The 120,134-nt window shown below is 39.7% G+C and overlaps 3 protein-coding genes across 5 annotated transcripts; 2 read left to right on the plus strand and 1 right to left on the minus strand.

The window, feature by feature from the left end:
* Window positions 1-10,477: 10,477 nt before the first annotated feature.
* On the plus strand, window positions 10,478-19,305 carry caprin1a (cell cycle associated protein 1a). Of its 3 annotated transcripts, none has more exons than XM_051939818.1 (17): window positions 10,478-10,649; window positions 12,784-12,918; window positions 13,317-13,379; window positions 13,637-13,723; window positions 13,844-14,085; window positions 14,251-14,333; window positions 15,191-15,346; window positions 15,441-15,493; window positions 15,591-15,674; window positions 15,776-15,937; window positions 16,162-16,270; window positions 16,416-16,477; window positions 16,765-16,896; window positions 17,180-17,333; window positions 18,193-18,381; window positions 18,487-18,593; window positions 18,705-19,305. In XM_051939818.1, the coding sequence occupies exons 2-17, from the start codon at window positions 12,784-12,786 to the stop codon at window positions 18,789-18,791; spliced, it is 1,905 nt and encodes a 634-aa protein (XP_051795778.1). In that variant the 5' UTR covers window positions 10,478-10,649; the 3' UTR covers window positions 18,792-19,305. The 3 variants fall into 3 exon arrangements, with proteins under 3 accessions (XP_051795778.1, XP_022047944.2, XP_022047943.2); XM_022192251.2 differs by having other exon boundaries at window positions 10,479-10,649; window positions 16,792-16,896; XM_022192252.2 differs by lacking the exon at window positions 16,765-16,896.
* A 1,654-nt stretch (window positions 19,306-20,959) lies between these two features.
* nucb2a (nucleobindin 2a) lies at window positions 20,960-29,813 on the minus strand. The gene is made up of 13 exons (XM_022192253.2): window positions 29,687-29,813; window positions 29,174-29,314; window positions 28,064-28,171; window positions 27,660-27,792; window positions 27,422-27,525; window positions 24,956-25,141; window positions 24,680-24,770; window positions 24,501-24,559; window positions 24,328-24,420; window positions 23,733-23,822; window positions 23,452-23,622; window positions 23,212-23,272; window positions 20,960-23,137 (listed from the first exon to the last, which is right to left on the minus strand). Exons 2-13 carry the CDS (start codon window positions 29,312-29,314, stop codon window positions 22,908-22,910), a joined length of 1,467 nt encoding a protein of 488 aa, XP_022047945.1. The 5' UTR covers window positions 29,687-29,813; the 3' UTR covers window positions 20,960-22,907.
* A 12,419-nt stretch (window positions 29,814-42,232) lies between these two features.
* Window positions 42,233-116,973, plus strand: plekha7b (pleckstrin homology domain containing, family A member 7b). The gene is given in 30 exon segments (XM_022192257.2): window positions 42,233-42,457; window positions 42,572-42,648; window positions 42,803-42,860; window positions 75,482-75,565; window positions 82,575-82,686; window positions 83,573-83,677; window positions 84,182-84,254; window positions 84,737-84,837; window positions 88,811-88,929; window positions 90,955-91,380; window positions 92,297-92,837; window positions 95,339-95,422; window positions 95,915-96,049; window positions 96,947-97,015; window positions 101,415-101,486; window positions 102,609-102,689; window positions 102,814-102,963; window positions 103,683-103,784; window positions 103,992-104,103; window positions 104,292-104,506; window positions 105,565-105,756; window positions 105,842-105,878; window positions 105,881-105,958; window positions 106,100-106,191; window positions 107,111-107,332; window positions 108,989-109,216; window positions 111,385-111,518; window positions 112,379-112,527; window positions 114,796-114,936; window positions 116,307-116,973. Coding segments are annotated over 29 exon segments (4,059 nt in total). The 5' UTR covers window positions 42,233-42,374; the 3' UTR covers window positions 114,924-114,936; window positions 116,307-116,973.
* Window positions 116,974-120,134: the final 3,161 nt, after the last annotated feature.

Below are 120,134 nucleotides of genomic sequence, written 5' to 3' on the forward strand. Positions count from 1 at the left end.
AGGGCCCCAGAAGTATATCATGGCACATAAACCATTATTTGATTTCCCTGATTTACTGCCTTTCATGGTGAAGAAAACTAGCTTTCAAATCTGTGGAGATGTATCTGCGCAGACCAGACAGTCAGATCCCTTCGCTTCACTTGTTTTATTATTGTAGCAACGTGCTTTATTTTTGGAGATTGGACAGATTTTTCAAGGATTTTGACTGACAACTTATTTGGTTTGATGCAGTTTAGATAGAATACTGAAGCCAGTCGATCCTGCTGTGACGGTGACAGCCTCACAGACTTCTCCAGTGGCGCCATTTTTCTTGTAACCTGCCATCTTCATCTTTGATCCCTCTCTTCTTTTGATATTCAGGCACTCACCCCACCCAGTCTCAAAGCCAGGTCCATCTGTGCTGTTAAAGACATCTTAAATAAGTCCTGAGGGAAACTCTAAACAGACCCTAAAGCGTTTCACACGTACACAGATTCTGTACGTCAGCTGTGCACACTCTGTCAGATCTGATCTGATCCAGGCGAGGTGTTGGAAGGACAATTAGGTGGAGAAAGTGCTGAGCTATGAACAGGCGTGCCAAGCCGTGGCATTATGCATCGCTCACCTGTCTGGCCAAATAAATGGAGACAGGAAAACATCTGCTCGTGTTTTCAAACTGGGCAAAAATATCTGTCCCGTCTTCTTCTTTAAGAATTTTGAAGCTGTGCTGCAACAACTGTATTTTAGCTTCGTGTTGTGATGCCACATTATATATTTTATATTTAAAATCCACATTTACCTTATTAATTATTTAATTTTTACTCAGTTTTTCTCAAGATTTCACTATTTGTCATACGCTACTTCTGACGTATCCACCTGTGCATCCATCTCTCGGTGCAGACAAAAATGAAGGGAAAATTAAATTTTAAAATGAGTGGAAAAATTGTTTCCACTTTCACTGAACACTGAGCGCAACAACATTAGAGGATTGTGAGGACCTCTGAACAGACCAGAATCACTCCTCGGAGGCCACACAGAGCAAATAAGCTGTTATTCCACTGTTGTTTGGAAGGATTGTGAAGAGATTGGTCCTGTAATGAAAAGAAAATAGAAGTGATGTTCCCATGACGGATATGGTAAACTAAATTGGGAGAGGCTGCTCTGTCGGCTCGGGGTTCGCACCTCTGGTCCCACAGTGCCCCCCTCCCCTCCTCACATCCACCCTTTGTCCTCTAACATCACTGACTCACCCTTTCCAAAGAACCTGATCCAGCCTCGAGGCCCATGTGCTCATGTCCTGTCGAGGATTTGTTGATTTCTCTAATCACTGTTCAAGCTCTGCTTGTCTTTGTTTGTTTTGTAGAACAAGCAGCAAACACAAGTGCTTAAGACGGTCCTGCGGAACAAAGAGAGGAGAAAACTCTTGATTGCGCTTTTAAGATCACGATAATTATTTTGTCCTGTGTACTTTAGTCCTATAGTACACTGTAGCAGTATTATGTCAATTGTAATTATGGATGGGATTTTTTTAAATTGTCATTTCAAAGACATTTTCCATCAATGGATGTGCTGCCGTTAGTATCTGGGTATATTTCTGTGCGCATTTTTGTCCGTGTAAGATCGCAGAGGAGATGCTGCTGAGAATGAAAACCAGGAGGAGGAGGAAGTGCTGTATTTATGCTGTTCATGGTCTTCTCTCTTCACTGACAGGGGAAACAAGCCCTGCTGGCTATCTGCATGGCTTGGCCTTATTTCACTGACAGGAGAGTCTGCCTTCTCTGAGCCTCTTTCTGTTCCTCCTGTGGCAGCTACAGTGTGTTTAAAACCAGAACCACAGCTCTGTTCCTATCCCCGGGGACCCAGACTTGTACTGCCTGACCTCCAAAGATGTTTATTGATATGAACTGAATGGGCATGATGAGGAACGTTACAGCGTATGTTGCAACTAAGAGAGTGCTTTTTGACTCGATGTAAAGACACATGACCAACAGCGAGACAGCAAGTGGCAGTTCATTGTCAGATAAAATCACGCAGTAAGCTGAAGAGAATAATATTACTGAATAAGCAAATACAGAAATATTTTAAAGACACAGGGGCATAGGACATCAAAGACCTCAACTTTAGCACAAAATCCAAGCATCACTGCAGTGTCCTCTTTCCCATGCAGACACTGAGCAACAGGGGGGATTAGCCACAGCTTGACACAAGTCAAAGCAAGACAAGCCAAACAGATATCATGTTTGACTAAGACACAAACGGTTAGCACATACGGAGGCTACTGCCGCATGATTTGCTTATTAGTGTTGTTAGTGCAAGACAACAAGCCTAGCAGACAGACTTGTTAACAGATTATCAGGTCAGAAAGTAGCATTTGTTTCCAATGCACAGTAATATGAGACAAGTGGGATGCACAAATTAAATATTGTTTTTGCGAAAGGTTCCATCCTTTAATGTGGTAAAGTCCCCAGCACATAATTATATGAGTTTATTTATTTTGTTATCTGTTTGTTGATTCTCACTTATGTTTCTGTAGATGGGTCCATCCTCCTTCATCTGTTTCTGTTTACTTATTTCCACTCAAATACCTTTTGTCATGGGGTTCAGCAGGCTTAATTAGCAAGAAATGTCTCAGTTCAGATAATCTAAACTCATCCCTCACCACACTGAGAAATATTTTACTCTTTTTTGCTAAGTTGCTGAACCAATACAAGTTTGTAAATCTTTACTCACCATAAATTTCAGATGTGAATTTTGAACACCAGAGTAAACTCAGTCCAAATCTGAGACAGTTACTGCTTACACATGCTGCTACATAATTGCGAGGATGTTTGCTTCTGAGGAGCATCAGGGACGGGGGCCGCCCTTTGAATCTTCTTCTGGTTTCTAACTATATGTGCAGGACATTTTGCCCAGACTCAATAAACCAAATCAATTTAATGGTTTGACGATGGGAAAGTAGCCAAGCTCAATTTTCTGCGGCCTGTTTTTCTCTACCTGATGTAACCATGAGGCTGCTCCACAATGAATGCATAGTCACACCACCACCAATAACTCTTGATCTGCAGCCTCAACTACATAATGACATGTTGCTCCTCAGATGTCAGTCACATACTGTCTCCCCCTCTCTTCATTGGCCTGCACCCCTTTCCACATTCTCTCCTTAGACTATCGACTGCACACTTTTAATATAGGTTAATAATTTTGTTGGTATATCATATACGTTATTTTTCATTAATCTGCCTATAATAAAGAACTGTTGAGGTAAAGATGCTGAGAGAAACCACTTCACTTTGCCTTTAGTTTATATTTCACATGTATGAAGTTCACTCAGTAAGTTATTGTTGAAATCAGTGATAAATTATCTTGCCTTTATGGTTTTAATAGTCTTTGGAAAGTTGGTGGAAACACTCAACAACATTAATTAAAAATAGGCTAAAAGATTTAGAAATTTTATACCATTCAGTGCTATTAAGTTTATAATTACCGAAAGTTACTGTTGCATCACATCATAAATACCCAGACATTTGCACATTAAGCTTGTTTTCGACCCTAGTCTTATTGCCCGGTTCTTAAACTCTTGCTGTGAGGACATTAAAATGATGCACACTGTTTCAGTAACGAGGTGGTTAGAAATGTTTCCAGAAGATCACTGAAAATGTGGCTTCTTTCTTAACATGCAATTTTACTGAGGCTCACAGTGCAGTCTGATGACACATGCAAATAAATATAAACATGCAGCAAGGGATGACTGAAAATCCATTTAATGCATATACTTGCATGGCAAAAACACATGACCTTCTGTTGACACGCACGTGTAATGCAAATGGAGACCTGTTGTGAAACTCTGCATGATTCATTTGGTCGCTGTGGTGAGCTCGCTGTGCTTCTGGTACTCTTCTTATGGAGACGTCACTGTGTTCGTGCCAGTGTGTGTTTGCCTGTGATGGAGCCTGAAGTTGCCGGTTACTCTGTATAAATCCACACACAGTGACAGATGCCTGGTGCACAATGTCAAAAGCCTGCGTTTCTTTCAAAGCTCTTCAGGCTCAATCTAGAGTCTGACCTCAGATCATTAGCAGAGCACCTGCCACGTCAGCCCTTCATCAACATTACAACGCCCACTCGCCCACCAGCTCCAGACATGACGGACATGGCCCTCGACAGAATTGTACACAGCACTGCAATAGCAATATGACAGCAAGACATGGGTGGGGATGACACACACGTAACTTCATGTTATTCCCATCATTTAAAATAGCAATCAAAGCTGATCTAATTAAGCCAGTCTGTACAATTCAGGTCTTTGTGGAAAGGCTGACAGGGTCCAGATACTCTCCCTTTCTGTGCACAAGTCGCACCAGAAGCACAGGGGAGTTCTGGGATACAGAGCGGTCATGACAGAGACTTAAGCTGAGGATGTAAACCAGACGTCAGCGGCTTGTGTGTCCTGATGTTGCATGAATGCTTATCGGAAGCAATCATGCATATATGAGAGCTCTGCACAAAGTTGCACATTTGTCATTGTCCAGGTCTGCACTTGTTTGTTTAAGCTCCGAGTTGGCATGATGAATGTGTATTACATTTCTCATTTAGGCACTTTGTTTCCAAGTCAGTCAAACAGGCCTTTTCTGTACAGGTCCTTCTATGTCACTGCCATTTCATATTTCACATATCGTTAGACTGTTGATTTATAAGCTCATGACATCTTTAACTCTTCCTGACCTCTAAGTTATCAATCTATTCCTGTAAGTAACAATAGCACCAAGGATTTTATAGACTGAATTTCTACTGTTGCAACATAAATTTAACTTTATCTTCTATTCAAGGAGGTCTGACATTTTTGTGGCCATTCACAGTTGGTGGTTGATACCATCTTCACGGTCAGGCTGCATCCAAGAATGTTTCTAGTTTGACTTGCTTGGCTGAAACATCACTTTTGTTTTGGTTTGTCAGAGGGGATAGATTTCACTCGAGGTAACAGTGGAAGTCCGAAACTTTTCTATGACTTTGAAATACACAGACCAACTGTGGAGGATATTTGGCAAACAGTTTAAGTTTAGATTTTCATCCGAATCTCAGTGCAAAATAAACATGACACAGCACAATGGAGTGAGTTTTAACAAAAGAGAAGGAAGGAAAAAAAGCTTACAAAATGTTTCAAAACAGTGCACAGTTTCATATTTCAACTGAACTCATCTCTTTTCATCTTTGATGTGGATCTAATAAAATCTAGCATAATTTTGACTTTGACAAAATTTACTGCGTGTAGCCTCTAGATGTTTATCACATTATGTATATATATGTATAGAATATTTTCTTTCCAAACTGTCACAAATCACCCTATGTGAAAAATGTAATAAAATTCATTCTCAGACTTTAACTGAGAAGTTTCATTGTGATTAAAATGCTTGATCAAAAATATTCTTCTTTATTTTTCTTTCTTTTAATATTCTCTAAATATGTTACATTATGATAAAAATGTTTTAATATGAAACACATAATAATACTTTAGCACTTTTATTTAAGGTAACTGTAATTACAGAAAGCCAAAAGAAACCAGAGGATGAGATGATAAACAGTAAACATCTGAATCTCTCCTGAATGAATTGGTTTAATTGTGAAACTTGTGTCTTTTTCTACTAATTTTACATCTGGAACTGTAGAGCGGTTAAACTACGTCCATGACTGACAGATGTTATTGCAAATCTTGCTTCAGAGGCGATGAAAAAAAGCTGTGAACCTCTGTTGGTGTTTCATCCCCTCGATGGCTTCCCATGATGCCCTCTGGGCCAAACTCTGTAGGACGGAGGTGCCAGGTCTGCTCTGGTTTCATGCTGTCAGATAAGATCAGTTTGTGTGTTGGATTCCTGTCACTGAGTGGACCAGGCCAGTGCTGACCCAGTGCTAAAGTTTGCCAACACAAGTCACGCAATACAGAACAGGAAGTCAAAGGTCATATTTTACCTTTCCTCCACCTTCTCATTTACTGAGGTCCTCAAAGTGATAGCTGACTATGTAACAAACACCATGACAAATAGCCAGTGCATGAACTCTTCTCTGTGCATTAGTATAAATGCTGTAACATGGAAAAGCAAGAATAGTTAGTGAGGGAAAACAGCATTATGCTTATTCATTTGCAAAGCATGCTTTTGAAACCTCAGTTTTGATCCAGGATTTTCATTGAATAAGCTGACTTACTGACAGATATATGAAAGACATATGCCAATTACATGTTTTATTTAGTTTTTGGACTTTCGCTGAAATGATACGTATTTTATGTGGTAACACAAATTCTGGGCAAAAACTATTTAAAAAATAATTTTAAAAAGGGAGAAAGATTACTTCTTATTGCAGTTGTGGACATCTTTTATGTTTAACAGCTTTTATTGTTTTTAACATACGGAGTACTCACGGACACATGAAAAAAATATACAAAATACAAATATATAGAATATACATGTCCAAAGTCCTGAGATAGTCAGTAGTGAACCTTTATTTCCTTCCCACCCTCCTGCCTCCCACAACATCTTTTACATGTAAATACTGCTTCTGACACTTGACAAAGACTATTTTTTCATAGACAGACTGATTTGAATTGAAAATATGTTGAACAGCTGCTTGCTACTTCATCCAAGAGGGCTGAACATCACGGAGAAGTTATTTAATCATGCATCCTCAAATTGTTGCAGAATGTTTTTTGGATTAATCAAACAGGAAATAATTATTGTCTTAACTGCTACAATTGAGTCTTGTTTAATTACTCATCACCATTAATATTTTATGTCTACTATTAAACGTTAAATTCTTTTCTCACAGTCCATCTATTTAGACAAAATATGTTGTATTCACTCAGGTATGACCTTTAATCTAGTTCTAACTATAATACTAATAATAATACACACTTTGGGATATTAACAATGAGATTTAAAACAGGCTAACTGTTCCTGAACTGTGTAATATCCAAAGCAGATGTCTGGAACTCAAGTTCTTTATCATATTCGTAACATATCATCCTAACCAGATGTGACATAAATCACGACATGATTATCTCTGATATGATATCATGATGTAAATTCTGTGTGGCTTTGTGATGCAGATTAATGACTGAAATAACACCTTAACATTTCAGCAGGGGAAATTAAGAACACTCGACGGGTGACCTGTGAACAAATATGTTGATTTTTTGTATTCATATAAATATAATTCCATTTTACATTCATCATATGTGTGACCCACCAGCTGTAGACAATGATCATATATTTATTTACTCCACACATAAATGACCATGTTATGTTATGTTATGTTATGCTATGTTATGTTATGTTATGTAACATGCCGTAGAGTCTTTTGTGTTCTTAGCGTTTTAATTTACTGAAAACGCACTTCATTACGTTGCATGTAGCCATCTTGGCTATATGTGTCTGCCACAGTGCATTCAATTGTTTTACATATATATTTAATTGAATCAGATCTAAAGATTTGCAGCAATGTGTTCTTGGTACTCTTGAAGTAATTCAATAGCATCATATCGGTGCTCCTGATTTTTACAAGTAAACATTTTATACACATATAAGTCACAGATTTGCATATTTTTGAAACAAAAATGAATATCTTGTTCATGTGTTGGTCATGTTGAGTGTGAAAAGATGCATCATGATATCCTCTCACCAATGTGATAGTGCAATTTATTTAGATTTTTGATACAGTCATCCATCCATCCAACCATTCTCTATACACCGCTTTATCTTCACTAGGGTCGCGGGGGGGACATGACTGTACATGATACAGTCATGTAAAGAATGATAATGGTTATTGACTCTCACACAGTAAGGAAGGAATAAATGACAAATAGCAAATTGAGAATACCAAGAGACCATCCAGCAGGTTCAGTCAAAGAGTAGCCTACAGTGCCTTGTAGATGGATCTCTGGGGTCATTACTAGCAGGATCATCCTACTGCTCTCCAGCTGCTGTGTCATTTTGTGAGTTACAACTTTCAACTCTGTACACAAAACAGAAAAAAAGAAGAAAAAAACCTTACTAAGACCATAGCCCTGCAAAGCAACGTTTTTGCGAATGATATCAAACAACTCTCTGTGGCATAAGACATCACAACTCATGCACCATCTTTGAAAATACCCACATCACCAAAGGCATTGTTGTGTACTCGGTTTTAAAATTAGACTGACTGGGGGGTTCAAATAATCAGAGTTTTTCCTCTAAAGGACTGCACTGTAAACAAATCCACCTTTGAACCAGACTCCAAAATGGAACCTCAGTCACTTGGATCGCAAATTGCACTATGGTGAATAAAAATCTTCGGCTGTAATAATGATAATGATGGCAGTTAAGTGGAGATGCTTGTAATCTGTCTGTAACACATGTGGGTCATGAATTATTAATGCTGCCCAACTAATTGAAGAGAGGCTGCAAGCGGGGAAAAAAACAACCCTCATTTCCCCCCAAAACAAAGTCTCAACGACCAAGACGCTGAGTTCACCTTCATGAGATATATTTCTATCATCTCTATAGAGAAAGAGATTTTTTTTTTAAGTCTGTGGGCAAAAGCATGTAAAGATGTGAAAGGGAGAGCAGAAATAGAGAAGTGGGGAGCCAGAGGGTTTGCAGATGAATTTGTGTGCTTGTCTGGACTGCACTCTACAAGTGGTGTGGGGCCAAAGTGTTTGTGGGGCTCTTGTGGTTTTTCAGCCAATAAATCCTCTGCACATATTTAATCCAGTCAGATGTACTGCAGGAGAGGGGCACTGAAGGATGTATGGCCATTATTCAGCAGCCCACATCAGAGAGAAGAGCTGAGGATCTGACATCCCCTTCTCACTATATATACTCACTATATATGTGTGTCATTGACCCAGAGAGTTAGACACAAGGATTATAAAGGAGGTGTGAAAATTAAACATGAAAGTTCATTGAAACAAAGCTCTGAATTTTTAACAATACTGATGCTTTACAATATAACGAACTGTAAGACAGCTGCGTTTTTTTCTAAAGAAAATGTTTCTGAAACCCCTACTATATGGACATAATGTATAAAGCCATTAGAATTATGCAGATATTAGAGTGACTGGAATGTATCAACAAATCTTTGCTGGAAAAGTAAAAATGTTTTCTAACTGGCTGTACTTTATTAAAATCTGAAAACAGCAAATTTCCTTGTATTAGGTTTTGATTTGACTCGTATAAACACTGATGGTCCTGATCTGAAGACTATTATATCCACACTACCACAGTTAGTGCAGGCCCACATGTGCACTGGATTGTGTTTGGGTTTAGTTACCGTCTGACTGATGTATCACTTAGAAAACTGACAAAACTTCTGTTCTGTTCTTAAATATTTCACACGCTTTAAGTTCTTTCATTTCAACATTTGCTACATCTGTCCCACGTGTTTGTCAATTTATTGTATCCGTGTAGCAAGTGAAAACTACTGAAAAGACCAAGAGGAATTTATTTATCTAAAATGTCTAAACAGCACAATGAAGACACATTAGAGGACCATCTGAGACAGCAGTGGGTTTTCCCGGCACAGTTCAAGTGAGAATCCCTTCCAGTATCTGGGACACGAGCGCCATCTCATGTTCAAATGTAGTAGTGGTCTATGTTCACTCAGAGCTCTGTTCAAGGTGCGAAACCACAAATCCAGGACCAGAGGGCCTTCTTTCTCTCTTTAACCCAAGTTTGACCCTTTCATTTTCCATTACACTTTAGGGAGGGAGGTGCAGTTGAGGTCACTCAGATCATGGGAGATATTTTTTGTAAGTATCTTGGCATTTTAAGAACCTGCAGAAAGAGTACATTTTGAAAATTAAAAAGAAAATATTAATCAATGAATGAGTCCTATAATTTAGATCAAATGTATTTACATTTTCCCGAAGGTTTAGGTCAATTAAGGAAAAAATCAATATGAAAATTGTCTTCACAAAAACAGTATTCCCGGTAGCACGGAGCAGGCTTTGAAACAGTATTTAGACCATTATGGTGGGAAATAATTTATCTTTATGTTAGGTTCAGGTTCATGACCTCACTGTTTCTCAATGTTCGAGTGAACTTAATTCTGTTTAATTTAGTTGCATTTATGTAGCACCAGTTCACAATACATGTCACAGTAAGGTGACCTCACAAAATTATACAGAGAATCCAATCAAATTGAAACAATTCCCTTTGAACAAGGTCTTTGGCTAAGAAACAAGTTTTTAAATTTCTATGCTCTGACATTTTGATTTGAGGAAATGATTAGGTAGGAAGGAAGATAAAGAAAATGTACAGATGTTCAAGTGAAATCTGAAAGTGCACTTTCTGTGATTGCACTCAGGCATCACATCATAAACATCCTAAAAGATTTTCATGTTTGCCACTGAAACTACAAAACTAAGTGGTAAATCCAGTGGTGCAGCACTTGTGAGGATAGTGTCTCCTCAGGCAATGTTTAAAAATGATGTTTTTCGTTCAGGCAGTGCCGAGGCGAGCAGCGGGGTCCTTGTAGCCGCCACCGTTAGCTCAGCAGTAGCTAGTCAGCCATTGGCCGGTGAGAGCCTGAGCATCCTTCTAGAAAAACACCACTTAGAGTAAAAGATACGGACTGCACTAAACGCTGCTCAGCCAACGTTAAACACGACAGAGGCAACCTCTTTGAAGACAAAGAGTATAAAGGTATGGGATTAGTGCGGCCACATTCACATTTACTGCTGTTTTATCCAAAATTTGTTGAATAAACCGTCTTCAATTATTCTTTACTCGAGACGGCTGCACGAAACGAGTTGTCGCGGCGCACCGAGGTGCTCTTTGTTTTTCACAGTTAACGCTGAACGTCGACGGTTTTACATATGAACCGATAAGAACTGATTTAACAGCCAGTTTTCACTGACATCCGGTTAACTCGGGAGTATTAGCCGCCTGTCGTTGACGCTATCAGCTAACAATGGGACATGGGAGATTAGGAGCGTTGTTCAGCGCTTATTAATTTGATTTGGAGCAGCTAGCCATCATTAACGTTGCACCAGTCAAAGACTACGTTGACAACAAAGGCAAAAAGAGCAGTTTATAACGTTTCGTGACTTGGACTTAGTTACCTATCATTAGCATCTCTCAGGAAGGTTAGCCGGTGTCTCCAAGGGGAGCTAACGTCAAGGATTTCAACTTTGAATAGAAGGCCGACATTTTAATGTGTGTTAACTTCCTATGAGCAATTCAAAGCAGCGTCCATGCATATATCTAAACCAAAGTAAATACATGTCTAGCGTTTACCAACAAGTTAGCCACGAATGTTAGGCTGTTTCTCAGGGTGACTATAATCGGTTTAATTAGTTGTAGGGCTGCCAAGAACAACTATTTCGACTATTTAGCCGATTAACCGGTTAATCTGAAAGATAACTTTTCCTCCAAATAAAGCAAAATGACCAATTCATTTAGATTATTTATCTTCAATTTCATTTATATTTTTTGCCAAAATGTATGTCATTGTATAATGTACTAAGGTATGACATTATAGTGAAAAACTTTATGGTTGAACTGGGGACTTCAACATGATAAAAATATATAAAAAGAGGGTTTAGTCTTTAAGTCGGTAGAGCAACTTCAAAAGAAGTCAAAGATTTTATGAAACACCTTAATCAGGTTAAACAGGACAGATCAGCTCAAGTAGCGCTCTTCTGCTTATAGTATAATTGCTCCCTGACTTTAGAAGTAGTATCCGATTTCATGCCCAGCAGAGTCTGTCAGAGGATACCATGTTATAAAATCAGGGTTTAAGTGGTGCAGAGCAGGAGCTTCAAAGTGATTACCTGGTTAACAAGTAGTCGTAATGAGCCATGTTACCTCCGCGATTTCATACTGGTTCCGTTGTCTCACAAAAGAAACAGCAAAATATGTAAATGAGTCCAGGATTTGGGGAAATCTGGCTCCATTAAAATACCCCCAAACAGATGTAAATTGTGTTTGTCTTCAGGTGTTAGTAAATTGCACTATGCTACTGTGGTATGCCATCGAAACTCTGCACAGTTTACAAACTGCCTTTTTGGTCTGTGATAGTTTCGTGTACTCAAATACTCTTGAAGTCTTCGATTGATCGGATCACTGGAAGCTTTCACATGTAAGCAAGTTGGACTCTACCGTCGTCGCTGTTGTCTCAACAGCAACGCTGACTGCAGCGGACTAATAACTGGAGTTAAAATGACTGATGTCATGGCACAGCAATTAGGAACTCATTGAAAACATTTATTAAAATGGATAGAGTCTAAAGTAAACACTCACCCAACTGAAATACTGATGTCATTTTGAGTGTCAACGCCAATTATGACTAGTCACAGCTGGCCTAATCTATGTTTAAAACCTCGCTTCTAACAATACTTATGAGGGGTAATATACCAGGTAATCTCAGCATCGAATCCATTTATCTGAATCCTCAGCTCGTCCGCACATTTGGTTATTATCCCCCGCCTCCACGAAGTGGAAAAGGGGGATATAGGTTTGGCGTCCGTCCGTCCGTCCGTCCGTCCGTCCGAGATGAAGGGGACAGCTTTTCTCAGAAACTATTACAGCTAGGATTACGAAATTTAGCGTGTAGCTTCACACCATGGACACCTTGATCAAGTTCGAAAATGAGACCTGTGTGATAATATTTAACAGAGTTCTGGCCCTTGATCACTATTTTGGATATAGACTCATAGACATCACATGTGGCGGGGGATATTGATGACCATGTCGTCTTGTTTTTGTTTCTTTTGTTCAGGCATTAAAATATCTGAAATACAGTCTTATAAAGAGTATAATACGTTTCTCTCCAAAGATGCCTTCAGCTACAGTTGGCAACAATGCTCTCCAGTCTGCCATTCCAGACCTGGGAAATGGAAGTCAATCCGAGGCCATGAAGCAGATTCTTGGTGTGATGGACAAGAAGGTCCGCAATATGGAGAAGAAAAAGGTATCTATAGTTCTTTAAACATTAAAAAGTGTTGCCACCACTTTCTTTGTTCGACAAACTTTGTTCAGTTGTGAGAATTTTTGTTTTGTGTGTTGTGGACTTTTGTCATCAAGCTGATACATTTACTGATTTGGGAGAATGCAAATGATGGAATCTATTTTCAATAAAGATAAGGTGTACTCTTCTGGTGTTGAGCATGTCCTGTTTTTGTTACCATCCTCGGTTTTGGTCATAATATTTCTTAACATCTGCCTCTAAAATATGGCTATTTTCTGATTGTATCTATCTAAAACATATAAAATCACACTGATAATTAATCCCAATAATGTGATTTCTTTTATTTCTGTCTGTTACATATTGTATTTAAAAATAAAAATCAATTTTCAATGTTTTCACAGTCCAAACTGGATGACTATCAGGAGAAGAAGAACAAGGGAGAAAGACTGAATCAGGATCAGCTGGTACGATAAGACAATTACTGTTAATTAGATTTTTTTTGAGGTGTGATGTGAATGCCGCAAAATCATAAATGCAATATATTCATTACAAATAAAAACATAAAACTGTTTGTTTTTTCTGTGTTATAACCCTATCATTGTTATACATTCTAGAAAATGCAGCATCTTCATCCATTACTGCTCCATGGAACATAATTCTTCTTGAAAATCTTTTTTTACGATACATGAATCTCATCATTCTTTCCTTGATGTGCCTAAAGGAGGCTTTGTCGAAGTATCAAGAGATTAACAACAACCTTGAGTTTGCTCGAGAGCTGCAGAAGAGCTTCCTGGCATTAGGCCAAGAGGTGAGTCTGGATCTTTAAACATTACTTGTAACTAACAGCGAATTATTTATTGAGATCTTGCTACGGAGTGTCATGGTTATCACCACATGTTGTAAATGTCCTAAATTTCTGCATGCTCAGATTCAAAAGGCGGTGAAGAAGACTGCGAGACGGGAACAGCTGCAGCGAGAAGAGACTGAACAACGGCGGCTGAAGACGGTTTTGGAGCTTCAGTATTTACTGGACCAGTTGGGAGATGACAGTGTCAGACAGGACCTTAAACGGCCTGATGCCACTGGCGCCCCTTTGCTCAGCGACGCTGACCTCACGTCCCTCGATGAGTTTTACAAATTGGTGGGACCTGATAGGAACTATGACATCAGGTATGATGTCTGTGATTTAGATAGCTATAGATAGATAGATAACTATCACTGCCTAAATATGTTAATTTTGTCTGTCATCTCCACAGTAAGTAAGAATTTTAAAAAAGGAGGAGGGCCAACACCGTACGAGTAAATAATGCATTTACCCTCTTGTGTAATTTTTAGGTTGACTGACCAATATGAGGAGGCCTCACTACACTTGTGGGAACTGCTTGAAGGCCGAGAGAAGGCTGTGGCAGGGACCACATGTAAGTGTTTTCATGGCTCTTGATCATCCGCTACACAAAACACACTATTTATTCTTGTGGAACTTAACTCAAAAAATGCTGTAAAATGGGGATGATATCAGGACTGGTGCCGTGAATACATTTTAATTTTAAGTGCAGTAAACAGAAGGGAAAACACTAAATGACATTTGATTTGAGCAGACCATCTGATGATTCTGTGAGCGATATAGATTCTCAGTTGAAAGAATACATCTGCAGATGTCTTGAATTTTGTGTTACCAATACAATAAATGAAGCCATACAACTATTCTATCGCACACTGTATGCGTTGTGTTGCCGTGGGAAGCTACATTCATTCAGTTGGTTATGCAGAAAATGTAAATATGTTTTTAATGTTTGACCATAATTTCCTGCCAAGTCCATTTGCACTGCTGGTACTACAGCTAATAGAACACAGATTAGAAAATTGCTTATTCGGTTGGTATTTATTATGCAAAATTGTCAAGCAGTAACATTAATTTCTGTTTGACTTGACCTAAAATTAGAGTGACATCCTGATACCTGTTATCTCTAACTGGGAGTTTGGGTTTTATTTAGCCAGCTAACACAAAAAAAGCCTGGCTAGGTCAAACATGCTTCTGGGTACAGTGCAGGTCTCTGTTCGGCCTCATTAGTTGTTCTTTTTGTGGCTGAAAATAGTTCTCTGGCTGTACATTTTGTATTGTTTCATTCCACAGGAAAAAAAACTGGGGGCAGATCAGATCCCTCTCTCGTGGTTTTGTGTGATAAATACTCCTAACATCTGAGGTGTTAAATCATTTGCAAAGTACTGTGTGTCATTACTATTGCTTTTGTTTTTGGACTTGTTTCTGTTCCAGACAAGGCACTGAAGGACACTCTGGACAAAGTGCTGTCGAGTGGTTACTTTGACAGAGCGCAGACCCATCAAAATGGGACATGTGAAGCAGAGGAGGTACAAGAGGAGCAGATTGTGGTGGCTGAGTCTAAGGCTGGGGAGCAGCCGTCAGAACCTGGTAACTACATGAAAACACATAAGCAGATAAATGTATTAGAAATTTTTTTTGATGCTGAAATAGTGCGGTCTTCACATTTCCTTCTTGTCTCCAGAAGGATTAACTAGTGAAAAATACACAGAGCCAATTAAAGTGGAAACCACAGAGGTAAGATTTCCACTGCATAAGAAAATCACTCAAATCAGCTTTCTTTTTAAATTTAGGACTGCTATATCACTTTTTTGTGTGTTTTCTTGTGCTACAGTTTGTAAACAGACAGTTCATTCCAGAAACTACATACAGTAGTACAGAAAAAGACCAAGTGGAGGAGTGGACTGTGGAGGCTCAGGTACGCTCCACTGCTGCATCCCCACGGCCATGAAGCATATTTCAGAACTCCTTTTATCTGAGTGTACTCGAATGTGCCTTCTCACTTGTGTCTGTATTTAGATGGTGAATTCCCTCCAGCACCAGCCCCCCGCCCAGCTGGCTCCAGAACCAACTGTTACTGTGAACCAAGTCTCTCCTGCTCCTGCAACTGACCCAGTGGTCAGAAAGCAGGCAGTACAAGACCTCATGGCCCAGATGCAAGGGACGTACAACTTCATGCAGGTGAGATGGTTCAAAAGTAGTCGTGCTATGAACACAAAACATGTATTATTGTGTGAGATCAGAATATTTCCTGTAGAAAACGTCTTTCAGAAAGAAAGCTTTGCTGAAGAGACTGAGCTCAGTTCCTTCAGCTACAGAACGGCATCTCAACTCTCGGTTACTGCACTGCTGCTAAATCTGATTCATGACCCAGTGATTCATTTGCTCTTGTTTGGCTGTTCCAGGACTCCGTGTTGGAGTTTGACGGCCAGGCTCTGGACCCTGCCATCGTGTCTGCCCAGCCAATGAAACCTGTGCAGACTGTTGACCTGCAGCAGATGGGAGGCCCTTCAAGTATGGGCCAGTTAATTTACTCTGAACTGATTCCCTAATAGATTATATTGTTTCTGCTTACTGCCGTGTGAAGTGTAATGCATCAATTAGCATAATTCTTTTTTTCTTTTTTTTAAATGTTTCTCTTTTTTTTTCTTCCAAACAGTCCACTCAGAGTCCAGACTTCCTCAAACAACTACAGTGTCTGGACCACAGGAATCCTCACAAGTAAGTAGAGTGGAAGCACAACAGGAAATGGTTTAGGTTCTTTTTGAGTTGTGTGAATAAGTGTTTCTTATGTGATGTAGATGATCATTTTAAAACTTTTCTGTGAGGATGTAAATGTGATGCTCTGTGACGTGTCCTGATGTTGTCTACTGTGTATTTGATTAATTAGAATATTATGAGAAGATAGAGGGGAGCTTTAAGGGGAAAAAAAATCCCATCTTTCCCACTGATTTCTCAACATTCCTGGTTTCCTTGCCTTTCAAAATCCTTCCTCCTCACCTACTTAGACCTCACTGTCTCTGTCATCTGAACAGTCTCCCGCCCCAAGTTCCCTGTCCTCTGCCTTCCCACCTGTCTCCAAACCCACCCACACTGGAGGCATCAATGTCAACGCAGCACCTTTCCAGTCAGTGCAAGCGGTACGCTTTCTATCTGGGTCCATTTAAACATGTTCGGACATAATGCATTCTGTTAGAAACTGTCAGCTTCAATACTTGTACAAGCTAAGGGTTAGCAAAGTAAATATCCAAGGCCAGTTAACATGTTCTGTCGGTATCAGCAAAACTGGTTGCGCCACCTAAACAGGTAACAATTTAACATTTCCCAATCTTTAATACATCCAGCTTCCCAGGCCTTCGACAGAAGTTGTGATATTGTTTTGGTACAAACTAAAATACAGAAAACTTTTCTTTTCCTTCTCAGGTATTTAATTTGAATGCACCTGTACCTCCTGATGGCCAAGCAGACCCTCTGAAGCAGCAAAGCCAGTTCCCCAGTGGCTATGGACAGGGTTTCAGCAGCCAGTCAGAGAATACTGTAGACCAGCCTGACATCCCACAGGAAAGGTTACAGTCAGGTGAGGGTAAACCTGTTAGTGTTAGAGGAAAAAAGAAATAAATGATTAAAATCAATCAATGTTTTACAGTGAACTCTGAAAATAATAAAAAGAATCTTGTATGAAGAAAAGGAAAAAAAATAACGTGTTGGAATTTCAAGATGCTCTGAAGCTTCACCCAGTTGCAACTTAAAATGTCATTTGTTACAAAGTTGAAATAGGATAAAATGACTCCGCTTGCATGAAGTTATTTTGTGTTGTCAATCTTAAACAAACCACCAGTGCATTAGCCTAGCCGCGCTAGACAACCCACGGCAACGAATTTAATTCTCTGCCAGGGTGGGTCTAGTTACCCTCCATAAGGCTCGAGGTTGGATGCTCCTAAAACTGGCCGGACGAATCACCATGAAGTGTAGAGTCAGAAGGCGGGCGTAACGAAGTGATGACAGAGGCGCGACGATTCTGACAGAAACAACCGGAAACAACTAGCCTAGCTGCGCTAGACAACCCACGGCAACGAATTTAATTCTCTACCAGGGTTGACAACAAAAACGACAACAGTCGTTGAGCTCCATTAGCACCGGCTCTGAATAATCTTTCTGTTAACATGTCTGTAATATACTTGAGCTTCACCCATTGACTGTATAAATAAGGCTTCACCGAACTGCCGCATCCTCTGATTTCCAGCGCTCTAGGAACCTATTCGTTGCACTGATTGGTTGTATACCTACCCAATTGCTGCAGAGTGATTTGATAGACAACCTTTTAGCCCGCCTTCCTCCCTGTCGAGCGGTCCTAGACCCTTGTGCCTTTGGTCTAGCAGGGCTAGGCTACCAATGCATAGCAAAGTCTCTAAACCTTCTGTCTTGCTTTTATACAGTTGTTGGTGGTTTCCAGCCCCAAGACCAGGTCATGCCCTCAGCAGGAGGTCATGAAGATGCCTCTCCAGGTGCAGGGTTTGGGCAGCCTGGCCAGTCCTTTTACAATGCCAGGGCTGTACCCAGGGGTGGACCGAGGAACTCTCGTGGCATGATGAATGGGTATCGGGGCTCCTCCAACGGATTCAGAGGTACAGGCATGAAACTATAATAAAGAGATGCATTAGTCATGTGATGTCAGTATTTATTTAACTTATTGAAATTACACCATTAATTCTAATGCCTTTTGTCAACAGGAGGATATGAAGGCTATCGCCCTCCTTTCTCAAATGCTCCCAGCAGTGGTTACGGTCAAACCCAGTTCAACACATCTCGGGACTATTCCAATAGTACCTACCAGCGGGTAAGAGTTTATGCACCAGAAAGCTCATCTAACATATTATCCTGAATGCACTGACTTTGCATTTTCAAATTTGTAAGATGACTAATTTTTGTATATTCTCATTTCTTCAAGGAGGGATATCAGCAAGGCTACAAACGGGGAGCTGCCCAAGGACCCCGAGGTTTGTCTCGAGGTAACGCTCAAGCGATGCGATCTTAAAGGATCCTAAGGACCGTCAAGTTGCGCCACGTTGAACATTCAGGATTTTTGAATGTGTTTGCCCCAGCTCACTTTTATAACAATGTTTTTGTTTCTCATTGGTAATCTTATTTTTTTAACTCCTAGCCTACTTATCAGTCAGCCTGCTTTGGTCTGTCTAGATCCTCTTAACGTTTTAACACAAAATGCTGAACTTCACCACATGTAGGATTATCAGCAAGTCTGTGTGATGTACAACAACAAATAGATATTCCTGTAAACTTGAAAGATTTCATTAATTTATTTTTTGTACAAAATAAATGCAAAAAATACCCTACCACTGTCGATCTGATTCCATGAAAATTATTTTTCTTTTGCCCTGTGCTGTCAGCCACTTTTTCTTTTTGATCTTATAATTTTCATAAAGGCATTTAATGTTTTTTTTTTTAAAACCCACTGTCACCTCTTGCGCCATCACCTCTTTGTACACTGATGTTATTGGTTGAGACTGTTTCAATAAAGTTGTGTCCTATTACCTTCTGTTTATGATACTCTCTGTTATGTTGAATCTTAATTGGTCATTTGGTGAATATTGTGTCAGTGAGCTGTCAAACCTGCAACATACACTATATTGTCAAAAGTATTTGCTCACCCATCCAGATAATCAGAATCAGGTGTTCCAATCACTTCCATGGCCACAGGTGTATCAAATCAAGCACCTAGGCATGCAGACTGCTTTTACAAACATTTGTGAAAGAATGGGTCGCTCTCAGGAGCTCAGTGAATTCCAGCGTGGAACTGTGATATGATGCCACCTGTGCAACAAATCCACTTGTGATATTTCCTCGCTCCTAAATATTCCACACTCAACTGTCAGCTGTATTATAAGAAAGTGGAAGTGTGTGTGAACGACAGCAACTCCGCTACGAAGTGGTCGGCCACGTAAACTGATGGAGCGGGGTCAGTGGATGCTGAGGTGCATAGTGCCAAGAGGTCACCAACTTTCTGCAGTCAATCACTACAGACCTTCAAACTTCATGTGGCCTTCAGATTAGCTGAAGAACAGTGCTTCAGCAGAGAGTTTCATGGAATGGGTTTCCATGGCCGAGCAGCTGCATCCAAGCCGTACATTACCAAGTGCAATGGAAAGCGTCGGATGCAGTGGTGTAAAGCACGCTGCCACTGGACTCTAGAGCAGTGGAGACGCCTTCTCTGGAGTGACCAATCACGCTTCTCCATCTGGAAATCTGATGGACGAGTCTGGGTTTGGCGGTTGCCAGGAGAACCATACTTGTGGGACTGCATTGTGCCAAGTGTAAAGTTTGGTGGAGGGGGGATTATGGTGTGGGGTTGTTTTTCAGGAGCTGGGCTTGGCCTCTTAATTCCAGTGAAAAGAACTCTGAATGCTTCAGCATACCAAGACATTTTGGACAATTCCACGCTCCCAACTTTGTGGGAACAGTTTGGAGCTGGCCCCTTCCTCTTCCAACATGACTGTGCTCCAGTGCACAAAGCAAGGTCCATAAAGACATGGATGACAGAGTCTGGTGTGGATGAACTTGACTGGCCTGCACAGAGTCCTGACCTCAACCCAATACAACACCTTTGGGATGAATTAGAGCGGAGACTGGGAGTCAGGCCTTCTGGTCCAACATCAGTGTGTGACCTCACAAATGCACTTCTGGAAGAATGGTCAAAAATTCCCATAAACACACTCCTAAACCTTGTGGACAGCCTTCCCAGAAGAGTTGAAGCTGTTACAGCTGCAAAGGGTGGACCGACATGATAATAAACCCTATGGATTAGGAATGGGACGTCACTTACGCTCATATGCAAGTCAAGGCAGGTGAGTGAATACTTTTGGCAATATAGTGCATGTTATGTCAACGAGCCACATACGTAAGAATTTAGTCAGGTAGTTCAAGCCTCTATGGTTTCGGTAATTTAGATGAAATTACATCTTTCAAATTTGTGGATTGCGCTCACATACATGCAATTAATAACAACTGCCTTTCAAGTGCTGCAAATAATTTGTCATTGGGAAAATATCACTTAAAACTTAAGTGATCTTTGTTGCTATGGTATGCCGCTGCTTTACAATATTATGTATACGGTAGGTTGTTCATATTTAACTGTTTCACACTGTATTTTAAGTCTGGCAATGAAGTGATCAAATCTATTATGCAAACTGAAAGGTAAACTGTTTTATTATCTTGAACTGAGGTGTACAGTTTTGTCAAATGACTCTTGTATCCAGCAGCAAGCGATCAGAAACATCACCTGTACATTTTGTGCAAATTATAACACGTTGTTGTTTCAAAGGAACACATGGCACACAGAAAATAAAATGTTCTCTTAAGTAAAACCACAGTAAGGCAAAGATGCTATGATCAATGGATGTGAATTAAGCCTTCTTCATTAAAAGTCGACAACACTTTTTGCCATGGCCAATCAGCTAGCTATAAGAAACAACGTGAGTGACAAAAGAAAAAGCAAACCTGAATAGCACAGCAACTGCACCAAACCAGCAAACTGTGGGGAAATATTTAAACTTTTTCTAATTAGGACAAAGTAGTACACATCTTGTACCAAACACAATGACCCGAACCGAAAGCAAAGAAGCCAAATCGAGAAGTTTTTATGGTCTCACACTCTGATAGATAAAAAAACTGTTTGCTGCATTTTTGTGATGCTGGTTATCTGACGTAGCTTATTTTCAGAGCTTTACCGCTTTTCTAATAAAATCTTCAGAACAAATTGAGACTGATGCAGATGATTATGAAGAAACACACCATTTTAACCTTAACTGAAAAAATTACCTTCTTGACTTCAAACCTGTTTCTTTAAACAAATTCAAAATCAAGCTCAATTATGATCAACTCATAAATAAACATGACACATGCTCACTACAGCGTGTAACAAATTCAATATTCCAGAGGACCAACCTTTGGTAATCCTGTTGGGCAAGCAGCAGGTTTTTTTCCCAGAAGTATACTTTAACCTGAAACTCCCATTACAGATTCTGCAGGACTTAGGACTTGTTTATCTCTCCCATATCTATTTTTAAGAATCTAGCACCTTTAATTTAACAAAGTCATCGGAGAACAGCTGCAGCGTGGCCTGAAAATGACCAGTGCCACGTCTTTTCAAGCACAGCGCGCATTTTTAGTTTTAAAGCTGAGAAAACTCAGAAAATCTGACTGTATACAAGAAAAAAGATGTTTCATGGGAGATAAACAGTTGACCGAGTATAACAGCAAGCAAAACGACCATATTAAGAAAGTAGCAAAAGTGTTGTATTTCCTCACCAAAGTGTGAGGACTGAGTGGTCTGGCTTCTTGAGGGTTAAAAGACTGTAAAATGTAGCAATAATGGGAGCTGGAGATGATAGAAACAAAATGAGTTTTCTGCAAAGATCTAACTGTACCTTGTAGATTCTTATCTGTATCTGGATGCATCAACAAGTCCTTACTTTTACTTTTTACATGAAAGGATGCAGCATAAAAATGCTGTATGTTGATTAAAATTTCTATAGTGTATCTTTACTCTGTTTGGGGTTTTAATACAATAATAAAAAAAAATCAGTCCAGTAAAACACATTTCAGTACTAGTCTTGCACATAATTTCTTTTTGGAAATGTTTGGGGGTATCTTGACAGACAACCCATGTCAAAATGGTAAAATTAAAATGAATTTTTTACACCTTTAACCCCATTAACACCTGCACTATAGATATATAGACAGGCTCTTCAGTCAAATCCATCAGGTCGTGAAGCCATCAGCATGTCATTTTAGAGGTTCTGGACTTTGAACAGCAAACAGCTGATTATAAAAGCTCATCAAAACTATATTTGGATATGATCAGACATAATTGAACTTTTTAGGATACATGTCCATGGTAGGTTGCTTTACAATTGTAATTCCATTTTGCAATCCAGTTATTATTGTTATTAACAAACACCGGTATCAGGGATAACAGGGATTCCTTTCGTTTCGCTCTCCTTCATCTCAAGTGTACTCCAAACCCCTGATGCTTCTCATGCTGGTTAAAGAGGCCTTATGTTCTGGTGGGACTGCTCCTCTGCACACGGGAGTGGAGGTGCTGCAAAAGTCTGCTTGTGACGTGTTGTCAGCATTATTATGGCAGGTTATGCTGGCCTTGTGCAGCTTCTTGATGGCCTGGTGGGAGATCCTGATGTGTCTGGGGCAGACCTTGCTGAGCCAGGTCTGGATTTTGTTGTACATGGTCTTCCTGAGGCGCATCTTGAGGAGCATGGTGTGCAGGTTGATGTTCTTGTTGTTGGGCCTCTTGTTCAACATGTAACTGGCTGTCAACTGCATGTATCTCTGGAACAGGATTTCCTTCAACTGTAGCAACAAATAATCAGTTTTACATTCTCAGAGATTAGCCTGTAAAACTAAATGGTGCAATCAGTACTCACCATGAACCTCTGGAGGTGGATCTACTTTCTGTGACTTGAGCCTCTCCATATGTTCAACTGCCTGCAATGTTGGATTTTTATGTTAAATCTTCTATTTGAAAAGTGCACACTGCACTGTGGATAGTCACATTAAATTAATAACTTAAATACAACATTAGCATAAACAGAAATTAAGCATGTCAGTTTCACTGTAAATCTACAGCAGCAACCCTTTTAAAGTAACAGTGTACTGCTCTTTACCTGTTGCAGCTCAATTTTCTGTGCATTAAGCTGCTCCTGCTGCCTCTCCAGCTCATCTCTCTGTTTCTGGAGGTCAACAGCCTTCTGGTTCAGATCCTGTTCTTGCTGAGCAAGATGCTCCTCAAATTCCCTCATTTCTTCATCTGTATAAGCCTGGTTCTGCTCCAGGGTCTGAGAAATGCAAAGTGAATGGGGCATCACTGATCAGAGTCCTGCTCCTTTAAACAAAACGGTTTTCAGATTGTATTACTCTTCAGTAATGTTAGCAAATATCATCTCACCTCCCAGCTATCTGGCTCCAAGAATTCCTTTTTCTTAGTAGCAACCAAAAACTCATCTAAGGAGACTAGTCTGTCTTTGTTCGAATCCACCTTGAAGGAGAACAAGAGCAAAAACATTTTCAAGGATATATTTTATTCTGTATATTTAATTACTCACTGACAAGTTCTATTAAACACAACATGCAAAGAGACAATTCTGTTTTTTGCTTTCTGAACTATGAATTTAGTCATAGGCTTGGCACTGGAGTCATGAGTATCCATATATAAAAAGATGATTATTTGCCGTTTTCTTTTATTGTAAAGCACTTTCTAAGTTTGTTTTCAAAATGTGCTATAAAAATAATTGTTACTACTTAGTGTGAAAGAAAGAAGCTTATGAATATATTTTTAATTTTACTGTATTTCAATGAACTAATGAGCAGCGTTAATAACATTAAGAATAGTAAGAACACAAGAGTACATAGTATGAAATATTTGTAACATGCTGTCACGTTTACCAATGGCTTCTATCATATTCTCTTCATTGATTTGCTGGAGCTAAATAGTGGTCAGCTTTGTTGCCTGGACATGTTCGTGACAGTAGGGCTCTGAGTACCTCATTCATAACATGCTCTCTCATTCGAAGCCTCTCCTCCTCCATCTCCACCATGTCATCCTCTTCATTGGTGGGGTCATAAATTTTTTCCAGCTGAAATCACCGAGGACAGCAGTCGGTGCAAAGACCACACACTAAAAGAAATCGTAAATTTTCACATGCCATGACTTTACCTCTTTGGTGAACAAAGCCTCAAGCTCCTGTTCATCGAAGAAGCCGTCTCCATTTGTATCTAAATCATGAAATATGAAAAAAAGAAGACACTGGTAAAATAATACAAAATGCATTATGCAGGACTAAATGGACGGCTATTCATCTCATATTAACAGGTGCTCATTGGTAAGGGTTTTACCATGCAAGTTGAAAAAGGTCTTGGGGTCAAAATCCTCAGGGTCTAAACCATCAGCCTCCTCCCAAACCTCCTTCAGTTGATTCTGGCTACCCTGCAGCACAGAAGCCACATCACATTTGAATCACAGATGGAAAAACACATATTTGAACATTCTGGTACATAGTTTAACATGACAAATCTGGACAAGAAGGTAGCATGACATGGGATGAAAATAGTTTCTTCTCATTAACTGTAACATAACATCTCTAATGCTGTCTGTGCAGCTAATTTACTTACCGGATGGTTAACTTTTGGGTGGTCAGCATGCTTCTTCTTCATCTCCTCATAGTGCTCCTCCTCTTTCTTTCTGTCTTCGTCGTCCAGTGTTTTCAGGTGTTCCCGTCTGTCGTGCTCCTTCATCATTTCATACCTCTTGAACTCCTCGTGTCTCTCTTTGTCGTAGTTCTCCAGATCCTTAGTTGCCTGGATGCGGGTGAAAACAGTTTACCTTGAAATTAACATTTATGTGGCGCAATGTCTTAACAATGCTGTTTACTTCATGTTGAAAACAGATGGATTTACACTGTATTTATATTTCTGTTTACAGAGATTCTTGAATGCTGAAATAATGTTCCATGATGTAAATGGGGAAAAAAAACTTGTAAAGACTAAACACAGAATATATATTACAGTTGTATGCAGAATATTGGGCACATCTGGGAGAAGTAATTACATTATTTGAGGATTCTTTCAGTAACAAGTAAATACAGCTACTGACGCTTTCTAAAATAAGTCTGTCTTAAAATGTTAATGCCTTTTATATCATCTGGCCTTTTTGCTTTTCTAAAATTTGTATACATGTCAAGAATGGCCATTTGGAATTGCTATTTGACAACAATTTTCAAACTGATACATTTTCTGACTCTTTAAACCTATCGGTGAATAAACATGCAACATCAAAAGCCTCCTCTGAGTAACTGACTGAGGATCTGAAAATGAATCTAACAGCTGCCCGCAAAGCAGGAAAAAGCAATAAAAAGATTTACAAGAACTTCAAGTTTGCAAGTTCAGTTGTTCAAAATGTTCACATGACATAACAATAGAAGTTAAGACAAGGTCGGGAAGGCCAAGAAAACCCTTGGATCACAAACTTTCTGGGCAGGAAAACAACACAAAACCCACACGTGACTGCAAAAGAACTGCAGGAAAGTTTAGCTGACACTGAAGTGGCATTGCAACATTGCACTGTGCAATGATGATGCACAGTCTACACACAGGAGTCATCAAAAGGAAGTCTCACCTGCTGCTCTATAACAAAAGCCCCCATCTTAAGTTTACAAATCTACACCTGAATAAACCAGAGTCACGCAAGTCAGTCAATGTCATGCAGTCAGTCAAGAAAGTGAAGAGGATGGGTTCTAAAACAGGACAATGATCAAAAATAAACCTTATGTTAAACCACCAAGAAGAAAAGGAATTATTTTCAGACCATTTGACATACAGGAGCAGGTTGAAATAAGTACATTTTGTAAAAAACTATTTCTTAATTTGTACTGATAGTTAAAAGCAGGGTAAAATGACACCAGCAGCAGTTTTTCTCTGCTTGCACTACTGACCTCTACACCTACTAAAGCCTTCCTGTTTCCTGGTTCTTTACAGTTTGTCGTTGTCTACCAAACTGAAACCTTCCTCCAATCATTGGTGTACAAGTAAGGCATTAGTAGGACTCCACTGAGCCAAGATAAAACCGTTTCACAAAGTCTACCTATGATGGAGTATGAAGTAGGCTTGGGTGGTATTACGGTAATACCGTATACCGCCGGTGTTTAAAAATAGCAGCGGTATCAGTTCCAATACCGTCATGAAAAAATGTAAATGTTCTTATACAGGAGGTAAGTGTTATGAGAGTGTGTGGCTCCGTTATGAGGCTCCTAGGAGAGTGAGATGTCCGAGCGACCCTGAATGCAGCGCGAGCAAGGAAGACGGCAGTAGATTCGGGGAGTAAGAGAGAAGAGGTGTGTAGCTGCAGGGTTAGCACAACTGTATGGTTCAGCCGCTGTTAATTTACAGTAAAAGCTGCAGTATTCTTCAATAAGGCTGGGCTCCTGTGTCTTTGCCTTCTACGACTGCTGAGGAAGTGAAGGGGGTTAACCCCGAAGTAACAACAGTAACTTCGGCCCTGGAGAACTGTCCTCCCCCAGCTCCCGACCGGGTCACGAGCTGAGTAGGAAAGGTTAACATAAGGATTAACTATTAAATAAAAGTCATTTAATGCCTAAAATTGATTCTCTGTCCAGTAGCACTTAAACAGTTATGTTTTAGCCTACTTTTGGAGACTTTCCATAAAGTTTATGAACGTGACATCGTCATGTGACAGTGCGGAGGAGAGAGAGAGGGGAGAGATGGCAGATCCTGCACAGACTGACTTGGTGTCAAAAAAGAACACAACTTCTGCAGTTTGGGAGTATTTCAGGTTCCAGGCAAATGAGAAAGGAGAGCCGGTAAATACTGATGAAGCAATTTGTAAATTCTGCAATCAAAAGGTGATCGCGAGAGATGGAAACGCCTCTAACCTAAGGACGCATCTCCGAATCAACCACCCAATCACTGCTGCGAGTATTCAATTTCTGAACGTGAAGGCACAAGCCAGTAACAGTAATAGTCACGGTAATACGGTATACCCCGGTAAAATGTGAAGGAAGTTTGACGGTATCAAAATTTGGACACCGCCCAAGCCTAGTATGAAGTAGCAATGAGCTTTACCGATTTGATGAGCCGATCCAGGTCATCCACTTCAAATGTATGTGGGTTCATGTGGTTCAAGTACTCAAACTGTTTCAGCAGAGCCTGGTGGTCCACTGCGATGTCTATTTAGAGGTTGACAAATACAAAAAAACATACATATATAACATATTTATCTACGTCTAATGAAAAATTCAAGATGTATCATCTTAATTGAAACATAATTCAAAATGAAACACAAATTTTGTTGCACACGTACCATTCCCTCCTTCGAGGTCTTGTTTGGCCTTAATCAGGGTCCGGAGTCGGTTTACCTCCTGCCTCTTCAACTCGTCTAGTTTTGTTCTGACATGATGGCTGACAAAGTCCAGCTCTTTGGCCAGCTTACCTTGCTATAATGCAAAATTTTGCGTTATTATAACTACGAACAAAGCAGTGCATGCATTAAATGACTTAATGAGAAAATCAATACGACTAATACACTTTTTTTTAAAAATTCTCATAACCTAAAATGAATTTTGTGCATTATTTCATAAAAGAAATCTATGATTTACCCCTTTCCTGGACAAGCATGAACTCAAAGTTCACTAGTGAGAATAATGATTTGCTCACTTTGTATTCAGGGCTGGTGGGGAAAAATTTACCATTGTGATAAATTCATACCTTAATGTCCTCCATGTCTGTATTGTGGAGCTTTTCTCTGAAATGCTGATCTTTCTCTAGAAAATCAATGACTTCTCTGAGGTACCGGTCATAGTGGAGTCCTGTGTCCTAGAAAATGTAACAAAAAAGCAGTATAAAAACTCTCTTACATATAATAACATGAAGTAATCCAACAGTTATCATTTTGTAAAATTTATGGCATTGGCGAATAACATAATACTTCCACCACTGCTTTGAAAGACTGATGTCAAAAGACTCTGTGGATTGAGTTACAGAACATTCAGCTTTCATGAAACACTTATCTGCTGCTGACCAACATGTCAGGTTTTCTGGCCAGATGTTTGATGTAGCGATGACAAAACTTGTCCAAAACTGTGGTACTGCCTTCTGTTTAACTGCCAGCTGCTCTGTGGTTAAAGGCCGCTTACTTATTATTCAATAAAAAGGTTCCTCAGGCAGATACAAGTGCACAGACACTCATATCTATGCACTCACAAATAAAGAACATCTGGAACTGTTGTGCTCGCTGTGAAACTGATTTGTAATAAGTTTTAAGTGCAGCATCTGATGAAGGAATTGTACTGCAATGAGGTGATGTTTTATTGAAATTAGCAGTGCTGTTGTAATAAAGCTGCACTCTATCGTTTATTGCCTATATAGCAGCTAAAAACATGTAATAACTGCATAGTATCAGGGATGCAACTAATTAATAATTCATGCAAATTAATTTGTGGACATTAATCATTTGCTCTATTAAATGAAAAAACAAAAATATACATGACAAGTTATCCAAGCCAACATTAATGTTTTATCTGCTTTTGTCTAGCCTGTCATCACAATAAAAGAACTGAGAGAATCTCTACATTTGAGAAGCAGTCATAAGCAACAATTTGGAATTTAAAAAGTTGTACAATTAATCGATTATCAACGTCAGTGAAAAACTCTGATGTGTGGAAATCAAAACGATTCATTTTCTGTCTAATCTATAGGGAAATCTGTGCAGCTGCAGAAAAAATATCACAACTTCCTATCATGGCCACAACACCACAGAGCATGATTTATGTTTTGTTGTGGATTTTCAGCTTGTGTATGAGTCTTGTTTCTTCTTACCACACTTGCTGGAGGCTCTTCAGGCTTTTTCTCCGGCTCTTTGACTTTTGTCTTGTCCATACTGATGGGAACTGCCTCTAAACACATCAGCTGGAACAGCAGCAGAACCCAGCCGGTGTGAAAGGCCCGACTCCAATACATCTGGAAATGAGAATAAGAACAGTGTTTTGTTAAATATAGTTAAGTTTTTGACTTCACGGTATGCAAACATGAACAGTCAACGTGTCTCTGTGTGTAAGTATCGTTGTGTGTCCAGCTTCCTCTTTTTTCCCCCATTCAAACAGCTCCTCTAGCCTCCATAGACTGTACATTACTGGCTAGCTAATAATATCCATAGGAGCCTTAGCAGTGACAGATTTGGCTAATAAGTGACAAGCACCAAAAAGCCAGGTACTTATGTAACGTTAAGCTGTCAGTCTAAGCAGGAAAGCTTACGCCACAAGTATAAAACACCAAATAAGATGTTAAAAGCTTCAGTAAAGAGCACCAAAGATGTGTCACTTGTATACTCACTTTATTGTGAATCCTGGAGCTCGTCTGCTCTGCTTTCGTGCCGTCGCTTCCTCTCAGCTGGCGATATGTCGGCAGCTAGGTCGCTAGTCAGCACTGCAGGTTGTATGAGGAACGGCGTTAATCTGATTGGTCAGTTTAGCTGTCCGTCAAACAAAGTAGCAAGTTGCGTTGCATCGAGTTGTACGTGGCGACATAGATATGAAGAGGAGATACGCCAGCGCGCTGTAGCAGCCGGCTAAGCGACGTGCATACGTGGCGGCCATCTTGGAGGGGGCAAAGTTCCCAATCAAAGCAATGCATGTACACTGACAGTCATTAAAAACTTTGAGACCATATTTTTCAACATAATTTTTATTTTGAAGCCCGAAACTTCATTTTCTTCATATGAATCATTTGTTTAGCATATTGGCATGCAGAAACAAAAATCTAAAGTTTCAAGAATGATTTCAAAATAAAGAATTTCACAAAAGAAAACGGCACCTGCCAAACACAAAGTCACAACAGTCAATACCGAGTATGGCCTCCATTTGCTTCGATGCAGGCAGCAATCCGTCGGCGCATGCTTTGGACCAGGCTTCTGATTGTGGGTTGGGAACAGCCCATACGCCTGGCTACATCACTGTAGCTCAAACCGGCCTCCACCATACCCAGTGCCCGGAGACGACGTTCATGTGATAGACGTGGCATGATGCTGTTCACTGGACTAACAATGGTGGACTTTTTTGTTCCTTTATATAGGCCTTCAAAACCCAGTCTCAAATTGTGCAGATACTCACTGAGTATTGCTTGGTGTGTATTTGGTTCACTTTTGCAAAGTGACCAACCCATGTGCAATGAATCATGACAAAATGACAACTCATCATTATCTCAGGGCACTAGATCATCAGTAAATCCACAATGAATAATTACAACCCCCCTACAAGTAGAATTCTACGTACATTTCTACCTCAAAGTTTCTATTGACTGTCAGTATACATTGAAAAGAAATCATAATTTGCTCATTTCTCAACCGATTTTCATGTGGTTTACTTTATTGTCAACGTCAAAACATGTGCTATTGATAGAGAATATTTGATCTGAAGAAAAAAAACATCGAAAAAGGCTTCCTACAAATGTAGCCTGCAATTTTAGTTATCTTATTTAGGTCCAGAGGCCAGAGAATCTTTTCGGTTCAGCCATTCCATATATAAATGTAAATACTTAGATATGTAGAAAATGTTTTGAAATCAAAAGATTTAATTGCAAATGTAATCTAATTATTTATTAATATTAATTTATTATATATATATATATATATATATATATATATATATATATATATATATATATATATATATATAGGCTGTTATATACACAACAAGGAACTAGACTAGAACAGGATAGAGTTTATTTACATTTACAATAAACAGCACAATTACAATAAACCATAGAATTATTATTAATATGAATTATTATTTATTTATCTGTCTCTCTCTAGGCTGTTATATAGTTGCAGCAAATCCCTCTCTCCTCATAGCTGCTTCTTACTTCTTCCTCAACCCATAGTCTTTGGGAAATCTACATGGAGTAAAGAAAAAAGGTAGACAGAGAAGTAAATAAGTATGTACACAACAACATATTTAAAAAGAAATAATGCTAATAAATTAAGTACAAAGAACTGAACTAGCCAATATACTGGAGACCAAAGTTATTTAATTTGATAAGTATAACATTATTTGGTAACATTTCAGTTATTTGAGAGCAGTCCTAAAGAATTGCCTGTAATCCCAATCGTAAATGGGTTTGGAGGAATAACATAGATGCTAATCTGGGTACATATGAGTTAGGCTTTATAACTACTATTGGTAGCAGGGCTGGAGTGGGACTCATTTTCAGCCCTGGACTTCATGCCTCAGACCGGCCCACTTTAGATCACGACCTATTACTAATAAGTCATGTAATTCTAGCCTTGTCTTGTAATTCAGTGTGTTTTTCTAAAATATTTCCAATTCAGTGGAAGTAAGGGCTGTTTCATCATCATCATCATCATCATAATAATAACAATAATTATAATAATAATTATTATTATATAGTATATATAATATAATATGGGCATTTAGTTTGTCTTTTTATTATTCCATATGAACAGTAGATGATGCTAATAAATATACTATGTATATGATTTATATTTCGGCGGGAGTAGCACCAGATTGTTGAAATACTACAAGGAAAAGTCTTGCATTGACTCATAGTCTAAATATTATGAGCAAAATGCATGGAAAGCATCAGACATAAAATACTAGAGCTTGACTGATATATTAGTTTGTTATCAGCTGATACTGGCCTGTCACTGATGTATTTGTGTCCCAGGTAGAATTTTTTTTTTGGTCTGAAAATGTTCCGAGAAAATTCTGCAAAGCTCTACTAATGTTTTCAGGTCCAATTTCTTTTCAGCTTAAAGGATACTTTTTCTTTGAAGCAGGAACACATTCCCTAAAAATGTTTAAATTGAAAAAAAAAATGTCCTGAGACAAATGTTGCATTAAGAACATCTGTTTTTGTTATCTACATTTTTGAAAATTGTGGGAATATTTATGTGTTACCTCAACAACACCCAAACTCCCCCAAAACATCCTCAGAATATTGCAGGCAATATGCAATTGCTATTATATTACATCACAAGGATGTTTCACACAAAAAAACAAAAACATATGAGCCCGCAATATCCTCTGGAAAACATTTTTTGAGTGTTAGTTTGATGACTTCCTTCTTTGTTATGATGGAATATAACCTGTGGCCTTGACAACATCTTTTCAAACATTTTCTGAATGTTTACGTTACAACATTCTGTCTGGTTAACTTTTAATTCTGTAGGATCATTATTGAAAATGATAAATATGCTGAAAAAATTCTTTGCACATTACATTAAAACTTTAAAACAATCTTGGAGGTAATGATAACCAATGTGGTGGAAATGTTCCCTGCTAAGTGGGATATTTGTTGTTCAATATACTGATATGAAAAGTTTCTTTTGCAGAAGACTATACAGAAAAAACATGCTTAGGATAATTTGGAAACAGTGCCATCACATAGTTTGTCCAGCAGAGCAGTTCTGATTCCTGTCTGTGCAATCTGTCAGGCTCTAGAAAATTACACTGGTCCCTGTGAGTATTTTTATAGCCTTTATAATGATATTGCAATAAAATTACTGATGCATTATTGTGGCATTTTAAGAGTACAGCTGGTCAAGATGGACAATTAGTGCTACATATAGCTGTTAAACCAATAACAATGCAATACATTTCATAAGCATATCATATGTTTTATATGCAAAATAATAGTGTAGTTCATAGCTAAATATAGAATAGCATGAAATAAAAATGAAAAAGGTTTGACTACAGTACAATCACCTCAAAAAATGTGTATTTGGAGCACTTTGGTAAATATACAGCTAACTGTGTTTGAATTCTGGGCTACACTCCTCCTGTATTATGTACCTTGTATCATTCGCAAATCTCAAGGTCATGGGGACATTTTCAAGACATGAGTTTGCAAATCCTTCTTCTTTGTCAGTCTCTACTGTAATTTCTGTAAAAATAAAGGATGTAAAAAAAAAAAAAAATCCCAAACTGCAGCTCTGTATCAGCTTTTGAGCTCAGGAGGCAGCAGCTTGTGATTAATGGGTATAAGTCCACCTCTCACCCCATTTCTGCTCACTGTTCGCATGGGGAGATCTTACTTGGATCCTTCAGGCTGTGCCTACAGTTGGACTCGTCTCAATGCACTCATCAATCTTAAACACTGATGTAAATGGAGCTGCTGTTCTGAAGACATTTAATTTGAGCAGATTTCTAATGTGAAACAATTTTCTGTTTATTCTGAAACCAGACATTCATTGGTTTGATGTGCTGTAGTTGTAACACATAATATCTGGGTAAATTTTATTATTTTTTACAGTGTTAATTTCTACTGTTGAGGTTCCCTGAAGCACTGTGTGAATAATCCACTTGATTATTTGTTTAAAGTTACCGCTTTAGCTACAACTAGATGCAACCGAGTCTAGCATGATGTAGAACGTGATGTGGCACAGACTGAAAAGCTGACAAATGTCACTGCTTGTAAAAGTCCTGTGAGAGTAGATGTGCACAGACTATAATGGATATCATTCACCTTGTAAATGATCTTTACTTCAACATTTTGTGCTTCGCAGACTCACATGCTGAAATATAATCTCTCCAGAAGAGGGGGCTGTTGTGATGTGATGGCTGCGTCCATTACTGCCGACATTAAGATCCCTGTGGAATTACTGGATGAAGAGAAATCCATGTTTGCTGAACTGGTCCAATATGCTGGGAGGCACAGGACTTAATGACTGAATGATTAAAACCAGCTGGGAAATTCTAATTCTTGTTTGCACCCTCACCTGCTGTAGCTGTTTTGTAAATTGAATTCCAGGGCAGAAAATAAAAGCAGGCTTTGAGAGGGAATATTTAAATGTTGTTCTGGTCAAATGCCCTCTTTCTGTTGCAGTTCTTTAAACAATGGATCAACTTGAATGAAGACTTGCAGTTTGTTGCCAGGGAGTTTTAAAAACATTTGGGTTTCTACTGGAAATTTGAGTGCTACAGAATGAAAACCCCAAAATTTATGAGCTTTGGCAGGGACAGCAAGACAATTAATCTAATTTCTATCTGGTTAAGTGAGCTTATGACTAAATAGAACATCCCTGCCCTGTAGATGTCAGTGTAATAGTTGGATGAACTGGGAGGTAATTAATCAATGTCTTAGATCATAACTGAAATGGAAAGTGAAGGAGAGCAGATGGGAAGATCAGCACTTCTTTCTAATCAACAACTATATGATGATTAAATGTGCTGCATAATGGAAAGGAGACTACCATCTAAATATTACCCTACACTGTGTGCGTTAATAACAATTCAGGCACTCTGAGACACCTGTACACACTCATTATACACCTTACTGTGCTGACATTAAGGGATACCTTGAAAAAGCATTTCAGTAAAGATGCTATTGATTTCCTTTGTGGGCGTCTGCCAAATAGATTAAGATCCAAACTATTCCTAGCTGAAGAGCTGAACGTCAGAGCGAGACAATCTTTATTTCATTTTCTGCTCAGCACCTTTGGTAAGCTGTGATTCAGCGGGAGGAGACTCTCTGAGGAGAAGACAATAACATTGAGTCACCTTGCTGCATTGTGAGCCTCTGGCAGCCAAGAGGCAGGATTCAGCAGTACCAGCAGAGACCGTACTGCAGAGCTGCACTGGACTGCGCAGCAACTATGTGTGTATTTGTGCGTGTAAATTATTATAGATAAATGGATGTCTGTGTAGAAGGGATGATGATAAATCATAACAAGGTCAAATAACAGGAACCTAGCACGGCTACAGGGTGATTACACAGCAGTCTTTATGTATGTTTTCAGCTAAGCTCTCCTTTATTTGACTGACTGATTGAGGAATAAACAGCAAGTTACACTAAAATTAAGGATTCATTGATTCAAACAGTTTTCATTCCTGTTCTGGGTCTCTGCTTGGCCTCATAATGCAGAGCCCTGGCTCCCCAAAATACTGCATATCTTTTTCTTTGGGCTGTTGTAGGTGGGTGGTGCTGTTCTGATGATGTGACAGATGTAATCATGCGTTTCATGATTGGTTCATTTCTTTAAGGTTAAATACATGAGTGTGAAAACAAAAGAAAACCCTAATATATCTATTATATATACAATTTTTAATTTAAAGATAAAATACAGATGGATGTAAAAATGTATGAAAAACCAAACATGTAATGTTTATATTGATGGCGTAGAGGGCACTGTCTAACAGTTCTCCTTAAGGCTTTTCAGCTGGGATTGGATCTGGTGACTGCAAAGGCCAAAACATATGATTCACATCATTTAGAAATTCCTCAAAGCATTCACTAACCCTTTGTGCCCAGTTTGAAGTCTATACTTGGTATGTTCCTACTCGTACTTATTAAGCTGTTTCATTTCTTATGTGATAAGAATCCTGTAGGGCTAGAAACATACTAACGCAGAGAAAATGCTTTTGCTTTATGACTTTCTGTCACACGGATAAGACTTTAAGAAGTTTACAGTGAACAGGTTTTGGTAGAGCTCGTGTAGTATAATATTTTTCGTTTTTTCCGAGGAGTGCTTTATCTCCCACTATTTTTGAGGAACAGCGCCTTAAACCACTGCAGAATATTTCAGCAAAGCCTCCCCACAAGGGAACCGTGGGTCAGATATTTATAATGTTGACAGATGTTTGTTGCTCTCTGCTCCTCGGCCTGTAGTGTTTTCCTCTCACAAAGGGCAGATCAAGATGGCAGTAATCTATGTTCCAGAGGAAAAACATGAAACTCTGGGGTTCTGTACGTCTTTCTGTGACTGTTTAAAGAGTTTACTGGGATAATTCACACCCTCAAACATGCCGTTACACAGAGATTATCACACTGATTTAGGAGAAGTCTGGTATGATGAAGTGAAACCTTGCTTTCTTGTCTCTTGATGCTCAGCAAAACAACTCCGGTGCCAACACTGCTGTGACTTTGAACATTGCCTGCTCCGACAGAGCACAAGTGAAATTTATGGGTGGCAGTGGTAAATTAGGCAGGTCCGTTTGATGCAGTGTAAGCATTATTGTAAAGTGTCATGGTCAGGGAAGCTTTCTGCCCTCAAAGCGTGACTGCAGTGAAGGTGATGTGAGGCTGACAAAGTTCATCTCAAGCTTCCAGTGCAATTAATGCATGGACATGGGCTCATCTACACATGTAGGTATGTTGTGCTGTGAGGTCAGAGACACTGACAGCTTCACAAAGACCTTGCAAGTGCTTTACATTTCCTTGAAAATTAAAAGACAATGGGTTTTCTTCCTGGTATAACATATTCCTTTAGAATGAAGTTTGGGTGTGTTACTGCAGAGACAAGAGATCTAAATCAATAGATAACTTTACTGTTCAGTGTAAAGTCTTTCCAGAAAATTACATCAGCAAAAGACAGGACAGCACGTTCTGATGCATATTTTTGTTCTTGTAATTATAGCTAAAAATTGTGTTGAGGCGTCACATGTCTAAACTGCTGACTTTTTATTGAATCTGAAGAAGAATTTTCACTATTTTGTCATAATGACTCAGATATAGGAAAGATGAACCAGGGTTCTCCTGGCATCTTCTTGCAAAAATAACCACAACCTCCACCCTCAAAATTTTACACAATCTCAAATATTATCATGAAATGTTTGTAGAAAAATCTTTTTTGTTTCAAAATGTGTGGCTGCTTTAGACGGACACAAACAAATACAAATTATATATTTTTTGTTTATTGGTTGCAAAAAAACGAACAAAACTAAATTCTACCAAAATTACCCAATACTCAAAATGTATTATTTTTATGGAACCAATCAATTGTAAGTTTTTAATGGCTTTTTAGGATTTGTTGAGTATTGCGGCTGTGATTCTACTAAAAGAGATTGCGTTTGAAGAGCACACCTACGAGTGATTCTTAATGCAATATACATGTAAATATATGGGATGTCCAATTTTTTTCCATCACTGTATATTCAAACTCCTGTTCAATCAGTTATTCAACTATAATTGCACACATGGTTTGAGTTACATATATGTGTTTGCCTCATGTTTTTATCCATTTCAGTGAAGACAAAGCAGTGTTTAAACATTTGCTTCTCCAAAATAAAAGTCTGTGAAGTAAGAAGGGTGCAGCAGGGTGCTTTAAGGTGATGCCATGCACTAATATACAGACAGCCAAAAATGTCACCGAGTTGGCTTTGAGCCCTGAAATGTCATCTGATCTTGTTTGTGACCAACTTTTTTCTGTTCTTGTGCAAAAAAAAGTCTCCACTGTTGAATGGTGCTGCTCTCAAACAAATAAAAGACTGAAAGGCTGGCTGGAAAGTTAACTCCTACTTTCCTCTTCAGACATGGCTGTCTCTGATTAAGCATTTAGAGTTTCTTTAATCCTTTAACTCTCGTGTCATCCTGAGGGTCAAAATGACCTGATTTAGAGTTTAAAAATGTGGAAAAATATATATTTTCACAGGGAAACTTCTGATGTCCACATTTTTTGACATTTTGGGGAAATTTTTTAACATCTTTGGTCATTTTTTGGTGTCCGTAAATGAAGACATCAGGAGGGTTAATATCCAGGGCCGGAGTGGGACTCATTTTCAGCCCTGGAGTTTCATGCCTCAGACCAGCCCACTTTAGATCACGACCGATGTCGATGATGTACTTCATGTTCTTGGATTGGTTAAACCTCTGAAAAAGGGTCAAAAACGTCAACAAAAACTGGGTCTGAAGTGATCGGATGTGGAAGAAAGCTGAAAAAGGTTGCAGCAGGAAACAACTACTCGAGTCCTCCATGGCACTTGAGTTTAGTGAGTAAGGTAAGAGCAGAAAGGGAGCTGCCACTCGGATGCTGTTCTTCCACCCAGACAGGACCTCTTTCTGCTGTCGCTGCTACACTTACTGCCCTAGTTGAGGTTTTAGGTGGAATATTCCTTTTAACAGACCCTCAGGTCTCTTTGAGGATTTTGGATGGAATACTCAGTTAAACCAACATTTTAGGTGCATGTCCAGGGATTTTTGGTGCAATGTTCCTTTAAGGTGGATGTGTGAGGATCTTGTAGGTGGAATACTTCCTGAAACCAACCTTTTAGGTCAACATTTAAAGATTTAAGGTGGAATATTTCTTGAAACTAACCTAAATTTCATGTTTAATTAAAAGGAAAAGACATTTATTGCAATTAAACTTTTAAAAAGAAAATTAAACATTAAATACAATTAAATTATATTAAACAGACAAAATATTTAATTAGATAATTATCCAGAAGACACAAAACATGTAATTATGAAACTAAATATTTTTTCAACAAACACATTAAAGAAGAAATATTTTAGATAAATAAACATTTAAAAAATACTAACAAACAAGAAGAATATTAAACATTTAAGAAACACAAAAACATTTAATTAGATTAAACCTTTAAAAAGACAAAACATTAAGTTAAAAAATTAAATGCTTCATTAGAAAAATAAATCTTCAAGACAATAAAACTTTAAATAGGAATTAATCAGAAAATACAATGAAGCATTTAAAAAGAAAATTAAACATTAAAAGGTGGTAAAACATTTGAAAAGAAAAACCTAAACAAATATTTAATCTAAGAATTAAACATTGGGAAAGAAGGAATTTTTTCAAACAAGCCAATAAAACATTTGAAAAAAACAATTAAACATTAAAAACACAAAGCATTTCAAAATCAAATCAGACATGAGAAAAGAACAAAAGGTGAGAAAAGAGCAAAACTAAACATTTAAGAAGAATCAAGCTAAACGCAAAACATTTGAAAAGACACCAGTTAGACTTTACAAGATCAAATTAAACAGAAGAGACAGTAAACGATCAAAAAGGCAAAAAACAGATAAAAGTCTTAAAGTGTTTCCTAGTCTGAAATGAAAACATGAAGCTGTTTCTTCAAACATTTCCTCTTTCTATGTTCTTGGTTTGATTGTGGACAGATTTACTAAGAGCTCATTTAAGAAAACTGCTTCCACATAAAGTCTACTAATAGTTGAAGGCATCGATCAAACTAATGTTGCCTTCTGATCTCCACAAACTTTACTGTTCAGTGAAGAGAATCAAAGTTTGTTCAGGATTTCTAAAGAACCCACAGGTGAAGGTCTGAGAAGAACTCAGATGGATGGTCTAAATGTGAAATCAAGACTCATGGCCACAAGTTTTAAGGCTTCTGTTAACCAGAAAGTTAAAACTAACAGAAGTACTGAGAAACTTTTAAAACTTCAGTCCTCAGACTGCCTAAAGGTTCAAACTAACAGAGGACTACTCAGGAACTTAGAAGATATCAGTCCTTGGACTGTCTGAAAGTTAAATCTACCAGAGATCTGCTGTGGGATTTAGAAATTTTCAGCCCTCAGACTGTGTGAAAGCTCAGGTCTTGAGGACTTGGGAGGTCTGGAGGCTTTGGAAAGTCTTGAAACTGAGGGTTCAACCCTCCAGGACAAAGGCTGAAGTCCAACCCCCCGGGAAAAACGGTCGAGACAAAACTCAAGTTAAAAAAAACCCTCGAAAACGACAAATAATAGATGACAAGAGTGCAAAAAAAAGAAGAATTAGTATCTGAGTGAGTAGTTCAGGGGGTAAGAAGAGAGCCTACCAAGCAGAAAGTAGTAGGTTCAAGACCCACCACTGGCATTGTTCTGTCTTTGTCAGAATTTTGATACAATTCAAGACAGTCTGGTCTTGACCAGCAACCTACAGCTCCATAAGCATCGTCTTAACTCAGTGGGGCGGCGTGGGTAGAGTGGCTGTCTTGCAACCGGAGGGTTGCCGGTTCGATCCTCGGCCCCTCATGTTCATGTGGAGGTGTCTGTGAGCAAGACACCTAACCCCTGATGGGTCGTGGTTAGCACCTTGCATGGCAGCTTCTGCCATCAGTGTGTGAATGTGATGTATCTTGTAAAGTGCTTTGGGTACCTTGCAGGTATAGTAAAGCTCATCCGATAAAAAAAATTCCTTTGACATCGAAGTCAGACCTGCAAACCCAGTTTCAGTTTAGACTGCTACTGGTTTTGGCTTTTAAGAGGTGAACAGGAAGAGGTTTTTTTGTACTGATGATCTTTTACTTTGTTCCTGGTTGGAATGCCCATCAATGTCAACGTGAAGTTCACTTTTAGTTCCGTTTATTTATTTTTATTTTACTAACACCAGCTCACATGTTGTGTTATTGTAAACTTACTCTTTCAAATAAATATTTGTCTGACCCCCTGGAAACCAGCGTTTGGACTGTTACTGTGTTGCTCCTCACCTATATATTATTAGTCCTTCAGTGTCTGTTGGTCCAGCTGACTGTTGGTCCAATCAGCCGAAAAACTGAATTACTGAACTTAAAACTGATTAAAACAAGACAATGAACAGTAAAACTGTCTGTGGAAAATGTGCTGCTCCACCAATAAATACCAACAAACTTAAACATCTTACAAACACCTCTGACCATGTGCACGGGCCATAGAGGGTGCGCCTGCAAAAAAATAGAAAAAAGAGCTGCCAGTGGAGACGGAGGCGGCCCAGGCCAGGAACCGTTGCAGCAGTATACGTGATCAGCCCAGTGCCATAACCAGGCGTGAACTAACCGTGATGTCACCTGTTGGTTTCAATGCCGAGAAAATGAAGCCCAGATTTTGCTACTTCCTGGTCGCCATTTTGGATTTTTTTGGAGCCAGTGACATAAAAAGCGTCATCAAACAGGCTGGACCGGAGAGCAACTCGGGGCAGGACCAGTCTATGGGCGGGCCAGACTGAGAGCTGAAGACTCATTTTACACATTTTACTGCAGAGGCTTCTGTTGCTGCTTTCGGAATTCAGCCTACGCTAACAACGTTAGCTTCCACAAATTGAAGTAAACTTTATCACTAGTTGTCAAAGTAAATTAGCAAGGTGCATCGATGCCGAATGTCTCATTTTTAGGCCATGACACCTCAGAAAAAAGACAGATTTTTGGGGTACACTGTACACATCATATTTAATGGTAAAATTGCATATGAAACGCAAACATTTACTTACCGAAAAAAATGGATAATGGAACCCTTTGAGGGTCTGTGAGTGCAATTAACGGAGGATCAAGCCATGGCTACAGTGAACGACAACTAATAATAACTCAACAAACTGAAAACCTGTGGAAAATAACAATAACTAGAGGACAACTTAATCTAAATGTGGGTGAAAGCCAAGTTCCACGGAATAAGCCTGCTGAAAGCCTCGCCCTAAAGGATCTGTCAATCATTCCAGACAAGACTATCAAGTATAGCCACGCCCCCTGGCTCCGCCAACTTTAATGATTTATTTTTAAATTCAGTCTTGATTTATTTTAAGATCGGCCACCTGATCTCTCATTTTGACCATGAAAACGAACAGGAAAAAAAATCCTGAGCTGTAGAAAATCAGTTTATCAAATTTTATTTTTTCTGGTGATGAATTTTAGAGCCAACCCCAGCGGATGGTGTGATATTGCAAGTTTTTGATACTTCCGGGTGGGCTTCATTTTTGGAGCCAGATGCTACGTTCATCTTTATATACAGTCTATGGCCATAACTCAACACCGCCCCCGCCCCAAAAAAACAAACAAAACAAACAAACAAACAAACAAAAAAACATAAACAAAACAAAACAAAAAGTGAACACCGGCCCTGGAGGCCCAAACATCAGGCCTGCCCACCGGGAAGTGTCCCGGTCCTCCTGATTAGCGACTCCCGGCCTGTTAATATCCCTTGAATGACTTTATGTTGCTTTCATGGAATCCAAATATAATACTATTTTAGAATCGTGCTTTTAGTTTCTGCTTTGTGCTAAAATCGTTCTCTTGCAATGTTCCACTCCCTTTTTTTTTGCAGTTGCACCCAGCTTTTCTCTGCAGGAGGCTTAAATGATTCCTCTGCTGGAGAGCTCTGAACTTTGTTTTAATCATCCACCAGGCTGCTGCTGCTGCTGCTGGGTGGGATCAGGTTTGCTCAGACTACAACAGAAAGGCGGAGGGAGCTTCAGTTTGGTATTCTTCCCCTTTAAAAACTATGCAGCCCTAGCGGTGGTGGTATTATCTGGGCTCCCTGGAAAAGGGAGAAAAAAAGTCTGCGGAGAGAGAGGGAGAGAGGAGAGATCATGGCGGCACCTCTCGGACGGGACACTCTACCTGATCACTGGTCGTACGGAGTTTGCAGGGATGGCCGGGTCTTCTTTATTAAGTGAGCCACTTTTAAACTGCTGGAGGTCACTTTTAACGGGGCTGGATTTTTTTGTGTTTTTTTGCCTTCTTGTGCTGTTTTATTACCGTTCAGTAACAGGTGTCTTTCTTGCAGTGATAAAACTCACAGCACTACTTGGCTACATCCACGCACTGGTGAGCCTGTTAACTCGGGACACATGATCCGCTCAGGTACGCGACAAACGATCTGATTTGCAGGGACACACACCAAAAGGGGGGCACGTTGTTGCTGCTGTTTTCTCTCCCCCTCCACCTCTTCTCTGTTTCTTCAGCCGCTGCAGCGTGTTTTCCGTCTGTTCAACGTGTGTTCTCGCTCGTGTTATAGATCTGCCGAGAGGATGGGAAGAGGGCTTCACGGAAGAAGGAGCCAGCTACTTCATCAAGTGAGTGGATCGGGCTGCATTGTTGCATGGATCGTGCAGAAAGCGAGAGAGAGAGAGAGAGAGAGAGAGAGAGAGAGCGAGAGAGAGAAATCCCGTGTTGCTGTTTAAAAGTGCTGTTTGAGGAATGCTTTTGTTCAAGCACGTACACTGGATTGCACATCTACAAAGCATGCATGCACAGTAAGATGACAAATGACAAATAAACACACACCCAACATATGGATTAACACACAAGGGTCCCATTGGATAGGTGAAAGCAATTATCTCAGCCTGCATGTGTGAGGGAAAGGAAAGTGGCAGAGGCTTTAGCAGGACAGGAAGAAGCCTATTAAAATTCTCCTCACATCCTCCATGCAGGACCTCTACTCTCTCCACTAGATAGGTGTACAGCAGTGGTGTGTGTGTGTGTGTGTGTGTGTGTGTGTGTGTGTGTGTGTGTGTGTGTGTGTGTGTGTGTGTGTGTGGCAGTGAATGAGAGAGAGAGACTGTAAAGGTTGCTACAAAGGGGTGTGACCATGTGTTGACAGAGATGTATGGCATGATTGCATTATTGAAGCAGAGAGGACAGGATTTTCAAAGTCACATGCGGCACTGTGAAGTTTTCCTTTTTTATTGTCAGACTCACACATTCCGCATTGAAATGGATGTGTAATATTCTGGTTGGGAATCACTGAATGGCACTGCAGCATTATTGGCATTTTTCTTGTCCTGTTTGTACATAGTGCTTTATTTTTCCGCGTTGTAGCATGCAGTGGATCTCCAGGTTCTGGCTTGTGTCTGTCAGTGTGTATCAGGCGTTGACTACGATGCAAAGCAGGACAGCGAGAGCAAAATTATGCTGAAACCGATCAGATAAGTCGGACTAACAATGACAAATGGACGTGCTACTTTAAAACGAAGCGGAGACATCTGCATTGGATCTGGATCCTTGTGAACAGAGACTCCTCCCTCTGTAGCTTGGTTAAGGGTAGCCCAGGACCTGCCCTTTCAGTTTGCCCCATTTGCTCCAGACAGAAGGCCTGTATGGAGGATTTTATATCTTCATAGCTGCAGGTTTTCTGGGGTTGATTGGTACAAATATGAGGTATTTGCTGCATTTCTCAAATAGATCTGAATGAACTATGTAGACATTTATTTCATTTTAGCAATGGCAGTATAATAACAGAGATATTCTAATAATTTTACAGATAATGCCAACTAATGGATGTCCATGTATGCAATAGCTACTTTGAACGTTATTCTGACCTCCAAACATAGTTTCAAAAAAGGCTTTAAACACACATAAAAGAGCTTCAGCCAACAAATTTGTTGTTGCTGAGCCATATTGTGTATAGAATAAAGGCGGTCTTTGTGTTTCCCTCATTCACTCACTTTTTCTCTGTAAGAAGCTGGAACAATACATCTGTGAGGTCGCTTGATATACGGCAGCCTAAATGTCACGGCTGTGAAATCAGTCGACTACTTGTTGCCCATTTGGCTTGGTCAAAGGTTCCTGTTTTGCTCCTGCTCTTTGCTTCTTTCTTTGTTTCTAAGGGCTAATTTGTTGGAGTCAGTCGTGAACAGGAACACTCCAGGATTGTTAGAGTTCAGCTGATTTTGGACACCAGTTGAGCTTGTGCTTCAGACTGTGTTGGTGTTCGTGTACTGTAATTTTTTTACATTGTGGAGGTCTTATCTTACATATCTTTATCAGTTTATTTCATGTATTGTGGACACACACAGTGCCAGGTTTCTGTATTTGTTCAGTGTTTCTACAGGAGAGGTGGCTTGTTGAGCTGCAAAGATTAATCAGTTAATCAATACTGTGCTGCTACTTACTGACTAATCACTTTAGTTGTCCATTTTAAGCACAAACATAAAAAAATCGCTGTTTCTGAACTTCACACACGTGAGGAGGGATGGTTTTCTTTGACACACATGACAGTAAAGTGAATATTTTGCGGTTTTGGATCGTCAGTGTGACAAAACATGGCAGCTGCAGACGTCCTACTGGTCTGTGCTCTAATGACGAGCATTTTTCACTACTTTATGACATTTTGTGGGCAGTTTTTTCCAACAAATAACCAGCAGGCTCATTGATAATGACAGTAATTGTTTGTTGTTGCCCTTTTGTCTCTTTTTTCCTGCTCACCTGTCTTTTAACTGTAGCACTCAGCTGATTCAGCTAAAGAGCGGATATGCAGGCCTGGTTAATTTATTACTACTTTGTTGTTAAAAACCCAACTTGGTTTAAAAAGATTAAAGGTTAAAACAGCCTCCAGGGACATCTGAACTGCTTTTATGCAATATATGCTTTCGTTGTTAATGTTGCTTGTCAAACCTGGAATACTGAAGATGGCTTCAGCTCAACGGGATTGTTCCTTAAAATCACATTAAAAGAATTGGAATGGGGCAACTTGGACTGTGGCCCTATTTCAGACTACTAAAAGCACTCCCAAAATTATTTTTTAGCTAATAACTGGCAACTAATCAGAATTTACAGTGTTCTATTTATACTCCAAAAACAGCCATGGGTGTAGAATTTATGTGAGTTTGTTTTGGTGCTGCTTGGTGGAAATCGTGATTCTGATTTTCTGAGAGGCTCCAGTGAAGTAGATCAAATTTTTAGCACAAAGAAAGTAGTTTGTTTGATAAAAACTGCTGCGGTCTACTCTGTTCTTATCTCTTAGCTGTCCAGGAAGTGTCAACAACAAACTCAAGTACAGAAGTCCGCGTGGTGCTGCCGTGACAACAGTCGGTAGATTTGGTTTGTGTTGACGGTGGAATTTAGCCCAGTTGGAACACAAAGGAGGGATTGTTCAGACACTCTGGTTGTGGCAAAAACTCACATTTATTTACACCTCGCCGTAGGTCAGCCTGGGGCCTGGAGACGTTAACTAAATCTGATCATTGCTTGCTGATGTTATGCTCCTTTTATAGAAAGTGTAAAGGCCATTTTCAGCAGCTCAGCTCAACTAAGAGCTTATGATAACATATAGTTTAAATTAATATGATTTCAGCACTTCCAATACATTGACATTAACACATAATAGTAGTATAATCTGGGGAAAACTGGAGGGAAGGGTTTTTCAAACTAATGGTAAGCTCTGTTGTCATGTGTGGCAGCAGATTGAAATAGAGTGTGTCTGGCTGTCATACTTCTGGCAAATCTCCAAGGAAGTGACCCAATTTGAAAATCATCCTCCAAAATCATCCCATTTCAATCCCCGAAGATAATGCTGCAGATGAAAGAGGTCTGTGTATGGAAGTCTACATGTCTGACGGGTGCAGATCAATATAAGCACAGCACAGCAAATGCAAAGGAAAACAAAAGTGCAGATTTGGAGATGAAAGATTTTTTTTGAAACATATAATTAAGTAGAACTGAACTACTTTAAGCTTCCTGCTGAAGTCATAACAGTCGTCGGCCTCAGCTGTCATCGGTCTTTAGATTGTAAACAAAAGACTAAGCCACTTGATTAAGTTATCTTATACATTGTATTTGTATATGAAGCTGTTGCAAATAATTCCAGAGGAAAAGCTGGGCAACCTGAGCTCAGTTAGGTTTACTTTCCGTCACATCACTGGCACTCACCGAGCATAGGAAATGTGCAATTCTATAGCCCTCCAAGGGAAAAAATGACCCTACCGAGGTACAATGGTGTCCTGTTGAGGACACAGTTCACATTGTTGAATGGGCTTACAATGATGTGGGACAGACAGTTCAGGAAGAAGTGTTTGATATCCACACTAAAGCTCACATTGATTTCACACCAAAAAATAAAGGTGAACTCGGCTCCGGTCCCGACGTTATTCACAGGTCAGATGTAGTAGTTCGTCATTATTTTATCGTCATCTCAGCTCTTTGATGAATATTTACCTTCCTTTTTGTCCAGCTGCTTATTCTGTTTTTGGGTTGTGCTTGCATTTTTTTAAATAGCTGACTATTTTGATCAGGACAGCATGAGTTAATTAGCCATGAGACATTCAGGGAGTTTTGAAGCAGGGGATAAAACAGAAGCGCCGTGTCCCTACAGGCTGTTATCTTAAGGCTGTCTTAATGAAGCTTTCTTTTTCTGCAAACACATCAAATCCATACCGCACTGTTGAGGCCAAAACATCACTGCCAAAAAACAAACTAGCTTGAGGGTTATTTAAGTTAAATTTTCCCCCTAAATTTTAGTTCTTCCAACATAAAAGATGTTTTCGCATAATTAAGGAGTTATCTTTGTGCCTTGTCAAGAAAAAAATTGCATGCCAGAAAAAAAACTATTAAACTGAGCTTCTTTTTGAACTTGTCAAACTGACCTTAACTTTAACAGTTCGGTAAAACTTCTGTTGTGTTTCTTTGTGCAGGATCATTCTGCGTGAGACAACTTGACCACGGTGGATTTAAGATACGAGTTTTGCTTGACAGGCATCACTTCTAAAATGTTTTCCCAACTGGTCCACCTCCAGTTTGAGGCAGGAAGACACTTTAGTTTGTAGTTTTTTTTCTCACAGAGACAAAGAAGCAGCAGAAAGTCTCTGGTGACATGGTCCAACCTTTCTCAGAAATGGTCACTGCTTCGACTCAAAATGTGACCTGAAACTCAAAGCCCTGATGCTGAAGCTTAACATATTTCACCGACATCAGCGTGAAACGGCACTGGGTTTGGTAGGTGAGGCTTCTCGATTTGCTGAATAACTGCATGTCTGTGCAAATGACTGTGGGCTTGAAGGGACATTGTTTGGAAATCTTTGTGGACTGCCAGGGGAGTGTAACCAAGAAAGACCGAAAACACAACACTGAATACCAATTAAATGGAGCCATTTTGCTCCAAGCAGCAGACAGGAGATGGATCAGTGAAAAGCTGAGGTGAGGGTGACGGAAAGAGTGAAGCAGCTGGCCATTTTTACTGATAGTCTAGTTAAGCAGAGTACTCCTCTGTGTACACTAATGTAGAAAATGCTAACTGTGCATCCATTGTACTGCCTGAGAGAGTGTGATGTGCGAACTATGCTTGGATGCTACAGAGAGGAAGGTATTGGTGACATTGGCTGTGTCATTAGGTTCATCCAGCCTCTTATCACAGATGTTCCATGTAATAAGATCCCATCACACCAGCAGCTTTCCTACTATGTGTGCTCCAGTGAGCAAATATTAATTACATATTTATATGGTGCAGGTGGCAGGTCTGCCCTTAACTCTGCTCCTGACGGTGCAGTCTCAACTTTTTCCCAAGGCAATTTTTTTTTCATTTGTTGTGTTTGCTTATTGTGTGAAACTGCTTTGACACACCTTGTGGATGTGTGTTGTATTAACCCGGCTATTCTCCTGTTTACAAGTACCAGCTGTGCTTGTTGAACTGCCTCTATAGGGCTCTACAGAGGACTGTAGGAACTATGTTTCTTCAAGCTGTGACTTAGAATATGACAGTATCACTTTCAGAGCACCTTTGAATTGCAGGGTAACGTGGGATCCATTTACTCTTTCATACACACACACACTCTGTAAGTCTGCAGCTCCTACATACTGTATGTTTACTCAGTACTACAGTTCACACAGTGGGATTAGTTTGACTATAAAATGATAATGTGGTTCTCAGGCTGGTGTGTTATTTTGTGTTGTTGTTATGCTTCTGTTTGGATACTCCTACTAATGTATGTGCTGCTCTGCATTCAGGGTTTGTATACTTTCATGACCTTTAAGGATAATGGGGGTCTCTGACACAGTTATTTTGGGCTTCAGGGGCTAAAAGGTTCGGAAACCTTTGCTCTAAATCATTACCAGGGGGAATAGTTATCTTAAACTATTTTAAATTGTAGAGGAAGAGAGCAAAATTCGCCTGCTTTTTGCCTGCGCTTCTGTAGAGTCTAAAGAACTGTGCTGTTGGTGTTTAATTTTCTCTTTGACAAGTTTTAAATTAGTGGCCACGCTGCATTGCGATTTAATTACATTTTTTGTGCGCATTTGCTTTGTGAACAGGGTCAAAGTTGAAAGTGCTACGTCACCTTACTAATTTAATTTTGCATATTTAGCATGTAAGACGTGATTAATTTTTGCGCTCAGATAAGTTGCAACTCAATTATGTAACTGTGTAAAATAGACTGACTTTCATTTGTCATTTGTTACCATTACTTCAAAATGTACTCATTTAGTTCATGTATGGAATAGAAATATGTGATGGACAAGTATATTAAGATGCAATTTACATGTGGATGTTGAGCCACAGTGGGTCTGTACTTTGAATTATGCGTCTCGAACACTCATTATCATCGTATCAGGCAATTTTGCTGTTTCTTTCTCATAATTTCTCGGATCACCTTAGCTGAAAGTGAATCCTGTGAAATACACACGTGGACAAAATTGTTGGTACCCCTCAGTTAAAGAAGGAAAAACCCACAATTCTCACTGAAATCACTTGAAACTCACAAAAGTAACAATAAATAAAATTTATTGAAAATTAAATAATCAAAAACAGCCATTACTTTTGAATTGTTGATTAACATAATTATTTAAAAAAACAAACTAATGAAACAGGCCTGGACAAAAATGATGGTACCTCTATAAAAGATTGAAAACTATTTGACCAGAGTGACATGATTAACTCAGGTGTGTCATTTAATTGACATCACAGGTGTTTCTAAACTCATAATCAGTCAGTCTGCCTATTTAAAGGGAGACAAGTAGTCACCCTGCTGTTTGGTGAAAAGGTGTGTACCACACTGAACATGGACAACAGAAAGCGAAGGAGAGAATTGTCCCAGGACATCCGAAAAAAATTATAGACAAACATCTTAAAGGTAAAGGCTATAAGACCATCTCTAAACAGCTTGAAGTTCCTGTGACAACAGTGGCTCATATTATTCAGAAGTTCAAGACCCACGGGACAGTAGCCAACCTCCCTGGACGTGGCCGCAAGAGGAAAATTGATGACAAATTGAAGAGACGGATCGTTCGAATTATATCCAAAGAGCCCAGAGCAACCTCCAAAGAAATTAAAGGTGAACTCCAAGGCCAAGGTACATCAGTGTCAGATCGCACCATTCGTCGTTGTTTGAGCCAAAGTGGACTTCATGGGAGACGACCAAGGAGGACACCACTGCTGAAAAAACTCATAAAAAAGCCAGACTGGAATTTGCAAAAATGCATGTTGACAAGCCACAAAGCTTCTGGGAGAATGTCCTTTGGACAGATGAGACCAAACTGGAGCTTTTTGGTAAGGCACATCAACTCTATGTTCATAGACTCAAAAACCAAGCATACGAAGAAAAGAACACTGTCCCTACGGTGAAACATGGAGGAGGCTCAGTAATGTTTTGGGGCTGCTTTGCTGCATCTGGCACAGGGTGTCTTGAAAGTGTGCAAGGTACGATGAAATCTGAAGACTATCAAGGCATTCTGGAGAGAAATGTGCTGCCTAGTGTCAGAAAGCTTGGTCTCAGTCACAGGTCATGGGTCTTCCAACAGGACAACGATCCAAAACACACAGCCAAAAACACCCAAGAATGGCTGAGAGAAAAGCGTTGGACTATTCTAAAGTGGCCTTCTATGAGCCCAGATCTGAATCCCATTGAACATATGTGGAAGGAGCTGAAACATGCCATTTGGAGAAGACACCCATCAAACCTGAGACAACTGGAGCTGTTTGCTCATGAGGAGTGGCCCAAAATACCTGTTGACAGCTGCAGAACGCTCATTGACAAATACAGAAATTGTTTAATTGCAGTGATTGCCTCAAAAGGTTGTGCAACAAAATATTAAGTTATGGGTACCATCATTTTTGTCCAGCCCTATTTCATTAGTTTGTTTTTTAAAATAATTATGTTAATCAACAATTCAAAAGTGATGGCTGATTTTGATTATTTAATTTTCAATAAATTTTTATTTATTGTTACTTTTGTGAGTTTCAAGTGATTTCAGTGAGAATTGTGGGTTTTTCCTTCTTTAACTGAGGGGTACCAACAATTTTGTCCACGTGTGTAGCTGTGTCATTCTTGACATGCAAGTCTTGATGGCTGGGATTACTCCTGCCTCATTTTTACAGAGTAAAAAAAGCTTGATTTTGGCAGGAAAATCAGTGTGTTTGGGGACTAAATAATTGCAACCTTCTAACATGTTGCAGGAGCTGTTTTTGAGGTGGATTGATTTACTCCCTGGTTTCGCATGACTGCTGGTGGGAAATGTATTCAAAGTGTTCACCGAGGCGACACCGTCCTGCATTTATTTTGCACTCGCTGGTGAAATTAGCAAGTTATCAAATGAAAACACATGTGGCCCTTGGTCATTGTTATTGCAGCATCAAAGTCGTAGCGTTTGACAGAATGCCAGCTACCTTAGCTTTGGCTTGCTCATTTTGATTTACGTCGCAGCTTGTTGCATTGCTCTTCCTGCCATTACGCCGTGTGCGGTGTGCAGAGAATTAAAATGGTGACTGAAAAGGCTTAGTACATTGCAAGGTAAAGCAGAGAGCAACATGACGTATTGCTTTTTTGTCAATCCTTGTCAGTAATTCCAGTTGCACAGGCACACGTGCCGATTACAGTGGAAGATGGAGAGAACTTAATGTCTCATTCTCATTCACACACATGCAAACTACATGCGACATTAACGACACTTAATGTCCTTCAGACAGACACAGCCTTTCCTTGAAACAGGATTCATTAACCCTGAGTAGATGGCAACAGCTCACATGCTAACATCACTTTCAGCAGCCAGCACAGGGATCCTGAAATTGATATTAGGATTCATGGCCAAAAGGGCTGTTGGTGATGTAGCCAGTCCCTGCCTCAGTTGTGGGGTGATTTATATTGACTGTTGTCATTATGGTATATCCTTGTATCATGTCTAAATCCATTCAGGCTATTATATTTGTGCATCCATCTTCTGTTCTTGCTCATGAGGTGGCTTGAACTTTCACTTGAGGTCGGAAGGTTTTTCTAAGCAGGGCTGCGCTGTCAATATTATGTCCTCAGTGACTTATTACAAGGCTTGTGACAGTTAAACAATACATACTGTACAGCACTGTCCAGGCCTATAAATGGACCTGGAGGTTGAAGCGGTGGACTGAATAAAGGCGATGAAAACAAAGAGCCGATTAGTGTTTGGTACAGTGGACGTTTGTGCTGCATGACAGACAGGAAGCTTTCCATCAAGGCTTTGTTTGGACTTGCAATATTTAACCGGGAACCTGCAGTGCGTGAATACATTAGGAGCTGCAGGCCTGAGGTGTGCACTGTGTGATGATATACATTATTTAGAATGAGTCATTCACTGTCCAGATTAGCTTGAGTACTGATTAAGAAGTCACAACTGGAGCGGCAGGAGTCAGAGCAGAAAACAGGGCAGTGGCGATGCCCGAGCCGGGATGGGGACATGCTGCTGCAGCTGTCTGCCCTCAGCTGGAAGACCGACTCAGCTGATCATGAAACAGAGGTGGTGGCTGAGCTGGAGCCCCCCAGTTTGGAGAAGGAGGAGAGGCAGACTGAGACAAGGTAATACCGTTTAATGGTACTATCATAGAGAAGCCTAAGTTGTGTGAAATTTGTGCTTTTATGCATCTGCTTTTGTGATTCACCTCACAAAAATCTAAATATGTTACATAGGAAAAACAAACACAAAAAGGTGCTTTTTTAGTCTATTTATCATCCATCATTCTTTTCATGTTGTCAGAGAAAGAACTCTCTACCTGAGTCATTTCAGCTCCTTCTCTGGAGGAAAGAAGGAGTTTCTGTAGCCGTACCTCTGTTGAATTCAGATGACAGTTCTTTCTGCCGCATTCTGTCAGAGCCTGAGTGTGACTGGAGCCACTGCAGAGAGAAGCAGGTCCCACACCGTTCTCATCTCACCAGACGGCTGAGAGGAGAAGTGATTAGTTAGCAGCCACAAAGGTGAAAGATGGATGTTGTATTCAAAAGGAAAATCTTTCTGGAGAGCATATCTGAGAACTAACCTCTTTTTTGGGGGGGTGATCATGTTAACAGATTACAGTGTTTGATTTTAAAGTGAGAAGCAACGTAAAGGTACTTTAAATTATTTGTATGTCCATCTGGTAAGTTAATAAATGACACTGTGAGTATTTTACTTTTTACTTTAGAGTAAGTGAGCACTTGCTGCCACAACTTTTCTCACTGTAATAGCAGTACCAATCCATGAATATGGATTAATATACTATACATATACTGGACATACTATTACTAATTATAATATTAAAATAGTAAGTATGGTTCGAAATACTATGTGAAAGGTCATAGTGATGAATCACTTTATAGTCTGCTCAACTTTTTTGGATGCTGTCTTTGGTAGCTACCTTTCTGTTTCATGCTCACTGCTTTCATTAATGCCATTTTAGTATAGCAAGCATCCTTTTCCAAGCTGCTGATGAACCCTTGCACACTGCCTGCCCAGTACAAAAAGTCAGAGCAGGCAAAGTTAGTTTGGTGACCAGTGGTGTGTTGAGCAGCTAATGAGGAGGAGATTTACTTAAGTGCATCCAGCTGCCAAAAGAGTGAAAAAATGGTAACACCAGCTACAAATTCAGCTTTTCCTGCTAACCCAAGTGGACCAAAAAAAGGCAATTATAATATGACATTTTAATTACTGGAAGTGCTTTCTGACAGTGGCTATACTTGCTGTGGATGTACGTGTAAAAGCAGCAATCAGAAAACAAGAAATAAACACCAAAAACAAATAAATATCTACCTGCCTTTCCTGCGCCATTGTTATGCGAGAGCAGTAAATGGTGCAATGTCCTGACTGAAAATCAAGAAAAAATCTTCGGATAAACAGACAGTGTGCACGTCCTCTGTAATCACACCTATTTTTCATCATAGCACCTTGAAGATCTGTATGGATTTGTCCGGTTAATCTGACTGCCTGATCGCAAGATTTGTAACAATAATCACGCTTTGTGTTTTATACTTCCTATATATTCCTGAAGGTATATTGTCTGAGGGCCGAAAAACCCTAACGTTTCAATAAGCTTATGTTCAGCAGCAGATTGAGTGTACGAGCAATGAAAAATGTTTCTCATTGTGGATTAGGCTACTCGATTGAAAATTGCTTTCCCCATTAATGGAATATTGAGTGTGAAAAGATGGATGAAAAGGCCGGGCTGGCCGACGCTGGTGGGAGCAGATGTGGTGGTTAGGGCAATTTCACTCACTGCAGCATTTATTGAACACATTGACGACACAGCTGTGTGATTTCTTGCGAACTGATCCAAGTTAATTTGCTTTAGTGCAGAGATGCATGGCTAATTTGTATTCATGAGCCAATGAATTCCTATTTTTTCTGTTCTGTCTTTAAACTAAGATAACCTCGATCAGGTGTCCCCTTCGACTACTGTGTGAGAAAAATGCTAATGTTGTTGTTTGACTTCCATTTGAAATCTTCAAATTCTGTCATATCTAGGGCGTCAGTGATGGTATCTGTCATTGCAAAGGTCCTGTGTAGCTTCTGAGCAGTGTTATGCTGTTCAGATTGTAGCCACTAGATACTGCTGTGTGTCTTTGTCTGCTTGACAGTTTGATGGCATATCACACATTTGCAGGACTGTCAATACAACATGAATATTACATTCTATATTAATGCATACATCATTCATAGTCAGATCGCTCATGTTTTTTTCAGTCCATTTAGTGCTGAATGGATAATGTCAGTGCACCCTGTCTCTCTTAGAAAATTGTAGTCTATGACCTTTAAGACCTGCAGTCTATTTCAGAGCCTTTATGTGATTAGATGGGTTTCTGATTTGCTAACCGGATGGATTGGGAGAATCACAGAGACTCTATTGAGACAGGTTATTATTGCTGGCAGTTTTGAGTTTGTTATTGGTACCCAGACTGACAACAGGGAAAGTAGGGGATATAGAGCGAGACACGAATGTTGACTCGGCTGTCCATCCTGTGGATCGACCTACACCATCCTCATCCAGCCCCCTGCTCTTATTCTATATGTCTGGTCTGTGGATTATTGAACCGGCACTGCAGCAGCCTGAGACAACCACTCACTGCTCTCCGTCCTCCATCCCCGTCTCCCCTCTGGCTAACCGGGATGTGATCTGATAAAGAGGACTCTGGGTGAGACGGAAGGCTCTGGTTTGCAGTCAGAGACCAAGGTCAGCACTTTGCCGGACAACACAGTTGGATGATGACTGCTCATCTGTGGTAACCCAAAAAGCGGAGGCTTCAGAAGTTCTCAGCAGGTTGGGCCCTTCCCCTTTTCTTCTTTCATCAACCTCTACGTAGGGCTGAACAATGGAGTGTTATCATTTTTATTCCTCCCGAGAGAGCCTAAGTAGAGCTACATTCTGTAAGTGCTGGGCAGCGTTACTGAGTGATCAAGAGCAGAGAGAGGGCTGAAACAGCAGTTATACTTTATCTGACACCCCTCTTTGTGTCCTTTCAAGCACACCCACCTAGCACACACTCTAACAGGCTCAGTTTCCATACGTTCAGAGAGAGCAGAAAGAGACACCCCTTGTTGGTTGTCTTCACGATCAGGAGAGATTTGGACATTTGAGACTTTTGAATTGGACTCCGCTGCTTCCGTGTCTGATCACTAACTGGTGAGTAGCAACGTAGCAACATGTACAGAGAGATAAATCCATAGCTGTCAGAGAGACACTGGGAATATCCTTAATTAGCAAGACATGAGTGATGGAGATCTTGCATATTTGTATTGAGAAACTACATAGGTGTAGAAACATTTTGAATGGCCTGGTCAGCTATTACAAACCATATTCTATTTATTGTTCTGGCTGTTTAAATTGTTCTTTTCTTAATTATGTGCATATGGTCTTTTATTGTATGCTTCATATGGTTCATATCGCTATGTAGTGTCTTGTGTAATTGCTGGAGTACATACGGATTTACACTGAATTAATTTCTGTCACATTTTTTTCAGTAGTTTAACAGTTTCTCATGTGGTCTTGTATGTGTGGGTAGTGAAGAAGCGTTCAGAACCTTTACTTAGGTAAATGAACAATAGAACTGTGTTAAGACACTCCTAGAAGTAAAATCTCTGCATGTCAATTTAAGTATAACCGGGAAAATACACTTAAAGACCGAAAGAAATGTACTTTTTATCCAGAAGTGCCCAGTACAATGCAGTGGCCTCTCTTTCAGTGTTACATGAATATTTACATGGTGTCAGATGATTATTCCTGTTATACTACTGTATATTCTATTTGATCTAGAGCACCAATGTTTCAAAATTAATCAAGTTTTTTCAAAATGTTAATCCGCATATAATTGGTATTTACAGTATATCCTGTGAAATATGTGCTGCAGGGTAAAAAGTAAAATGCTTCCTTGTGAAACGGGTAAAGTGTTGTGTTGTTACTTTCACCCACCGACTGAGGATGCGTGTGGGTTTTCTGTAGTTCCATTTTTATGCCTTGGGATCATCCTTTCAGATTTCAGAACATTCCGCATTAAACTATTACGAGGAACGACAGCATTAGATATATTTTTTTAGATTTGGTTACCATTTGCATCCTCTTTCTTGTGCAGAAACATGGAACTGATCTGCCTTTGGGCCGTTCACTCACTTGCATCTGTCGGGCTGTTTTACGTTCAACTAGTTAGCATGTAGTTTATCAATGCAGTAAAATAATTACTGTAAGAGAGAGCCAATGCCGATCAAACCCAAACATCTGTCAGACTCATTTCCACAGTGCTGAAGAGTCTTTACTGGCAGTGCGAGCGCCTTTGACTCTGGGGTATGCTAATGAGATGTGAAGAAGGGCATAGGATGAACGAGAAGAGCAGCAGAGGATGAAACTCGGGGAATGAGGGCAACAGCAGGTGGATGCATTGGCTGCATGTTCACGTGCTTGTGCAGGTATTGTCAGTTTAATCTGCGAGTACTCCCTTGCTGGTGCAGAAATATTTTTCGCTTAAACCCAGCTCCCTTATTAGCTGATAGAAGACATTTGTAGGGTGGGCATAGTCATCAGTCTCTTCAGCTGTTGGGTCATAGCCAGTCTTCATTTCCATTCTCATGTTTGTCTAATGTCTAACCAACTCACACTCTCTCCTCCCTTCGGTTCATCTGATCTGGCTGTTTATGCAGGCATTTTCTGTTGAAGCTGTTTACCATCATCTTGTTGGACGCTGTTGCGCTATGATGTAAAGTGTAACCGGAAAAACAGGAGAGGCTGTTTTTGCAGTCAAGCTGCATATCTTCTAAAAACATATCACTGGAAAAGGGCGATTTGTAAATTTCAAATGTATAACCAGTAAAATGTCACGTTCTTAAGGGGTGCCAAATATGGATGGGAACGGGCCTCTCTTGTCACCATGTTAAACTGCACCACAAAAAAAGTTATACTATACGCTATATGCCCAAAGCAACACACTTAGTACATACTATAAGACTTACTATAGTTATTGTTGAAAATGGGAATTTGCCAGAGTCCCTTCCACTCCCTTCATTACTTTCTTTTTGCTTTTCTCTTTCCTTAGTGGAATTTCTCTCCTATCCTTCCTTCTCCCTTCCTCTCCTCTTTGCTGTGTATCGCGCCGCATGACTGCAGAGGGAATGGAGCAGAGCGAGCGTCCAGTTCAGGGAAATTCTCTGCGGCAGAGCCCTGCTGAGGAAGCATACATTAGAGGAGAGAGGAGGAGAAGGAAAGAATGCCACTAACAGGAGAGAACAAGAGAGAAGAGATTATGATTATATGGGTTATCGCTAATGCTTTGTACCTGCGGTTTTTACTTGGCACTTTGGGGCCTCTTACATGATTTATTGGTGAGGTTGACTCGGTCTTAATAATACCAATCACAAGCCCCGCCAGCGTCAGAGACAGGGGACAGTTCAGTGATTGCATGTATTTTTAGCTCCACCTAAAGCAGCCCGACACAGGAGAGGCGGGAAAGAGGATGTTTTGAATGAATTGACGCCACGGTGCTCAGCAGAGGACGTCAGCAACAGCAGCACTACCAGCTGAGAGAAGTGTGCACACACACACAGGCACCACTGAGACGAGCACAGCACAGCTCAGCACAGCACAGCACAGCACAGACCTGCAGCCAGCGAACATGTTGGGCCAGCCAGGACAATCAACCTCACACGTCCCTTACAAGAGGCAGCCGGTGTACGGGGCAACTCACAGGTGCGTATCCCAGCACCTCGGCTCACACATATGTGGGATTGTACTGCTACGTAGTTACTCAGGAGGTGTGTCTGCTGAAGCTGTCCAGCAGCTGCAGGAGATTTTGAATGCATGCTGTTAAATATTTGCCCAAAGTATACGTGCAGGCAGGGAATTTAGACGCATGCTGAAAAGTGAATATCATCTGTTTTTGTGGCAAAGACGTCTGCTTTAGCTCCACCTTTGGATTGGCTTTGGAGAGTGCATTTATCAGTTTGTCTAATGTATCAGAGAGAGAAAACTCACTGCAGTGCTCATGATCACAGGTCACTGATCACTATGTTGATGTCAGCAGAACTGTGATCTCTCAGGCTGATTATGGTATACGATGTGTTAATGTGGGGACGTCTCTATAGGGCTAGACTTGTTGCAGATGCTTGATGCAGTCCATCCCGTTTCTGAGTGAACCAGAGCTACACTTTCCAAGGAATGCACTTGTTTACATGGGACTGCTCAATCGTTGCTATTGGGGCTCGGCCCAACACACACACAGACCCACAGAGATATACATTATATATCAGACTCACACTTAACAATGTCACATCTGGCTGCCTTTTATGCTTTCCTGTGTCAGTGATGCATGATTTAGTTCTCCTTTTCCTCAGCTGTGTCTAGGGTGGTTTTATGTTAACTTCAGAACTTAAGGCTAAATGTCTTGTTAGGATTGATGTTGAAATGTCATCTATGCAGCATGCAGAAATGAGCCGAATATGTGTGCTGCTGCTTTACATTAGCATGGTTTGAAATCAAGAGATTTACCAGTGCTTAGTTATTCAGCTACATGAATTTACAAGTGACAATTATTTAAGCTTCTCTTTAGTTAGTTGTGTGATTTTATGAGGGAAATGACACCATGCTATAGATGCAGCCATTCATTTTGGAGATCTGTGTGAAATATATCAAGCTTATTATCATTCTGTCAGAGTCTCGATGTCAGCCGCAGCGATAAGGTTTCTTAGGCTATTTATCATTCCTGCATATGCTCCCTCACCGGTCAGCTCTCCTGCTGTGCTCTCAGCCCCACAGGCAGTCGGCTGTAAACACCAGACCGCAAAATTTCACCTGTGATCAGCAAATAACAGAGGAAGACAGTTTGGGCAAGCTTGGAATCAATAATGTTTTCACTCCAGTATATATAGGCACATTCACAGCATAGCTCACGCTAAACTAACACCAATGTGCCTCTTGTGGGTTTCTTCCAGCCTTATGCAGCGCTCTGTTTTAATGAATTATATAATGGTCAGCTTCAACTTGGTCTGGTTTACTCAGGTATTGAACATCTGATTTAATGTTTGGTTCACACAGTCACTTCAGTAATGCTCACTGCAGAACAGTCACAGCCCAGCCCAGCTCATCCCTCCTGTTCATTCCTACAGGGTGGAATGTGGCGCAAAAGCCATCGTGCTTCATTTGCATGCTTACCTGATATAGAGGTGAATATAAACTTTGATTCATGGCCGGACCGCTTCAGTCTGACAATGACACTTAAAATAGCTGGAGTGACAGAACAGTCATGATTACTAAGGCAGAGAAAGTATCAGAGAAAGCAGGTGACCTCTCCTTACCACAGACATGCTGAACATTTCCAGGACACTTAATTCCTCTAAGAATAGACATAATGATGATACCTAACAGAGGTGAAAATATTTAAAAGGGTGTGCATTCTGCTGTGTATTAGGACTGTGACTTTTAAATCCCTAGACAGTGATTTACCATCAGCTTTGAGTGGGATAGATTCCAGGGAAGGGACTGTTCTGGTAAAATCACGATCCTGTTGGCCCAGTAAGAGTTTAAGAGCCGTGAACCAGTATGTGGACCTCCTTCCTGCTCTGATGCGCCGACTTAAAAAAGGCCTACCAAAGTCTGTGCAAGCTTTCCCCTCTCAAAGGATAGAGAGAGCTAAAAATAGGCCTTTAAATTCACTTACCCTCTACCAGCCAAGTGGAACCTCACCTAATTTATTTAATCCATCGTTTTAATTCTCTTGTTAAAATGATAATGTGATAGCCTGCCTGCTTTAACAGACAACAGAGACACACACAAATGACGTCAGACTTATTATTACATCATTTTCTTCTGAAACATATTTAATGAGAAATCAATGACTAATATTTGAATCACTATCATTATGAGGGTAGTTCATGTATCAAAGCAAATGTGCTCTTGAAAAAATGATAGATATTCAAGGAATGAATGTGAGAGCTTTCAGCGTGTCTCATACTGAACAGACATGAAGCTATGTATTGCTGTACTGCATAATATAACAAGGCGTCGCATTAAAAAAAAAATCTGTTTGCATTCAGTTGTGTGTTTTTGAGCCACCAGGGGTTCTGGTGTGGTGCCTCAAATGCCACTGAGCACTGCAGTCATGAAGTGTTGTGTTGTCTTAACCCTCTGTATCACTGTAATGCTACTCCCCCAGTGGGAGGTGTGTTCAGTGGCTGCTTTGAGACTGCATTCTGTGTCTGCTCAGATTCTGTAATGAAGAAGTGGCAGGAGAGAGACCTCCAAGCCTGGAGCCAATCTGAACACAGGTCGCTCCTCGCACATCTGCACACAGAAACACACAAAGAGGCCTACTTTGGCTGCATGACCTGCACAGGAGGGAGGTTTTGGTTAGAAATCTCAAATATATGTTTTCCTCTTCTGATAATATACTATAGATACATTGTTCACACTGAGGCAAGCACTGTTGTACAGACAGACCGGCTGCAGTAAAATGTGTTTTGTGGCTGTATAAGCTCGGACACCTGAGGGCCAAGATTCTCTGCAGCAAAATTTACCAAAGTAATCATTTTTTTCTCTCTACTGTAGCTTTGTTGTTGCTTAAGTGGAATCACTTTGTCATTACAAGTGTAGCAAATCAAAGGCAGAACTAAATGTAATCAAGGATCTGAACAATAGATTTTACTCTGCGTTTCATACATTCCTCCCACTGTCACGTTCTGACAAAGCTCGCCGATGTTAAAAGAAATCCTTTTTCTTGTTACTGCGAGTGTGGCTGCTCGTGTGTGTGCTGCAAATGACTGGTGGAGGGTATTTAGTGTGGATGATATAATAATGTCTCTGACATGATTGTGTAAGGGATTTAGACGTGTTTCACAGCGTGAGGGTTGCTGAAAGCCGATTGTTAGGGGATCAGTGCTGTTTATCTGCTCCTCGGCTTTTGGACAAAAGCACTGGCAAGTGACATGGGTTTCATGAAATGTACTGGAAAAACAGGGATTACCCTGGTTCAGATAATGTAATCCCTTAAGGACAGCAATGAAATTCAGCTATGCCTGTCCTGTTTTGTTTGCCTACATAATAAAGGGCATTATAAAGGCTGGAACATGAGGACACTGTATCTGAACTAATCCCAGGTTTTGGATGGGTCATTCTTATTTAATATTACATTATTAGTTTATTAATAAATATCAAGTTTGTAACATTTAGAACAGATGAGACAACTCGTGCCGTCACATGTGCTCTAAAGAGGTATTTTCCAAAGATGATGTTATTATGTGCAAAATATTGATCACACATAATAACAAAAGAATAAGCTGCTCTGTCATGTTCACCTGTGTGTCGGGCTTCATTACACTTAACCTATAGCTTTTGCAGCTTCTTGTGCATCACATTCCAATGCATACCATTAAGCACAGAGCTACCTACCTGTTTATTTGCCAAACATTATGTGATAGTGCAGTCATCAGTTCCGTTAATAACTTAACTATGTTCTGCTATTGTCTTGCTAAGCGTACTACAAGTCCAATGCTAGTCATTTCATTATTTGCAAAACAGCAATGAGTGAATTGGAAATTCTGTGGTCTGATGCAGTCATATGGTTTTCTCCTTCATACTATGCTTGTCTGTTTACAATTTGAGTTTTTTTTTTTGGGGGGATGCTTGATTTATTTTTAATGTTGTGGGATTATGGGTTTGAGATCAGGCAGATAATCTGACCCATGAACATATGCAATTTGTTTCTCTGTGTGTGCTCAGGGTGTATGTAGTGTGACAGATTGTCTTACTTTGGCTGAATCAGACAGATTCATGCTGCAGATCCATCATTTGCTAAGCAGAACCTGCGATTGAAGGCAGAAAAATGCTCGGAATCAGCCTAGTACAGGATAGCTGCTGCTGGATGGGGGTAGCACTGAGAAGCTGCAGGTAGGCCATGCTTGTGTTGATCCACTCGCTGTATGGATCTCTTTATAATAAGATTTATTTGCATTTGAAAGGTGCACATGTCTGCTTCGAGGAAGATGCGGATTGATTAGTCCAGTCAACAACAGGAACTCACAGCTGCTCTGCTGCACTGTGCTTCGACCTCAGATAAAGGGAAGGCCCCTGTCTTTGTCTTTTCATCCATCATGGAAATTATCTGATTTTACAAGCTCTACATTTCGTCACTTTTGTTTGGTAACTCGGCACTCTTCGCTTTTTTAAAAAAAATTTACATTTTAATGGCAGCTGAGTGTGATAAGCATTCATCTCTGACTGTCATCTGTGCTGCAGAATTAACGCAGAATTCAAGACAAGCGGCCTCAATGTGAATCCTGTCGAGCAATACCGGCAGCATAAGCAGGCACTTCACAAGGCTGTACACATCCACCTTGTAGGAAGACGGTTAAAAGGCTGTGCAGTGATGCACCATCTTCATTACTAATACAGAATCAGTTTTATTGTAGGGAACGTGCTGTGACAGTTTTGACAGTGTTCTTCGTATGAATATCAATGACAAATGGAGTTAGGTGCAAGAATGATGTATAGCCGGTTTTCCCAGAATCCAATCCAATCCAATCCAATCCAATCCAATCCTCTCCTCTCCTCTCCTCTCCTCTCCTCTCCTCTCCTCTTCTCTCCTCTCCCATGATAGGATGAGCAGAATAATATAACCTGTAACCTGTGTATGAATGTTCATTATTAATAGAAAGTAAGTGGCTGTCACCTGATTGAGATGATAGGGACGTGGTGGATGGTGGATATGATTGTATTTTATTACTGCTTTAATCAAAAAGAAACAAAACATAGATGATCAGATTCCCTATAAAATCTATCATTGAAGCAACTGTGCAACCACACATACTGATTCATTCCTGACACCTAAAAACCAAATTAATCTGACATATCTTGTGTACTGAAGATCTTGACAGGCAGTTTTGGAGCTAGATTCTTTCCCTTAATTTCCCTCTCCAGCGATCTGTGACATTATTTATTGTCACTTCTGCCATCAAAGAGATAGACCTAAGAAAACAACTAACGCATTCCTTGAACTAAATGTTTGCAGCAAAAGTGGCATCCCAAGTCTAAATGCTACTTTATGGCATATAACTTGTTCTCCTGCTTTGTACCTCTTCAACTTTATGCGATGTTTCTTTTTTCATTTCACCAACTCACCAAAAGCTGCCAGAGTTGGTTGATGCTTGTTTTTCTAGTTAACAGGCTGTCTCAGTGTGTGCTTTTCTGCTTTGAGATGTTGTTGTGGTGTGTTTTTTTAATATAAATATGGACAGAACACCTCTGATCTTGGAAGAATTGTCAGTTTGTTCACAGTGTCCTGGGCCCAGAATGACTTGTTGCTGCTATCATGCATGTTATGCTGTGATTCAGAGGCTTCCCAGATGGGAGGTTTTGGATAAAAACCCCAAGGTTGAGTTTTATCTTGTCTGTTTCTTTTTGTTATTATTCAGAGCCACAAAATGTTATTCTTAGTTTTTGTTCTGCTTGTGCGATAGTCACTTTGCCTGCTCCGCCTCCTACACATAGGAGGGGTTCCTGGAATTGACACAAAGGTGAGTCAGTCAAATCCAAATGAATTACAGCTTAAGGAGATTGTAGCAATTTTTCTTTTGTTAAAAACATTAAATTTTGGTGATAGTGTTCCCATTGGGTTAGATCATTTGATGTTTTTATTCGTTAAGATATTGATGAACTGTTATTACAGTGAGGTCTCTTGGCGATTTGTTCTGTTTAGCTGCAGATGACTCTCTGCTATCAGCTGAGCTTACTGCACAACATTCCCACTGGTCTGTCGCTCCTTTTTCCTGTCCAAGCCTTTTGTGTATCTCCCGCCTGAGATTTTCAGCTTTCACATTCCCCCACACTTCACATCCCCTTCTGTCCTACATTGCACAGCTAAGCGATTAGCTGTGTTTGGCTTTGTGATGCGGTTTGTACTGAGGCACAGTATGCAAACTCAAGCAGATGCTCCAGTTCAGTGTTCTTAAGCTACGGGGATAATGGAGTTTGAGGTTAAAAAAAGAAAGCAATTGATCTAGTTTGCCGTATGTTACTTAAAGAGTTTATTTCAGCCTGGTGTATTTCCCATTAGTGTGGCCCGTGTGGTTTTAAGTTTCATGCTAACTTTGCGCTCTTCACTTTCATTGAAGAGATTTGTGGAAATGAGGATGAACTCAGGTTCCTGCAGCTTTGCAAAAAAGCTGATTTTCATGAGCCATTTTCAAGGTTTATTTTAAGTCTGACTAAAAGTGATATGTATTACCACCTCATATACTATGGTGAGCAACACATACTATAATCCATCACATGAAATGTTCGTTGGGAACAGCTTTTACTTCTCAAATGGAGAATGAGCGTGAGCGAGTCTTGGTCTTTTCTTCCATTTTACGGGAGTTGGGAGTTCGATCTGCAGCATCTCCAGCATTATGGTGTCCATCAAAGCTGCAGATTCATTAACTGTTGTTTCACAGCTGGAATTCCTCTCATCCATGGACATGTGGAGATTTTCCAAGTATGGCGTCAACAGGTCAAACTCTTTGCAGCAATCGTTTTCCTCCTTAGTTGGCAGCAGAACAGTCAGGAATACCCCAGTTTCCTGATCCGTGGTATCTTTCACGATGGTTCTATCTTTCTGTCTCTGTCTTTTATTCCATTTGATTTAGTTTTTCATCTGTGGCCTCCGGCTCAAATAAATACAACCAACATTCAAATTGTAATGACCTACTGTCATCCTCATAATGGTCCACAGAATAATCTGTCATTGAATTCATCACTGAGTGTCCTTAGAAGAAGCGCAATGACAGTGAAAGTCAGTGAACCTCACTTTTGTAAACAGACTGATGCGTGAACAAGTTAAAGATCCCCAATGCAGCTAGCTAAATCCCACTCCACATGACTTAATTTCTCATTTTCTCATTTTACTCATGTAAAAAACTGCTTTTTATTTTGAAAAGCTTCAGTGAGCTTATGCTGGCTGCTGCTATTAACACCATTTACTATTCTGTGCAACTCCTTGTTTCCCTGAGTCTCTGCAATGGAGATAAAGTGTGCAAAGTTAGTATGACACTTGAAAACCACAGTAGAAATATTAATGAGATATATGCCAGGCTGAAAATGAACAGGATTTCTCTAAATTTTAGTTTTTTAATAATATTTTGAGAGATTTAAAGGACTAATTTTGGTTGAATTTTTGTGGACAGTCCATGTCTTGTAGGACCAAGGTCTTCCCTCATTAGAGTGCCAAATGTGCCACGACCCATTCGATTGCTTTCTTTTACAATGCAGATGCAGAGAAATGACCAAGAGAGCCTTCATGTCTGCCGGACCCATCATGATTTGTCAGCAGGTGAAGAGTTGTTTCAGCATGAAAAAGCTAAGAAATAATTTTGGGTTAAGATGGAACATAATTACATGCATTTAATGAAATTAATTCTAATTAGGGACCTTTGCTGATCATCCATTCTGCTGTACTAGCTGTTAGGGGTTAGCGTGCCTCATTCTCATCGCGTTGACTGTGTATTTGCATTTGAGAGATGGAGTCAGGCGAGATCTCCATTCACCAGGACTCACTGCCTTTTACTTGACCTGGAGTCATTTGAATGCACCCCGACATCAGTTTGCTTGGCCGACCAGCTTGACGATGATACGTCTACCGCTTGCTGATGCTCATCAGCCACAAAGCCTTCTGTTCAGTTATTTATAGACGTTACATTTCTTTGATAAATTTGGCACTCTGTTGTTGTTGCTGTTCATTTTAAAGATCACTAAAAGAAAGACATGGGCACTAAAAGTACTGTAACACTGTTGTAACTACACGAGTTCCCAAATAAGGCCACGATTCACACTGATGTCCACTTCTTAATTTAATTCCATTCCTTCGACGACATATATTCGTCATGCAGACACCGTGGACACATAAAAGTATGGACACCGTGAAAACTGAAAAAGAATTCAAACAAAAGTTCTCTCAGTGCGACATAAATAAAGTAACAGAGAACTTAAATACCATCAAAACAACCAAATCTTTACATAAAACAAAAATAATTTACCGTGTGCACCTCTGGAACTGTTGTGTAGCTTGTCATGGTAGCTCTGCCCTTGCTCTGAGAGCACGGTTACCCACAATTCCTGACACGCCAGGTACTCTTTCAAAATAAGTATCCGCATGTTCACAAATTTCAAATTAAATTAAATCGTAAACAACAACAAACCCTTCAACATTGGAATATTAGTTAATTCCTTTTCAGTGGGGAACTTCAACAGTTCCAACTGTCAACAAAGGTACGGTTCACATGGCAAAATTTCTCAAAAAATTGTCGCCAAAAAAAATCGTCACTTTGCTCGCCAAATTGCATAAGTTGTATTGAAGAAAGTGGAGTATTTGTATGTTTCTTCCATTACTCTTAACAGCGATATGACAGAATGATGGACACACATACAGATAATGTATACCAAAAGAGAGCCTTTAACATGACAGTTAAGAAATTTATCGTATACGATTCCAATTAGATTCTCAGTTCTTGTGTTTTGTCTAAGTGCTTTTAATTCTGTTCTACTGTTGTGAAATAGTGATTTTTTTTGTTCTCATAAAGAAAGAAAAAAAACCCTGCAAATTCTCATCTACTTCTCTCTGATTTATTTGAAATGTTGTTGTCAGATAATGGTTTGAATTTTGGTGAGCATACATTGCTTTATTTTTAAAAAAACAGATTAAAACTATGGGGAATCCTTGTTGTACTGTACATATACCATAAAGGACAGTAACAGAGGACGAGCAGCTGTCGGTGTTATCCTGCTGAGTGCTGATGTGTGTAGTTTTCACTCTGCAGCTGGGTTCACTGTGATAACCTATCTGCGTTTCAACTTTCATGGTGTAATTCCTCCTTAAGGGATGCCGCTTGTCTACATCTCCCTCTGACCTGCAGTGGTTGAATGCTACGTGTCACAGTCATGGATCCTCCAGGGAACAGAGGCCAGAAGTCAATATGTTACTTCTAATTAACCTCAATTTTCCAAGGCAAGTGACTCCTAGTGCTCTGGAGCTCTTTATCTAAGGTGGGCTCAGACCTTTGATGATAAAGCCTGACTTAGTACTCTGAAGGTGTTTGTGTGTGTGGGTTGGTGAAGGACTGCACTGCAGAATGCCTGCTGATCGCATTGGGGAAATACCGAGGCACGGAAGAAAAGAGATATCGGCTATTCTCATTTCAAAGATTTGATCAGTTTCTGTTTGGCTTATCATGTCAGATCGAAGAGACATGCAGTGGTTTATTTATTAGATCATTTGTTATCAGTAGATGACCTCCGCTGCTGACAGCATCCATGTGCAACTAAGGGCTAACAGCAGAGACAAGCCGCATCCTGTGATGTGCTTGCAGACTGTATCACATCTCTTTTGCACTGTCAGGTTGTGATGCTTTTGCTGATTGTGTGTTTTTGTCTCTGTAAGAGACATTTGCTTTGCAAAATCTTCTCTCCCGCAGCTTTTTAGTGCTCCAAGTAGAGATTCGTGAGGCTAGATAAAATGTCAGAACACTCAAAGCAGCTGTACTCCTGCAATGTGTAGGATTAGAAAATGTAAGATTTCTACAGTATTTACAAAATACATCCAGTTTATGAGATTGTTTCTAAATTCAGCACTACAATTGAGAAAACTATCCCACTCTCCCCCTTACTGAAAACTCTTACATTTGCCCTTCTGCTCAGGTAGTCAGACGCTTAGACATCCACTGTAGAGTAAAAAAGTTTCATAGAGTTTTTCAGACTTATTTTTTTCTGGGCAAGAAACATCAACTTATTCAGAATTGAGTGAATTAAACATTTAAAAAAGTTCCAACAACCAAAATGCTCAGTGATCTATTCCTATATGGCTGCTCCTCAGGCAGTCCGACTGAAAACACAGTCTCTAGGTAAAGTTTGGATTGGGCGTACCCGACATGAGGAAAATCTGCGATAACAGTCAATAATCTAACAAAAATATGACTTGCGATAAATAGACAAATACTGACGTGCACATAGACCCCAAAACACTGATTAGGCTATGCTAGCACAATATTTTGAAAATGCTTTTATGGAACAAATGGACACCCGACCAATGAAAACGTTTGTTTCACAGACAAATTCTGACAATTCTTGTTAGTACAAAGCAAGATCTGAAATAAAGGTGACTTGTCGTCACTCTGGATCATAAATATTCAATGGGTAGGGTGCTGGATAAATCTGGGGTATTAAATATTGACTCCAAGCTGCAGGGACCCTTCATTGATTTATTGCCTGAGCAATGCTTGCTCCAGAAAACTTTCCAACTTTTTCTTTGTCACAGCATATCCCTGTCACTATCGATCCCTCAGATAAGTGCTTTTGGAAGCCATTTTATCTTCGTGGCTGGAGGCATTATAAAACCACAATTTCTTTGATGAATAACTCCAAATAACCCTTTATAAATATTTATCAGTCTGCTAAATTTGTGGAGCAGAGGAGGATGCTGAAGTGCCCACAGATATGTAGCTCTTTATCCCTATAGAGCATCAGATTCTCTTCCATCCTTGGGCACAATTGCAGTTTATAACGAGCTCATACTAATGCAACAGAGAGGAAATCTTCAGTACAGAAGCTTTAAAATGGGTTAATGGGTTTTTTTGACGTCTCTGTTTGAGCACTTGAAGTAAGAAGTGTTTTATTCTGCCCCCTTAGATTCTAAAACATTTAATTTCTAATTTGGCAGGCAAGAAATGACATGAAACTGATGGGCGACATCCATTATTAGACAAAAGGGTTTGAGTTTCTGGACCATGATTAGCATTGTCAACATTTTCCCCCAGAGCAACGCTTCTTTTCCATAATTATACTGGTGAAGATGGTGTTTCCTTGCATCATGATTCTTTATTGATGGCCCAACAGAGTCTTTTCTTCCATTCGCTGTAGTACAATTAACTGTTGCCTTGCTTATGTTTTGGAACAACATGGCCTAAAGCACTGTTTTGACTGCAATGTAATGTGCTGTGTCAGAACTCTGTGTGTGTGTGTTGAATGTTAATAAGGTGACAGCTCTTTCAATTTCTGCCAGTCCTTTTTGTCAGACGGAGGTTCAGACGCTGGCAAGTCTTTGCACCTGTTCCTGCTCTGCATCGGGCCTGTTGGAGCCTGTTGTCACCCGGTGCTGCTTGAGTGGTTTGCTGGATGACTACAAGTGCCATAAAAGCAGAGTCTGAACCAAGGTCTTCCTGTTTCATTTATCCTTTTTTGGACTGCATGAATGTGCCGCTGTCTTTCAGCGGGGTTGCAATCACTGTCTCATACTGTCAGCTCAGCTTGCTGCATTTCTAAACAATGAATCTGATGATGATCGTTGTGAACGAGTGCAATGAGAGGGAAAATCTAGTCAGTCAGTGTTAAGCTGGTTTCCCTCATTTCCATACTGAATCACAGTGGAATCTCCCAATAACTCTTTGGAGAGACTGCCAAGATAATTCTTCCACAAATGTCAGGGAAATGAGGCTGAGCAGGGCGGCTGCAGTGCTCCTCTATGAAACTGATAAAGGTCAGTCAACATGTGGAAATCCTGCTACAGAATGCTTATCTCCTTAATGGCTCCCTGCTTCTGGATACTGTGCACAAACCACTGTTATTAAGGCTTAATTATTTTTTGCCTCCCAGGCCCGGGATGCTACAGGGCGTTTGTGAAGGTCTATGGTATCTCTGTCTCGTGATGTAATGTCCTGTCACACGCGGTATCGCATTCACATCGCCTGGGGGGTTGTGTGCCCACAAACGACCGTCATTACAGAGTTCAGTGAAAGTTTGGAGCCGTCATGTGAGCATATCTGCAGCCCTTCTTTGATTTGCTTTTATCTTCAGCTTTGGATCCCACAGAAACATATCATCTGCGCACAAACAACTTGCTGAAATTAATGATACATTCATTAGGGCTAATTGCATTGGTCGGGAAATTAAGTCAGCAGCCAGACTAAATTAAATGACTGCTGTTATCTTGTGATTACCAGAATTGCAGTGCATTGATTTGTGTTTTACTTCACTCAGACGTAGAATTTGAGGTCAAATACCAGAGTACAGTGTGACATTTATTATACTAGAGTGGCTTTAGGGATGGATTTACATTGACCTGCTGTGGTTGTTGTAGCTTTATCATGAATCGGTGGACGCCTGAGCAATCAAGTCAGCATTTACGTCAGTGTTTCTTTTGAACACGGCTATGTGGGAGAGAAATGCAGTGGTGATGCCATGCTCACTAGCTTGCATACCTTGCGGTGTGACGTTAAAAGTTTCCAGTGGCTAATGATAACACATGAATTAACTTCAACATTTAAAGGTGCTGTATGAGTAACATCTCAGACCAAAACAAATGGCAGCCTCGACAAAAAACCTCCCCCCTACTGTCGTGTTTCATTTACACCCACAAAAGCTGTGTGCATGAGAACCTACAAAAAAATAATCTACAACTATTAACTCACGCTAGCATTATACAATACACTGAACTGCAGTACAGTGGCGCCTCGTCTATCGCCGGGGATGCATTTCAGGACCCCCCTCGCGATAGATGAAAATCCGCGAAGTAATGACCACATTTATTTTATTATTTATATATATTTTAAGGCATTATAAACTTTCCCCCACATCGCACAACACCGTATTGCAACACTATGCACAGCAATAAGACGTCTTTGTGGAATGGACAAGGCGAGACATTTTGTTTCTTAGTAAGTTTCAGTTTGCATCAGCTTGCCCCATCCACAGAGAAGGAAACCAAGTAGCAGAAATTGCAGCAATCCTTATATGGCCTCTCTGGCAGCTGGCGCCCCACATGATTCTTCCACGGTTTTTAGACACCACATTGATACTGCAAAACTTCCTACGAAGGCCACATGGAGAGAGACAAGAACGCTCTTCGTCTTGCTGGTATTCACAGCGCCGAGTATAGTCACCCTAAGAAATGAGAGCTCTCAATATAAGAGCTCTCATTTCTGTCTTCCTTTTTAATGTACTACAGTGTCTGAATGTATTTCAATTCAAGAGAAGAGCCATTGAACCGCACAGTTTCTAAATTATGTGTGTGTGGATGAAACGAAAATGAGAAGTGAAACAGTAAACTCTATACCTCTATTGTCACCAATCCCTGTTGTCTGTCAGATTGAATATATACCATAGGCTTGCAGTATGTTGGTACCACCTGTTCTCTTGGTCTGCATTCCCCAGGATTAGTTTCAATTCCCTCTTAGCAGAAGTCACAGGTCAATGTTAGTGTTGAACCGGTACTTCAAAAAGGAGACGCTCTCAGTTGCCCTTGAAGGGGCCCAAGAAATTCAAGAGGTCATGTCTTTTACAAGCTGCAATATTTCTCTAGATCCTTGTTTAAATAGTGAAGTCTGATTGATCTTGTGTTTATTATGAATGTTTTGGTCAGTACTTGAATAGCTGAATCCCAATCTAAACCAATCCAGTCCAGTGCCTGACTGCTTATTGTTTCTTGATGTAAACCTAGAAAATCTACACGGAAGAATTATTTAGTACTGTGGAGTGCAAATGACAAACAAGGAGATTATCTTACTGATAACTGAGAAAAAGCAAAACACCCTAACATCTTTTGTTCTTTTCATTGCAAAGCTGTCAATCTAAGGATATAAGTAGTATACCTGCGTGACAAACACTAGCCAAAATCCATCTAAACATTAAGACAGAGGATGTTTTCCTCATGACTACACTGATGACTGATGTACTGATATGTCCAGCCACTTTAACACGCAGCTACATCACTTTTTTTTCCATTTTTGTGAAAGAGACTTCATTCTGAGAAAGAGGGAAGTAGAAGTGGAGAGCAGGGAGAAGAAAATGCAAAGGGAGGAGGATCTGATAAGCAACTGAGGCACTCCCCTCATGGGTGGGAGATGAATCTTTACCATCCGCCCAGCAGGAGTGGTGTGAAACCGAGGCAGCACACTTAAGTAGGAGAAAGTGGAGATAAAGAGCTCCCCCTTCAGCCCACATCCGGCTGGCTCCACTTTACTCGGCTCTGTGTAGATACCAGCTGCTCTGAGGGACGGTCTCTGCGTCTTCCACCTGCCACAGTAATGCCGAGAGGATTTCCATGACCTGCAGCTACCACGGCGAGTCTAGCAGCTGATTCGTGATGATTCACAATCTCACAACAGGTGAGACTACCTTCACTATGTGTGAACAGGGCAAGGAAAGAGTTAACAGAGGCAGAGAAGAGATCTGGGCTTTTAGTAGGAACAGTTTGGGAAATATTCTGTTTTCCACTTGGATTCTTGTCTAAGTATTAGTCATGTAATAAGATGCAGGAGTTGAGGTTGTAGGTGGATTTTGTGATCCTTGTCTTGCAGTAGATGTAAGTTATGGAGCAGTTTGGAGCCTCGATATGTTTCAGTTGGTGTGAGAAAGAAAGAGAGAGCGAGAGAGAAAGGTGTTCACCCCACTGAGCTTTGCCCCTGATGCCCCTGCTGTGAAGACTTAACACTTGCGTTGGACAGGAATTACCCTGAACCTCTTGTTTTGCTGGAAAAAAATCAGTGTGGCATGTCAGGGCTGAGGCAGGGACTGGGACTGCAGTTGTTGCAGCACTGAGAGAGAGAGAGGGAGAATGCTCTTATGAACTGAGTTGCAGTGCTGCTGTTTCCAAACATTTCTTAGGAGAGGCTTTAGCTAAAATAAAAACCAGACTACCATTCAGGTTACTAGCTCTTCACAGTGAACTTTGCCAGCTGACTTTTCCTAATTTAAATCAAACTCAGTTCAGTTAGTGTAAAATAATAATTTGCTGCTGGAAGGATCTGTGCATTAGGACAAAGTTTGGTTCACAAAACAAACACTTTTAAATTAAAGCCACCCCTTTTTAGGCTAAACTGAGGCACTGAGAGATGTCTCCTTGAAGCTCTTTCCAAGCAGAGATGCCAGTCACCGTTCATCATCTTTATCTGGCTGGACAGAAACAGAAACTCTACTTGACCTGATGGTTCATGCTCCTGCATACTGTACCATGTTTGCCTTGATTTGTGACAAACAGAGAAGTTCTGTCAGGAAAAGTGTACTGTGACACAAAATATTTCAAGTGAGGGGGGAGATTTCTTTAAGTCTGCTACTAATAAACCATCATTCACAATATAATGTGTCCCGCACCGCTGTATGACCACATTTGGTAACTTGGGAAGGGAGCCGACTTGATCTGGAGCATCCTTTGACATGACTGCAATGTGATTTTTCTAAGTTTTGTTTTTCACTTCTCATGATGTATTTGTATGATAATAAGCCACAGTTTAAGTAGTCATGACACCATATTTGCGGCTTGAAATTCTAAGAACAAAGCTGTTTCTCCACAACATCATCTAGAAGGCACTGTGGTTGCTCTCGTACAGCAGGGGTGTATGTTCTCCTTTGGGACAGCGCTGTCACAAGCTCTAATGGAAACTAGTTTTCGGCAAACAAACAGACCTTCTGTGCTGCAGTGTTTGTACGTTAACTGGGGATGCTGCAAATTCCATGACAAATAGTTCAGAAATAATGCGGCTGAAACAAAAGCCTCAAAGAATGCAGATTCCTAATTAACAGGGGAAGCTGGTGCAGTGCTCGATGTGCCCGGTGCAGCTCAGGAAATTATGAATTGTTACCGGGAACGAGCCCGGCTAAGCCTGTCACTGTGTGTATGTTTGTGGGGATGCATGTGTACACCCCCATGAATGTATGTGTAGATTTTAAGTATTTTTTTTAGATCTTATGTTATGTTTTCTGTCTGTGCAGAATTGCATCATCTCCTCTGAACTTTGTTGAAATGTCAACTCATAAATCTTTCCTCCCTGCTCGGTTTGTTTCCCCTCCCTTTGCTTCATGGTGATGCAGTGAGGAACCACCTTCTGCTTGTAGCGCTCTGCAGCTTTATAGTACCTTGTAGCAGCTGTCCTTCAGAGGATTCACCCCTTACTGCTTGATATATAGTCATGTATTTACTCTTGGTACACTTTAAGTGAAGATAGTGTAAACATGTTTATCTCAGCCGTTTGTTTATCTGTGCCTGTGTGCATTTTTATGAAGAAGCGGCATGTGTGTTTAGCCTCGGTGCAGCAGTATTTACTTTGTGTTTTTATTACAGGCTGGTGCACAGTATTTTTCAGCTTCTGTGGAGGAATGGTGTGTAAGGTGGTGATAAGGGGAAAGAAAGGAGGGTCAGGGGAAATTAAATAATCACTAACAAAAGGAGGGTTGAAAGCATAATTTTGTACTTAAACATATTATTGCCCGCAGTCTTTTAGCCAACCTGAATGGGACCGAGACTTAATATACACTATGACAGAAAGCTTCAGTTTTTATCAGAGCAACGAGCTCACACGTCTTTTCTGCCAGATATTAGTAATATAAAATGCAATGCAGATTTCTTTTTACTGTGTTTCTTTTATAAAACTCCTTTAGAAGCTACAAAATAAGAGTGAACATATTGCACTAAAAATTCAAGAGCCAGCAGAATCCGAAAGGAAGTCACAGTTTGAGGGGATAATAAACAGCAGTATTAAGGACAAGTGGCAACTAACTTTTCCTGAGAGAACCTGAACAGAAAAGCAGTGAGTGATTGAAGCTTTGCCTGCTGTGGTTGTTAGATGACAGGCTTCAGCAATGAATAGATGCACCAGAGATTAAGGCGGAGAACTATCATCAAAGTACAGCATGTGTGAAACCAAAGGTTCATCCAGGGCTACAATATGTCAGTTTGGTTTGACAGTATAGATTTGAACAATATTTCAACTGAAAACTATTGACATGACTGAATGTTTTCTGGAATTTTATGATATTTTGCTGTAAAACTGAAATGAAATAGCGCAAACATTAGTCACATGTAACTAAACAATGGAGAACAACGAATACAAACGTGGTCATGTCGTAAAATTTCAATCCTCTCAGCACCAGCATCATATGACAGCAACATGCGTCTATGCTCTAGTTAAAGCAATGAATGGCCCCATCTAATTGAAATCAATAAAGCCTGTTGAGCTGGCTTAGGGATAGTGCTGAGTCCGACACTTTTTGTAAAAGAATATGAGCTGTGGCTCACTGAAGTGCTACCATAGGGTTTTTTGCTGTTAACTGAGGCGTCATTGTAAGCTGAGAAACTTCATGTGGTTTTGCATCCTCAACCAGCAGCCGGATTGAAGCACAGAAACACAGATGTGCAGGGAGTTCATCAGGCAAGAAAATGATTAATGACTTGATACTCATTTTGTTCTATCCCTCGGTGTTGTTTCTTTCTCCGTCCTGCAGCCACAACCTGAGAGCTACATCGTTTCGGCATCCTGTGACTGGACAGATTTCCCCAGACAACACAGAATACACACTACAAAACAGGTGAGCTTGTCTTTTCGGGTGTTGGTGCAAGATTGTGTCATGGGAATTCAGAAATGGACTGGGAAATAAGCCCTTCAATCTCTATTTTCACTCTCCTCGAATCATATCATGAGAGGAGTGGGAGGATGTCTATCCTGCACAAACAAGCAGAGTCAAACAGTCGACTTTTCAGTGAACTGTTCAACGGGAAAATGAGCCGCAGTCATTGTCAGAGCTCCAAAGGATGGGTACTGTCACTTTTGAAAGAAAACACAAAAAAACAACAGAATTTATTCACTGCTTTCATGGATTCTGATCTTGGAAGCTTTTTGCATACTTCTTTAAATTATTGTTCTAATAGAATCAATGGTATTGATGCAAATGAAGCTTACACATGCTTTTGACGATGCTTATGGAGTTATTAATCTGTCTTGTGAACATGCCTCTGACTTTATTTTATCAGGGAGCTTATTCAGGTCCATCAGAGATTTTTCCGTCAGTGTTTTATCAAGTTATGAAAACAGAAATCTGAGTGTGCATTCACTAATTTTTGGAGTATTTCATTGAAATGGCAAAACTGCATTGTTTTCATTTACTGCCATAGTGCACATATTGTCATGCCATGAAAGTTGGATTTATAGTCATTTTATGTCATTAGTAAATCTCATCCTGCAAAGCCATCAAGGCTGTATGGCAGGTTTAGAGCACAATATAAGGCAGCAGGTGTCTGATCGTATTTAAGCTGCTGGTGTAAGACGATCGTGCACAGCCAAGATTCCACTCGAGGCTGAAGCATGTTGAAGGACAAGCATGTGGCCTCTCGCATTCAAAGAATTTAAAATCTGTTCTGTTAAAGCAACACAAAAGCGATTGAAGTTCATCTCAATCCTTCACTGTCCTCCAGTTCTTTTGAAACTCGCCGTCATCCTTCGGTCACTCGTGTTGAGCCATGGATTTGTACCATCAAGGGGGTTTAAAATTATGGTTGCCTCGCTTCTGTGTTTTCAACAGTGATAGAATGACAGTCATAATCTAAAGCTCGTCATAGTAAGAATACTACAGCTTTCTGCCCCGCCCACAACAACACAGAAAAGATGTCACGTAAAGGGAAAGTCAAGTTTAAGCAACCCAGTCATAGCATCCATATTCAGCATGTTAAAATCTTGTCTTCTTATCAATAAAGTATATTTCATGCACATGGTACACTGTTTTAACTGTTGAGCTGAACCAATAGAAGCATTATGCTTACTGTTTACCACCTCAGGTACTTTGTTTCACTGAGATTGTATTTTGCTTCAATGTAGTCTGACTTATTTGTTTTTAATTATACATAGGAGCAAATAACCAACACCGAAACCTAAAAAAAACCAAAAACATTACAAGATGATATAATTTAGTTTAAAATTTTAGTGATATTGCACAGTTTCTCTGCATTTTTTACTCCTGTTACATTTTTACTCACTGCACCTTATTTCACCTGCAGTATAAAGTCTATGGGAACAGCATAAAGTTATAATGTCATAAATCCTCAAAAAAAAGACAAACAGAAATTAATTTTCTTTGATTATTATTCTACAAAACATTTTCAAAAAAAATAATGGAATCACCATGCCCACAACCCACTTAAACTACCAGTACGGGGATAAAATGACTCTACATACTGTAGATATTAAACTACATTTTAAATTTGTTTTCATACTTGCTTCCTCTGTGTAAACAGTCTGCAGCTCAGCTCAAAAGTCCCTGAATTTTTGTAATGTCACTGATGATCTCAGGTGACTCAATAGCTTCACAGCTCTACCAAGCAGCCCAGAATATTTAGTTTTATCCAGAATCTGGTTAGAGTAAATGTTTCATTTTTGCAGAATTTGACATGTTCAGTTCAGTTCAGTAAATTTATTTCAAACCTGCACACAGCTCTTTTGACAACAGACATAAAATTATATCTTGGTTTGAAAAGGGGATGGATGAAGCAAAAGCTTTTAAATTTCCAACCCCCCACTCACCATCACAAAAACATTACAATACAACAATACAAGGAAAAAAAAACAACTAACTACAGAGATAAACATACAAAGACAGACGGGCCCACCTTCGCTGACTCTAACCCCCACCCAACTCACCATCAACATCATCATCGCCATCATCATCATCATCCTCATCATCATCATGTAGAATAAAGTGACGCTGATGAAACAATGTGATTTGAGAGTGTTATCTAGTTGAATTTTCCAATTTTCCATGAGTAGTTCAAGGATGGATGGAAAGTGCAGAATCTACAGATTCTTTCTCTTTTTCCAGTTTCTGATAAAAAAAAAAAAAGTTATTCTGGGGATTTATTTTAAGACAAAATGCCTGGTAAACCTGGTGGCAGCTTTCGGGCTTCAGAAGATTAAAACACCAGTTATACACTGTTATACTTCACCTGCATTCAGTTTTTAAGTAAACCTACAAGCAGCATAATTTATGATGATGAATTATGTGTGTAGATTGCAGTAGTTTGGCCCATAAAGAGAAAAGTAGAAGTAAAGAAATATGAAACTTTGAGGTTACAGTCACACAGTAATTTAAATGATCTCATGGAATTCTTCTATTTATGCAAACCACACTGTGTTGTATCTATCATGGACAAAATTCAGTTTTATACTTAAAAAAGGTTGAGGAACTAAGAGACGGATTAAATTGTCAAAACTGTGACAGCAGGTACAAGCACCTCATCACAACATCTCTACCTCTACAGTTTTAACAAGCTGATTGCACTTCTTGAGACAAGTAAACGCATCCACATGTAAAGACGTGGAATTCTTTTTGAGGCTACTTCTGCTCTTTGTTTTTTTTCTGGACCTAATTATATTTACTTTGTCTGCATATTCTTGCACCTGTTTTTTCCACCTTCCTGGTTAAAATTCTGCTGTAGACTTTAGAGTAATGTGTGACAGCTGGAGTGCAGTTGGTTTTATGTTTGCGATGCAGGTTTGACCTCTCTGTGACTATATAGCACTGCAGTCCTGTTCCTTGGCATGGCGATGTTACGGGACTCATTCTGCTTATAACAATGTGAGACTAGAAAGTGGGTTGCTTTCCCAAATCACTGACTCACTTCAGAGTTAGAAGAAACTTGGTGTCTTCCCTGGGGATCTGTATTGAATTGAGGACAGAGCAGGGAAGAGAGCTTGAGGAGGCCCTCCCTCCACAGAGAGGTCGATCAGCCTGTGACTCAGTTATAGATTATTATGCTCTGATCGATTCATTAACTGCCCCCATGCACACCCACTGCCTAAAAGGACTTAAAATGTTAAATATGCCTTCATTTTCCATCATAGAAGGAGAAGCAAGGAGTGATAGAGCTGAGTGACTTTCCCGCTTCCACTCTACTCGATGTGAAATATCATCCACATGCCACAACAAATCTCCTGGGGAACTGTTCCAATGACAGTGGTGGTAAACAGTGTGAAAGCTTCACATAAAACAGCAGAGCCCCTCGATTCGACAGAAACATCCTGTAAAAATGCTGGCTGCAGTCCAAGCTGTGAGTGCAGATACTGTAAGTTTTGTTCCACTGTGGCCTCACTTTTTTTTCTCCTTTTGTTCCACCAGTACTTTTTGCTCGAGACTCTGACATGCCTTATCTAACTTTTCCCCAGGTCAAGTGCAGTGCGGCACACGAAGTAGGAAAAAACAACAGCGTTAGTACAACTTTTAACCCCTTTTGTGGACGCTGGAGGTTTGTGTCAGTGTTGTCAGGTCACATATTGTTTCCTAATGGAAGATCAGGTTCTGCCAAATATTGAACGTTATAGTGTTGGACCAGCTGCAGATGAGCTTTGAAAGTGCTGCAGTGGCTGCCCCACCTTATACCTTCTTAGGAAGTGATATGGGGTATTTTCTAGGCCTGAGAGAGTGAATATGAGTGGATTGTGGGGAACAGGTTGGACAATTAATGCAAGTCATGTTGCTACAGCTCAGTATAAAGCAGACAACATGTGATGCTGAGCACCGACTTCAATACGGATTGTAAATAGATGTGTAAATATGAGATTCAGTGTTGTTAAAATCAAATTTTGAATACAAAACAGAAATTGAAATGTGAAGTTGAAACATAATGTCCCAAAAATTTGACAAGGTCAAAAAATGCTCATGCTCAAAGAGATTTTTTTTTACGTAACAATGTACATTATATCTGCCACTCCTTGGGTAAAATCTAATATTTAGTGAAATCTGCTGGTTCCACCCATGATGGATCCTCATCATTTACTGGAAAGCCTTTGAAACATCCTTAACTAAGCCAGAACATGGCTTAAAGTAAGAAGAACAAAAGGAACGAAAAGTGATCAAAAATGAATCCAAAGATAATGCACTAAGTCAATAGTTGTAAGCAACAAAACATTGCAATACATGACATTATAGTGCAGATCTGCAATACAGAATACATTCTATGAGCAATATACTCTATATCAATAAAAAAGTTGACAGAAATATATTTAGAATACAATTTGATTTGCTGATATTAAAAATTTCCGTGAATAAGTTAACTCTGATACATGCTGTCATTTATCATATATCATTTCTATTGAAATGAAAATACAAGAACAATATGATTATATTTGTAAAAAAGAGATTCCAAGCTTTTATATGATATATAATATGTTGTGATTGCCATGATTGAAATGGCTACTATAGCTTTGTCAATTTTCGGTATAAAAGAACCAAAAAAATATGTGGAAAATATCGCATTTCTGGGTAAAGTAAAACATAAAAAAGTTATAGTGGGAATGAGTTATTTTACTGTTACCTCTCAAAGTCTCATTTAGGGCATCATAAAGGTTAAAAAAAATCGAGTGGCATTTTGTTGTGGGCGGAGGGGTGCATGTTAGGCCATCTGGACTTCTGGACTATAAGTGACTATTGATTGACCACTGCAGCTGGCACACCTTATGTTTATTGTCACTGACTGCTGCCTGTCTTCTTGCTTAAAATGAATTTTTTTCCCCAAATTCTTACCGCAGAAAATTGTGTTATATAACCAAATAGTTATTTTCAGAGATGGTCTGAGGGGCATAACGGTGACTTCTGTAATTTTGGTTTCATGTAACCTACCAGAGTAGCATCTTTAGAATATGATTCAACCAGAGATCTGCAGGATTTCTGGGTAAATAAAATGTTGTACCTGCATTTAATCTTAATTGGCCTAAGAAGCCTCTTAGACCTGGTCCTCTCCAGGTTTTTCATCATCTTTGCTGCATCTCCTTTTTTTTTTTTTAGCACAAATCACAATACAGAAAAAACGTTCTTCAAATGGTGGCACACACGGGCAGAAAAATGCCTAATTACACCCCTTTATTTAAAATGTTGGCAAAAAATGACATTCTAACATATATTCATTAAGTTTAAACTAATTTAAGCTGTCATTCCCCACTTAAAAATAGGAATTTCCAGTATCATTAAGGGGCCGACATTTCTTATGTTTACTGTCACATTCATATTTTATGCAAATTGCATCCACTACTCTTAAATTTGTTTATGCACATTGTACTTGAGATACAGAGACATCAAGCTCTGGGTTGTTGTCAGCGGTTATTAAACCTTCTGTAATTATTAGGCTGCCTTACTGTCTCATTGTTCTATACTTTTAAACTGCTCATATTAAACAAGTTCTGTGTTTAGAAGATATGATGCAAGTGTTTGAAAAGGCATGATGTAAGATCTTGTAAAGAGGCAATAATTATAACCAGTGTGTTATTACAATCTGCTGGTGGCTGCAAGTGGAGGCTGGTGGATGACAGCGTGTAGCGTTTCGTATTAGTTTGTCCTTTTTATTGTTTTATAGTTGCTGAACATCTACATATATGCATGAGGCATCACACAAATGAGCATAGATACAGTGCTGTTAGTAAGATGTGCTTTGACATTATTTCTCATTTTCTCTCCTCGGGTAGTTGTTCAGAAGGCATCAGTCACAGCTAAATACCCCACAGTAGGTAACAGAAGAAAAATGTTCATATGGTAATGACACAGCAGGGAGGTAAAACACTGAAGAGTTTGGGGCAGATCCTGCAGGAACGACCTTATGTTTAAGAAACACCATGGTAAATCAGAATGAGACTTTCTGATGATTGCACCAACAATGATTCTAACTTTGAAGCCCTTGTTCAGAAAGAAAAACACCCGCTGTTGTGAAATGATAATATCTTAACATAAATATGTGTTCATTCATAAATCATGAATTTACCCTCAAACTATAACTCCTTTCCAAAAGGTTGCATGAATATTATGCTACACAGTTCAACACACAGCAGGCCTCTTTTCGTATGCATTGCACAATTTTCCATCTGTCATGTCCATAACAATGCAGCAGCAACAAAGATGTTTTCTTTATTCCACCGTATTTCTTTGGTAAATTTCCCATCGAGGCCAAACACTCGTTGTTGTTCAGCAATAGATATGTGCTGGTTACGGTTGGCTGAGTCTCAAAATACATTGTTAAAATCTTTCTAATGGCCTCGTCTGCAACACTAACAGGTGTTATTTGACACCAGCTTGTCACTGAACCTGAAATGGCCTGTGATGTATTTCTTCCATGTTGACTCTTCTGATCCATACCAATGTGATGATGTTATGAGGAAATGTGAGGTGGCGTCCTTGTCGCCTGTCCAAAAACAGTGTGAGTGTGAGATCCATTAACATCAGTTTAACACCAGGCTTCTGCTCTTCTTTGGTTTGTTTTGGCTTGTTTTCTGTGTGTTTGTGTACAGAGATGTGTGCCCTGGGGTGAATGTCAGTCCAAGTCTTACTGGGGTGTTGTTGCTGTCACGGTTTGTGCATCCACTCCCAAGCCATTGGCTGTGACAAGTTCTCACGTTGGTGTCAGGAAATAGTCATATCCTTTATATCTGAAAGCTCAGCACCAGTGCGCTCTGTTTCACTGCATGTCTGGAGCTTGTCAGGAGGAATTGAGAAGAAACATCCCTCTTCGGTGCTTCGGTGTTTCTTGTCACTGATCTTCTGCACCGTGTATCCTTCTCACCTGTAGGTTAGAATCCCGTATGTCCAAGTCAGCGGCCAATCAGAGATCTCCCGGCATGGTCACAGAGTCCCCCAAGGCTGTGACCACAGCAGCAGTGGATGTCACCTCAGGGTCAAAGGTGAGCATCAGTGGTTTTCTTTAGAGAGAATTCAGCTGCTTTTTGTTTTTTGTTCAGGATGCTCTACTTGTGTCCTAATTTTTACTGCAGAAGCTTAAAAATCTTAAACTGTGATATCATCATTCATCTTAAGACAGAATAACAAGTTTTCTTCAGGTTGTCTTGTTGCACATTTAGCATAGCTAATCAAATGTTTCTTTTAGGGACTTGCTGTAATAGCTCTTTTGATGACTGTTATTGCTCATATTGATGAATTGGTTTTATTCTAGAGTCCATTATCTCATTCATCTCTATTTGTGTCCATAGACCTTTCAGTAATTTTTAAGTATGATAATTTTTTTTGTTATTTTCTCAGTGATCGCAGACATTTTTGCTGCAAACATCTTTAAAAATACTTTTTAAAAATATTTTTTGCTACCTGTAGTGTTTTTTTATTTTTGAATGTGCCATATTTTTTACTCTGCATAACTTATCAGTTATCCTTATTTGCTCCCTCCACATTTTTGTCCTCTTTCAGCCAGCTGGTCAGCCCCACAGCTAAACCTATTTCCGTAGAAATGTACCTGAGAAAAGCACTGACCTTGTCTAAAAATACGCGTAATTATAAGTGGATACAAAGGGCCACAGGAATAGCCAGTTGGTATTTCCTTTTCTCTTTAAGGATGTTGAAAGGAGGACGTTCCAGGAAAGAAAGCTGTTTTACTATTTGAAAGACTGTTAGTCTTTTCATGTACTAAAATGTTGCAGTTGTTTTCCTTGCACTGTGGAGGGCAGTGCCAATGCAAACACAATATTACTCTATTAATTACTGTACGTTATTTTATGTAAGCAAAATCAATGGGCTTGCCACTACACAATTAATTGTTCTTTTTTTTGGCTCCTGCAGGGCTCCAGAGGTTCGGGGAAAGTTCACAGTTTTGGCAAGAGGGATCAGGCTATTAAAAGAAACCTCAACATCCCAGTGGTAGTAAGAGGCTGGCTCTACAAACAGGTGAGCTCAGGTTCCTACACTCGTATTGTTAGTCCGAAAGACAGACCTGTTCCATCAAAAACACATGTTCAGATCCGTCTCACTGTGGGCTATCAGTCACATAACCACAGATAACTGTCATTCAAGGAGCGAAACTGTTGTTATGATTCAGATAAACATCACTGTTGTGTTTCTACTATTAGTGGTTCATTGTGCTTATTCTGTGGTTCCCTCTTTCATGTTTTTGATTTCAAGCTCAGATTGTCTTTACAAAACCCCTTTAATCACACAATCCCAGTTAAATGTAGAGGTTGCAGTTTTGGGCCCAATGCTGAGTGAAAATAAAGAAATTAAATGACTGTTCTAATGTTACGCACAGAGCCTCTCCCCTGAACCCCCCGCTTAATGCTAACAAGCACACTTCTCCCAAACTCCACTTTTTAATTAAAAATGTGAATTAAAGTGTGTTCCTGTGAGGAGGATTTCCAAATCCACTGTGTGTTGCGTTTCCTCCTTCACCTCCAGGACAGCTCTGGAATGCGGCTGTGGAAACGGAAGTGGTTTGTTTTGTCGGACTACTGCTTGTTTTACTACAAAGGTGAGTCTGTGAAAAGTTCACTCAGTCAGACTTTAATAGACCAAAAATCAAAATGGACTGAAATTAGACACACGAGCCCTTAGTGATCTCCTCTGCTGTCATTTTGATTAATGGCACGCTGTAATTTGTCGTACGACGTATCTTACTCTCCCCGGCTTTCTCTCCCTTCCAACTTCTCCTTCCTTATTAACTTGACTTTTTTTTTACTATGGGATGTAATCTCTGCTTGTGTTGCCATAACAGCTACCTCCTCTGCTCCATTAATCATGCTGAATAATAGATAAACCACATGCCACACCGTGCCACATGCTGCCACGTGGCCTCGTAGACACAAGAGTCAGCCGTGAATTATGCCTCGCTAATTTCCCCGCCGCTCATAAATCGGAAGTCACTCGTAAACATCGTAAAAGAACTTGGCAGGATTACATGTCGTTTTGAATGCCTGCAACAATATTCTGTGTTTGTGTGTGTTTACTTCACAGACAGCCGAGAGGAAACGGTGCTCGGGAGCATCCCTCTGCCCAGTTATGTCATCGCACCGGTTGAGCCTGATGACCACATTAACCGCAAATATGCTTTCAAGGTAACAGCGAAGTGACACTGAGTCAGATCTAGAAGAAGCTATCATGCACTGTACACGTGTAGCAGAATAAAGGTTGTTTATTGCTCCAAATTAATTGTAACTTTAATGGCTTATCGTACAACAGTAAGACAACGTGACACATTGAGGTTGTGATGGAGGTGGATTATTTCCTTAATTAGTAAAAAAAAAAAATGGTTTCATGGAAAGAAGCAGGGAGAAAAATATTGTTTCAAGAATTATTGAGTACTGCTGACTAAATTAATTTGAAACCACACCTATCCTTAATTCCAATTTATTGTTCTGTTTCTTTACAAGATATATTTTGCATCTCAGCTGTTGAAGCTGAAGTCCAGTTGTGCTGGAACTTTGCTTCAATGTTGCTTAAAATATGCTTTCAAGGTAACACTGAAGTGAGGGTGAGACAGATCTAAACATTAGATCTTCATGGAAAGGCACTTATTTTTCAGCATAAAGTAGGGAGAAAAATGTTGTTTCAGGAATTACACAGTGCTGTTACCTGAAAAATTTTAAACTGTAACTTGGCTTAATTCCAATTTATGTTCATGTTTTTGCACAAGGCAAATTGTGGATGTATCTCATCTGCTGAATTCTATGACATCTGTCTTAAGTCCAGTTGTGCAAAATATGTTGGAACTTTTTTCAGCGTTACCTTGAAATATGGTTTCAAGGTTAGACTGAAGTGACTTTGAGCCAGATCTATTAGAAGCTGTCATTTACCATACATGTGTATTTTGCAAAACTCATCTTGAGGATTATTTATTGTAACTTTAATGGCTTTTTATATTATTATTATTTCCTTAAATTATAAAAAAAAAAAAGGTTTCATGGATAGACAGTTCATTTTCAACATGAAATAGGAAGAATAATATTGTTCAAGAATTACTTAGCATGGCATAATTTGAATTTATGTTCATGATTTTTCACAAGAATTTTTTTTCATGCATGTCAGCTTTAAATTCTGTGACAACATCTGTCTGAAATCCAGTTGTGCAAAATCTGGTGAAACTTCTGACCTCCTCCTGCCTGACCTTTTTTTAAACACAAATCCCATAACGGGTGTGACAGTCGATGGCTACAGTGTCGCTATTTATATACTCTGGTCACGCTGCCTAAAGCAGATGATCAGATCAGATTAGCATAGCAGACTCACATTATGCACGGTTTGATTTCATTCACCTACGTATTATGTGGGGAAGCAGAGCAAAACCTGTAACTGTGGCTGCAGCAGTGCAGTCTTCCATAGGATGTGTTCTTTGTTTGTCACTGACATTTGAATGGCACAATACTTACAGCATCCACCCTGCATTTGGTAACTATATGATTTTTACTGTTTGTGCCAGAGCTTTTCCTTGCATGCAGTTAAGTCTATTTTTTTCTCCCACTTTTTTGTATTCTGCCAGAGGACAGCAAAGGGATTTATGTCCCTCGTGTGTTCACATTATCCAACTCCTCCTTTGTGGAAACACAGAGCCTGTTGTAAAGAACAATAGTGCCTGAACGTTTGATGCACCACTGCAGCTTCAGGGCATTCTGTTGCAATCCTTTCAGCTCCTTTGTACTTGGGATTTTGTTCTTGGATTCGGTGTGTAAATGAGTGTGAGTGCATGTCAGTGTGAATACGAATGTGTGGGCATCTCCTGCCTTTTAATGACCATAATTCATACAATGGAATTTGTATGATAATTGGGCTGCTTGGAATATTAATTATACATTCCGGCTATTCGCTGTCTCCTCCCTCTGCTTGTCAGGAAAGATGTGCTCTGCTGTACCACCCTGTATTTAAGGAATCCCCTCCCCAGCTCTCACTGACTCATCATGCATTAAAGAGCACGTGTACCTGAGGTGCTTTGGAAGATTTTAGTTACTGCTAAGTAAGCATGACAACAGCTCAGTGGATGGTGCTGTTTAACAAAGGGATGTTCCAGACTGTTAGAGGAGCTGACATGTACAGTGAATTACAGACTGTCCTTGCCTGATAAACTTAAAATAATACAGTAGAGATAGTGAGAAATAAATGTTTTTTAAACTGTTTGATTTGCAGTTGAATGAAGATGAGAAAACAGGTTGAATGAGTCATTGTAGTACTTTCACGCAGTAATTCCACGAGGATGTGTCTAAACTGTTAAAGCACTTCTACTCATTCTTGTTTTCTGTGCCAAAAGACCGCAGCTGGAGCCATTTCTGTTCTTTCGTTTTGAATCAGCACTGATCAGCAGTAACTTCCTGTTCTTTTTTCTGTTCTCTTACTTTTGCTCATCTCACTGTGTTTCTCTCATTCCCTGTTGGTCAATTGCCTCCCATTGTGACCCGGTGTGTTTGCGCGGGCGGAGTGAGTACTGTTCTCTGCGGGCGGCCGTCCTGAATCACACAGGCTTCCTGTCTTGCATGAATAGGTATTTAATTTGACTTCAGCCTCATCAGTGGAGCACCAGCCTCACCTCATTCTGTTTCATATCTTGCCAATAGCTGCTGAATGCACATTTATAAATGTGCATTAAAGCCTTACCGTGAACAATCATGACCATTATGGACAATGCCAGAGCACATATGAATGCTAGTAGTTTTGATAGAGGATTTGAGATATAAAAAAAAATGCTGCTTTTGTTTTGTATATGGTCTATATGCATTTGGACAGTAACTCATTTGTTATAGTTTTGGCACTGTGTGTGAGCCAACTGGACACAGAAAACTGCAAATTCAGTGCAGAACTCATAAGTCTTTATATAGAGCCGCCCCAATTCTTGGACAGTGTTAGACGTCTGCAACAAAGCTACAGTAACTACAGTACATTGCTTAGCCAATGTGACAATACAAAAAACCTCAGTCATTCATTGCAAAGTCAATTCGGTGGACTACAGGGTACAAAAGAAGAACTTGGGATTTCTAGTTTTATAAACAGGGTCAGTTTGTCATTTTGTCAGTGGATCACATTCATTGCAGTGACTCTGGTAGTTGTCTTGTCAAGCTTCTCATCATCATCATCATCATCTGAGAGGATGGATGGCAGCATCTCAGTCATTATTTACACTCTTTTATGATTGCATTGCATTTCACTGGATGTACATTACAATCAACATTTTGGCCTCTGCTGTACATGCATTAATTTTACTTTGTCTTCCCATAAAATGCACAATATTCCCCTCTAACATAATTTCCTATGTCTGTTTTGAAGCAGGACATATGCAGTGTGCTTTGCAGTGTTTGGCTTCTCTAATATTAAACTTTTGCACTGTTTTACTGCCTACTGAAGAGATCGCTAGAACATATTTTGCAGATTTAAAATGAACATGTATGTAGGAGGACAAAAGTAAGTGAAGGACAAGTGATGTTATATTTGGGTGGAAACAATAGGAGATAAAGTAGTCAACAGCTTTAAAAATTAGCAAAAAGCTGCTGAAGGCATATTTACTGTTGGAATTCTGCATCAGAACTGGGTACACTCGAGCTATTAGAAAAGATTTACAGCCCCGCACAGACGTTTGAGAAGGTAAGTTATGATGTGTGGTTATGTGTGTCTGCACTAAAGTGGTGAAAGGAGCCCATAATTGCATTTTCTTTGCTACTGTGTGGTGGTTTGCTGCAGTTGCCATCTAATTTCTGAGCGCTAAAGGGATTGCAATTGCCTTTTTTAGAAGCAGTGGGAAAAATCTAACTTTTGTAATGTTTTTCTTTTCTCCCTGCCAGAAACAACAAAATGATCACATTGTTTCTGCTACAGCACTTTGTTCCCTCCCTGTTGCTCTTTTTTTTTCCCAGTGAAATGTTGCCGTAGACTTCACTGAGTTGACAGCTGTCAGTGATCAAAAAAGCAAAGTTTTTCACTTGTCAAATCACCTTCAGTGAGAAGCTCTCATATTCTCCCTCTGCCTCTCCATCTCCCTCTCTTTCATAGGCAAGCCATACAGGAATGCGCTCCTACATTTACAATAAGAACTCTGTGATTGGCTCACAGGCAGAACACTGCGGGATGCGGACATATTTCTTCAGTGCGGACACGCAGGAGGACATGAATGGCTGGATCCGGGCCATGAACCAGGCTGCGCTGATGCAGCAGAGTCACACTATAAAGAGGTTGGTCTCGCTCTATAGTGTAAGATCCACTTCTCCAATTGGTTGGGTCTCTGCCACTGCTACTACCACTACGTTCCATGAAAGCACAGGAGCCTCTGGGAACTGGATGTGTATGGGGTTCCATCATAAAGGGAACCTGGGTGTCCCAGTCAAAATCACCATCAAATATAAATGTCTCATCATCTGTTTTGCCGTGCATTATGTCTTCAGGTATCAGCTGCAGTGCTGGAGTGTAATGCTGAATCGGCAGTTGCTTTACTATCTATAATGTCTCATTAAGGAAAAATGGAACATTTTTCTTGCCTTAATGGGCTGTCTTTTAACAGCATGAGTAGGTCCAGCCCTGTCTGCAGTTTTTCATGCAGATGTGTGTCTCTTGCATCTTGGTTTGCTTTATTTTAAGTGTAGTTTATTGCATACAATTGCCAATTGAGACTATACAAAGTAAAAGCAGACTTGTCTGCATAGAAGTTCTTAAAAATATTGATAATGTGTGGCAGAAATAGTCTGCAATATTCTGTGAAGCTCCGTCTATACTGCATCTGTGCTAAATGCATTATTTAGTGCATTTAAACATCTTAGATTTCCTGGATGCACTACATGCTATACGTGATCTATGCACTAATGCCACCCAGTGACCATTGTCAGTCAGTACTCCTGATTTTTTTTTTTTTGGAAAGCATTCATGTCCTACAATGGTCATTGTATTTTTCCTTTAATTCAAACATGAATTATGTTAAATACTTTGCACTAATAAAGGTAATATAATGAGAAGAATGTTTTTTAATAAGTGGTACATGACAAGGTAGTGTTAGGAGATCACTTAACTGCAATCAGCTAAAATGAGCCTGTCTGATATCATTTTTCTCCTGTTGTCTTCATTTACGGGCACCAAAAAGTATTGTTTCCTCGTCTGAAAAAAATCCAAAAATTCTGCCAAATAGTTCCCTAAATTTCTGAAAATTTGCAAAACCTTCAGGAAGAGAATTTCAACAATTCCTCAAAAGTTTCCCTTAAAGGTTTTTTAAAAAAAAATAAAAAATTAACTTGGCAAGCAAATTCTTGTAAATATTTTTAAAAAATGAGTAAAAATCTTCCAAAAAAAAAAAAATCCTAAAAATATCGAAAGTGATTGCATACATAATTAGTAAAACTTCTAATGTTTTCTTTTCGAACATTCAAAAAAAATCAACCTGTGAATGTTCTTCAGAAGTATTTCTTTTTTTCCCCACCAAAAAATGTTCAAAGATTTCCCAAAAATGTTGAAAATTGGACATCAGAAGTTTCACTGAAAATATTTTTTTCCCCATATTTTCAAAAATAAAACGGGTCAATTTTGACCCGCAGGACGACACAGAGTTAATTCTATAAAGTTTGTGAAACAAACAAAAAAAAATGCAAATTTAACTCCTGTAGGTGCCATGTGGATAAATGAATTTCAATATGAAACTATGAATTGGAAGTCACATCATTTAAACATATGAGGAAGAGAAGTACTTTAGCCCAACCTATTTTATGATGATAAAGTGACTGTCATTTCGGGTCCTAGTGGATTTGCTCTGCATGAATTCTCCAGCAAGAGCTCTTCTCTCCTTATTTCCTCTCTGCTGAAAGATACAAAAAAGGTACAGATGGAAATTTAATGAATAACTCCCTCTGGTCTGGATTTGTTCTCACACAAACTCGGTAATGAATCTGACCGTATGTATAGGGTGCTTTCACAAATGGTTTGGGAAATTACCTTTAGCTTCACTTAAGGTTAATTGGAATGTTCATTGTGTTCTCTATCCACAGCTTACTGCTCTTTAATCGCCTTGTTTCAAGAATAGTGCTGCACTTCATCATAGCATTTGGTGAAAAGGTGGAATGAGATTATGGTTAAATTGCTGTGCAAGTGTGTAATACTTGTAAGATTAACTGCTTTACTTCAGTGGGTTATTTCTGTGTTTTAGGATTGGCTGTATTAAGCCATTTACTTAATTCTTGCAGGCATGTCCAGCTTTTAATATATTTGTCTTTTCACAGAGATGTAGAGAAGGGTGCACAACAGGCAGTCCCACAAACCAACCATGTCCACATCAACCAGAACTCATCACGGTCAGAAAGCATTCATAGGACGGACAGGGATGAACCTCAGGATAACGGTATCAGACTGGCTCACGGAGAAGAGGTGAGGTATGGATTAGAGCTCCAGGGGAAGCCCAGCCAGTCTGCCCCACAGGAAAGATTAGAGAGACTGTCTCCAGACTCCGTCAATGGTGCCGCTCACAAGAACGGACAGCAGACTGTAATCCAAGTGGCTCTGCCGCCAGAACAAAATGGAAATCTTGTCTATCAAAGGAGTTTTGTTTCACGGACGGACACGGAGAAACATGTGCACATGCAGAGGAAGAACACGCTGGCTCAGGTTGAGCACTGGGTCAAAGTTCAAAAAGGGGAACCGTCAAAGAGGTCAGTTTGACTTTACAGGGTTAGGTTCAATCAACCAGCATTACTCTGTGGCAGCAGCATGAATGATTTAGAAAAAAAATTTAGTAAATGCCTCCCTCTAGTGGCTAATATGAAGAATTACATATTGGAATTGTTAATTAAAAAAAATTTTTGCTTTAATGTGGAGAATGATGTTTTATAGTGGATGGATAATATGTCATTCTGTTTTTTTGGAATATTTTATGTTTCAAAATTTTCCAATTTAACAAAACATACACAAAATACAGATTACAAAATACCCCCCACCCCCCATACACATACAAACTAAAAGAGCACCTAACTCAAAACGAGTAGCTAATAGTTAATGAAATGAAAAATAAATCAATAAAATAAAAAGAACCTAAAATAAGAGGCAGTGTAAATAATCCTGGTTTCTACAAGCGACTTGTGGTGTATCAATTTGGTATCATTTTTATAAGTCTGATAAAGGTGTTGTCAAAGTATCAATGTAGGACAAGTAAGGCTGCCAAATCGTCAGAAAGGTGCTGTATTCGTTTCTCAGAGTGTATGTAATCTTTTTGAGTGGGATGCAGCTGTTCATTTCCGTTAACCATCTATGGGGAGATGGGAGTCAGACTTCCATGTCTGCTATACACTTCCAGGCAGTGCACAAAGCTATTTCAAAAAATCTCTTCTGGGAGCACTTAAAATGTGCTTTAATGGCTGTATAGTTCCCCAGTAGGCACATTTGTGGATCCAATGGTGAAGGCAAATCCTGCAAGTTTTGTCATGATGTCACTAAAATCATGCCAAAACGTACTAAGCTTCGCACATGACCAGGTGCAATGCAAAAAAGAGCCCTCCTCTGTACCACATTTATGATAATATGACATTCTTTATATAAAATTAAAAGTTTCTATGTGCTTTTCTGTCCTAGTGCTCCCTCTGCTGAGTACAACCTTCCTCGGCGGACTCCTCCTCTAAAACCCAAATCCAGCACAGCAGATGTCACCTATCAATCATTGCCAAAGTCTCCTCGTCTCCCGTCTGGCAGCAGCTCTCCTCCAGCGACATGCAACCTGCCCAGTGACTATAAGTACGCCCACGACCGACTCAGCCACTTCCGCATGTCCACCGACGAGCGAATGGCCACCAAGGAGGGGATGGTGTGGCAGCTGTACGAGTGGCAGCAGCGGCAGCAGTTCCGTCACGGCAGCCCCACCGCTCCCGTCTACACCGGCCCCAACTTCACGGACTCCTCGTCTTTCAGAGTTACCGTGGAAATGCCACGCTCAATTTCTGTCCCTCCATCACCATGTGAAGTCCCACCATCAGTCCCCTCCTCCTTCAAACCCCTCTCCCCACGCAGGCCACACACACCCTCAGACAGACGCACAGTCCGGCCCCTGGATGAGGTGGCACCGGGGGACAGCACAAGGTCGAGCTCCCCTGGCCACATCTGTGCCCATCTTTCTCAGGTAGGACTTAAGGAGGAGACTCATCTCTGGTAGTTTTAGTATCAGTAGGCAGCATTCTTAGGAGCTGCTGTCTTTGTTCATCTCCAGACTGTTTACCTTATCATTGTAATATAAAATATAAAACAGTATTTACTTCTTCCCCAGTCAAGCAGTATTAAATGTAGTTCTAAATACTCAAATTCAAAATGTTCAAATGTTCAGTAAAATGTCATACAGTCACAGAAATTTTGCATTTAATGAAAAACATTAATTAATTTTATATTAATCCATTAATGTTGTATAGGGCCTTCAGATGTAAATGAATTCAAAGTCATATCATAAAACAAAAATTGCAAATCTTGGTATATTGATTTACTTCATCTTAAGCCATTTTTAAAATAAAAATAAACGACAATGCCGGCAGGAAACTTTAATTTAATTTAATTATCACGTGTCATTTATTGTGATGAACATGGTCAATGTAATTTCTTCTTTTAAGCAGTCTAAAAACTCTTAAACTACTTGAGAACGAAAATGCAGTCAGCTGAGTTTTTATCATATTTTATTTTATTTACTTGTGGCCGTTTGCCAAATCAATAGTGTTGCTCAAGATTAACTATATATATCTGTAAATCAGCAGAAAATGCATCAGCAATTATTCAGGCAATTAATTAATCATTACTACCATCATTTTCTTTGTTGAGAAACTGAGTTTCTTTGAGTTTTTGCTTCTAAAAAAACTGCAAAAGTCCTGTTTTTTTTTTTTGACTGAATTCTGGCTGTATGTAGGTGAAATGATTAAATGATAAATCAAGAAAGATTCAGATCATGTAAATAATTATTTGCTGCAATTCTCACTAAAATAGCTAATCTCTTCTGTGTGTGTTGGATGTTGGGAACATTGTCATTAAAGTGAAAAATAGGGGTGATAATTTGTAAGGTTTGTTCCCAGTGTGGTATCACACCCACAGTACGACTGGTTTCAGACCTGTCCATGATGTTGGACGGATAGATGGAAGTCCCACCCTTCATGAATTTATGTGCCAATAGAGTCAACGGGGCTTAAACACTGTAGCACTATCACACAGTAAACACCAGCAGTCTGTCATTGGTTGTGAAAGTAGTAGAAGTTGATGACTCACTTGTGAGAAAAACAACAAAGGTCTCATTCTCACGGTAGCTGTGGAAAGTGACCGTGAGGTATCCATTGATGTCAACTTGTGGGCTGTTGTGAGCTCACAAGGACACCATGGGAAGAGGAGCAGGAGGAGCATGAGAAGGCTCCAGCTTTTCAGTGCACACACTTTGATGCTCATGTGAATCATTCGCAGATTCACACAGTCCACGCCCAAGCGCACCCCACAGGTGGTGTGAGCGTGTGTGAGTGGAAAAACTCGCTGCTGCGCCGTTCCCTGAAACCGTCGTAGCACTCAGACAGCACCGCCACCGCCACAGGAGACGGAGCGAGGGGACGTCCTGTCATCCACACCCTGCGCTGTCGCCCCACCACACCCTCCACATGTGAAACGATCTCCCTCCAAACCATCACCGCATTTGCCAACACACACAAGCCTCACAACCCGACCCGTTGGCCTTACACAAGTAAACAAAGTGTTGCAGATGCTCTGTTTCCTCCATCATTCAGCCAAGTGTCAAGACACTAATTACAGCTATAATATACAGTGACGCACAATTATGGAAAAGCCTTCAGAGGAAGATGCATTTTTAACAAAGGTGGCCACAGTGACTGTACGAGGAAGCGATGTTTATGGGAACTAAATTTAGTTGGCACTGAACTTAGTTTTGGTGCACCCAGCATCTTTGAGGCTGCTGGTGCTCTCTGGCTGGAGCACGCTTAAGTAATAGCGATCCATGTGTCTCTGTGGAATAGCATTAAGAAGTATGTTTTATTAGCAGCTAATCCAGTTTGCCCAGGGCTCCTCAGCACCCTATAAACATCTCTACTGTATCTCAAACATCAGCAGCGGTCTCTTTCTTCTGATCTTGCATTTAAATAAAAAACCTATTATACAGCAAAAAAATTGTGGCATGGGAATCTCAAAGGGAATGGCTTACAGTGCTTCTCTTGCTGGTAGCAAACAAATGTTATTTTAAGAAAACAGGTTTGGTATAATTTATGTGTAGTTAATTAAATCTCTTGTTGTTTGTGTCCTTTTAAGGTTCTGTAGTGGGCCTGGTTTTCGCTAATTCTGTGTGTTAAGCAAAAACGTCAGATTCTCCGAGCCCCGTAGCATCTGTAAACTCAGGGCACACCTTGTTTCGAAGAAGAGTAGGAGTGATGAAAGGGAGAAAGGGATAGATGAAAAAAAATAAATGTGCTGTGTAGTCAAATTTGTTTGCAGACTTGGAGGCAATGGTTTAACTTTGATTCAGTGTGATAGAGAGATCCAGCTCTCACTTCCAACACACTATTGAAGATTACTTCGTGAATTAGACATTCTGTTTGATTTGATTCTATAAGATCTGTAATAACAAGCTGATGAATTGCGTTTTCTCCACAGACCTCCCAAATAGAGAGACGATCCGTGCCATCCATGGGCTACATCACACACACCGTCAGTGCTCCCAGCTTGCATGGCAAAACGGTACGATCCTCTGTTTCATTAACGACAGAACTTGGGTTCATTAGTGAAGATGCCTGCTCTATGGTATTAACACTGTGTTCCAATGGCCTTTGAAGGCGAATCCAGGTAAGAACAGGAAAACCTCAGTCCAAAATTTGACTCAGTGACACAATCAATATGTAGAATCTAGAGCTGACTGATTCTGTGAAGCTGGTTTAATTTGATACCATATGATATGTGTTTGATAAGTGTTATCAGCTGTGATAACCCTTCTCTTCAGCCAGCCCTTTATAGCGCAATAAGTCATCCTCCCATAACCGTCTCCATAGTGCAGCTCTAGCTTTTACATTTTAAGTTATTATCGGGACATTAATGGAAGCGCCTCTCTAACACTTGGCTCTGTCAGCTGCTATAGCTCAGCCACTGTACTGCCCAGATGATTATCAAATATTTTCTCTCATCCCTCTGTGCTTTCACTGGCCTCTGGCCCCCAAACCCCGGGCTTGGCTACAGCCAGAGGAGCTGACTCTGCTCCTCATTCAGCTACGGAGGCACCAGGCCAAGATGGCTGGTGTGCATAGCCCCAGCAGTGCGTTCGCTCACCTGCAGAACCACCAGCACAACGGCCTCCTTGGCCCCAGCATGCAGGTCAGGGACCCTCATACTTCCCTAACGCAGCACACTGCATCCCCCTGCCAGTGCATTTTGGTCCCCCTCCCCCCAGCCAAACCCATACATTACTTCCTTGTCATTCTGACAGACTGTGCGGTCTGTCTGTACTGCTTGGTTGTCTTGTTTATTCAACCATTTCTGGCATGGATTGTATCGTACCTTTAGCTGTACATTAGTGTCTTTATAGCGAGTGTCACTCATTGAATTTGTCAAAACCTGACAATGTAATACGAATCTTGTGTGATTCTACTTGTAAAAAGGAATCTGCCACATCTGAAGCATGTTGCTTGTTGACTGTGCCTGTATTTTAAACTGTCCTTTGTTTGTTTAATAGATGTATAGTATAACACATTTGTATCTACATTTCCGTGTGCTCTGATAAATCTTTTGTTCTTGGCGTTATCATTCTGAGGCAGCCATCGGGCCGCAGTCTTCCCTATGAGCCTGTGAACAAAGTGCATTGCTGTAAGACTAGCAGACCACAGTCAAGCTGCAATGGTGCTCAGTAATGACAACTCCACCCAGTTTCTAACATCCAACCATTCTCTGGCCATTCTCCATGCTTGTGAAGAAACGTAAACACTCCGTTTGACCACATGTCATGCGTAAGACCTGTGTTGCTCAGTTGTGCATGAGGTCAAACAGGAGACGTTAAACCAGTTCAAAAATTACACGATTACTTAATTAGAGTTTGGCTTTTCTCGCTGTAGATAAAAATACAGAGGTAGAAGCACACTGTAATTGAGAGCAAGTTAATTAAAGTTCAGTTAGCAAAGCCTGAACATCAAATAAAGGCCTTAGGAGTCATCTGGTCACCCATTATCCTTTGCAGTTTCATTTCAAATGATTTATCTCTCCACTGCTCATTTAAAGGCTGATGATACTTACATACAACTGAAGAAGGACCTGGAGTATCTAGATCTGAAGGTGGGCCCCAACAAAGTAAATGCCACTTTATCGCTTTCATCTTCTTCTCCATCTCCTCCTCTCTGGACTGCAATCTTGTTCTCCTGCTGCTGCCTCCAACATCTGCCTCCCTGTTTCCCCCTTTTCCTGTCTTTCTTCTGTTCTGCGCTGAGCTTTCAACTGTCTCCTTATGATGGAATTAACATGTCTTTTTACTGTCTTCTTGTTATGTAAATTATCCATCTGAGGATAAGAAGCTATCATTGCATAAAACAATCTGATGAATCTTGCAAACACTCCAATGTGACTGGCTTTTAGTGATAGCAATGTTTGGCTTCATACTTTAGAAAAAGTCCTGATGTTCAGTTCGTCAAGATGCTTTCCACTGGTTGATAGCACTAGAAGTAGTTTTACAGAATACATTTTTTTTGGAACACAAGGATGAATTACTAAAACATCTGAGTAATGTGGGTTCCAATTCCTCCTGTATTTAACTGACTCATTTAGCTAGCTTATGGCATAGCTTCCATTCTCACTTGTGCAAAGCATTTGATCTTAATTGATTTGTATGTTTAACACCACATTGCATTAGTAAAAAAATAAAAATAAAAAATCTGGGTTGTGTTTGGAATGGAGGGAAGTCTTCCAGTGATGGACAGTATAGCCCAGTAACGCCTCTCCATTTCCTGTTTCAAAACAGATCGAAAGTATTGACCCGATGATCGTTTCAGTACACAATGTGTTTGAAAACCCCACTTCAAGTTTTGGGTATTGTTGGAATGTAAGGATGGTGTGCATACAAAGTGAAACAGACCATTCGACTGCTTTTCAAATGGAATGTGATGCATCCCTGGAAAATATGCAGGATTTTGCACATGAATCCCTTCATCCGTTCATCCACTGCGTGACACTCCAACACTGTTATGAGACTGAGAGATGAATGGAAAGAAGCTGTAATGGCACAGAGCTCTTTTGCATGCTACTGAGCATTTTGGATCATGTTGAATGTCTTGTTTAAAGTCTTCCATTTGCTTTGGTTTTGCTTGTTAGAGCGTAAGAGAAGACCCAATGGTGCTCTTTAACGAACACTCTGATAATGTGATTATGACAGTGGGCCTCTAGTTTCATTGTGGTGGAAATGGATGGTAATGTGTGGTGATGTGTGTTCACCACGGTCAAGAAAGAGAACTACCGACACTAGTGCACTTACACTAAGATGTCAAGCATGTGAACGACAGAAAAAAAAACTGTCAAAATGTAAACAAATACTTTCTTGTAAAAACTTGCAGTTTTCAAACCCACTAAAAGATTTCCTGGTGACCACTTGAATAATTTTCCCAGACTAGAGCAAACCACAGAGTATATAATAAAACTGTTCTCACAGGCTGTGTAGTACCCGACATGAGTAGTTCTATTTGACTTTGACATGAACAACAAGTGGAGTGCCCCTTTAATTGACTGTCCTGCTTGCACTGCTGTACTGCTGTACTGCTGTGCTGGGTGTGGTGATCCTGATGTGGGAGTGTTACGACTAACCCACCCACACTTTACAACTTCATGTATTACTGTGACAGACAAATGGGTGACAAATCTCTGCCCCACAAACTCAAAGATCTCCGAATGGGATTCATAGGCTATTTTACTGATACTGACAGAATAGAATAACTTTATTGACCCCCAAGAGAAAATTTTGTTGTTACAGCATAAAAAGTAAAGTGCCCACCACCATAATACAGACTAGAAAAATGCTCAGAGAGTGCAGTACTCCACCAAGGCTCCTCAATCGTTGTATCATTAAGTCCAAATTAGTCCGCATCACCGCCAAAATCTAATCAATTGGTCCTTGGGACATTTTTGACCTTCCTTGAAATTTTCATCCAAATCCGTTAATCTGTTTTTGAGTAATGATACTAACAGACAGACAGACAGACAGACAGACAGACAAACCAACATTGATCATCATGTCACTCAGCCAAGGCTCCGCCTCCTTGGCAGAGTAATAAATAATAGCAAAATATACTAAGATACAAAATGCTCAATAAAGTGTTAAATGCTAACAATAAAATTCTGATACTACTACAGCTGGACTGATGACAGTGAAATAAGTCCTTGTAACAGTATTTTACAAAAAAGACACATATTAGAGGAAAAAAGAAACTAGAATGTATATTAATCTCACTGCAAACAAGAGGTCTAAAAACGGGAATATATGAGTTTAGAAAAGATTAAATAAGTCAACAAGTCCTCAACTTTTAAATGTTTTTGTTGTTTGGTTGTTCAGATATAGTGCCTAAAATGTAATCAGTAACAGATTTCTTGAACAAACCAATTGTAACTGCACATAGAAGTTGAAGCGGTTACATTAGAAGAAACTAAATTCTAGTTTAGCAGCGCTGGAGAGACATTTTCTCATTTTCAGTCATGCTAATAGAAAAACTCTGGGGCAAAACTCACCAACCACTAGTATATGTGCAGCCTCACAATAAACTATAATCATCACGACTGTACATGTAAGTGTCACTGTGACAAAATGTTAATTTATTAGTATGCTGCTGTTAGCATATACCATAAAGCTTTATTGTACTTTGTGTAGTATGAACTAGTATTGGCTTACAGAGGTGCTAGAATGGTTGTATAGTCCGTCTTTATTACCAAAATGTTCAAATCTTTTAAATTAGAATGAAATTCATGATGTCAGCAGTACCTATGACTTTTAATTATTCTCACCTTTTCAGTCTCTTTCCTTGGATTTTAAACAGTTTCACTTCATTTTATTCAGGTTCTGTTTCTCAGAACATTCAGCTTGAAATAAAATAATGGATGCTGTAATTCTTAGCTTTTATTTGAATGATTTGAGGTGATTTATGACAGAATTGAAAGAATCGCGTGTGAGATATAACCCACAACACATGGTGCTAAGTGCTACATTGAAGATTCACAAGTAATTGGATGCTTGACCACTAAATGTTTCTTGGGCTCAGAGTTTACTGAGAGCAGTGTTGCCATTTAGATTGATGTACAATTGTCTGAGGAATAAAGAGGTCACAGTGAAGACGATAATAATGATCATAATGGCTCAAGAAAATGTCGATCGGAGAGCTATCAGACATAGCAGAAAAACAGACAATGGTAATCCAAGTCTTGTAGTTGAAAATGTGCTTTCTGACTGCACTGCCAGTCAAGGATGTCCTCCAGTGCGCAGACCTACATGTTTCCTAATTTACAACCAGTTGTGGTTATAATAATCATCAGATGATTCACCCCTAGTCAGAAACAGAAATGCCACACAGCAGTTTGGAGGGGGAAAAATGTCAGAAAGGAACTGGTAGCAAAGTTCTACTTTCACTGTAATGATAAAAAGAGACGTGTGTGGAAAAGAAAGGAGCCAAAACACCTCATGTGTTGTTGGTGCTGCTGTTTAGGTCTGTATTGCTGATATTGGAGCTGACAGCTGGTATTTGTTGAAGCAGCAGAATAAATGCAGATCTATACAGAAGTGCTCAGATTCAGCCAAATGCATACAAATCAAAACTCACTGGACGACATTCCGTCATTGAGGGGGACATTGATCTTCAGTTTGAGGCCAAACAACAAAGAATTGGAAAATCTTCAGCCGGCTGAGTCAGTCTAATATCATTCTGACAGAACTGCATTCAAAGGTGGCTCAAAAGTTTTCAGGCATATTTAACAGATTAATAGATATAGTAGATTCACTGTATGTGTATCTGCAGAAATTATTATTGACACTATATCTCATGCAAAGTTATTTTTATATTGATGTAAACCCATCTAAATTAAAGCTGAGACTTTAATCTATTCTTTTATTTCACAATGTGATACTGAGGGATAGTCTAGAAATAATCTGGACTGCACATACTACCTTTCCACGCCCTCATGAAATTAGAGGCCTCGATAACTTACAGTACAACAAATACCCAGGTGATACGCTGCAGTCTTGTTGTACAAATAAGTAAATTATTTTCTTCTATAAGGCTGCATCCACTTTAAATCTTTCCAGTCCAAATCGATATGTTTGTGAAAGATGAAATGAGGCGTTCAAGGAAAAGCGTTCCTCACTCGTTTATATAAAGGACCTGGTTGTTTAAATTACAGTAATAAGCAGCCGGGAAAGAGCAGCTTTGGGGTTTTAGGGTTTCCCCAGACACAAAGATGCAGAACCTCTCTATCTGCATAAATGTTTTTGCTCAGCTTCAGCACAAAGTTTTGTTCCGGCAGCTCACGTTTTTCCTTTTCCCCCCTTCTTCATAATTTCGTTCGGCTTGCCTTGTCTAGCAGTCTCAGTGGATGCTGAAAATTCGAGTAGTTGCCGTTTTCTTTTTAACTGGAAGCATTAAACTAAAGGTGTTCAGATGTGTCATTTGATTGCTGCTGTTATTAAACACTTTATTATATTTGTGACTATGGTGAATTTCAGGTTACTGGACGTGAGAGTTTAAAAAAAGAAAGACCATCAAGGCCTGTGAAAATAGCAGAAAGTGATGCCGATGTAAGTGAACCGTTCTCAGGATTTAAAGAATCAGCCAAATAAGCACCCTGTTTATCCGTCGCTGTCTTTTCTTTATGATCTCCATTTCCGACTTCTGACAATCCACTACAGAGAAGCAGCTGACTTTAGTCTGACTTTACTGTGTGGTTTAGTGTGGTTTCTCTGTATGTGTGTGTTCTTAAGTTGTGGTAAACATAGGCTGCAGAGGGAAGGGATCGTATGTACGTTGCAACACTGTGGGGACACCCATCCACTCTGTACAGCGAGGGCCTGAGAGTATCGACCACAGCTTTTATTTTCCTCCCTGCAATTTAAAGGGAAAAATACATGTAATGGGAGTTTTAGATGTTGAGCTGTTAAATTTTTCAGTTTGATTTGCCTGATCTGGCTTTTTTCATTCTTTGTTTTCTGCTGAATAGAGGTAAATAAGATGGATGTCCTGGCTTTTCATCATTAGCATTGTTCCACTTTAACAATTTATAAGAAATTGCCAGTAAATTTGTCTGAACAATGAATATTTCATGCAATTAAAAACAACAATATATGGCAGCGAAAATAAAAACAGCTTAATTATTAATTGAACAGAATGATAAATAGATCTGAGAAAAAAAATACACTGTGTGAGAAAGACTGTGAACGAGGCAGTCTTATGTTGTTTTCATAAACACATAACCCATTTCTGGGAAAACAAATCTGTCACTCTCAGTAAACACGGCTTTCTCCAAAAAGTGAATCTGAAAATATGGATTTTTGATTATGATTACTCATAATGGGTATTACTAGATTTGCCCCCGAACTAGACAGTATAGAGTCTTTTGATATTTCACGCTGCGCTGATGAGAAGAATTCCTCGGGGCTTTTTACAGAGAAGAGCCTCATTGACAGACTCCAATCAATTCGTCCTTTCTGGCTGTAGAGTATCATTGAATGGAGACAAGAATGAACAGCTGACCTGTGTTGTAAATCTAACTACTCCCAGCCACTGCTTTACCTCCTTCCTGCTTTTCTGTCGCTTTATGTCCGTGGTGTTATCACAAGTAAACAGAGAGTGATAAGAAGCAGAGGTAGATCTTATCCTTTGCTTTCCTGCCTTCTTATTATCTCAATATGTTTCTCCTGTAGGTGAAATTAAGTCGACTGTGTGAACAAGACAAGATTCTCCAGGAGTTAGAGGCCAGCATACGCACTCTAAAGGAGGACAAGGTTTTTGTTTTGCACTCACTGGAAACAAAATTGCTATTTTTATTTGTACGGTATTTAAATATGTGTGTCAGTGCTTGTTGACATGTGGTTCATGAAGGCTTCGTGTGTCGCGGCTTCTATATAGGACAAGTTGGAGTCTGTGCTGGATGTTTCCCACCAGCAGATGGAGGAGTACAGAGATCAGCCGGCTCACGCTGAGAAAATTGCCTATCAGCAGAAATTACTACAAGAAGATGTGGTCCACATCAGAGCTGAAATATCCCAAGTCTCCACAGTAAGACCCGGGTTGGACAAATTCACTAAAATCACAACAAAAGCAACAGCACTTTCCTTCGTTAAGATTCTAATACGCAGCGTGCCCTCCCCCGATATAGTTTATTCAGTTCTGTACTCCGAATCAAACTACCCAGACTGTGTCCTCAGCTGAACACGTGCTACTATTCACTGTGTTTTTACTGGTCGCCAACAAGATGTTCGCTTCTATTTTTAGTTGTTCCCTTTTGATAGTTTCCGCAACTGTGGCACAATGTTTCAGGTTGACTGTGACTATCAAGATGAGTGCGAGGGGACAAACCTGACGCTGCAAAGACACGCATGAGTAGATTTCTCTGCCACTTACAGACGCGTTTTTATCAGAATCTCCACTGATATTCAAAAGGTTTAGAGCTAAAATGAAAGAGGCGAGTTTCAAAAGAGGCTTTAGCGATAAACCACAAGATTACATGAAAGCAAACATCAGCTCTAAGACGTTTTCGAGTGTGCTGGTTGCATTCAAGTGCACTCAATGGACACTGTAAGTATGTGCACTGCATGGTTCTGATTATTTGCAAGTGAGAGGACATAATAAAACTGAAGTAACTCAACACACCTACACTACTCACCACACATGAGCATATGTGTAAAGTGTGACTGTAAATCTCTATCTGACTGGGCCTCTGAAAGCTATCTCCTGACTTATTTTAACATGGATGTGTGTTATATTTTGTTCTTCAGGAGATGGAGAATGCATGGAACGAGTACAGTCGCCTGGAGAGAGATGTGGACTGGCTGAAGTCTGCCCTGCAGGGACAGATGAACCGCAGTGATCTTACTCAGGTGTGTGGCTATAAGTTATCACACAAATCATTCAGTGTCATGGAGACTAGTGCTTCGAAATGCACAGGCAAAGCCGAGAATTATTTGTGGGTAAGAATCATGCATCTAATGCAACTTGAAATCTCGACTTTGCCAAAAAAAGAAGACTTTTCATTAGAAAATGTGTCTATATGTACAAGTGTGCTCTTGTATTTTCGCTGTGAGCAGCAAGAAAAAGTCCAGATCAGAAAGGAGCTGTGGAGGATTGAAGATGTCATCGCAGGCCTCAGCACCAGTAAAGCCAACTACAAAGTCACTATCTCCTCTGTTACCAACCCAGGTGAGATGAGTGCTAACTGGAAAGCGCAAAAACTGTCTTTGCTAACTGTGTGGTTTTGCAGCATACACCATGCTTTTGTATCTTATCATTAACACTCTTAGTCATATCCTCGATACTAATGCCTTGAACATTTCCCGTAGGAAAAGCGTGTGTGTTTACGCTACATGATCACATATTGAATTCCCCAGAGAGGAAATTTGTGCCTTCAGTGTCGGTGTCATCAGTGCCTTCTGTGTCTGGGAGCCCGTCTGCTATGGAGATGAGATTGTCCCAGCAGCAGCAGCAGCAGCAGCAGCAGCACAGCCCCCACCTCAGCCCCAGCAGCCACACCCCCACGCTTTCTTGCAGCCCCAGCCAGCAGCCATTACACCACTCTGCAACCATCATCAGTGGGCTTAAATGGGTGAGTGACCCCTGCCACTGAAGTAAACTGCAGCTGATGTGTGTGCTTGACACTGGTTTTTATATAGCATCATCAGCATGTTTGAGCAGCTGTGATTGGTTGACACGTTTTCCCAATTCTTTCGCACTAGATAAAAGGCTGCAACCGTCTGTTTACCTTGTCATAAATTTGTTTATTTTTCAAATGAAGGAATGAATTGCTAAGTTAATAAAATGTCTCAATATAGTAAGAAATGCTCATTACTGTTTCTGAGAGTGATGTAAAATCGTCCACAACTCAAAAAGATGTTGAGTTTACAGCGATATAAAACAGAAATTTTATTTTACATTTTACACCTATCGGATAGGCTGTTGGTGTCTTTACCTTCTTGTTGGATAGCAGAAAGTATAAAGGCAGAATAGGAAAACAAGTCAGGAGAGAGGAATGTGATGTGAATTCAAAGCTCTAACTGGAATTGAACCAGGGACATTGCCGTTATGTGCTTTAACTATTCAGCTATTAGGACTGCAGTAATTTAAAAAAAAATTTTATAATATTGTTTTGCACCTCTGAACTGGTTTGGATTGGAAGAGAATGAACAAAACTCAGAGGTTTTGTGTGGAGTTTCTTGTACAGCAGAATCAGCTTTAATGACCAAGTACGTACACAACATACAAGGAATTTGGTTTTGGCTATTGGTGTCACTAAGAATAAGGAAGAGAGAATAATAAAATAACTATAGAGAAAAGATATATCTCTAGATATTTACACATCTAGAAAAGAATATATATACACAGTAGTGCAAAATGACAATTGCGTAAGTAACAATAGTGAAAAAAGCAAAGAATAAACAGAGAAAAGACATGTTTACATTCACTGCTATCACCAAACTTTTTCCATCTTCCTGCAAGAAAACAACTGCTCCTTATTGCCGCTACAGATCACAGCGCACCTTTAACATGAAGCATCAATATTCCCTGTGTGGGTTTTGTGTTCCTTTAGCGATATCACAGTCAGAGCTGTGCGGGGTAGATGCTTAATAAGTCTTTATTAGTTGTTCACAGTTGTTCTGTGTGCAGAGTGAGGAAGATGTGCCTCCCAGACCTCCTCTACCTCAGCTCTACAGTCCTGATGAGCATCCCCCTGCTGTGCCTCCGTTGCCCCGGGAGACAACAGTCATCCGACACACCTCCGTACGCGGCCTCAAACGCCAGTCAGACGAACGCAAAAGGGATCGAGAGATTGGCCAGTACACAAATGGAGACAGTAAGGTACATGCAGAGTGTGTGTGATTTTGTGATTACCCTGCTTTACTGTCTGACTTTCCTTCGATTTAAATCTTTCTGTGTCTCTCAGGTGGAACTTCGGCCTTTCCTGAGCGATCCAGAGCTCATGGAGCAGGAGACGGCTCCAGCCACATCAGTATTGTAGCATCTGGGCATGATGGAGGTTACCAGACGTTACCTAGCAGAGGTGCATGGATAATAGAGCCAGATTTATTTCACTGAATTATACTTAATGTGAAGTGTTTTCCATAAATTCCACGCAGGAAGATTTTTTTACTACCCTGCCAAGTTGAGAACAGCGTGTTAATAAATGTTGGCTTCCCTTCAGGAATGGCTGCCTCCTCATTTAGAGTAAATCAGTCTTCAAGCATCTCCTCATATGTGACTCTCCGAAGATCAACCTCAGCAGCCGGCATGAAGGTGAGGCTCAGAATTAAATAAAAAGAACTGTAACGAGTGAATGCCCAAATCAATAGATAGAGCAGATACACAGAGACAGTAGTGTGTCGCTTCAGTTTCAGATGATATCAATGAAATTCATGAATGAATTAATCAAGAGTTAAATTCTTTGATATCTGGGGCTCACATCAATACTTCTGGCTCTCTCAAGTCCTCCATCATACGCAGCTAGAAGTGTTCACAGGTGGGAAGTCTGTGAGAGGATCCTGATTTTATTTCTGCACTAGAGACACGAATACAATCATTTTTAAGAAAATGAACAGTGCGTTTGTAAAATGTGGGTGACGAGCTGTTAGCCAGATATTTTTAGTAGAATGAGTGAAATCAAAACGATTAAACGTAGCACCTTAATGTTACGTGTAATTTGTAAAAAAAAAAAAAAAAGTGTAATTTTTTAAGAAAAATGCTTTTTTAAGTCATGTTTGCAGCACTATTTTCAAATTTAGATCTTTTTTTTTTTATTATGAAATGTGTTTTTGTAAGTCCTTTTTGGAGATTTATGAGAAAAAAAATAAAAGTTTAAGATTGCTTGTGTCAGAGAAATGTATCCCAATTATTTAGACATGGGAACATTAAATTCTAATAATTTAACTTTTTTAGGTCATAACTTCATAGATTGATAAGAAACAATAATACAACAAACAATAATATAATCATTGCGTAAACCAAACAACCACCTACTAAATTTACCTAAATTAAAAAGGAAAAATAATCATTTCTGGCCCTAGATGACCTTAAACTGTGTGCCTCATATTGTCAGGTGTTTCATTCCTTACTGACATTCACTATGCTTTCACCATCTTGTTAGGATTTCACTTCTTTGTGTTCTGCTGCACCTTTTGCTCTCGTTGTCAACTTTCGTTCCTCCCACTCCTCTCAGGAGAGACCAAAAAGTGCCTTGGAGCGTCTGTACTCTGGGGACTCGGCACAGCAGCAGCAGCAGAGGGGGAAGATGAGCGCTGACGAGCAGCTCGAGAGGATGAAGAGACACCAGAAGGCCCTCGTCCGCCAGCGCAAACGCACTCTGAGTCACGGAGACCGCCATGCCTCTTCATCGTCGCGCAGCTCGTCCTCGCGCCCGCTCTCGGCAGACTTGGGATCAGTATGTTACTAGAACAGCGTCACATGTCACACTCTCATGCATGACGACAACCAAACCGAGAGTGCGATCTGCAGTAGTAATGCATGCCTTTACTCGGTGTAGTCAGTCTCCTCTCTGTTTCAGACGCTACAGAGTTGATATTAAACCACTGAAGTAGTGCAGGATAGCGATTCACTGTGTGGCTCTTTAATGCATGTTGTTTTCAGACTTTATTAGGTCTTTTTCACTGTCGACATTTTGACTTGCGATAGTGGTAAAAGCACAGGAGTGACTAATAATATGAATGTTGCCTCGGTGTTATTCTAGCACCAAGAACGTCAGCATGACAGCAACATGCAGAATACAGGGACCCTCAGGCAGATAAATAGAAGGCAGCCTTCATTATTTTTGTTATTTACATCTGTGCTTGTCCTTCTGTAGCGCGTTAAAATGTCTGAACAGTTTCTGCTTTAATAACTGTAGCACAGAAAGTGTGCACCATACTTCCTTAATTTTTGAAAAGTTTGTATTATCACGTTGGAATAATCAAATTTACATTAAATAGGGACCTTTTTTGTGTAAAACCTTTATAAATATTATAACTTGCCTATCAAACACATAACATACTAATTACCTCAGACACAGACTTTCCCATTATTCACTCTAACAACATTTCTTTATCCATCCGTTCTTACTGCTCGTGACTGATCTTGTTTTATTTTTTTGCCGATTTCATTCTAACGCTATACTACCATACTACTCCATAGACATGTTGTGTGCTGTCAGATAGCATAAAGGGGTCTTTTCACCAGAGTCCTGTCTCTCCTTTTAGATATTAACTCTTACTGTTCCTCTATAAGTGCTGCTGCTGTCTCCAAGCAGTCCATTTATGTGTGGCTGTGTGTGAGAGAAAGTGCCTAATTATTTCTACTGACCAAAACATTTACATACACTGAGCAATACCTGTTTAAGCCCACTCATCTCAACATCATCACAGCATTTTCTCTTTTTAAATTCTTTTTTAAATCAACACAAGGATAGACTGAGTGTTTCTGGATTGGGGAGCTTCTCTGGTCCCACTCCTCAGTCTAAATGTGAGGAAGTTTTTGAACTAATTTGTATGGCATTCATTCCATATCATATCAGAGCTTAAATGATTTCAGTGTTTGCTCAGTGTTTTTTTTTTTTTATCGGCTAATTATTGTTAGAAGAAACCTACCGTTTTAAATGTGAATGTTTGCAAAAAATAAACACTGTTTTCTAAAGTACTCATATTGCCATGTTTTTTTTTTGTTTATATTATTTTAACATACAAGATGTTTGGTGTTTTGGTGGAACTGTCATCAGTTTGAGTGAGGTGGTGTCTCCTGTTTGTATCTGTGACATTGTGCTGTCCTCTGTTGTAGAGAACTGCAGCATGCTGTGTTTTGAGAGCTTTCACTTTCATATAAGCATGCATGCTCATCTATGCATGTGTCCTGTTTTTTTTTTTTTCTTTCTCCTTTTTCACACCTGCACAAATACACGCACTGAAACACACTCTTTGCAGCCTTCGGAGTCATGGCAGGGTACAGATAACTAGTGTCAGTTTCACCTTTTCTTTTAGCTGAGACAACTTGATGGCGGCACCTTGTGATTTCTTTCACGGTTGATATTTTTCCTGTGTACGTTGTCCAGTGGAAGCGAGAGCAGGACTTTGACCTGCAGTTGCTCGAGAGGGCCGTTCAGGGGGAAGAGGCTCAGGGAGTTAGGAGTGTCCAGGGGGAGGAAAGACCTCCCGAGCACAAAGAGAGACCCCGCTCACACTCTGATGAATGGCTGACCTTCCGCTCCATGACTACAACCCCTCCCGCCCATGAGGTCGACCTGGAGCCGCTGGACTATGACCTGGACCTCAACAAAGAGGTGAGCTAGCTTTCTTTCTGAGAAATGCGGCTGATGAGGATAATACGGACACAGATAAATACAGAGATATTAAGAATGTAGAAAAAAAGTGCGCTCAACCAAATATGAATAAAGAAAATGAGTGTATAAGAGTAGCCCATTAAAAAATACAGTTTGAACACCCAAATCAAAGATTGTTTCTTTTATTCAACTTAGGCAGCAGTTGAACTTCATAAAAAAAGAATGATTTAAAATATTTGAATCATGTTTGTTCTGTCTGTACACAGAAATTCAAGAAATCACCTTGAATTCATAGAAAAGTTTGAGCTGCCACCCAAGCAGGGACGAAATGAAAATTAGGTCCTATAAAAATGTTTCCCTTCAAGCCAGTTTGATGTTTTGCAAAAATACTCTGTTTCCAATAATAAATGGTGTCACTAGAAAAGTAAGCACTATTTTGTTACCCACAAAGTCTTAAAATGACATGTATGCGTCATTATTTTCTCACTGAAAAATTCAAAAAGTCTGTATCTAATAAATTTGAAATCTTTACATTGTATGCTTTTCCTTTTTCTGTGCTGTATTACAATGTCAAATATTCATTTAAAACATGGCCAATGTTTCAAAAAAAATGAGATAAATGTATGTAAAAGTAATCCATGTGAGTCAAAAGTAACTGACAATGCATAGACATAGTATAAGGTTATTTTGTGACAGCATAGCATTTACTTGCTGTGTTTCACTTCAGTCTGCATTTTAGCACATTTCCATAGGTGTAGCTATTATTTGGGGGCACAAATGGACATTTTTTAATTCATTTTTTAATCTGGCTTGTGATTGAAAGACTCACTCTGTTATTTTGTCATGCAAGAGGCCAATAATAAGCGTAATATTTAGCAAACAGAGATGCCCTGGAGTGTTTCTCGCTGTACACATGTGAGCTGTTCGCTGCCATTTTCCAGATTGTATGCAGGCTCAAACATATCGCCATTTCCAATCAAGAATGACAAGTTATGACACTTCAAAAGTTTACAAATTATACACCAGTACGAGGATAAGGTGGTGCTTCAAAACACTGGGTGCTGCCCCTGAGCAGGCTTCTGAAAATTGGTCAGTCAGCAGAATCTGGGCTTCCAGGGAGGCCTTGGAGATCCCAGAGGCTAATATTGCTTATCTCAGGCTAAACTGAAAGCCTGTATAACATGAAGTATGAGATAGACAAGGGCTTTTTAAAGCTATGAATCATGCAAAGCTGCTCTAATTAAGTCCCAGAATGAAAAAATAGAGCTGAAAATGAGCACAATATGTCCCATTTGATTACCTGATGTAAAATATCTACCACTTTATATTGAAAGTCCATTCTTACCGTTTAAGCGAGGCAGATTTTACGTTTCCACATCACACTAATCTAAGTTGTTAAACTGGTCCATGATTGTCTCCAACATAGACACATGCTTGCAGGTCGTTAACTTAACCTCAGAAAAATCTTTTACTTTGAGAAAATAAATACAAGAGTAGTTTTGTCATATCAAACTCATGACCAGCCATCATTATGCACCATAGAGTTCAAACATGCCAGAGAAGTTTAATGATCAAAATACGTTTTGATGTGGAGGCTGTTAAATTTGAAAAAGTTCTTTTTAGTTTGTGACAAATAGCAGAATGTAGTAGTTTTATTGTGAACATGGTGAATGCGCAGTGTTAACTGAACAGTTGATCAATGACATGAACAGCGGGGAGAAAAATCAGTTATTTCTTCTACAATATTGCCCTGAAGCAGCACAACTGGATCGTTGGCCATTGAACATGCTTAAGGAATTATGTTAGTGTTTGTGTTACAGCACTGATTGCAAATGAGCAGCACAGCGGTGAACTATAGGCAGGGCATTGACAAAAAAGAATGACTTATTGCACTACGTCACAGTGAGTAATCATGTAAGTGCTGCAACACTCTGCCTCTACTAGACAGCAGGTTTCACTTAAAGGGGTACAGTGGTCGGTAATGTCTGAAAATAGCATTTACACAAAGGCACCTATGCAGATTTTTCATACATTTTCTGTTCGACTTTGAGCCTGTTTTGCCCCTTCCTGGATCACCAACAGATCAGCAACTTCATACTGTTCATCTCTACTATTCATTTGCATGTCTTTTCATTAGGATATTAACGCACACTTCTTCTGTTTTCTAGCTATCCAAGCCTCAGAAAGTGTTGATTCCGGAGCGCTACGTGGATTCAGAGCCGGAGGAGCAGCTCAGCCCTCAGGAGGTGGAGGAACGTCATCGTAAGGTGGAGCGCATCAAGAGCATCTTGGCAAAGTCCAGGTAGATCGAATACAATAACAATGAAGTTATACTGGATTGCTACTAATGTACAACTGATTCTGGAAGTTCAGGAAGGCATTGTAGTTTGCCAAACTAGAAGTCAAACCAAATTACTTCTAAGTTTCAAGGCTTCTGTTGGAATTTATTCACCCTGAACTATATTGTACTATATTGTAGTATGTTGCAGACTTCCTTGTACAGCATGGGTCAACTTAGTTTAAACACAAGACACTTGTGCTCAAAACAAAAGGATGTGCACTCAAAGAAGGACCTAGGATCCCTGACCCATCAGTATACACACAAGTGAGCAGTGATTCCAAACACATCTCTGGGGGTCATCAGGTGGAAACCTCCCTTCGACGGTGTTTCGCCTATTTAGTCCCACAACACCTCCAGGAGGCTAGGCGGTAAACTCTGGTGTAACAGATTCACCCCCACTTAGTGCCAGTTCACACTGCTCCTACACAATCCAAACAGCAGTGCCACGTTCACCTGACCCAGGCCCGTTTAGGAGATGCTTCAGTGCTGATGCTACCAGTTAGCTAGTGCAAGAAGCTGAATACCTAGTGCCAACTGCTAAAAAGTGACAAAGAAACTATATTTATAAACTCTCCAAACCCCTCTAAATGCTAATGCTAGCTGCAAGATTCCTACCATGTCCAAAGCAAACTTACCACTTAGAAAGAAACTATACAAGCCAGCTCATCAAACTTGATAATGCTAACCACTAATTTCTAAAATGCATCACTACTTCAGCCAAGCTCACCACAGAGAGAGACTATACAAAACTACAAATTGGTGTATTTTTATATTATTAGCTCATGCTGTCAATTTGGTGTTTTAATTCTCTCCTGGTACAGCGTGCAAAACCTCACGCCAGCGGTGTCTGTGGACAAGCCAGACGTCGGGCTAGTGGCGCTCGATTCGGCTCTGCAGGAGCAGGAGAGGATCATCACCATGTCCTACGCTTTGGCCTCAGAGGCTTCGCTGAAGAGCAAACTAGTCACAGGTTGGTCATTTACATAATTCAGAATAATTGTCTGTGCATTTAAGCCTGGGGGCCACTCTAGGTTGGACATATGTGCTTAGCAAATGGAGTGAAAAAAGTTATTCCACAGAAACACTTACAGAAATAATTATTGTATCAGTCAAAAAAAGAGAGAAAAAAAGCGGGCAAATACTGGCAGCTTGAGTGAAATTTCAATTGACATCTTTTGGGTGAAGAAGGGATAAAGAGAGGGAAGCAGCCTTTCAAGAAAGCTGGATTGATGAGAAGGGCGTAAGGTGCAAAGTCAAGCAATAAGGCTGCTCATTTCCTAATAACTGAACATTATTCCTTATTAGGAGCCCAGATAGTCTCTAATTGCAATCCGTGTAGAATCTTTTAGACAGAGGAGGAATCGCTTGATGAGGCCATTTTGTGTGCTGATCAATGACCCAGTCAAACTCCACTCTCAATCTGCATAACGCTGCTGCTGCTTTGAACGCAGCTCTGAACCTGCATAAAAGACATTGCGCTCACATCTCATCTCTTTCATACTCCTCACCAGACAGGCAAGTTAATTTTCACTGTAGCTGCAGCAGATTGTCAGTCTGCCTCGCTCGTGCGCACACTCACACACTCACCTATGCACACATTTATCTGTCACACCCGGTAATACTCAACCTGTCAGCGTGCGTGGAAGCTTAATATGCATAGTGAAGCAAAGTCAACAATTATAACATTATTTCTAGCATAGAGAAATGCCAGAGAATATAACTGGTGGCAACTTGTCAGTGGAGACTGAATCAACGACTTTCTCTCCCTTTGGTGTTAAAGTGAGGTATGTTGGTGCACTTTCAAACCGCTAAATTAAAAGAAGTGTCTTTCTCACAGTATTATGCATGAGAGACTTCAGCATGGCTGCCATGAAAAGCAGGAATATTCGTCACTGCAATTACACGTAGTATACATTAAAAAAAGGTGTCTTTGATTGTTGAATTTGTTATTCTAAACAGATAAATAATTTGGTCTTTTGTAATTACTTGTCAGGAATATTGAAACAAATCCCTAATTTTGTGCTGGTAAATGATCTACAAAATAACCTTCCCTCTCTAGTGCCTCTTCAACTATTCATTACTTTTTTTTCTTTTAAGCTGATCAAATGTTCAAGTGATGGAGAAAAAAAAATGAGAAAGCACAAATCTCACCACTGCGAACTCATCACAGTAAGCTACAAACGACTGATGGTGCAGGAGGTATTAACTACAGGAATTTACCACTCCGATGACTTTTTTATTATCAGATATCTGCAAATTGTTCGCGGATTGGGATTCTAAAGCAAAAACCCTGATGAAAATCTACATAGAACCATTAATAATATAAACCTGGAAGCTGGTAAAAACAAAAGCCAGCAGAGTTTGCAAACACATCTTTTATGTGCACTGTAGCCACAATTCTAGAAGCTTTTTTATTACTGAATAATAATGAATAAGGGAGCGGAACCATTATGGCAGAAAATGAAAGGACAAAGACGTCGGTAATTGACCCCCTGACCCCCTCTAAAAATCCCAAATTGTATGTGATAGGAAATGTATTTTTACTATTATTATGACCAAGATTCTGACAAAACAAGACATATGAGAATGCTGTGTGACAATGTAAAGGGTATTCTGCATAGTTTGTAACATTTTATATAAAAGCTAATCAATACGCAGATTAATCAACAACAGTAATTCGTATAACTGCTGCAACTTTACTCCCTACACATCCTAGCGTCTATGGTGTTTTTAAAAATATTACATTCATGTTATTAGCAGCATACACGCACAGATTTTTCCTTCATGTCTAGATTTGCTTCACAATTGGATGAAATATTTATATCGAGACACAAGAAATGTGTCACGAATCTCAGATTTGGAAGTTTTACTTAGGCTTTAGTGTGTAAAACATCAAAATTGCAAAAGCTAACATCTTTAAATTTCTTACATTGTTCAAAAAGCCGGGATACATCATGGAAATATTGGATTTACTGGAATTTTGCACAGATGTGACTGAGTACTTGGATTTGTAGGTTAGATATGTATCTGATGTCAACTAAAAATGGTTTCTGAACTGACTTTCTACATAAAAAAGAATGAAAAATGACATATAGCGTAATATTAGACTCCATTTGTGTTCAGACTTTATTTTCCAGTGTAAATGTAGTGGACAGAGCTTAAACACCTTCATAGTTGACCAGTTGACTAACAGCTAGCGTTATTTTCTCTCTTCTCCTTTTGCCCTCCCCTTCCACAGTCCCACCGCCTCCTCCGCCTCCCCCTCCTCCTCCTCTTCCTCCTCCTCCGCCGCCCCCTCCTCTTCCTCCCGTATCTCTGGCGCCTCCTTCTCCTCTTAACAACGGAATTCACTACACATTTGTCTAATCTGAGAAACAAAGTAAGGCCTAACTGCATGTGTGGTTCGCTCAAACGCGAGGCTCCCGTGTGCCTCTCACCTCACTGCATGCTGCCTGCTCTGTTGTGACTGCAGGAAACACTGTGGAAGTTAGAGGAAGCTCCCATTATAATCAAAACAAACATCTGCAGGCAGGCTGCTCATCCCACTGTGATAATTGTGTGTAAATTGTTTTTTTTTTCTCTTCTCCTTCTTCTTTTTTTTTCCTTTTTTTGTACCCCTGCCAAAATATTTATGGATGGATGAGAAAGGAAAGGGCTCAAACGAACATGACTGTTTGCAGCATTGTGTGTAATTAACAAAAGAGACACCTTTTGATTTAGCACCTTGACAGATCAGTAGTCGGCACAGCTGCATTCCTCAGCACCAATTAGCTCCCCATCTGTGCATGGCAGCCGAAAGAAAAACTGCAGCTACGTATCAGTGTTGTTACTGTAAATGCAGAAAGAGGGCTTGTGTCATTTTACAGCTTTATTAAAAAAAAAAGGAAAACTTCCATCCACCAGCCAATACTGACAAATATTCGAGCGCATTTATTCTAGCTGCTTATTTGTACGACCTTTAGCCCTCTTCTGACAAACAGGTCTGAAATAAATTGCTGGATGGAGATTAAAAAATCCTGAGCGCAAACAAAATAATCGGATGTTGATAAATGAACACACACAGTAACAAAATGTTCATCTAGTTACATTTGCGCTTTGACCTGACAGTATAATGCTGCATTCATTTACTTTGAGAATCAAAAGCATGAAATAACTCCTCACCAGCGTGGCATGCTGTGAATCTCTTATTATCTATTCAATAAGGAATCTTTATTTTTGGAGAGCTCTGTGGCTGCATGCTTTTCTGTGTTTAATTCTTTTTCTTCCCCATGTTTACATCTACAGATGGAATGTAACAGTTAAAAAACTGAACTACAGCAAAGGTCACTGCACTGTGCTTTGTCTGCACAACATTTCAAAAGCCCTTCACAAAGTGCTGTAAAGGTTGTTCGTTTAACTGTTCAACTTGCACATTACGGAGTGCGAAAGTGCATTTCTACTATACTGTGAATAAATATGCAGTGAATGCTTCAGTACATAATACAAACCCATTCATATGCAGCATTTATTAACTATGATTTTCTACGTGGCAGCTATTTTTATAACGATTGTCCTTCATTGTCCCCATTAGTAATGTGCAGGTATGTCACATCTTACAACAAAAACAACCTCTTGAAAGTATTTATTTTAATCAACTTGAGGTTTCAAAACAAAAGATGGAAAAAAAAACTGCAGCAATTTCTCATTTTGATTAAATCTGCTGTAATGATCTTGTTTCTGATTTTGTTTTTCTCTCTTATCGCTTCTCAGCTCAAGCAATTTCTGGACACTGAGGTGCTATTCCACAACAAACCCCTGGATTCTTCAAGAAAAGAGGATTTTGTTTGATTTGGGACATCTTTATATACAGCAATAGAGAAAAAAATGGTAGTAAACGTTTAACTTTGCTCTCTGAGGCTCACGCAGCGTCGATTCGTTAAAATGTTTTTAGCAGTTGGAAGCGAGTTTCCTGAGAAAAACTGAAGACTTTGCAACGGGAGCTGCTGTGCTTATTAACTATGGAAGTGTCTAACAAATGTTACCCTCATAATAATAATAATAATAATAATAATAAAGCGTATTTTCTACAAGTTATTGCACTTTGAATTCTACACTGTATCATATTTTCAAGATGTGACTGAATTGCTTTTTCTTGCAGTGTGATCTTTTTTTTTCTCATCAGGTACAGAATGTTCAGAACAAGAGGTACGAAATGATGTGTCATTATAATAGTATTTTTGTCGATACTCAGATAATATTCTTACACCAAACTCATGTGTACCTGTAGCACTGCCAGTCTCCTTTAGGCTTGCCAAAATGAATTTTATTTTTGCTTACATCAGGACAAAAATAACCTTTAACATATTTTTTTGTGTGACTTGGGGAGGTTGGGCAATGGAAATTTATAAAAATGTGAATATTAAAGATATTAACACAGTGTCTGGCTCATCACATATGTGTTTATTTCATTTTTTTACTGTTTTATTTTAGTAGATTTTATTCATATCAAATGTAGCTGAACTTAATCTAATCATCCACAGGTGGGAAATCCTGTCGTCTCTACAGGGAAACTCAGTAATCTATTACTGTTTGTCCTTCTGGATTAGTAATGAAAAAGCTGTTTGTGACTCATCTTTTGCCATCTTATAACTGCATAGTGATAAATACTGTCAAAAGTGATATGATATACTAAAGGTATAAAGGGCAGAAGTCATCTGACAAGAGAAAAATATTTAAAAACTTTAAGATTTCCACCAAAGCGTTGCTCTGCTAAAATTCCAGACGATTGACTTTTATTTAAATTATTAACTTTTAACCTAAACGAGCCTTTGTTCGTATATTTCACAGATGCTGTTTATTGATTGTATCTTTATTCAAATCATGTACAAAGGAATATTACTAAATCTGCACTCTTCACAGCTCTAAGATTCTCTTTGAAACTTCACATTGATTGCCTTGACCTATTAAACTCCATTCTATTATTTGAAAAGGAGAACCCAAACTATGGCGTGATCATAGCTCAAAGGAGGTGAACTTTCAGTAGACAAAAAAAAAAAAAGAGAGAGGCTTCTTGAAATGTTTCTTAAGTTCAAAGCTTTTTCCATCTCAAAAGGGCATTTTTAATTCCGTGTATTCTCAACCAAGAAGGTGGATGCTAATAACTCTGGATTCTGAAGTACGGAATTCATATCTTTAAATCATGAACTATGTCTCCAATGCAATTGTAAAAGAAACCACTGAGAAATACATGTATTGAACTTCGGATTCAAAAGGGAAAATGATATAGAGAATATGTTTTTAAATGGAAAATGCAACTCTGCCTTTATGACCGAATGCTGCAGTTTTCGGCACAAATATTTATCATGCTGCGTTTACAGAGCGGACACAGAGCCCTTGCCTTTGTGTTGCCTCCCAAGTGACATGTTTATCTTTAATTGGAGAGTAATTACTTTCCCTCACCCACATCACCGTGTTTTCTGGAAACACCTGAGAGAGAAGACGCACCTCCCTGAGCAGCCACATCCTCCCTGCCTCCATCTCTCCTCCAGGATCAGGGCCCCTCAGAGCCTGCTGGCCCTGGTGGCTAGAAGACCAGTCGCATCCTCTGTTCTGCTTATTTTGCAATAAAAATGGGATGTTTTTCCCTCCTCCTGCAAAAAAATTCACCCAAGACCCTCCACTGAGGATTGTGGCATTTCCATGTATTGACGTTTGGCTGCTGGTTCATATACATTTGTTATTCTGTGCTCTGGACTTCAAAGAGAATGAAAGAGAGGCCTATTATGCTAATTGGGTCCTGTTCTGTTAAACGCAATCAAGGCCTCCCGCATTAATCCTTTACTAAATACTTACTGGCTTCAGAAATGCTTTTTCACAAGAAGAGAGACGACTGCTCGGCATCCTGACAGAGATGTTTGTTGGTGAGTAGATTTTGCACGAGTAAATAAAAGATAATAAGTAGCAGTAAATAAAACGTCTCATTTAAAATCCTAAAGCAAAAGATCTTCGTGTCAGTGTTTGCAGTGTGCTGATAGTGACGCTATGTTAGGGATTTGACTTTTTTGGGGGTTTTTTGCCCGGCCTCTGCTTGAAAGAAGGAGCCTCTTGACACCCTGCTGAGGAGTCTGACCTTGTTCTCAGGTCTACATTGTTCACTACACTGCACAATGCATTTGTAACATATTCACCGTGTTCCCGTGACAGGAGCAGAGAAAAGGGGAGAAATCCGACAGCGATTCCCAGTGATACCCATTTCAATCGCATAAATATTATTGTTACTCCACGTAAATGTCTGAGGATTTGACTACAGTGGAAACACAGCTGGCGCCTTCTTTGCACACTGGGGGGAATCCAGACTGCAGTCCAATTGTGCAAATACAAAACCAAGAAAGCCAATGCAATAGGTGCTTTGATTTCAAAATAGTATTTTATGCTGTTTTATCATTTTCAAGTTCCACATACGGTACATTTTTTAATATGTAAGAAATGGAATTTGTTGAATAATTGAAGAGTTAAGAATCACTGAATATTCCTCCCAACGTGTGTGCGTGCTATAAAAAGAATAGAGGGAAGGCTGAATTACAGTCATGCTGCACCACACTGACCTGTTCTGCTGTTTGCAGAAATTAAAACAATATCTTTTTCTGGAATCTCTGATTTTAAAGTCACTTCATTAGTTTTTACAATTGTATTGTCATTTGGGAGACATACATGTAAAAAAAAATAATTAAATATTAAATAATACGTTTACTGGCTCAATATATTAAAGAGTAAGAGAACACCAAAACATAAATGATTAAGTGTGAGTTGAGAAGGTACTGTGCTTTGTTAAACAAGGAATTAATCTCTTGTTCCTTAAGCGGAAGGCTTTTACAATACCTACAGTGAATTGGGCTTTTTGTACATAAAAGCAACTGCTTTGCAAATGAACCAAATGCCCCTGGGCTTCCTCTTTAAACTAGCAGCTCTGTGCACACACACACACTAAACAAAGTGAAATTTACTTCAATCAGTGACTCCGCTGAAAAGGCTGCGCGTGTTGGAGCTTCAGATCTACAGAACAATGCAATGGTAACGCATCGTTAGTTAAAAAATGTATCCGCAAAAAATTAATGCAAAGACATTCTTCTGGTGCTGTGACTTAAACGTGTGTTTTGATGAAACACATAAAAACTCTGAGTTAGTTTCTGCAAAAGTAAGATTCATATTTACTGTCTCTCTACTGTCTCTTCCATGAAAACAAGGAAGGCTTTCACATCCAGATTCCTGATAGGACCTCAAACATTGGAGTGCATAATGTATTTAGAAAAACACTACATACATAGTATCATATATTACTGATCAATATTCATGAGTTTATATTAGCACATATGAGTAGATTTGTGTTGTTTTTGGCACAGGCTGTGCGATGATGTCCCTAATAACTATATAATTAGAATTGGCATGTTGCACTCCTTATTTCAACATGGTTAATCAGTGGTTTGCTGTTAACTTGAAAGGAAATATTAGATCCTGACTAAACTTTGATGAAATCCAGAGTTACAAGTAAGAGATTTGGGTCAACTAATGAGAACAGAGCATCCCACACTGCAAGTCCAG

This window comes from Acanthochromis polyacanthus, chromosome 2, assembly GCF_021347895.1.
Source record: "Acanthochromis polyacanthus isolate Apoly-LR-REF ecotype Palm Island chromosome 2, KAUST_Apoly_ChrSc, whole genome shotgun sequence".
Classification (NCBI taxonomy): Eukaryota; Metazoa; Chordata; class Actinopteri; family Pomacentridae; genus Acanthochromis; species Acanthochromis polyacanthus.

Coding starts and splice junctions, on each gene's coding strand:
- caprin1a (XM_051939818.1), top strand. CDS start 12,784: ATGCCTTCAGCTACAGTTGGCAACAATGCTCTCCAGTCTGCCATTCCA. Junction 15,494..15,590: donor TTAAAGTGGAAACCACAGAG/GTAAGATTTCCA, acceptor CTTGTGCTACAG/TTTGTAAACAGACAGTTCAT. Junction 18,594..18,704: donor CCAATAGTACCTACCAGCGG/GTAAGAGTTTAT, acceptor CATTTCTTCAAG/GAGGGATATCAGCAAGGCTA.
- nucb2a (XM_022192253.2), bottom strand. CDS start 29,314: ATGTATTGGAGTCGGGCCTTTCACACCGGCTGGGTTCTGCTGCTGTTC. Junction 27,526..27,659: donor AGACCTCGAAGGAGGGAATG/GTACGTGTGCAA, acceptor ACCTCTAAATAG/ACATCGCAGTGGACCACCAG. Junction 23,623..23,732: donor TGGAGCCAGATAGCTGGGAG/GTGAGATGATAT, acceptor TGCATTTCTCAG/ACCCTGGAGCAGAACCAGGC.